The 143,554-nt window shown below is 40.2% G+C and overlaps 9 protein-coding genes and 2 long non-coding RNA genes across 14 annotated transcripts; 7 read left to right on the plus strand and 4 right to left on the minus strand.

Moving 5' to 3' along the window:
• Nucleotides 1-9,813: 9,813 nt before the first annotated feature.
• LOC133720619 (probable UDP-N-acetylglucosamine--peptide N-acetylglucosaminyltransferase SPINDLY) lies at nt 9,814-19,698 on the plus strand. Its single transcript, XM_062147030.1, has 18 exons — nt 9,814-10,160; nt 10,514-10,965; nt 11,293-11,454; nt 11,545-11,720; nt 11,841-11,916; nt 12,301-12,429; nt 12,541-12,660; nt 12,772-12,840; nt 12,924-13,005; nt 13,748-13,842; nt 14,414-14,478; nt 14,784-14,982; nt 15,988-16,182; nt 16,623-16,717; nt 16,849-16,984; nt 17,099-17,316; nt 18,226-18,353; nt 18,757-19,698. Exons 2-18 carry the CDS (start codon nt 10,549-10,551, stop codon nt 19,143-19,145), a joined length of 2,751 nt encoding a protein of 916 aa, XP_062003014.1. The 5' UTR covers nt 9,814-10,160; nt 10,514-10,548; the 3' UTR covers nt 19,146-19,698.
• Nucleotides 19,699-23,382: 3,684 nt separating this feature from the next.
• LOC133722549 (peptidyl-prolyl cis-trans isomerase CYP18-2) lies at nt 23,383-25,891 on the minus strand. Its single transcript, XM_062149430.1, has 6 exons — nt 25,772-25,891; nt 25,584-25,679; nt 25,427-25,488; nt 25,169-25,302; nt 24,550-24,634; nt 23,383-23,778 (listed from the first exon to the last, which is right to left on the minus strand). The coding sequence occupies exons 1-6, from the start codon at nt 25,841-25,843 to the stop codon at nt 23,733-23,735; spliced, it is 495 nt and encodes a 164-aa protein (XP_062005414.1). The 5' UTR covers nt 25,844-25,891; the 3' UTR covers nt 23,383-23,732.
• A 60-nt stretch (nt 25,892-25,951) lies between these two features.
• LOC133722548 (mitochondrial fission protein ELM1-like) lies at nt 25,952-30,327 on the plus strand. Of its 2 annotated transcripts, none has more exons than XM_062149429.1 (11): nt 25,952-26,181; nt 26,289-26,403; nt 26,565-26,634; nt 26,857-26,953; nt 27,581-27,643; nt 27,732-27,858; nt 28,222-28,334; nt 28,410-28,473; nt 29,255-29,348; nt 29,458-29,566; nt 29,874-30,327. In XM_062149429.1, the coding sequence occupies exons 1-11, from the start codon at nt 26,044-26,046 to the stop codon at nt 29,973-29,975; spliced, it is 1,092 nt and encodes a 363-aa protein (XP_062005413.1). In that variant the 5' UTR covers nt 25,952-26,043; the 3' UTR covers nt 29,976-30,327. The 2 variants fall into 2 exon arrangements, with proteins under 2 accessions (XP_062005413.1, XP_062005412.1); XM_062149428.1 differs by having other exon boundaries at nt 25,982-26,181; nt 27,494-27,643.
• Nucleotides 30,328-30,996: 669 nt separating this feature from the next.
• LOC133723903 (casparian strip membrane protein 1) lies at nt 30,997-32,251 on the plus strand. The gene is made up of 3 exons (XM_062150775.1): nt 30,997-31,342; nt 31,539-31,662; nt 31,880-32,251. The coding sequence occupies exons 1-3, from the start codon at nt 31,083-31,085 to the stop codon at nt 32,093-32,095; spliced, it is 600 nt and encodes a 199-aa protein (XP_062006759.1). The 5' UTR covers nt 30,997-31,082; the 3' UTR covers nt 32,096-32,251.
• Nucleotides 32,252-32,799: 548 nt separating this feature from the next.
• LOC133722274 (mRNA-decapping enzyme-like protein) lies at nt 32,800-36,688 on the plus strand. Its single transcript, XM_062149126.1, has 8 exons — nt 32,800-33,053; nt 33,167-33,207; nt 33,326-33,375; nt 33,568-33,712; nt 34,045-34,101; nt 34,583-34,703; nt 35,487-35,972; nt 36,269-36,688. Exons 1-8 carry the CDS (start codon nt 32,895-32,897, stop codon nt 36,323-36,325), a joined length of 1,116 nt encoding a protein of 371 aa, XP_062005110.1. The 5' UTR covers nt 32,800-32,894; the 3' UTR covers nt 36,326-36,688.
• Nucleotides 36,689-38,234: 1,546 nt separating this feature from the next.
• Nucleotides 38,235-40,252, plus strand: LOC133721811 (small RNA-binding protein 11, chloroplastic-like). The gene is made up of 4 exons (XM_062148545.1): nt 38,235-38,452; nt 39,419-39,487; nt 39,577-39,683; nt 39,751-40,252. The coding sequence occupies exons 1-4, from the start codon at nt 38,338-38,340 to the stop codon at nt 39,856-39,858; spliced, it is 399 nt and encodes a 132-aa protein (XP_062004529.1). The 5' UTR covers nt 38,235-38,337; the 3' UTR covers nt 39,859-40,252.
• An 8,246-nt stretch (nt 40,253-48,498) lies between these two features.
• On the minus strand, nt 48,499-49,356 carry LOC133720918 (uncharacterized). Its single transcript, XR_009852015.1, has 4 exons — nt 49,277-49,356; nt 49,108-49,170; nt 48,660-48,726; nt 48,499-48,555 (listed from the first exon to the last, which is right to left on the minus strand). It is a non-coding gene; the product is annotated as an uncharacterized LOC133720918 (long non-coding RNA).
• Nucleotides 49,357-53,308: 3,952 nt separating this feature from the next.
• Nucleotides 53,309-56,585, plus strand: LOC133722498 (uncharacterized). Of its 3 annotated transcripts, none has more exons than XR_009852800.1 (6): nt 53,309-53,729; nt 54,452-54,538; nt 55,079-55,410; nt 55,595-56,198; nt 56,279-56,367; nt 56,435-56,585. It is a non-coding gene; the product is annotated as an uncharacterized LOC133722498 (long non-coding RNA). The 3 variants fall into 3 exon arrangements; XR_009852799.1 differs by having other exon boundaries at nt 55,595-55,904; nt 56,030-56,198; nt 56,279-56,585; XR_009852798.1 differs by having other exon boundaries at nt 56,279-56,585.
• Nucleotides 56,586-66,286: 9,701 nt separating this feature from the next.
• LOC133721415 (probable F-box protein At2g36090) lies at nt 66,287-67,880 on the minus strand. Its single transcript, XM_062148020.1, has one exon. It carries the CDS (start codon nt 67,540-67,542, stop codon nt 66,505-66,507), a length of 1,038 nt encoding a protein of 345 aa, XP_062004004.1. The 5' UTR covers nt 67,543-67,880; the 3' UTR covers nt 66,287-66,504.
• A 47,568-nt stretch (nt 67,881-115,448) lies between these two features.
• On the plus strand, nt 115,449-124,731 carry LOC133720547 (uncharacterized). The gene is made up of 19 exons (XM_062146911.1): nt 115,449-115,608; nt 116,283-116,754; nt 117,344-117,435; nt 118,268-118,432; nt 118,533-118,926; nt 119,430-119,548; nt 119,629-119,701; nt 119,783-120,003; nt 120,116-120,160; nt 120,411-120,507; nt 121,061-121,252; nt 121,860-121,963; nt 122,092-122,179; nt 122,650-122,769; nt 122,915-123,040; nt 123,428-123,598; nt 124,130-124,189; nt 124,285-124,450; nt 124,530-124,731. The coding sequence occupies exons 1-18, from the start codon at nt 115,565-115,567 to the stop codon at nt 124,393-124,395; spliced, it is 2,694 nt and encodes an 897-aa protein (XP_062002895.1). The 5' UTR covers nt 115,449-115,564; the 3' UTR covers nt 124,396-124,450; nt 124,530-124,731.
• Nucleotides 124,468-126,621, minus strand: LOC133720548 (protein trichome birefringence-like 8). The gene is made up of 4 exons (XM_062146912.1): nt 126,189-126,621; nt 125,364-125,753; nt 124,999-125,157; nt 124,468-124,795 (listed from the first exon to the last, which is right to left on the minus strand). Exons 1-4 carry the CDS (start codon nt 126,581-126,583, stop codon nt 124,468-124,470), a joined length of 1,272 nt encoding a protein of 423 aa, XP_062002896.1. The 5' UTR covers nt 126,584-126,621.
• Nucleotides 126,622-143,554: the final 16,933 nt, after the last annotated feature.

Genomic DNA, 143,554 nt, shown 5'->3' on the forward strand with positions numbered 1-143,554 from the left:
ACACATGGCAAAGCTACCACCAAGGAAAAGAAGGATCCTCATTCGCGATCAAAAGCAGTCTCCTTCGCATTGGGGGGCACGCTAAAGTTCTGATCTCTTACAACCTGCCCAAGTTTCGCCAATTCACTGCATACCAGACATCAGATACATGGGGGGCAATAAAGTTGGCACAGAAAGCGTCAGTTCATGACAAAGGCAATTCAGATTGTGGCATTCAAGCTTTATGGCCTATTTAGAGGCCTATATGGAATCAGTCAAGTAATTTCAGTCAAGCCAATACAAGTGGCTTTGGAGCAATGACATTATAAGAGCATTAATTGCTGATTCAAGACCTCTTCAGTCAAGACGAAGACCTTTGACTTCGAGGTCAGGGGGGCAATGTTTGAACCCAAAATGAGCATTTTGGCCTGACAAGGCGTGTCTTGGAGAAATTGAGCTAATGTCAGTGGCTCAAACTATATATTGTCGACAAGTTCAAAATATATTATTTACAGGCTAAATAAAGCCTACTTGCAGAATTATGGAAGATTATGCGAGCTGCAAGAAAATGAAATGATGGAAGCTCAACTTTAGCACATTTTCCTACTTCGGCTAGGAAAAAACCGAGCTAAACAAGGAAGGAGGGGCGGCAGACTAACTAAATGAAATCCAAATGAGCTAAAACTTTCCAGATTCATTCTAGACATCCCAAGGATTATTTCTTATGAATAGTGCAAGAGCTCGTTTGGAGTGGAAAACTTTCAAACAATCAGTCCAATTTTTTGAAAGACAAAACTGGAAAACCGGACCTGTAAGGAGTCTAGCAGCGTTTCCGGCCCAACGACATGGAAGTAAGCTCTGAAATTTTTCCAGAATGATCTACACTCATAGTGGATCATTTGATATGAAGAAGTCAAATGCCCATTCTGAATTCTTGGTGGAGATATAATTGAAGGAATAAAGGAGCCGAAAGTGACTCAAAAACTCATCATTTTCACCTCCATTTAGTGCTCCACCTCCACCTCCACCTCCATTTAGTGCTCCACTATATCCAATTAGTGCTCCACTATCTTCATTTTGTGCTCCACTATCATTTGTTTAAGGCCAACCACTTTGACATGGTAGCCTATAAATAGAGGTTACAATGAAACAACACAACACACAATTCATCAACAACAATCTCTAAGATTATCCAAGCCTCTCTAGAGCAACCCCTCTCCTTCTCTTACCGGTAGTCACACTCCAGTCCTAGTCTTCTCAGGAGCCGACTGTCAGTGCCACCAAACCCTTCAGCCAAGCTAAAGTCACGCTTTAGCAAGTTCTCCCCACTTCCTGGTGATTCTCGCTCTGCTCGATCTACGACGTCGAGTGTCAATTGTGATTTTGAAGAAGCTCAGCAAAAGTCCTCGCCACGAGGCACAAAGAATCCCACGACGAGGTTGGTGATCTCCTCGTCCACAATCGCTTGAAAGAAGTCAGGTCAAAGGACACCCCCGACGACCGCACCAGAATGGTGCTGGCACGCCCACGCAAGAAAATAGACTGTTGACCAGCTCAAGAAAAACGGGAGCCAAACAACTGGTTTTGCTGCTATTGTTTCTCATAAAGCTTCTAATCAGAAGGATACTATTAGCGAACAGCTTGTGAGTGATGCCACTAACGACATTCGTGATATATGCAGTAGCATTAGGATAAGCTTCAAAATTCTGGATAGCGATTTCAATTAACTTCTTTTCATGTCTGCCTAGAAACCTTCCTCACAACTGCTGAATAATTTTTAGCTCTAGAGAAAAACTCAATTATGAATATACTCTTATATTGATGATGCTAAAAAATTCAACTGTACGTCCTAGTAGTCTAGAATGTACGTACACCAATTTGATTGTCAATTGCTTTTCTGTGTTCCTAGCTAGACCTTTATTATATAGGTAGACAAGAGTTGATTCCTTTTCTTCTAGAGATTAATGAAACTTTCTTGAGAAATAGTTTTTGTCTCTAGAGAAAAACTCAATTCTCATTGGATCGGAAATCTCTTCTTGATTGGAAGTAGTGTCATACGGGGAGAAATATGCCCTTATAAACTCTAATTGTCAAATGTCAAAATCACATTGATGAATGGTGAAGAATTGGCTTGTGGTTTTCAACATCAATTCCCATCTGAATATTGCCAATCATTCATGTGTATGTTTCCTTTTCCCTTGTATTGTTAATTGATTGATTGTTTGCTTTCTATTTGAAGTTGACATTCATTCATACACAATATATGAATTTTACATTAAAAATTTGATTCAAGTAATTTCAATGTTCTATATAATTATGGATGAGGCTCTGGTAAGGACTAGATGATAGACTGTTACAGAGTTAGATAGGTATCTTTAGCAGCCCTTTACTGCTTTGTGACAAACTAAGCACAAATGTGTTGAAGATATTAGATCATCCTCATGTTGAAGCATAGTTTTTTTTTTTTTTTTTTTTATCAAGAAGAAACTTCATTAATAATGAACTGGATACAATGAGTTTTGGCAATATCTCATACACAGAGATGACCACTGGACTTCACACTGGAACTCCAAAATGACTGACTGATGGAGTCAAAAAGACCCCGACTCAACTACAGACTAAAACTTACACAACAATTAAAAGGCAAAGACAATATGCGCAGGAGCAGTGAATCCATGACACACAACTTTGTCAACACTAACTCGCCACCCAGAGTCCTCCTGACCTGCCTTTGATCGACCAAGTCTACACTCGTTGTGACTTCGAACCCGACCAAATTGAAATGCTGGACCGCCAGACTTGAGACTAAATGAAACCCTAATACCATTGCCACCCTAATGTCAACACCGTCAATCCACAAATGCTCTAAATCGTCATCACCTCCGACCCGAAATCAGACAGGAACAACCCACTAGAAGGCCAAGGATGATTGTCTATGCCAGTATGTCACCGCCAGACATTTTCGCCACCGCTGCTGACCCAACTCCAGAACAGGAACGACCTCTCGACCGGTGAAGAGAAGATTGTCTATACCAAAAATTGCAGTGCACCCGACCCAATAGCTAAAACTTAAAACAAAACCTTAAAAATGACCTATTGCTGAAAAACAAAACAAAAGAAACCAAAACCTAAAAACAGCCCACCAACAAGGGCCCAATAAACATTAAACCCGGCCCAACCCCCTTTTGTCCCAGCAGGCCGCCACACCCACCGCTCAACAACCGATTGCCATCCACATCCACCACCCAACAATCGATTACCCCTACCTGAACTTGGTAGGTACTTATTGAAAATAAAAGACAACTTATAACTAACATAATAAAATAGCTAGAAAAAAACACCAGCCGGGTTTGACTAATTGACCTGGCCCAAAGACATAGTCTAAACACCATCAGCCCAAATCCCAACAGCCCAAGCCGTGGGTGACCAAGAAAGAACAGTGCCAACCACCAATCACACGACCCAGCCGCCAACTCCACCGTTGCACACTTGCACCACCAGGACGTCCGGCTTGCTTTGATATTACCGGCGCATCACAGCGCCTGCTTGTCGACGAAACCCATGCCATCACCGGCGTATCACGGCCCCCATTTGTCGACGAAATCACCAACACGCCACCGCGCCCCCAATCTTCAGACGTCCAAGCCTGTGCAAACCTCACCCAAATCGGATCCAAAAGAGATCTGGGATGTCGAATTGACAAATCCGACTCACCCCCTCCTGAACTCCATGCCGCCGTGTCTTGGGACCCGAAACTGCTCCACCCGTAGTCACCAGTACCGCTAGGCATCCCTATCATCCTCCACAACCTCCATGGAAACCGAATGGCTCCGATCTGGCTCCCAAGCGGCCGACATCCCAGCATTTCAACCACATCTTTGTCCTTGCCAAGAGGCCACACCCGTGTCCACCACCTGACAGACCCGTCCGACGACGACATCCCAAGGACGTGCCGCCGGACGGGGAAGGAAACTGATGCAAAACTCACTAGCGCGTGGCGCTCACTTTCTAGATGTTGAAGCATAGTTAGTAATATTCGGGACGAGGATTAAACATTAAAAGTGTGTACGTGAATAATCAGTAACTTTTAGTGAAAAATACTTTGAAAAATTTGGCCATGAAGTACGGAAACGACAAATTATAAAATCCGATACATACGTGTTTAAAAAGAAATGTAATGAAAAGTACGGATGTAAAAATACATATTGCTACTTAGGATTTCTAGTATTTATATGTAGTTAATATGACTTCTAAAACATAAATTTTGAATAAAAAATAAAAGTGAATCATAGTGTTTTTTTTTCTTCAGATATTACCGTTTGGATAGACAAAAGTTTAACACATCTAAGTTATTTGATAAATAAAAAATGAAAGTAATAAATTTTTTAAATGTTTATGATTATTAATTGTATAATCTTTTAATTATAAAAATTTATTGCTGCTCCTCACAGCTGAAGCAGAAGCTATACTCTATGGTTTCGACTAGGGCTGTCAATTCCGACACGACCCGCCAACACGACTCGAAACCCGCACGAAATAAAGCGGGTTGAACCCGCACGATTATAAAGCGGGTTAGCGGCGGGTCAACCCGTCATGACCCATTTAATAAACGGGTCGGTCACGGGTCAACCCGCCAACACGAAGTGAACCCATATAACCCGTTTATTAAATGGGTTGAGTTATATTATATATATAACCCGCATACACGACTCATTTAAAAAAAAAAAATATATGCATATAAAGGTTGAATAAGTCTTTTTCTCACTTTAAGCTAGGGTTACTGTTAACACTATAAATTCTCTTGTTTGGGTCTTGTATCAACACACAAACCCTAACACTCACAGATCATCTGGATCAAATTTTCTTCTATATGGATTCTCTGCAAACTGCAAAGGTATATTAGTATATAGCATATCCATCTTGTTATTTGCTCTCCTTTGATTAGTTTAGTTTCATAGGTCATGTCTAATTTTTGTCCATATATGACATCTCAATTAAAATCTTAATCGTAGAGAATGATCATGGATTCATCATTCAAGGAATCATGGCTACGTCCAGTACTATATAGTATATAGGTCATGTCTATTATATATGCTTGTGAGGTTAGAGCAGTGCTTGTCTATCATTTATCATTGATTTCTATTATTATGTCCATTACGTACTCTTTGTCTTGTGGAGTTTTTAGTGAATTTAATCAAGTCATGCATTTTTTTAGTTAAATGGGTCACAATGTTAATGGGTCATTTTATCTAACACAACACGACTTATTTATTAAATGGGTTAAATGGGTTGCAAACGGGTAACCCGTTTAATAAACAGGTTGGGTTTGGGTTTAAATTTTTGACACGATTATTAAATGGGTTGGGTTTGGGTTTGTCTCCCATAACATGACAAATACCTTGACCCGACACGAACCCAACCCGACACGACCCATTGACAGCCCTAGTTTCGACCTATCACACCTGTTGGATTTGAGGAAAATCTACAGAGAGTGACTCACAAGAATAGATTACCAATCTGAAGAACCGGAAGTATAATTCAAAATTAATCTTAAATTTAAATTTTTTTATTGAAAAAAAAATTATAATTTGGCATTTTTATACTAAAAATTCTGAAAAAGGCAATTTTTTTCCAAATCTTTGAGAAAAATTTCAGAAAACAGAAGTTTTTTTGTTTTTAAATTCGTTATTAATTCGCGAATTAACTAACTAGGTGTTGAAGTAGTGTAATATTTGAAGATATTACGAATATGTTGCAATACAAGCAATGTCGTCACTGAGTTGGATTAGTCCAATCTAACAAACTAATAATAATTTAAAACCCTTTATTATATATTTATGAGACGCTTGCGATCAGATCACTAAGTTTGTTGTTTGATTGTCTAATAAGACTTCACCATGAATGTAAGTTTATTAGTAGTAAAAATATTTTATGTTTTTTTTTTTAAATACACACCCCAAACTACTTAATACACATCCCTATTATTTTATATTTCAAATCAGATTTTATAGATAGATTAAATGACCAAAATAGACATCTATGTATTAGAAGAAAAATAATAATGATCATATCTTCCTTATATTATTCTATAATTATAAACACAATGAACTTCTATAAATGACATCCTCATTTAAAACAAGAATAAAGGTTTTTTTTTTTGAAATAAAATGTCAAATATATTAATCATTGAAGATGATTACAATCAGCTACTAAAGCATCTTGAATAAATAAGGGAGGAATAGTATCCCAACACAGCTGTTGCCCTGAATGCAAGGCAAACTTAGCTAAAGAATGCGCAACAGCATTCCCATCTCGAGAAATATGCCCAAGCATGGCTCCTTCACTAATATCCTCATAGAGTCTTCCATAAGTAGAAGTAATTGAACCTAAGCTTTGGTTTACAAAACAAGCTCAGTTCAAAGAATCCGTCTCAAAGAATATAGGTGCTAGGTTTTTTGATTGTAACAAGAATAAAGTTAGAAACCATCTAATTTAAATTTTTCTTAAATAAATTGTAATTAAATGGGGTGAGCGACCATATAATTTTGAATTTCAAAATCAATGGCATTATGTGTTTTTAAAACATATCGCTTTACTCCCACGTTTTAATTCATTTTTTTTTTCCTAAAAGTTATGATTAGTTAATTTATTATCTAATATAAAACATCACAGGTATAAAAGTTTGCAATTATTAATTTGTTTGACCATCCAAATGACAGCTTCGTAGTTTCGTCATTGTGGAGAAACTACTGATATAGTTTTGGTTAAATGTTTGACTCAAAATTTTATACTTTTTTAATAGGGTGTTTCCGTGTTTGGTGAATGAGAACTCAAATAATACAAAACCTATTTCTAAGCATCTATTTGAAGGGAACAATAATGAATTCTTATGGATTTCCCACTAACTAACACAAGTAATTAATATGGTCAATTATATATACTAATCAAATTAAATAGTAGCCTTAATGTAGTTCAATAATAGTGTATTTCATGATTTTTTTAGTTTAAGGATATTTTAGGTAATTTGGGTTGTGTATTTAGAAAAATATTAGAATGAGAAATTTAATGGTAGGTGTATTGAGTAAGGAGTGTGTATTAAGTAATTAGGGATGTGTATTTAAAACTTCACTAAAAATTCTGAAAAAGGCAATTTTTTTCCAAATCTTTGAGAATAATTCAGAAAACATGAGTTTTTTTGTTTTTAAATTCGTTATTAATTTGCGAATTAACTAACTAGGTGTTGAAGTAGTGTAATATTTGAAGATATTACGAATATGTTGCAATACAAGCAATGTCTTCATTGAGTTGGATTAGTCCAATCTAACAAACTAATAATAATTTTAACCCCTTTATTATATATTTATGAGACGCTTGCGATCAGATCACTAATTTTGTGTTAATAGATTAGAAACCCTAAGCGCCGCATGGACGCCAGAAACCCTAAGCGCCGCATGGACGCCAGAAACCCTAAGCGTCCGACCAAGGCTTCTGCCCAAACTCAACGCACTACTGCCCCACCAACCATGGACGACGTCACTGCCTCCTTTGCAGCATTGCTCGCCCTAGCAACCAACGAGGTCGTGGACCTCTCTCGATCAACCAATACGGCCACGCGTCGAGGCATGCAATTCTACTTGCTGGCCAGACCGCTTGCTGCAAAACCTGTGCCGTTGCAGGACCTCCGGCGTTTCCTCCGTCGGGGTTGGGTCCTTGAAAGAGATTTCAAGATTCAAGAGCGGGGGGAGAATCGTTTTGTGTTGGCCTTTGATCTGCAACGAGACCGTAACAAGGTTTTACGCGGCGGCCCTTGGCGGTTCAACCAAGCACCGATCGTGATGCAGGAATATGACGGGATTGCTCCACCCCAATCAGTCCCGCTAAATGCTTTGTTCTTTTGGGTTCGGATTACTGATGTGCCTCCTTTCTTTGAGGATAAGGATACCATTAGGGTTATTACTGCCATTGCTGGGAAGGTCATCGAATTAGATGACAAGCTTTTTGACAACACAGGAAAGATCCGGGTTAGGGTTTCTCATGACCTCTCGAAACCCTTCTTTCTGAAGAAAATGGTAAGGCTTGCGCTGGGAGTTGAGGAAGAAATCTCTTTCTTCTTCGAAAATTTGATGGGTAAGTGCAACTACTGTGACTTGATTTATCATGGAAATGGCGTGTGCCCAGCAGCTACCAATGGAAAATCTCTCAATACGGAGATGTTGACACCCAGACGATTGGAGATTAAGAGCCCGTCATTTGGTTTCGTCCAAAGTCAGTTTGAGAATGGTTTGTTCAAATTTCATGGACTTCAGACTCCTATACTGCTTTCTGTTGCTCGTTCTCTCTTTCATCCCACTGAGCATGGAACCCGAAAGCCTATTATTTTGAGGAGTTCAGATGATAGGTCTTCGTCTAGTAAGGAGGCATCGCTGGCTGTGGTCCCCGTCATTGATGTTGTTCCAGCTAAAAGAGAACGACAACCCTCTGATTTTCAGTTTCCAAAAAAACTGAAGATCATCTTACCGGAGTTGTTTGCTTGTTCCCAACTTACTGAAGCGCCTGCAAAGAAGCTTCGAATGCCAGAATTCACCTCCAAGTTCACTGCTCGATCATTGGGACTGATAGAAGCTCCAGGCAGCATCCTAGTGTCTAAGGCTGAGTTAGAAAATACCAACACTGAACCAAAGAAGAAGAAAGGTCGACCTCTTGGATCGAAGAACAAGAAGCCACCTAAATCCAAGAAGATAGCTGATGCACAAGAGGCAAGTTTGGTCTTCTTGACAAAACCTCCTAGCCCTAGCATCAAGGGCAAGGAGATAATTTAGAGTCTTTTCTTTGTTTGGGGCTTTGCCTATTTGCTATGCTTCTAGTTTCATAGTTGATAGGCTTGCTTGTAATAAGTGAGCATGGGAGTTCGTTAATGAGTGGTACTAGATATATATACCACATTTTCTTATTTGCCCTCTGTATTCAAGGCAGTGGAAATGTATGTAATGTACTGCTCTAGCTTGAGACTATAATGAGAAATCGTCATTTGATTCAAAAAAAAAAAAAAAAAAAAGATCACTAATTTTGTTGTTTGATTGTCTAATAAGACTTCACCATGAATGTAAGTTTATTAGTAGTAAAAATATTTTATGTTTTTTTTTTTTGGCAAAGTGGTAACGAGAACAATTATTTCCGCTTAACCAAATTCTTGTACCACTTAACCAAAACATTGTCAAATAGGGTGGACCGGTGGAGGGTGGACATACAAATCAATAGACAAATTAAAGTTTGAAAAATGTTCTAATCAATTTCTCAAAAAATATAACATTTTATCATCGTATCATTAACGGTTAATACCGGAAAATTATATAAAGGGCTAAATATTGTTTAGTACCCTGTGGTTTGGGTCGAACATCAATTCAGTCTCTCGACTTTCAATTTCATCAAAAACACCCCCACACAATCATTTTTCGTCCAATAGATCATTCCGTCAAATTCAGTCGTTAAGTTGCTGACATGAAATGACCCTGACTCTCTTGGGTTACCCTACCATATCACATCCCCAAATCCATTACACGACCCAAACCCCTAACACAGTCCCAAATCAAACATGTTTGGAGAAAGCAAAAAATCTGGAGAAAACGTAAATAGCTAACTAATAGAGCATTGATTTTTTTTTTTTTTTTTTCTTCTATCCTCACCCACTCTTATATGTTGATACATAAATTTCACAATGCCGATTCTACAACATTGCTCATGGGCACTGTGGCTTTCGGGAAGAGGCATGGGATTAGATTAGATACTATTAATTGGAAGCCCTTGGGTTTAAAATCGTGCCCCCATTGCACCTCCAAGTTGACACTCTCAAAACAACGTACTAATAAGTATATAACGTCTAAGACTCTCGGACGTGGTCCTTAGGCTACCGACAACGACAACGACAACGACAACGACCCGTACTTCCCACGCCGCGAGTCGCCGAGTTTGCGCGGTCTTGAAGCGCAGTGGTATATAAGCAACCCTGGGTTGGGTCCGATTTCTCCCCCTCCCTCATGTTTTTCATTTCCCAAACGCCGTGCTTTGATTAACGGACTCCCACTCCGACTCTCTGGCCTTCCCAGACACAGAGAGCCCGGACCACCCTTCTTCTTTCTCTCTCTCTTCTCTACACCCTTGAAGGAGCTCATTGAAATCCCACTGTAAGTTTTTTTTTTTGTTTTTGAAATTCCTGGTTTTTGGGGCTTTGCAGTTTCTCTTCGAGCTCTTGAAGCCTTGTTGAGTTGAATTGGCGTGTAATTTTTGAATTCCCAGAGCGATCAGCTTCTGGGTATTCGTTAGGGTTTCTTTTGATTACTTAATGATCGGTTTTAGTGGAGTGGCTACTGTGATCGCGCTGTGTTAGGGTTTAGGGTTGTAATTAGTTTTGTTTTGAGAGTAATGCTGTTAATGGCTTAGTGCCCATATAGGGTTTAGGATTGGAGTCCAGCATTATACAGATTTTTGAATATTTTGGGGTTTAAAGTTTGAATCTTTATGTTGAATGTGTTTGTAGGTTGAATTTGGTCCACAAGAAATTGGGAGGCCCAAATGGCTTGGACGGATAAAGATGGTTGTAATGGGAAAGAAGGGGACCCAGTTGTAGAAAATGGATTCTTGAACTGTTCACAGCCTTCTCCTAGTACCAGTGGCTCTCTTCTTGCTGGTGCAACTCCCGAAGGGGGGAAGAGTTTTGAAGTGAAAGAGTCGATTTCTTATGCCAACATTCTTCGTTCAAGGAACAAGTTTTCTGATGCTCTTAGTCTTTACGAGACTGTGTTGGAGAAAGATGCCGGAAATGTGGAAGCTCATATTGGGAAAGGAATATGCTTGCAAATGAAGAATATGGGAAGGCCTGCTTTTGACAGTTTCATGGAGGCCATCAAGTTGGACTCAGAGAATGCATGTGCCCTCACGCATTGTGGTATTTTGTACAAAGATGAGGGCCACCTAAGGGAGGCTGCTGAGGTATGCTCCTATTACTTACATTTGTGGAAAAGAAAATTTCTTTGATGAGTAAAGATGTAAAGTTGCATGACAGGTGTACTGCAATGTTTTAGTGATTGTTATTACCTCGTACTCTACCCTCCCTTTTAGATGAATTACTAGTTACTGACTGTGTGCATGAGAAAAAATTTGAGCACGCTTCATGGTCCAATGACTTCATCGTGGCACTTAACTATGGTTTTTGACCTTTGATCGCATGTATGTCATCTATTAGCGGATTGTGCTGTATGTTAACTATGTTTAAAGTTAGAAGATACACCATTTAACAATTAATTATTCTTGGAACAGTCGTATCAAAAGGCTCTGAATGCAGACCCTTCATACAAACCCGCTGCTGAATGCCTAGCCATTGTATTAACAGATCTTGGAACTAGTTTAAAGCTTGCTGGCAACACTCAAGATGGATTGCAGAAGTATTATGAAGCTTTGAAGACAGATCCACACTATGCTGTAATTTCATATTCTTCCAACTTTCTGACATTTCTGCCCTTCTTTTTCTTGTTTAACATATTCATATTGTATCTACCTCTGTCAATGCAGCCTGCTTATTATAACCTTGGTGTTGTCTACTCTGAAATGATGCAATTTGACACGGCGCTTACTTGCTATGAGAAGGCTGCATTGGAGAGGCCGATGTATGCTGAAGCATATTGCAACATGGGCGTTATTTACAAAAATCGTGGCGACTTGGAGTCTGCTATTACTTGTTACGAGAGGTAGTCTGCTGTTTGCATATTTTGTCGGTCTAAGTTGGTGCTTGCATATGGCAGTTGAAAATTTTGTTGTTGGATAATCCTTGCTAATGCCATGCTTGTTTATTTGCAATGCTGTCTCAGGTGTCTAGCTGTTTCGCCAAACTTTGAGATTGCAAAGAATAATATGGCAATAGCCTTGACAGATTTAGGAACAAAGGTGATTTCTTTTGTTTTTGCTGCCATATTGGTATCTTGATTGTATCTAAGTACTCGTGTTACCCTTATGTGTTAGAAGTCTGTTTTGGTTGTGTTACTTTTTTATTTTTATGTTTTTAACTTCACCATCATAATTGGTTTATTGGGATTTTTCTCCAGTGGCTAGATTAGTTTAAGAAATGGCAGATTTGGTGTATTGTGCCAATGCCCCAAGAGGTGTATGTAGTAGTGTAGGTGCATTGGCAAATTTGATATTTTCATTCTGTGTGATGGAACATATGCCAACTCATCTTCTACATAATCCCATGTTCCTTTTTCTTTTTACTCAGTTTGAGCAAATTTTCAATCTTTTACCTGATTTTGGATCAGTAACATATGCATATAGGTTAAATTGGAGGGAGATATCGATCAAGGCATAGCATATTACAAGAAGGCTTTGTATTATAACTGGCACTATGCTGATGCTATGTACAATCTTGGGGTTGCTTATGGTGAAATGCTTAAGTTTGACATGGTAAGTTTTTTTAATTTTATTATTGCAATGGAAAGCTTACTCAACTGGATTTCCTCTTGATTGGTTGAGTCAATCTGATGTGGTGTTTGCAATCAAATTCTGTTTGTGCAGGCAATTGTGTTCTATGAACTTGCTTTCCACTTCAATCCCCATTGTGCAGAGGCGTGCAATAATTTGGGAGTAATATACAAAGACAGAGACAACCTTGATAAAGCAGTGGAGTGTTATCAGGCAATGTTTGGCACTTGTACAAAAAATTATTTTTGTCTTCCTCTATAGGATACAGGCTTTGACATTACCATCTCCTTTTTGATTGTCATTTTGTTTATTACCAATTTGCAGATGGCTTTGTCAATCAAACCAAACTTCTCACAGTCATTGAACAATCTTGGAGTTGTCTACACTGTTCAGGTATCCTTTCAAACCCTTCAAGGTGTCAGAACTTGAATGTTCATATTTTGGTTATTCATCAGCTTCCTTCTCGTTATTGGCAGGGTAAGATGGATGCTGCTGCAAGCATGATTGAGAAAGCTATAATTGCAAATCCCACATATGCAGAAGCATATAACAACCTAGGTCTCTCTCTCTCTCTTTATTATTATTATTATTTTTATCTCTCTTGGGTTTTCTTTTATTGGAACTTTGCCATTTACATTCGTCAAGGATTTGGACCTTGGTGACTATCTTGTATCATGATGGGATTGTTATTAGCAGGAAGTACTAAATTGAATGATATGGTTGGTTTTAGAGTTATTGAATTTGGTTGGCATATGTCTTGTTATGATCCTAATAGAATCACATTTAACTATGAGGGGAGTGAGATTCGATCTATCTCAAGCCATCTACAAATTACAGAGGCCTGCTCTTGCTAATTCTATAAATAGAGGCCTAAATAAGTTGAAGGAGTATTCCAAAATTGTTTTTGGAATTCCTTCAATCTTCAATGTCCTGTTTTTCTCTCCTTTTCATAGGATTTTTAACTATCATTGTATTCTTTGGGACTTGGGGTTGAAAGGGGTGGATGGGAATTCAGGGTATCTTTATTAGAGATTTAAGTCGTGCCCAGAAGCAAAATGTTTTCTTCTAAAGAGCACAGAAGGTTGGATCTTTTAAAATGCAGTGCATGAAGATACATACTCCTATATGTAAGAGTTAATGCCAAACACCTTTGAGACCCCCGTATTGACATCACTGTTTCCTACTGACCTAATTTAGGGAAACTGGGAAAGGTTCTGTATAAGAATGATATTTCATAGATAGAAATGGTATGGCGAGTTTTCTACTTATATAATCAGTTTTCTGATTTTTTTTATTACAGGTGTTCTTTACAGAGATGCTGGCAATATTTCTATGGCTATTGATGCATATGAGCAATGCCTTAAAATAGATCCTGATTCACGAAATGCAGGCCAGGTATTTTGCTCTCAACTTTAATGAGATTTACTCCCACAAGTGCCACTATTTTTTTTTATTGTTTATGCTTCATTCCAGGTTTGATTGCTTGATCAATAGTGAATGTAGTTGTTTTGATATGAACAGGGAAGCACCATTGCAACGTTTTGTGAATGCTACATCTAACTGAAATGAAAATCTTCTCCTTTAGTTCATTAGTGGTACATGTCAGATGTGCATGCATGTGTTATTGTCAATTGTGTAAGGTGTATTCATTTTCAAAAACATATGGATTTCAAATCTCTCCCCAGGTATGCAAGTATTTGGCATTGTCACACTGGCTTGAGTAACAGTGTCGAAACGCTTTTCAGGCTGTTTACAAATAAAACATCTTTAAGTGCATTAGCATAATCAAGACCCCCCATAAAAAATAAAGACCTTCCTCTGTCTGTCTCTTTGAATCTCTATCAGAGAGAGATTTGTCAATTTGTAAACAAGTAATGTGTCTTGAATAGTTGGCACTCATCTTAAAGTGTCTGTTGAACACTCTGGAAAGTTCTGTTTTTTATTTCGGCTGAACATTTTCTTGCAGAACCGATTGCTTGCAATGAACTACATTCATGAAGGACAAGATGATAAACTTTTTGTGGCTCACAGGTTTCAACTGATTCCTCTTAGTTTTGCATGATTGCTTTTCCTTCTCGTTATCGAGTGAATGTAATGATGTGCTATTAGCATTTTGTGAGTTATATTATAAGAGAAAGGATAGCCTAATTTTTTTTTCACTCTTCTAATCTAATCTTATAATCTCAACGAAGAATATTAGGCTATCATATACAATGATGGTATGTAGTTTTTTATTGCCTTTTGTATTAATCTATTTTAGTGTTCTGTTTTCCATTAGCACTTTGCTCTGGAAATTGAGGAATTCTAGCTTTGCTGATGCAGCTGAATATGTGCAGGGACTGGGGTAGACGCTTTATGAGGCTATTCTCACAGCACACTTCTTGGGACAATCTAAAAGATCCAGAACGACCCTTAGTGATTGGATATGTATCTCCCGATTATTTTACTCACTCTGTATCATATTTTATAGAAGCTCCTCTTGCCCACCATGAATATGCAAAATACAAAGTGGTTGTTTATTCTGCAGTTGTGAAGGTAGTGATTTTTCTCATTTCTATATTTTCATCTGTCGTTTGTTGTCCATTTTTCTCGGAAGTTTGCTTTTGATTTTTCTCATTTCTACATGTTGCAAACATTTTTTTTTTCAAGTCTGATTGTAACATTTGTTTTAAAGCCATATATTTATTGGGGAAATATTCATCTCTCTTTCTCTCTCTTCCACTCCCCCTGTATGCCTTTTTATTTGTACTCAAATTTTCGCAATCCTCTGGCAGATATTATAATGATTTGTTTTCTTTGTTTGTAATTTCCTGTCTCCTGTGTCACCATTGATTAGAAATAGCATACATTTGATTCCTTCCTTCACTCGTATAATTTTCCATTATTTGTTAGTAGCTCAGAAGTTCACTTAGGTCAAGTTTGACATTAGCAAGACAGCTACTAACTCTTACAATAGCAGCTTTGATCATTGCCTAATTTCACTTTTGCTTCTTTCTGTTGCATGTATCATTGCCACTGTTGGTTCCTGCATTTTGATGTTTGCAATGTTTATTGTTTAGCATTCACTAGTCCCTCCAGCACTGATGAGCTATCACTAACATAATCACTAAGTTCACACTGCATGGGTTTTAAACTGTTACTGCCTCCACAACTATTTAGTTGTAAGTACCACCTCAACCACAGCCAACAGTAGTTATCAATACGATGCCATGAGCAACCACTGGCATAATCACAAAGTTTAACCTATGTGCGCACATTTATTGCCTTCAAACCACAAGTACTGCATACCTGTCATTATTTTTGTACATACGATGCCTCTCTCTTTATCTTTTCCCCTATCTATTATAATCTTATATCCACTTTCATAGGGTTTGTTCAAATTTTTCTTACTTATTGCTCCATCTTTGGTAAATTTACACCTTTCACTAATGCCTTTTGATTTATTTCAATGTTTTTTTTTTTTTGAAATTCTTATTGCCTTTGTAGCAAATGCTATGGAAATCTATTTTTTCCGGTCTTGATTTCTTTACTGTGTCACAGGCAGATGCTAAGACTATCAGGTTTAGGGAGAAAGTCTTGAAAAAGGGTGGGATCTGGAGAGATATTTATGGGATTGATGAAAAAAAAGTCGCAAGCATTGTTAGGGAAGATAAGATTGATATCTTGGTGGAACTTACTGGTCATACTGCTAACAATAAGTTGGGAACAATGGCATGCCGGCCTGCACCTGTTCAGGTATGCTGAATGGGGTTCTGATCTTGCTGAGGCAATTTTTGTTTTGAGTTGTATCTTTCGTGATGTGCATCTTGTAGAAATATGTAAAACATATATCAACTTTATTGCCATAAAAAAATGTATGTTATAGTATATTGCAAATGTAGAATTTGTGTTGGCCTGGGAAAATCTGGAAATTGAGTAATGTTAAAGGGCATGTTTATCCTGGAATTGCAGCTGCATCTCCCCATATTTTTTTTGGGTGCAACTTATAGCATCATACATTACTTTATTATCGAGGGTTTGAAACTTTTGTTGAGTTTAAAAGATGAGGGGCCTCATATCAAACTTGTGCCTTTCAGTTGCCATGTGCATCACTCATTATTCATTTATTGCTGCATTTTTTGTATGTACTGGATTGTATTCTTAAGGTAGCTAACCTGTTATTGCTGGATTTACAGGTTACTTGGATTGGTTACCCAAACACAACTGGTTTGCCAGCGATTGATTATAGAATCACAGATTCACTGGCAGATTCTCCTGATTCAAAGCAGAAGTATGTCTACTACTATTATTCTTACCTTTTTTTTTCTTCTTCTTCCTTGTAGCGCATTCAAGCATGAGTGTTTTTTACATTTTTCTGTAAAATTGTCTGTTTATAACATAATACTTGTATTAAAAATGAAGGCATGTTGAGGTGCTAGTTCGATTACCAGAATGCTTCCTTTGTTATGCACCTTCCCCTGAGGCAGGGCCTGTTTCCCCTACTCCAGCTCTTTCCAATGGCTTTATTACATTTGGAAGTTTTAATAATCTCGCAAAGGTATTGAATAGGTTAGATTTTGGCTACTGTTTTCTTGTAATCAAGTATTGCCTAAAAGCATTAGTTATCATAAATTGCTTTTACTCACTTTTATATCTTCTCGTCTCTTATCAGATCACACCAAAAGTGCTGCAAGTTTGGGCAAGAATTCTCTCAGCAATTCCAAATTCTCGCCTTGTAGTAAAATGTAAGCCCTTTAGTTGCGATAGTGTGAGAGAGAGATTTCTTTCAACATTGGAGCAGCTGGGGTTGGAACCACTACGTGTTGATCTTCTGCCTCTAATTTTACTCAATTACGATCATATGCAAGCATATTCTCTCATGGACATTAGGTAAAATGTTGATGTTTTTCTTACATTAGTTTACATGTCATGTTCAGTAATATCTTTTCGATGATGAAGGAAAATAAAGTTGTTTCCCTATATGAGAAATTAGGGATTGTAACTTGAGATTTTAAATGCCTATTGGAACAGCTCATATGAGAAATTAGGTACTATATATTGACAATAAATACCTTTTGTTATCATTGTTTTCCTTTTCTTATGTAATGGGAGGGCTATATTGTTGGGAAAATCAAGAAAGAAAACAGATGGAAAGAGTACCTTATCCCTTAGAAGTGGTGTAGTGGTGACATGTACTCAGGATATTTATGTTCAGTGGTTGTTTCATAATATTCATCCAATAAATTATAGCACTGTTGTTTAGTGAATATGTAGATAAATATTATTTTACAGCTTACTCTGAAGGGTTACTTTATAGGTTAATGACTACCAAGGAAAGCAGATACCGAAGTAATTTATAGTTGGTTCCTGAGCTAAAACATAAATCCTTCCTCTTGCATTCAATTTTCGAATTAGAGTCTATATAAGAATCAGTGTCAGATCTCTATTGCATTTCTTGCAATATTGGCGTTGTCAAAGGTGCATCATTGGATATTACTTGCAGTTTTCCTTGGCTCCATGGTTGTCATGTGTATCTATCCATGTTTGCAGAGATGGGGAGGCTACTTTTAAAGATCACTTTGTTTAACAGTTATTATGTGCAAAATGAGCTTTCATTTAAATCTTGGGTAGAATTAGAGGATCACATGAGAACTTATGATGTGCATGCAACATAGTCCCCCTTTGTTCATTTATGCTGGTCATCCAGTTTAGGGAGGACTTCAGTTTTCTTGTTCTCCGTTGGATCCGGTTTAGAGGATCTAAGTTCTAACCCGTGTTTTTTTTTTTTTTTTTGTGTAGTTTGGATACTTTTCCTTATGCTGGAACAACCACAACATGTGAATCTTTATATATGGGCGTTCCATGTGTTACTATGGCTGGTTCAGTACATGCACACAATGTCGGTGTTAGTATTCTCAGCACAGTGGGTAAGTAATTTTGTCCTACCTGTTGATTGATGTGTATCTGGCATGCCATGTATGGTTTGACCAAATACCAATACTTGCTTTACCTGCCTTCATTTATCCTGATAAATATATAAATTAAGCAAGCAGAAGTGTGAAATTAAAACATGGTTAAGAGAGGATATGTGTCATAAGCTCCAGGACATCTGAGATAGACTTTCCAAGAGCTTGGAGAAGGGCTTGAAGAAGATACTTCTATACCCTTCAAACTGTTTACAATAATGGGACAATAATTCTTTTCCCTTAGTAAACTCTTTATCTGGGACCAATATTGTAGGCGGATTTTAATGCATCTTTTCTACCTGACTCTTAAAAGTATCCTATAGAAATTGTCTTTCTGATACACCCTGTCTTACTGCAAATACAGGATTGGGAAACCTTATTGCTAAAAATGAGGAAGAATATGTTCAGTTGGCTGTGCAGTTGGCCTCTGACATAACAGCACTTTCAAATCTGAGGATGAGTCTGCGAGACCTCATGTCCAGGTCGCCTGTCTGTGATGGACCAAAGTTTACCCTTGGGCTGGAGTCGGCATACAGGAACATGTGGCGCAGGTACTGCAAAGGTGATGTGCCATCACAACGGCACATGGAAATACTACAACAGGAGGTAACCCCTGAAGAGCCAACTACCAAAATTGCTGAACTAATAAGGATTTCCGAATCAGGTTTTCCTGCATCGATTAAGTCCAATGGATTTAATCCTTGTCCAACACCTATGCCTAATCTCTCTTCTAGTGAAGAAAATGGAGTCTGATAGCACACTTCTGAGGCATTTATATGAAGATTTGTTTGATTTAGCACCATATTGCTTTCTTGGTGATTTGATATCCCAAGGATTTAATCATGGCTGCTTCGGTCGAAGGAGTCCAGTGGTTAACTGATCATACTGATTGAGGCGGCCACACTATTTTTCTTTCCTTAGGATCACATTTTTCGGGGAAGAACTGCTGGCAGTATTCAGGGTCAATATATTTAGTTGCGCTAGAAAGGAGGGACATAGTTATGCTAGCTGTGCCAGATTTTTCCCTGCCCATAGAGTTGCGGTGACTTGTAAATTGTAAAATATTTTCTGTTTTTTGCAAGAGCGCTTGTTGATTTTTAAACAGCATAGTTGATCAAATTTCCAGGTAATTTCCTGGGTTTTGATTACAATGTAATACTGTCAATGGACTTGTATGATTCAGTTTGTTTGATTGCAGGAGGCATCGAATACTGATTACAAGTCACAGCATTGTTTACCAGATTAAATGTAGTGCTGTTTTTGTTTGCAGAGTAATATTAATTCCCTATATCTTTGAAGTTGATAACTCGGGTAGTTCTCAAAATCGTATTGAACATATGTAGCAATATCTTACTGACAAATGATTGACCCCAACACTATGGTCGGCCTATTCTGCAAACCTTGCCTGGTGCTAGTGTTGCATTTTTCGATTGGTTATCTCTGCAATATGCTGGTGTCTAAAAATAGTGTTATAGTTGTGTTAAACTGCTGTTAAATTCAAATTTTATGGTGGGGAATAATCAGTAAAATAATGCTAATTGCTTAGTCCATCATGCAGATCAGCAAGCATAAGACAGCAAGGTCCTGGGAACACACATTTGCAGCAGACTCCCAGGGAGTCTCCTTTCTCTACATTAATGACAAAATAGCTAGCAATCTTGCCCAAGTCAATCACCTCCCCCACTCCATTGCTTTTCAGTTTTCAGGGTCAGAGTCTCTGTACCAATATTATAATGTAAAATTCAGACCCATAGTCCAATACTACTTGGTGATTGAAGCAGTTGACATATGAAATTGCATATAGCGAGCCCATCTCCGACTGTTCAGAAATTTATGCATCTTTAACCAGTAACAAAGTTTCTGCTAGCTACAAATCTCAAAAGAACACTAATTACCATCCAAGTATGCAGGGCCAATGGTATGAATGAAACAGTAATACATGCTGAGCGGCTAGCTAGCTTAGCTTACTCAAATGTTTGGTTTAATCTCAGATGTCATTTACATTTGCTTAGCTTCAATAATCAGCTGCAAATAAGCATACCGGCATCATAGCGCTCCCAGCTACAGACATCATCAGCAGCGTCTTAGGTGAGCCTGAGCCTGACTAGGGTTGCTGCGGCTTCGGCTCTAATGGGCACTGGTACACTGGACACAAGTTGGTCCCCGACAGCCACTTGGTGAGGCAATCTCAATGAAAAAGGTGTAAGCAAGTAGGAATTTGAGTAAGCTGTTCAACACCGTCAAATTTAAAAAGCTTGGAACAGAGAATAAGGTGTTACAAGATAATGGTAAATGGTATCACCTCACCTTTTGCACATTTCACTTTCAGCCTATATATTTTAAATTCTATGTTCTTCATTTGCGGAGGACCGAGGGTCACATTCTCCAACCGTCCCATGGCTGATGCAGTTGCAGGAACGGCAGCACCTAGTTTTTGCATAGTTGTATCCCTTAGGTGCACAACTATAGGGATCAAGGGGACGGTCACTTCAATCACCTCAATCAGTTTTCGGATAATATATGGCTCTCTTTCTTTGATACACATATGCTGGAAAGAATCTTTGCTATCCCTAAACAACTATTGGATAATAGCTCTATGCGAGGGATGGCCTTAATTCGTCTATCAACTACGAGTTCCTCACTAGTGATATCACTAACCTTCCACAAAATGTGCCTTCCAGAGCATAATTCTGATCAGAATCACAACGCACCTGCTTGAGGTGAATTCCATGGGAAAGCCACTTTGATTGCTCTACCTCCCAAACACACCAGCTCTCTGCTGTGGAATGGAGAATGGATATGTAATGTCAGCAGTGTGTTCCCGATAGTCTCGAAAACTGGCTCACCTTTCACAGTTCGCACCCAAAAGAACAAGATTCTCAACTCTTTGATGAAAAGCACCATCCAGAGGGTGCCTTGAGCATGCACAAACTACTAGGAAAATAGCAAACAACCTATTACGAATAGAAAAAGGAAACTTGATTCTCACAAGGAAAGCATACCAAAATATTATAGGAAACAGGAAAAAGAAGGTTAGAACTAAAGATGCATGGTGCTTTCCTATTCCTCTTTGCGAAGTCACTTCTCCTCAATTCTTCAAACTCTAATCCATTTTAGATCGCATAGATGCATGGTCACCGATGGGAAGCAGGGATGGAGAAGTCAAAACATATATAGCTAAGCCTAAATAGAGGAGGATACAAGCACTCAAAGGTCTTTGTAAAGAATGCATGTGATTCCTTGGCTAAGTTGCCAAGTATGCAGCAAGTGACAACTAGATGCCGCAGTTAGACACACTAGACGCAGTTGCTATGGTTAGCATACTGAGCTCACTGTCTAGTTTCATACACACACACACACACACAATAAAGATAGTACTACTATAGTAGAAGATAGACAAGATTAAGTACTATCAAGTCATTGACCTTATAAAAGAGGGAATGTAAATTAACAAGAAAAATATACACCGAGTTAAGTTTTTGGATTTATATCAGATGTTTTCTAATATCATCTAAACATGACATCAGGGAATCAATAGAATTAGAATAGTATCTTGTGAAAGAAAACTATACTTACTACGAAGAATACTCAAAATGGACTGCATATCACCTAAAAGGTAGAAAACTTGAGAGCTAGGGAAGCAATAAGTTCTTTTACAGAAGTGCAACAGAGATCAGCAAATGTCTGAACTCTGAAATTTCCAGCTCTCAACACTCTCTGTTTTGATCTCTCTCAGCCCATGATCTCTAACAGCAGATGTCCGCAGTTTCTTTGCATCAGGTTTCATATAGTTATGGAACTGAAGCAGAGGTTTTGAACATCCTAAAAATTCGTCTAGCCTTTTCCTTTTCCCAACATTTGAGGAATAGACATCATTTAAAGTCAAGCCCTCTTTTTTCTTTATGAATTCCCAATACTCTTTGAGTCGGCATTCAAATGAGTCCTGGTTTTTGAAGTCTAGTTTCTCTCCATCTGGTCCATACTCCGAGTTTGCTTCTGCAAGCCTAACAACTTCTAAACAGTCATTGCAAAGGCCCGACTTATCCTTCCCTCTTAGCAGTGAAAACTCAGCAGCACTAGTAGTAGTACTTGCTGTGTAGCAAGGGTCACATAATGCGTACGGACAACAAAGGCATGAGAAACTAATTGCTGCTGAGGTGGTTGATCCATTGTTACGGCACACATAACAGGAATGCTTGCTACAAGTCCAGAGCTTCTTGCTTTTGAGGAAGGAATTCTTCCTTCCCACACATTTAGGATGATAAACTTTGGAGCAGCCTTCATGGTCGCAAAGCATTAGAACACCACCATCTTTGCAGACGAAGCACCAATCCTCTGAGTAGTCATCCATGTTGAGTCGATCTGTTTCTTTGCCCCCGATAATGAATACTAATGCTAGTTGTGTCATTGCTGCGCCTAATTTATAGAAGGCATGATTTGGACTTTCCAAGGGAAAAGAGGAGTCCTATTCCAATACCGATATGGTAACTGCGCAAGCAGGAAAACCAGAGTTTGCTCATTGTCACACTATAAAAAGGGAAGCGAAATCCACACTCCCTATTTCATTCTTTGGTAATTTTGTCTTTTTATGAGAATTTTGACCAAAGAAGGAAAGAGGGAGTGTGGATTACAAATTAGAGAGTATGGATTTCAATCCTCTATAAAAACTGGTCCTCATCGATAATTTATAACTTGACGGTATACGAATATGGAGAACTATATGCAGCAGTTAGGCATGACACTACATGCAGTTGCTATGGTTTAGCACGGGATAAAAGACCATGTTTCCTTCACATTCAACTTGCTTTTCATAATTATGAACAGTGGGTAAGCATGTCGTCAAAGCGGTCAAAGATAAAGAGTAAAAGTTCTAGCGATATAGAATTCTCTATGTCATTGACGGACACTAGATAAAAAGAAGGAACGCAATCTCAGTTTGGCATCAGCAGACTTCGATTAACCAGAAATTATATACAAACTGCCCCCAATATTGAGTTAAGTTTCGGATTTATATAAAATATTCTCAAATATTATTTAAACAGATGGTATCTTGCAAGTGAAACAGAAAATTAGCTACTACAGAAAATGCTCACAATAGACTGCATAATCTAAAAGCTGGTTTTTAAACAGTACAATAGAGATCAGCAAAAAATGTCTAGTGTCAAAAGAAGGAAGGTCCACACCAGTAACACCTTCTCCATTTTCACCATTAGTGTTCTTGTAAGCAACTGAAATGAAGACATTCATGTTCATTTGTCGGTTTATGATACAATCAATTAACTTGTTGCAATGATCTCGACTGGTGAGAGACTGTAATCTCTATCAGCAGCTTTGCAATGTCTAATCCTTGACAGATGTCCGCAGTATCTTCACATCATGGACTGGCCTGTATTTTGAACAAGATGCAGGTAAATAGAGGTGAGAAATAATGTAACTACAGCCTCCTAAAAAAGTGTGCTAAAAGAGAAACAATTGAAACAAAAAACAGACCATTAACCACAATAACAAAACTCACAGATATAGGCATGTTAAGTATGCATGGTGGAAGCCTACAAATAGTAAACTAAAGCCTCTAAAGTAGCATAACATCGTTTGACACCCCCGAGTTTTTCAAGTTAAGGTCAGATTTACCAATTGACATGAATTTCCTTTTCCCCACTTAAAACAGTACTCGTACGACGAAAGAATCTCTCTGTAAAATTTATAAGACAGATCATGACATAGTTCTGTAAATTATAGCTCATTATCTCACCCATTTTTCACCCTAAGTTTCTGTAAATTTACATCCTTGATCTACCTATGTCTTCTGATGCATTTTAGTTATTTTCAGAGTTGTAAATCAAGATATATATGTTCAGAAAAATCTAAACATGGACTGTTGTGCGATGCTAACACATGATGTATAAAACATCTGTCTTCACGAGAATTTGATCCTCTAAGAGGACCACAAGTGTTAACAAGCTGCACTCTAATTTTCAAATCGGTCCAAGTGTCGCGAACAGAAAGAGCAATTCAGGGATCCAGCGGTCAAAACCATGAGAAATACCCAAAATCTTGGGAGTATAGTAACCATAACCAAGCAATCACAAGTAATATAGCCACTATACACCCATTCATCTGAATCAAATATGAAGGATGTAATGAAAGGAAGGCATACCTATCACTATTATCAGTTTGGACACTACCCAGTCTTTTGATGATTTCCATTCCACTGCACACTCTTCCAAATATTGTGTGTTTTCCTGAATAGAAACAGAAGCATAAGGTGAAGTGTTCTTAGTGCAGAACAATTTTACAGGAAAAAAAAATTACTAATGAAATTCCCTTCATGAAGTTTTGAATGTGAATAACTCAAGTTAAGAGAAACTGATAAGTTGCAAATAAGAAATCCAGGTAAACAGTCTGAAGCCTAAGTTAAGTTGCTCATCTCAAGACAAAAACAACCCAACATCCATAGCCCTCTCCAGAATGACTGTGCAAGTCAAATTGTAAACTGCTGATAGCAATATCAGCAGAGAAACTATTACATCAAGTACCGTTTTCGATGATTTTCAATAGTCTAAATACTGATGCCTCATGCAAATAATTCTTAAAAACAAAAATGGGGCAAAGCCATTACACCAAAACGTGTAATCACAATGTATCCAAGTTACACAATAAAGCACAAATGTCTATTACTAAGCATCGGTTCAATGCAGAATAAGTAGACGAAAGGGCAGCATACTCCCAACAAACAAAACGAATTCTAAACATTACTTTGGCAATACCAAACTCACCATCCAGCGGAGCACACGGTGCGAGCGTGATAAAGAACTGGCTTCCATTTGAATCTGGACCAGCATTTGCCATGGACAATATTCCAGCTCCAGTATGCTTCAACTCCGGTCTTATCTCATCCTCAAATTTTGAACTGAACAACATCATACACAACAACAATATCTTCAGTCTTTACTCTAAATCATAATAAAATCGGCTCTCAAACCTAATAAAAAAAGAAGCAACCTTCAACCCAAAAAAAAAAAAAAAATCATTACCCATAAATGGATTCTCCACCCCTTCCAGTCCCAGTAGGATCACCACCTTGCACTATGAAATCCTAAACCCAATTCCAATTCCAACCAATCAGCAAAACCCCCCCAAAACCAATTTTTCACTTTTTCAACAACCAAAAATTAAACTCGGTAAAAAAACCTTGATGATTCTGTGGAACTTGACATTGTTGTAGTAGCCTCTGCGAGAGAGCTCGATGAAGTTCCTGCAAGTCCTGGGTGCGTGCTTGTAGTAAAGCTGCGATTTTTACCCCAAACAGGTCGGAAGTAAAGACACGAACTTTAGGGTTTTCGCGGTAATAAATTACTGAGTTACTGAAGAAGTTTTACCTCAACGGTGAAAGCCCCCATGGAGGTCTCTAGGGTCACCTCCGGAGCCCCTCCTTCTGCACTCGCCCACATCTTTCACAAAAACCCAGAGACTGAGCCAGAAGAACCTGAAAAGGGTTTTAAACAAACAAAACCCCTTTTCCAAATACGACACGCCGTTCCATCATACGACTTGTCGTTTTGTTCAACCCTGTGGTTTAAGGAAGCAGAGAGAGAGAGAGAGAGAGAGAGAGAGAGAGAGTAGAAAAGTGAAGGGTTTGGGGAATCTGGGGATGGCGGAGATGGTCCAAGGTGGGACCCAGGGAGCTATCAGACGGGCCATTGTGATCGGAAATGGGTTTGCCGGAGCAGAGAATCAGAGCATTGGTCTGGTTCGTGCTCTGGGTCTATCTGATCGTCATTCTATTTATGTGAGTGTATCATATATGTTTCGGATTCTTTGTAATTTGAATTGGGTTTCTGGTTTTCTTGGTTGGGTTTGTAACCCCATTTTGATTGGTTTTTGATTGATTTAAAGCGAGTTACTAGACCAAGAGGAGGAATTAACAAATGGCTTCCATGGCTTCCACTTTCTCTGCATAAAAAAGTAGACTATGTCATCTCAGGGATGCCCTTTTCTGCAGAAAAGATAGGTACTTTGTGTGGATCAATATTTCATTCAAGTTTGATTCTTAATTCTTTGCATTGTTAGTACTGTAATATGTTGGGGGGTCCCACATGGATTTTGTAGACCCCACATGTACTGATGGGTCTTTTTTTTTTTTTTTCTTGCTGCAAAATGGTGCTAGCGTAGGCCTCTCATCTGGTGTTGTGGAAGCTGATGCAAAGCAGATTGCAAATATGGCTCGTAAGACATTTGACAAGTATGTATGCGCTGTGTTTTGCTACGTTTTTTTTTTTTTTTTTTTCTATTCTTCAATCTCAATTTAGAATTTTGTTGAGTTTGTCTATCGGATAGGGAGATGGAAGCTCATATACATATAAGACGTTACTTCAGTTTAATGGATAGGAGCTTTAGTGTTATTTTGAGTCTTGTGTAATAATAAGGACCTCAGTACTTAGAAAGACATTTACTTTCTCTCCAGAGACGGCCCGTTGCTGGTAGTTGCATCTGGTCGGGATACCATTCCTGTTGCAAGCGCCATAAAACGTTTAGCTCCAGAAAATGTTTTTCTTGTCCAGGTTAAAGTTCATTTCCTCCTAAGAAGAGGTGCTTATGATTATTGACTGGGAATTGCTTTATACAGATAAACAAAACTGAGGCCATATATCAGTTTTAATACAATTGTTTTGATCTGTCCTACTTGGTTTACAATGAACTTTGGTGATAAATTTGTATATTGATTGATTAAGAAGACCAGACATCCTTCTATCTTGACTGTTGTCTAAATATATAACATACGGTGTTTGTCACGGTAATGTAAAGATTTAGTCTTCTATTTTTTATTGTTACTTTATTCTAGAGGCGTAGGTAATTTTGTCAAAAATATAATTTCTGTAGGTAAAATGGTACATGAGGATGTTGCTGCATGAATCAACTGGCTAGGAGAATGATGTTGTATGGTGATTTTGTTCAACCAAAAACTGATCGTTAATATCAATGTTACATTGTCCTTTTATTCAAGTATCTTCTGTTAACTTTGTAACTTAGTCGTAATGTATTGATGCATGGAAACACTAGATATCCGATTCTATCAGTTTCTCCCTGAAAATTTGTTTCAGATACAACATCCAAGGTCACATCTGCATAGGTTTGATTTGGTGATAGCTCCTCGTCATGATTATTACCCGTTGACTCCTCATGCACAGAAACAAATTCCTTGGTTTCTCCGGAGGTGGATTACTCCTCGTGAACCACCTGGCAAAAATGTGGTAAATATCTTGGTTGATTAATATTTGTAGTATTGTACAAATACATTACTAGAATAATTTTGTTGACAGGTTCTCTGTTATGATTCAGGTTCTCACCATTGGAGCTCTTCATCAGGCTGATCCTGCTGCACTTAAGAGTGCTGCTTCTGCCTGGCACGCTGAACTGGCACCTCTCCCGAAGCCCTTGCTTGTAGTCAATATAGGAGGCCCTTCTGGTAAACTTTTGCACCTTAACCTCTGTTATGATTTCCATTTTGTCCTCTTATTAGGACATAGTTCTGTTCGATTTCTATGTTTATAATTCTCTTTGATATTTATGGAATGCATTACGAAACATCAAAAGTATCCTGACATTGCTGGAGTACTGTCATTTTTTTATACTTGCAACCTGATTTTGTTAAGTCAGTATTCACTAGGTCAGACTCTTTATATATTGTCTTAAAATACTTGATTTCTTCATTTGCTGAAATTACATTTTGAACCCCACTGGCACTTTTACATTGTTCAAGCTGTTCCTCCCTGTTTTCTTTCTATTATGAAAGGTGATCAAAAGTCTTGTATATGTATTTGTTTCATAGGAAACTGTTCATATGGTGTGGATCTTGCGAAACAGTTGGCAGCTATGCTGCAGAATGTTCTATGGAGCTGTGGAAGTGTGAGAATTTCTTTCTCTAGAAGAACTCCTGAGAAGGTATAAATTCTCTTGATAGATCCTTAGAGGTTTTGTCTGCGGGAACTTACTTCCTCTGGTTCATTTTTCCGATAGGTGTCCAGACTTCTTATAAGAGAATTCAGTAATAATCCAAAAGTCTACATTTGGGATGGCGAAGGTACTTATTGCATTCTTCTTATAAAACATTGAACTAAAATCATTTTACCACATCATTTGTGTCCCAAACTTCTAATTTGATCACATATGCCCCTATACTCTCCAATATGATCAACCAAAGCCATTAGTAAACTAATTCATCAATTTCTTCATAAATTGGTGATGATGAGAGTCCACTTAGGGTCAGTTTTTCACTTTGGACGTGTAAATGGTGTGTTTCTTGCATGATTGAATGCCAAAATCTAGTTTGAGTGGGCACACTATATGAAGAAACTGATGGATTAGTTAAGGATTTGCTATAATCAATCACATTGGAGGGTACAAGTCTACGTGTAATAATCCAAAAGTCTACATTTGGGATGGCGAAGGTACTTATTGCATTCTTCTTATAAAACATTGAACTAAAATCATTTTACCACATCATTTGTGTCCCAAACTTCTAATTTGATCACATATGCCCCTATACTCTCCAATATGATCAACCAAAGCCATTAGTAAACTAATTCATCAATTTCTTCATAAATTGGTGATGATGAGAGTCCACTTAGGGTCAGTTTTTCACTTTGGACGTGTAAATGGTGTGTTTCTTGCATGATTGAATGCCAAAATCTAGTTTGAGTGGGCACACTATATGAAGAAACTGATGGATTAGTTAAGGATTTGCTATAATCAATCACATTGGAGGGTACAAGGGATGGCTATACATGCATTTATGTACCTATTTATCTATCTATGTGTGTACATAAGAGGAAAAATTTAATGTTTTCTGTAATACTGCTTAGGTTGCAATCCACATATGGGCCATCTAGCCTTGGCAGATGCTTTTATGATCACTGCTGATTCAGTCAGCATGTTGAGTGAGGCTTGCAGTACTGGGTATGTTTCAAGTTTGATGATGACGAGGTTTAACTGAATGAAATTTCCTTTCAAAAATCCCATCTTATGAAGTTCTTGTGTTTCGACATTCTCTTACTTTTCACTTCAGCAAACCTGTGTATGTGATTGGGGCTGAACACTGTTCGTGGAAGTTGACAGACTTCCAGAACCGTCTGGAGGAACGGGGAGTAGTTCAACCATTCACTGGTAAAGAGGATGTAAGTAACTGGCCCTAGCTAATTATCATTTAAAGCAATTGTATTTTCTACTCAAAGAACCTTTAGCCGGTCCTTAGTATTTAGTTAATAAATGAGAAAGAAGTGATCTGAGCAGCTCGCTTGAATATGAGGGTGGAAAAAGCTCTCATATTCTCTACATCATGCTGTGGATCTCTATGTACAACTTATAATGTGTAAAGATCATGGTTGGATAAGAACATTGATCGTTTTTAATTTATTTGTTAACAATGTTTGCTTTCGTTTATTTATTAATGAGATTTTTCCTTTTCTTTTTTTGATTTGGTAGATGTCCAAGTGTTGGAGCTATGTTCCACTTAATGACACTGCCGAGGCTGCTAGTCAGGTGATCAAGGTTCTTGCTGAGCGGGGATGGAGTATACTTATATAGTTCCTGCCAGTATTGAATCGGTAAAGCTCATTGGAGTCGAGTACTTTAGGTCTTTAGGAGTTGACCCAACCCAACCCAGTTTTGTCCAATTTATCTTTACGTATGTACATAATTTGTTAGGAACTTTTGATGTATCATCGACGCCAATGTTATTTATCTGAGTTTAGCTTAGGCCTGTAAGCTGTAACCCATAATTATTTTCTTATATAGAAAACATTCCAAAAACAAAAGATCAAGGGGATATTCACTACCTTGAGATAAAATTTACTAAACATGGCCTGGCCATTTGTTTCCTTTGTTTAAAAGAATGGTTTAAACTTGAAAGCAGCTCCGACGGAGAAAGTTATTGACATTTAGAGAGCATGTTTGTATCTCTTTTTCTGGTCTTTATCATCGTAAAATGTCTGTGCCTGGAATCTTATGCGAAGCATAGACAGCATTGCATAGCAGTTAAACCCTTAACCCTAAATCTTCCCAGCACAGAAAAAATTTTCCACAAGAGTAACCGAAATATGAACTTGTTAAGCAATTAAGGTCTACAAATCTAATTTGAAAAGCCTTTAATTGTATAGAAATAATATGATTACTCTGCATTTAGGGTGGTTGGTTTAGTTGAGTGATTAAGAGAATAACTTTCTTAGTTATAGCAGGTTGACCTTTTGACTTAAACTACATTACTCTTGAATAGAGTCCAGCCTCTCTCTGCATTATATCATCAAAAAGCTAAAGTGCATAGGCAATAATAGAAGACCAAACAAACTACCTCAGTTCACCCTCTTCATCTTCATGGTATGATAAAAGTCTTCTATCCACTCCTCCTTGACAACCTATTAATATTGAAGTGGTTAGTACTTGATCCATCTAGCAGAACATTTCTTTCACTCAAACAACAACTCTCCTCTTGCTCCCATTAACCGATTAAATTACAAAGTTGTATTATAATCACTATTTTTAGTCCACTAAACTCGTCTTTGCTGCACTATATAAGGTTCCCATGTCTAATCACATTCATCACAAGCTTTTTAGTCTCTCCATTTCAGCAATTCTCATCTCCAAAAGAGCTTCAATTTAAGTCTTAAGAAGATCTCTCTCTTTCTGTCAGCTAAAATGAAGAGTGAAGCAACCGCCATTGATGTTCCTGAGGCAAGCGGAGCAACCAGAGGAAAAGCACCTATTTTGACGGTTCCTAGGAAAGAGAAGGGAGGAATGAAAAGAGGGCTTGGAATTATCGACTTGGTTTTAAGGATAGGTGCAATGGTGGCTGCTCTAGCTGCTGCTGCCACCATGGGGACTAGTGATCAGAACCTTCCTTTCTTCACTCAGTTCTTCCAGTTTGAAGCTAGCTATGATGACATGCCCAGTTTCGAGTATGTGATTCTCAAACTCTATCTCTTTCTCATGAAATGTTCTTTTTTCAAATATTCGATCATGGTATGAAGAAAGTCAGTGAATCAAGACGTATTACTGAATCATGTCACATCGTTTGATTAATATTCAGTCTGACAACACAACAATATTTAGTAACTTCAATGACTAATATTGGACCATTGTATATGAATGCAGGTTTTTCTTGATAGCAATGTCACTTGTAGCTGGCTACCTGGTGCTATCTATCCCCTTCTCCATAGTAGCCATTATTCGCCCCCATGCTTCTGGACCAAGGCTCTTGCTCCTCATCATGGACACTGTAATTTTTAAAACCTCTCCAACTTTATAGCTTTAAAGTCATCCTTAGAATAATGTTCTCTTGTCAGATACGAACATGTTATGTTACCAGACTAGCTATCAGTTTGGATCATATATACCTTCAGAGAAGATTCACCTAATCGAAATAGTCTGGCAAGCTAACAATGTCATGCTATATATCAATTTTTAATCCTATCTGTGATGCTTATATTATGCAGGTGACGCTTACTCTAGCGACTGCTGCTGCTGCGGCTGCAACATCCATAGTCTACTTAGCACACAATGGCAATGCCAACTCGAATTGGCTCGCCATTTGCAACCAGTTTGGTGATTTCTGCCAGCAAATCAGTGCGGCTGTGGTGGCAGCCTTTATGACTGTTGTTACCTTCGTGTTCTTGATTCTGCTCTCTGCTTTGGCTCTCCGAAAGCATTAGTCAAGAAGAAGATGGAGAGAAGCTCTTCAAATGATTACAATGTTGTTTGTGGTTGTGTTCTGTGTTTTCTGCTCGAGTATTGCTCCTTGTGTGAATTTGGTTACAGTTGATGTAATTTACTTTGTCTAATGCGACATATTTCAATGAAATTATGGTTATTTCTATGCATTCATTTTCACTATTATTAAGTAAAGAGAGCTTGCTCTCCATAACTGATTTTTTTTTTTATCAATTTACCCCTTATATATTAAAATACTTTGAATAAAAAATAAAGTCAATTAACAAAATAAAATAAAATTAAATATAGTGGAAACTCCCACACGCTCTTTTAAAAAAAAAAAAAAAAAACCCCAACTTTCCTACACACAACGTGTGCTAGTTTTATATAAGAGAACAACTTAGTTGAAATGACCACATTTCACTTATAAATGAAAAACTAATGCAGTTTGCTATCATTTTTTTTTTTTTTTTTTGAATCAATGAAATTCCAACTCGGTCTCCAAATTCAAAGAGAAATAAAGTCCAACTTTTTATTTACAATGAACATTTGTGAGAAGATGTTAAAAATAAAATAGAGAACATAAAAAAAAAAAAGTTCCATCCAAGATTTTTTAGACCCTGATTGTCTGTGACAAGAAAAATGGGCCTGAGAGTGCGAGGTCCATTTTGTAATCTCACAACCATAATAATAAGAAGCTCATGGATGACCCGCATATCTTGTTCTGTAGCTTTGCCGGGAAAATTCGGAGGGGGAAAATCTGAGAGCAGCTAGGGTTTTAGCTGGAAACATAAATTTTCTATGTCTCAGTCGGGGAAATTGATGCCGAATCTGGATCAGCAGAGCACCAAAATGCTCAATCTCACCGTCCTCCAGAGAATCGATCCCTTCATCGAAGAGATTCTCATCACCGCCGCCCACGTCACCTTCTACGAATTCAACATCGACAATAACCAATGGGTCAGTCACTCACTCACTCACTTCCTTACCCCTCCCCTCCTCTCTTTGATTAATATTATTATTCACCATATCGACCGACTAGTAATTTCTCCTTCTCTTTGGGGTTTTCGCAGAGTCGCAAGGATGTTGAAGGCTCTCTCTTTGTCGTTAAGAGGTAATAGTTTCGATTTGGTAGCCCTCTCTCTATTACCATTGTGCTAATTTTGTTGGAAAGTCAGTAGATTATATGTGTTTTTGATACTTGGCTTACCTATTCCTATTGTTATTGTTAGGAATACTCAGCCTCGCTTCCAGTTCATTGTTATGAATCGGCGTAACACAGGTAAGCATATCTTCTTCTTCTACAAGGTTATTTTCTATTGCTTATACCATATTCTTATTGAAAGTTTGCGTTATTTTAACATATCCTTTTTTCTGTGGTTAAATATTATTTTAACATACCTGCATATGTCTAATGTATAGTTGTTACAGTTTTTTATATTTTATTTTATAATTATGTCTTTATATTATACAGATAACCTAGTGGAGAATCTCTTGGGAGATTTTGAGTATGAAGTTCAAGTTCCATATTTGTTGTATAGGAATGCGGCTCAGGAAGTTAATGGCATTTGGTTTTATAATTCACGTGAATGTGAGGAAGTTGCAAATCTCTTCACTAGGTACAGTATTTATCTTTAATTGGTTTTGTACTTCACGTGAATGTGAATGTTTTTATAAATTCCGTCATTAGTTTCTAAGTAAACATCAAGCTCAACATGGCAAACTTTCAGTATTGAACAATGTGCAACATGGCAGATCTTTTTGAAATTATTAACAAAAGTGCCCCTCATGTCCATGCACAAAGATGGTGGATGTGCACACAAAGCATAGCACGAGATTTAAAGCAGTAAATGGCGATGCTGAAATGACTAGAGTATCGTAGGTCGATGCATTTATACACATGCAAATATGTGCTCTATTACACGTACTAACTGTGTTATTTTTTTTACAGGATTCTTAACGCATACTCAAAGGTTCCTCCAAAGTCCAAAGTAGCTTCTAGCAAAAGGTTTTCTGTCCATTTGCTGCCTCCCCTTCTATCAGCATTGAACCATTATTGTTGTGATTCAATTACAAATTTTGTCCTTAAAATATGTGTATTCAGATTGCAGAACCTTTTCTGCATTTTTAGCTGTATGAAGAATTAAGTGTGGACATCATTTTGGTTCATTAGAAGCCTTTTGCTTCATAGAATTGGAACAAGGGTACTTTCTAAGTCTGTGACAAGCATTTTAACAAAACCTCTTATATGGTTTATTTCTTCAAAAAAAATATATATGTCGTGGGAGGTGGATTCTTCTTGCAAGATAATTATCTTGGCATGGATCCTCTTTTACTGTCACGATCATGCAGTTTTGAGATTGTTTTGAGATCTCATATGTCATTGTTTGGGAATGATATGTCATGCTCTCTGCCATATCTAGAGTTGGATTCTTAGTTTCGTTTTGTTGATTGCTATCTCTAATTATTATTTGCATATTCTAATGTAGTGAATTTGAAGAACTTGAAGCAGTCCCATCGATGTTGGTCATGGAAGGGCCACTGGAGCCATCAGTGAATGTCACTACTGCCAGTGAACCTCCTGAAGATTCATCCTTTGTGAACTACTTGGTATGATGTTGGGGCTTTGTGAGTGAAATGTCGTGGTGATCTGCTAACGTTTATGTCAATTTTTGAACTCCTGAATTTGGTTTTCTTATACAGTTATACATCATCTGATTTGTTATATCTAAACTGTTATTTGCATTGTTGGAATGCTTTTAAATTTTTTTGAAGAGTGAGGTTGTCACTATTTCTTAGGCACACCTGAAGAATCTGTCTGGATGATGTTCCACTCAAGTCCTGACCCCTGAGCTATTTGGTTCTTTACTGTTGAAGACTTAAGTTTAATCCTTTTTCTCAAAGAGATTTGCATTGGTCCTAGTATATACCAGAAATTTGATGCTGCTTTCAATTTCTTTGATCTTGTGGAAACTTTGGGTTTACAAATGCAGTTGCATCTTTCCTTTGATGCTTTTTTATTCAGAAACATTTCCAAATAGAATTGTGGATGTTAGATTCAGTTGTAGAAGTGAGATTAGAATTATATCTAATAGAGCTTTCTATTTATATGGCATATTTAGAATGTCAAACCTTTAGCAGGAAGGTTTCACAGTGAATAACAAGGTGAAATTATGAAAAACTTATTTAACTTGAGAATTATCTTTTACTGAAATAGGGTTTAGGTTGGTGCAGGAGAAGGAAAGTTATCTTTCATGCTCTAAAATGTTTTATAATGTAGTGTAGAGTCACCTATTAATGTGTTTGCATGCTGGCATGTCACACCGTTTTAGTGTATCTTTAGCTTGTTTCCCATGATGGTTGAGCATTTTTGTTTTCCTATTCTTACTGCAGGCAGCTATGAATATTGGAGGTAACACTTCAAACATTGCAAATTCAAGACAGCCCTATCCTTCTTCTGGAACCGCTCCTCCGTCTTCCTATGCACCCAATGTCGTTTCATCTCCCGCACCATCCCCACTAGTACCTGCCCTTTCCCTTTCAGCCTCATCTACACAAACACCTTTGCCCGGTACATCTGATTTAACAACCAGCAGCAGCCGGGTGGCTAATCTTATAAAGCCATCTTCCTTTTTCCCCCTACCTGCTTCCTCATCTTCAGTGATTGTACCTCCCATTTCTTCAGCTGTGCCTGTTCCAACTGCCGGTGCTCTTCATCCTCCTGTGAATTTGCAACGCCCATATGGCACTCCAATGCTTCAACCCTTTCCACCACCAACGCCACCTCCATCTTTAACTCCTAATGCCCCTCCCACTCCCAACGATGGGTCTCATATAAGCAGAGAAAAAGTTCGGGATGCACTTCTGATGCTTGTTCAGGTATTATATATATAATTGTCTCTTTTCATCTTTATGATTATCTAAAACCTACCCAACCTATTAAATTTATTTCAAGAAATCTTTTTGAGTGAATTAGTGTATTTTATTATACACTAGTTTTCCTCAAAATATTTCTTGTCGAGTGTTGCATCTCTGTTGCTGCTTTCTAAGTAATAATGTGATATAGAATCCATTTTGGTTATTCACACTAGATAGTATGGACTCCGATGCTTATATGTCCTTGATGTAAAAGTGTTCTCAAGTATTGGCTGACTTATGTGCTGTTATTCTGATAGGACGATCAATTCATTGACATGTTTCACCATGCATTGCTGAAAGTGCACCATACATGAATAACTTAGCACAACCTGTGGGCTCTTCATCTGCAAATTTGATCGAGTACAAATTTATGTAGAATAAGTTATGTAAATAGTTATTCCGCTTCTGTCCTGAGGAATAATGGCAGCAAAACAGCTTAGGTGTAACATCCAATCAAATTCCTCCGCACTGAGCTTTTCAACTTTCATGACAATTTATCGACTTGGGAGGTTTGCAAGGATGGCACTCACTTTGGTCTCTGTTAGTCCATATGTATCTCCCCTGGAATTTCATGTTTGTAAGTTGTAACTATGTTTTTCTTGGGTTGTATTAATTGTATTCAAACTTCTGTTATGTTGACCTTCTGATTATGACTGAATTAGTTCATTTTCTTTTCATGGAAGCTGATTAACTTTGTTTTGTTTCCGAAATCCCAAGGCCAAGGGTTCAGTTTCTGGTCCCGTTCATTGTACCTTGGAACTCGGTATCCAGGATGTGGCCGTGCCAAATCTGAAAATTAGCTATATCACAAACCAAATGGTGCTTTCATTTCAATTATTCCATCTCTTTCAAGAGTTTGATTCACAGGGTGTTAGTATTGGAGTCTACGTTTTGGGAGTTGTTATCACCACTTGATGCTAATATATATATTTTCTGCACTTTTGATGAGCGTAACAAGAAAAGGAAAAAAAAACTGATGTATATTGACAATTTGGGTGTTAATAACAGCCCTTATTTTTATCCTTGTATCCCACACCCAAGCCCAAAAGAAAAAGAAAAGAAAAAAAACTTTGTATCCCACATAATGTGTAAACTCTGACCAATATAGCTAGAGAATGTTCCTCAAAGAATTCGTTTCGTGTAGATTCATTCCCCAACTTAGAGACCTTGGCGGAGTTGCCACACAAATAGTGATCATAGTGGTGTCATTTGAGATTGCTTCTAAAATTAATACAAGTAATTCTACACTTTATTATTGCCGGCGTTTGGCTTTTGAAGTTACAGAAGCATTCGCTGGTGGTTCTGTAAAAACTTGTGAAAAAAAAAAAAAACCACTTCTAGTAAAAGCGCTAAGTAACAAAGGTACTCTCCACTTCAGAACTTGCTCTTGTGGTGTGTTTATGTCGGCGCATTTGGCAAGCCAGAAATGAAGAGATTTTCCAACAAAAGTTCATTGTTGCTAACACTCTGCTATCCCAGGTTGCTTCTTCTCTTGCTGATTTCTTTCTGCTGCAGTTGTTCACCCAAGCTCAGTTCATATGGTGGCAAATGGTGATAAATGGTGATAAATGGTTAAAACCCCTATTTCCTTTTCTCAAGCTAAATGTGTCTGGTGGTGTAAATGTTGCTACTGGTAGGAGAGGGTTGGGTGCTATATTAAGAGATGAAAATGGTGATTTATTGTTGGCAGTATCTAAGGGAATGGTGGGGCGTTTTGGAGCAAAGACTACTGAACTGTATGCTGCAGCTTTAGGACTACAAGTTATCTCTCAGGCGGGCTTTCAATCTTTTAACATCATCCTTGAGTCTGATGCCTTGTTTGTGATTTCTTATCTTTACTAAAGATGAAGTTGATTTGTCTGTTGAAAGTTGTCTTGTAGAAGAGGTGAAGAATATGTTTCACCTCTTCAATTCAGTTGTTTGTACATATTGCCTTAAGAAATGTAATCAGGCAGCGCATATGTTAGCTAGGAAAACACTTTTGTTTCCTGCATTTCAAGTTTGGGTAGAGGATTGGCCACAAATCACAATGGCTCTTCGATGTACTGACTGCTGATGCTTGTAAGTTGTATCCAAGTATAATATGCAATTTCTTTGTCAAAAAAAAAAAAAGTAGCAAAGGTACTTCTGAAAGCCCTCAACAAGACCCAGTTGTTGTCTACAATGTGAAGTAAGTATAAAATAGGCCCAAACCCAAACCCACTTATTTTAGGAGACCCATTCAGTCAGAACTTTCAGAAACAGTACCAGAAGAAAGCTGGGAAGCACATACACTAGCCGCCCCCGCCTTGTTCCTCTCTCTGTGTTTCATAGTAGGCATATATCAATGGCGCTGCTTAGAAGAGCGGTGAGGTTGGGCCCTAGTTTATCATCTTCCTCTCTTATTCCTCCGGCGATTCTAATCTCTTGCCGGGCACTAACTACTAAGCTCTTCGTCGGTGGTATAATCTCTTTTCCTCACTCTGCTTTTATCATAACCTCGTATTCTTTACTGTCTTTAATATTAAACCCTTCTCTGCCTGTGGTTTCTACTTGATATCTAGCTCTACTTGAACAAGGGTTTAGGGTTTTGTCAAATCATAATAATTGAATTAAGTGGTGGAAGAAATGTTTGTTAGAGAACTGTATATGGTGATTCTGCCACACAAATTTTAAGCCAATCCAACGGTAATTAGGAAGCGTGGTGCTTACCACCACCCTTATATTACTCTCTCAAGTTTTGTGTTACATGTATTTGAAGTTCAAACATTTCTGAAGGATTTATTACAAGTTATGCATTCTGGTTACTGTGTGGAGAAATGGACAGCTGAACACATAGAATTTGAGTGACCACTTTACATTCGGTGAAAATGGGTTTTTGCCGGGGCGTGTTGATAGGGAATAACTTCTTTAGTTCTCTGTCTCTGTACTATCAGCAATGAGCTTGCATAATTTGATCTATTAATAGCTTCTTCGAGAAAAGGTTATCTGTCTTGGGTCTACTCTAGATAGCAACAGCAACAATCACTCATCCAAAGTTTATCTTATGGCAAACTGATTCAGAGTTCTTGCACTTCTTATGGCAAACTGATTCAGAGTTCTTGCACTGCATATAGTCATGAAACTGGTGAGACCATTTAGTTGGCGTCTATTATTAGAAGTGACCAAGAGTAGAGGGCTGTCCCTTGTTTATAAAAGGGACCCTTTCTCTCTGATCATAAGAAAGGGACCCTTTCTATTATTAGACGCAACATAAATTCTTGTTTTCTGTGTGATTGCGGTATTCTCATTTCATCAATTGTTCATTCAATTCTTGACATCAGCAATAACTACCATCCACTTAATTCTTTTTCCTGCAAACTTTTTTGTTTGTTGATATCTTAGTACATTAACTTTTCGTAACAATTTTTTTTTTCACCATGTTATAGGACTATCATTTTACACTACGGAAAAGGGATTACAAGAAGCATTCTCTCAATATGGTCAAGTGGTTGAAGGTGACTTGTGGGAATATTCACATAATCATTTCCAAGTGTAATGGGCAGCAACTGTTTCTGAACTCTTAATTCTTCATTTGTCTTGGCAGCTCAAGTAGTATCAGACAGAGTGTCGGACCGATCAAAAGGATTTGGATTTGTTACCTTTGCTTCACAAGATGAAGCCCACAAAGCCGTAGAGGAGATGAATGGAAAGGTAGTTTCTTGTGTTGTGCATATATATTTTGATCGTAGAGAGTGAAATAACAGATGATAATTGGCAGGCGCTGAATGGGCGTGTTATATTTGTGGACTATGCAAAGCCCAAATCAGATTATGGTGGTGGTGTGCCAATTGCAAGAGGACCTCCAGAAGTGAAAATTGATGGCTGATTTACTTATGAAAGGATAACTTACTGCTTTCTTGCCTGTCACCGGAAGCAAGAACATACTGAATTTGCAGGAGACTGTTACGAAGTACAAGTGCAGTGGATTGTGCTAACGGATGCTCGAATTTTTTTTATTTTTATTTTTTGGTGGGTGATGCTTGAAGTTTGGACTGATATGTGAAGGGGCTGTCTCTGTTTATACAAGCATGTCTTCTATGTGTTTCTTTAATGAAGAAAAATGAAAAAAAAAAAAAAAAATTAGTGTTCTGTATATATTTGTACCACTTTTCTTTTCCTGTTCCACGTTCTCAATGTTTATGGTTCCTTAAGTTGGATCATTGCATTGAAATGGATTGCTTCGGTACGTTTGAAATGATTCTCTGGTAGAGTTGTAGACATTTTATTAATTTATCTTTTATTTCGTGAAATATGTCCATTTATACAAAAGTGAACGTGTAATGACCCATCCACTACCCAACTTCATCTGCTTATTCCGGTTACATAACTTGTCTAAATAAGAGGATCAGCTTTTGAAGCACATAATGGTTACTGTGAACTCAGAGAGTAGACACATACTCAAAAAGCAAAAATAAAAACCTGGATAAATATATGCAAACACTGCCAGTGGATGATTTGGAGAAGGTTTAGCTAAATTTGTTGGTATATATGGGGTGTGAGGAATGGTATGCTGCAGGGAACAAAGGTTGGCGAATCTGTTTCGTTGTTGGAGCATTGTTTGGATTTGGATCAGGAGTTCAAGGCGGCAAACATACCAAGAGCCAGATTACATACAATGAGGCATCAGAGGACTGAGGATACATTGGAGTCCACCTGATTTGGGGTTTTGTAAGTTGAATGTAGATGGGGGAGTAACACAAAATGAAGATAGGAGTGTTGGTTTTGTGGTACCTAATAGTTTGGCAGAATGATGAAGGAAGGTTTGAAGTTTGCCATTAATAGTTTGGCACCTGATTGGCTGATTTGGGTGCTGATACTAAATTAATATTTGGCCTTTAGGCTCTGTTTGGTTTGTGGAAAGGAAAGGAATCATTTTCCTTTCCATTGGGAAAGTGGATCCGGGGTGGGTTGGGGGAATCATTTTCCACCTCTTTTTCCTTTCCATTGGGAAGCATTTTCCCTTCCATTGTCACTCCCAAACATGGGAAAGGAATGACATTCCTTTCCCAATGCCCAAAATCTGTGAAACAAACACAGCCTTAATTTCTCACCTTTGGTTAATTACTGAGTTAATTGCAGTGATGAAGGAAGGTTTGAAGTTTGCGGTTGATGCACGCATGCGGTACCGATAAGATCTTTTTTCAACCCAGAGAATGCAACAAGGTAGCTCATGATTTAGCTCAGTCAATTTTGTATGAAAATACTAGTCTCTATTATATAGAGGAAGGGCCGGAATGGCTAACGAAGTCGATCCAATCCGACTTACCTTTCTTCACATTAACGAATGGTTACTGATTTGATCAAAAAAAAAAAAAATTTGCGGTTGATGCCATATTTTGCCAGTAATGTTGGAAAGTGATTGCTTAGAAGCAATTAATCTAGTAAATGATAATAATGAATGTTAGGCAGTGGTGGGGCTAGTTTAGTTGACAAGGCGGGCCTTAACATTTAAGAGGTCTAAGGTGCCATTATTTAAATCTTAAATGTGGTTTCACATAAAATTAGCACGTACTAATCCATTCAAGGAGAGGATCCTTTCCTAAGCTTCTAATCTATCTAAGCTCTCAACAACAAAGTGACATGTGGACAAACTTACATCCAATGGCCTATAATAAATTTAGGTTTTTAATCTCCATTTTTATTTGAGTTGAGGTTGCCGTGCTGTTGGTTTTGTTTCCCTCGCTTTCTCCCTCTTTTTTTCTTCAGCGCTCCTGATGAAGTAAAAGCACACGAGTCTTCAGTTGTGAAATTCAATGGATACATGCAGAGAGATCTAATCAAAAGTTCAGAACTTTAGCTTTGATTCTTCTATCTATCTCACTTTCCCTGCATTCCATTGCAACATGTAAGTGTAATCCCCTTTTATTTTTTTTATTTTTTTTCTTCTGAACTCTCTCTTCATATTGTGTGTTTTAGAGTTTAGGAACTCTATATTTGCTTTGACAAAGAGGAATTACGTGCTTCATTATTACAGAAAATATGACCCAAAATGCAATTTTCATTCAAGTTTCGATCTATTCAAGTATCTATTGTCTTTCGTATATTGATATCAAACCATAATAAAATCAACCAAAGGTAATCAAACAAATTGAAGGATCTCGAATCTTAGACCGAAAATCTCCCAAACCAAAACCAATCAAAGCATCGACGGAGATTGCAAAGCCTCCTTTCCATTTAGCATCAATTTCTTGTCGGCGCCACAGAAGACGCAACTCAGCAACGCTACGCCTCTAAGAAGTCGGCCTTTGCAATGCTTGCACTGGAGGTACGGCAGCGACGAATCCAACTCATATAGTTTCTTTTGGCGAAGGGAAATTTGCTGACGGCGTGTCTTCTGGGTCGTAGGATGACATCTTGGCTTCTTTTCGGAGAGAGATCTGTAGCTGCTTTATCGCATCCGTTGGGATTTCGACGGCCATTTTGAGGGTTGATCGATCTGAGTGTGTGCGGCCAATTTGGATGTGAAGCAAATTGGAGCAATTCGAAGTAGATGTATAGAGAGACGGGAGACTGTTTTAGCCGTACTGATGGAAGAAGAAAAAAATATAGTGCGAAATCATATGAGCCATTGGATGTAAGTTTGGCCACATGTCATTTTGTTGTTGAAAGCTTAGGTAGGTTAGGTAGATTAGAAGCTTAGGAAAGGATCCTCTCCCATTCATACAAATGTTCTTTTTCCTAAATAGAATTATAGAAGTTATATTCATTGGTCAATAGGTTTGTGTCTAATTTTCACCAAAAAAAAGTCAGTAAATAAAAGGACAAAAGGTTTTCCCAAATAGAAGTTTTTTTTTTCAAATAAATAAATAGGGTCGTCAATCCACTAATAATAATTAAGATGAATGTAGGTAACAACGAAAACATGACTCGCCCTAACGGGCTTCTCCAGATTTGATTAAGAAAAATAAAATGAAAGAGGCCCAAACCTTGAAGCAAAGCCCTAAACCCCAATGAAGCAGCTGTAAGTCCAAAAGCAAAAGGCCCACAACCATCCAAACTGGTGGCAAAAACCCTAGAGTACCACCAACCACCTTATTGCCAAATTCAGCAGCAGCCACCAAGAAGACTAGCTGTGCCACTACCCCCGCAACGTAGGAAACCCTAGAGCCCAAGCTACGAAACAAGTCATTCCAAGCCACCGCGCCATCTAGAGGAAGCCTCAACACAGCAACAGCTCCGACATCATTCCTCTCGACGTCGACTCCACCAGCATCAAATCAACACCACCAACTGACATGCGCCTCCAGCCAATAACTCTGACAACACTATCACCGACGACAACGCCGCAAACGCCGTGCCGTCATCTAGCTTTAGAACCACCTTGCTAGCTTCCCCACCCAGAACAAATCCTGAGTGCGAAACCAGAAGACCGCCGCCACCACCAATACTAGTTGCTCGACCTACCGCTGATAGAGCCGTCATCACCAGTCCGCCACTAATTGGATCGAGATCCTCGGCCACCAGAGATGGCCAGAGAAAGACCCACTCCCTTAGAGGATAAGAAAGTTATCGCGGCCTTAGACCCACTAACTTCAGAGAGAGGTTGAGGAGGATAGGGTACTGAGGCCACCCATATGCTTGAGACCAGCCAAGGCCGCCCCCACCACGCCCGCTGCAGCCATCAGGAACAAGCGCTAGGGCAAAAAAAACCCACCACTAGAGAGAGGAGGCGAGAAGACATCATTAGGTGTACCTTAATCTTGAAATCAAGTTACCGCCAGATAGAAATTATATTCATAGGTATTGTTTGTGTCTAATTTTTACAAGAAAAAATAAAAATAATAAAATAAAGAAGAAAGGCTAACAAAGCGTGTGTATAATACTAAAAGAAAGACACTTTGAGCCCCAAAAGTATCGAACCTGGATACTACCAAAGGCAACTCAAAGCAATTGCCGCTAAACTATGAGAGCGTCATGTTATCTTTTTTGCAAAGATAATAGAAAATCTTCATAACATATATATATATATATATATATATAGTAAGTTTGCCGGAGGCCCGAAGGTTGATGGCGTAAGGCGGCTGCCTCTGGTTGCACCCCTCAGAGCCTGCTATCACTACTACACAAAAGGCTTCACACGACGGTTTAAAACTGTCGTCTCACGTTTTGCATTTCCGTGGTCTATCGAGGCGTCGTCTGATGAAACGCTGTCAGACGACGGTTTTCAACCGTCGTATACCGATCATTGAGTCGACGGTTTGCAGCTGACTCCATCGTCTGATGGACCGGCAGATCTGCCGACACGCTGTCGACAGAAATATGTCGTGGTGTGATTTCTACTCATACCACAGTTTTTAGGATTCCAGCGTGGTGTGACTTCTACTCATACCACGGTTTTTAAGATTCCAGCCTTTGTCTCTTTGTTGTTCAGAAGTCAGTTTTTATTTTTAAGACGTTGTGTAAATTGTATACACACGACAGTTCTTCCAGCATAAAATGTGGTGTGATGACTTAAAAATTCAGTGCGCGCGCTTTCACACGACAGATATAACTCTAACCGTTGTATTGTGACATTTGAGACGATGATTTTTGCTTACTCGTTGTCTGTGTGTGTATCCAACAATGATATAAGTAAGAACCGTCGTGTGAATTGTAGAATTTTTGTTTGATTCCACCCTATAATCCTCATCATACGACATATCTTTCTATATATTGTTGTTGTAATGGCAAGATTTAGATTCTGGAATGAAAAATGACCAAAAGAACAGAAAATTAATCATAATAGATAGTTGATATAATCCCATAACAATCTAAATGGTCTGATAATACAAAATAGGAGAACAGAAAAAAATCCAAGTCAAGTTCTAATTCACTGATCTCCTGCTCTTCTTAGCTTTTGTCTTCAAAATTAGGACCTGCTCTTCTTAACCAAATGCATTTTCTCGAAGAATATGCCTTGCAACAATAGGATCTGATATATACCGCAACAAATCCTTTCGGTCCAAACGCAAGCTTATACACTGAGCCATGCTGTAAAGTCCAACAGAAGGTTACAGAGAGAGTTAAATAACAAACCTTAGTACCACAGTTGCAAGAGTATCTTCTTATAACCAAAGGACAAGAAAAATAAGGAAAAAGAGTAACTTTCATAACCATGATTAACTCAAGTAAATAAAGAAAGGTCTAATATTCTATTGTACAAATGCAAAGGCGTATGATGGCATATGAGGATGCATATATATACCCTAAACTCTTTCAGGAAACTTTGTTAGACACTATATTTAGTGGCACCCATAGAGCACATGAAAATACACTTGGTCGTGTAAGCTGATTCTTATTGACAAAAGTAAAGTGGAACTAGTGAGAATGGAATCCTCGTATCTTGTAGACCAACAATACATAGACCAAAAGCAGACCAATAGATAACACCCAGACCAATGCCAATACTGAAAAAGAAAAAGCAAGCTAGTAAAGAATCATTTTTATCAATCGCCCTTATTTCACTTGTCTATGACAAAAGACTTAATTACAGTACGTAGACGTATAGGCAATGTTTTAAAAGGCTGAGGCGTAGCCGAGGCGTTTTCGGGAGAGCCTCAGCAAGGCGTTTGCCTTGAGGCGTAAGGCGTAAGCCTTACGTATAAATTAGCTGTATTTATGTATAGAACTAGTCTTATATATTGAACATGTATTGTAACCCAAAAACATGTATATAGAACTAGTCTTATATAAACCAATATCTTTAACTACTAACTCCACTAATTCGATTCAAGGCTGGCATAATAACCAAGAACAAATAACTAATAGTTGAAGACAATCCGGATTATTGAGATATTTGCATTACTGCTAGAAAGTTAAAAGGTTACCTGATATTGCATGAATCAAACCCTGCTAGTTTGGATGCTTTTGTCAAAGCATCCCTCCACTTGAGCACCTTGTCCTTGAAACATTCTTCAAGTTGAACAAATGTAGCTGCATAACTCTCCCTCTGGAGGCGTACTTGTGAAGGATCTATTCTGTAAAAAATGGGTATAACGATCTGCCCATGTCTTTCCTTGCATTCCAAAATCTGCACAAGTTCGTCCAAGCACCATGTAGACTTGAGCACAAGATGATTGTGCCGATATGATAGTAGCTGCCATAAACAATGCTTCTTTTCCAAGTGGCAAAATCTCCATTTTTCTAAACCATGTAATGTTATAAAAGGTTAAAAGAATAGCACTGAAGTTACTAACAATGGGACTCCAGCTACAGTTGATAAACTGTAGAGGAATTATAACAAGTCACTCCCAAAAAAAATAACACAAGCATAAGTAAAAGTAAAAGTTGATTCTAATTCTGAACTTACTTGTCTGCAGTCTTCAGATTTCTAAATGCAGATATTATATTCTCAACTTCAATGAGGGAGCTGTTACTTCTTTCTTCACTGGAAGCAGAGCTGTCTTCGACATGTTGTTTACACGGTAAGGACAAATAAGCCTAATTAAAAAACAGAAAAGATTTGATCAATATTCTGATGAGGGTTAAAGTACAAGAGATGCTACTGAGCGACTTAACATTGCAAGCCTCATTAAATCCATTTGGATATTCTATCATAGAATACACACAAGCACCTACACGTCTATCTATTTACATGTTTTGTTACCATAACAGAGTATATGCATAGCTAGGAGGCTAGAGGCTAGAGGCACAGTAGGTGAGATGCTACTCAAATCTATTTACATGTTTTGTACGATACCCATTTAAGGCCGTTGATTGCAGTAACCATAGTGACATATACACATAAATACACAAAATCCTGCATATCTTTTGAATACCAGAGGCTTTTGAATTAGATAATAACAGAAGCTTATAACACGAAATCCAAATTTTAATTCCAATTGCACATAACAAAGAAACACGAAACCATCCAAAGAAAAAAAAAATTCCCAGGCGTTCGCTTTAGACGCCTTAAGGCGCGCTTTGGCTGCCTTTTCCGCCTTCATCGGCGCCTTGTCCGCCTCTGCGCCTCACCTGCAAACAGACTCATTTTCTACAGCGTCTCACGCTTTCTAAGCCTTAAGGCGCGCTTTTTAAAACATTGCGTAGAAGTCTGAATCTAACATGCAAATGTTGGACCAAAGAAAAAAAAAGGGTTGCAGAGAAAAGAGTTTTCTGCAATGACAAAGCCACCTAAGTTAGAAACTATTGAATCTACAGATATTATGGGGGATATGAAAGTTCAACGCAGAACTACTGCACCAACCATGACAGGCTCAATACAATAACAAAATGACAAAACTTTTCAAATTGTCATTTGTGAAAGTAATTGCAACAAAGAAGAAAGAACAAATGAGTATAATCAGGATGCATTCATAGTTTGAAATAGACTAGCAACCAACATATCATTCTTGAACATCAGTTATAAGCTAATAGAATTCCAATGCTTTAGCATCATCTTTGAAAAGAAAAAGGAAAAAAGTTGAGTTACAAAGAAAAGCCAGTACCTTCCTTACAATTCCATGCGTGTCATAAGCAAGACGTGCATCTACCTCAGTGGACACTTGGCCAGGAACTAGTTTTGCCAAATCAGCACCAACATTGACTAAAGCCTACACAACCGGAACATAATACTGAACCATATGATCTAGCTAACAAGGAATTCACATTACGAATGATTATGATACAAGACAACCAACCTTGTTACAGAAGCATGACAATCTCAATTCGGAATTCTCATGCTTGTTACACTCCGAATCTGCCAGCGCCATATCCACAGCATTCTACACCAAAGAAAAGACCATCAATGACTACGTATTAGAAAGCAAACACAGTTTTTGTAATCTAAAATTCATTTTCCGAAGAGAAATGCTTACTCTAAATATGGTATCAGGGAACCTGGTTATAAATAATCAGTAAACTAGAAAATTCAGATACATAGAGAAGCGATTTCATTACTCCCCTGGTTCATACTAAAATCTTAGAAACAGAAAAAGAACGGAAATAATTAAATAACTTATCCGAAAACAGATAAATAGAAGATCAAGTCACTCTTATCAACTAACTAGCTAAAACATTATGATCATGTTAACAGAAAAATCAGATGCATAACAAAATCATAAAAATTTCAAATTCTACTTCTTTGTGAGTAACAAAAGAGAGGAAAACTATACTCAATGCCAATCAATAAACCCCCTCGCTACTGAAAATCCAAATTGCAATCTCAAGATTTAAAACTTCAGTCAACATGAAAACTGCATTGCAGAAAGGAAATTAAAACTTACAGGTATAAACCTTTTGCACAACAGGAATGATTCGAACACACCCCAAAATGAATTGCAAGTTCTCTAACACCCAGTTTGTTCCTGCACCACCACAACACAATCCAATCCACTCCAATAATCAGTATCCACTATATTTAGAAATGACATCAAAATTGAAACAAACAATAAAAAAAAATCAAAAACCCACTTTAGACCAAGGCTGTTCTGCAAGGAATTGAAGGATCTGGTATAAGCCTTCTTCAACATCCCACTCAAAAATCCAGTTGAGAAAAGCCTCTACCTTTCTTTTCGTTTTTCAGCTTTGCCCTCAAAGATTGTTCCTTTAAGACACAAAGCAAGACAAAACATACAAACAATCAGATATTGGGATCAAAACTCGAGATCATATCAATGCAAACTAATCAATCAGTGTCGTAATACATACATGGAAATGTCTGAGCAACTCCCTCTCCTTTTCAGCATGACTAGCTTGCTCTTCCTCCTCCGGGTCACTATAGAGACATCAAGAACAACACAAGTGAGTAATGTTCAAATTAACCAGAAAAGAAAAGGATAATTAATAATAAAGTACATTGGTTTGAACAAAAAGTGAGGAGTTTATACGGTTTAACTTCAGCCTTTGGGCGAGCTTTTGGTATGAACCTCCTCTGAGTCAAAACAAAGCAAATCAGTAATATTGTATAAACTACAGGTTCACATTTAACAAAGGGCAGTACACCATGCCTTTCTGGGAGCAGGAGCACCAGATTGTGGTCGTTGGCTCATTAGAGATTAAGATACAATCTACCAATCAACCAAAATCCAAACCACAATCACAAACGCCCTAAACCAAGCACATAACCAGGGACTTTACACGAACAAAACTTGCTCACCACAGCTGAAATCCCAGATAAAATATGGCTGATGACCACTATCTTCACCACCATAACCGATATCTGCAGAGCATTGGGTACAACAGTCTGTCATTTTCACACAAAAAAATAAAAAACCACATAACAAATAACACACCCAGCCATTCGAAAATTGAAAGACTCAACTCACATAATTAAGAACAGCATACATAGTATGCGCAACATCCGAGGCCTTAGCAGTGATCCTATAAGCAACATCCTCAGTCTGTTCAATGCAGCCTCCCATAGTCACGCCTGCTGCGAATAGATGGTGGACGAGCCTCGCCAAGACCAAAACCCCCAAAGCCAAGCCCTCATTTCGCAATCGCAGAAGATGGTAAAGCCAAAACCACTATTGATCTCTTAATTGAAGTAGTAGCAACTTAGTTACCTTCTTGGCCCAAATTTTGACATTTTTGCCTTCAATCTCAAATCCACAGCTCCAATGTACGTTCGAATCCAATACTGAGACCACAAAATTCAAATCCTAGTTACCCATAGCTGAATTTCGAATCAAAATCCTGAAGCCTGTCCAAAATCGACGCAAATCCCTAACCCTAATTAATCCGACTCCGATTTCGAACCCTGGCAATACGAGGTCTTCTTTCTCTGATTCAACTCCACCCGAAAGCAATAACCACCTTCGGCGAAAGATCTGAAGAACCCTAGAGGCTACCCATTAGGTTTTCTTCCCCTTCACTACTTCCCAGATCGAGTAACCAGATCGCTGCCCAGATCGCTAGAGGCAGAGATGGTTTTGGTTGAGGTTTGTCGAAGAGAGAGACAGCTTTGGTTGGCGTTTGTCGAAGAAGGGATAGGGTTGGGGTCTATCGAGAAAAGGTTTGTCGAGGAGAGAGAGAGGTCAGGGTTTGTGAAGAAGAGAGAGGTCGGGGTATGTCGAAGAAAGGGCAGGCGTTTATAAGGGTCTCTCAGTGTCAGGGGTAGTTGTGGAGTGAATGCCGCTTTCTTCTAGGGCTTTGTTTTTTTCGTTTTTTCTTAAGTATATTTTGTCTAATGGGCTCATTTGGCATGGACACATGTATAAGCAATTAGTCGATGCATATGTACAAGCCATCAGACAATGGTTTTACATATAAGTGTCGTCTGAATGCCACTTCAAAATTTTCAATTTTGCCTCCTCATGCTGCCTGGTGAGAGGGAAATAGATTTGGGGGGAGAGAATTGAGGGAAATGTTGGTGGGAATGTCGGTGAACATGTTTTGACTTACAAATCTATAGATTCACACCACAGTTTTAAAGTAACCGTCATATAAACACTACATGCTGAGGAAATTTAAGTGGTGCCAATTGGTGCGAAACTTGCCGCCTCTCTAACAATTTAACCTCACACCACGCTTCCATTTATAAACGTCTTCTGAAGCAATACATAATTCCAATATGAAAAACACCCGTTGGTTGAATTCATATTAGAAGACGGAAATTTTATAACCGTCGTCTCAATAATGAGAAATAATTCACACCACGGAAAACAGTGTAGCGTCGTATGAGAGGTGTCGTCTGATTCATTTTCTGTAGTAGTGTATGTTGGTTGAGGAGGTGAAAAGGTTGGTTCGTGTAGTGGGAAGGGTGAGAAAGTTTTATTCCAATATCGATCAAACAATTTAGTTCAGTCGGTCCTAAATAGTGAAGATTATTTAGGACTACTTTTACCCATATGTTTGCCCCAATAAGTTTAAAATTCTGACTACGCCACTGCTCCTAATAATAATAAAATGTAAAATAAAGACATATAGATCTGAATAAATATATGAGACATATTGACACCTGAAATGCAAGGTAAAATCAGAGGACATGTCACGCCCCGAATTTTGAATAAAGGAATTCAAATCTGAAACGCGAGAACAAACAATCACAAGAAGACTCTTAGAAAATTTTTCAGATAAACTAAGCAACAAACAAACTGAACTCACAATGTCAATACCGACTCGTTCTTTAGAGTCACATATTACATTACAATAGTTTACAAATTAAACTGAATATCAATTCAACGTGTAACCACTCTCACCAACTCACTACACAGCGGAAGACTACAAGTATAAGCGCCTTTCTACACCCACGTGACGGAAAGTCCACATCAGCTTCGATAACGATCACCCGATATTCTAACCTGCACAATAAACCCTACACCATAGAATAGTGCACCGGGAATGTAAACAACAAACCCGGTAAGCTTTTCAACCCGTATGAGTAAACTCAATTAAAATGACTCACGTCACTCATGCTTATAATTTCTCAATTCGTGAGATAATTAAAACAACAATATTTAATTCCACAAAACACAACCAAACATCAAATTCATATCATATCATATCATCACAACGACAAATCACACTCACTTCCCTTCAACATAAAGCATTTGTCAAAATGATGACCTCACAACTCATTTCCCAATCACTACAGATCACAACCCACAACTGTACCCACAATAAGAATTAAGGAAAATCAGTAATCCCTGCATAGAAACTTAGTTCAGGAGATCACATGAAAACAAACAAAAGAAATCATATAAATCCCTGCATAGAGTTTAGTTCAGGAATTTACATTAAAACAAACAATTCAAAAGACAGTAATCCTTGCATATAACTTAGTTCAGGAGATTACATTAAAACAAACAATTCAAAAGACAGTAATCTCTGCATATAACTTAGTTCAGGAGATTACATAAAAACAAACAATTCAAAAGGTAGTAATCCCAACATATAACTTAGTTCTGGAGATTACATTTAAAGAAAACAATAGAATTCATAGAAATCCCAATCTCACGTAAACAAAAACGAAAAACCCCAAAAACCTTCTCTGAACTACGACAGACTCGAGCTCAACTGAATCGTAACCTGTCACCTCTGCCGAGGTTCAACCTTACGACCAAACTTCAGACCCTTCGGTCCTCATAATAGAAATCCAGGTTACCACTGTAACCTTCAAACTTCGGACCACTTGGCCCTCATAATAGAAATCCAGGTTACCACTGTAACCTTCAAACTTTGGACCCTTCGGTCCTCAGAATAAACCCAGGTTTACCACTGAAACCTTCTGACTCACAATTGTCACATCACAACTCCAAATAACTCTTTCAACAATATAATCATCAAACATATACATATCCCAACACCACACCATCCATATATATATTCCACGTAAATATATATATATATATATATATACGTAGTCATTCACGTAGGAATGACCACTAATATCAACTATAGTTTTATAAATTATACTTCTCGAAAATCATTTTATATCAAAACATTGTTTTAACGTACCCATGAACCGTTGTCGATCAAGTTCATATATTTTAAACCAAATAATTTGTTTCGAAAATGATTTCTCATGCTAACAACAAAATATACTAAAAATACTAAAATAAAACATAATAATTTATCAACCGAAACACCGTGAGATTTACTCACCTCCATATCCTGCTGCGTCTTCACACAAAACCAAGATAAGCACCAAATCGTCCAAACTCCACTCACACAATTTCGTCAATCACCTAATCACATCAAGGCCACACTCAATACAACACAAAGCACACAATTCACAAAACACAATTATACAACGATCCCACTACACCAATTTCGGAATCAGACAACACATATCAGACGACAGCAAACATTTTAACTGTCGTCTGAAATAATCAGACGACAGCAAGAAATATTCTGTCGTCTAAGTTTTCGAATCCAACAACAGTTTTTTCTTGGCTCTTGTGCAAAAGCATTTCAGACAATGGTTGATTTTTTTGATGTTGTCTGAATGAGTCAATTCAGACAACAGTTATTACGTGATGTTGTCCAAGGTTCATTTATACAATGGTTGATAAAAGATGTTGTCTGATTGTTTTTAATCAGACAACAGTTATTACTTCTCTGTTGTGCAATTACCATTAATACAATGGTTGAAAAAGATGTCGTCTGATTGTTTTGATTCACACAACAGTTTTTCAGTTGTCTATTGTGCAACTCTCTTTCAGACAATATCCTGAAATTGCTGTTGTCTGAGTTTTAGTGTTCAATAGACTGCCCTAGCTAATTGATTTTAACATTTGGCCAAAATTTTCAATTTTCACTTCCCTCCATCGACCAAATTTTATATTTCACATCGAGTAGTATATAAAGCAAAGAACCCTAGCCTTTCCTTTTTTTCTCCTTCTTCCTCTGTCGGGTCGCACGGGGCGCGCTCTCTCTCTCTCTCTCTCTCCTTCTCTCTTTCACTCTGGAAAGCACGACTTACGGCCATCGACTTTTGGCACCGCCACCACCACCACCAAAAGATAGCCTAGTTCTAGTTTTGATTTGGCTATCAGATAATCCTTCTCTCTCTTCTTTATCAGATTTCAAAACCAAAACGAAGAAGGAGCCCTCGTCAAAATGACAAAACCTGAACTGAAGTCGCCATCGATCTCTCTCTCTCTCTCTCTTGGGCACAGGCCTTCTCCCTCTCAACCTCTCTCCTCGACGGTTCGATTTCTTTTACAACAAAAAGAATGACTAGAGCTTTTGGGAACCCATTAATCTGACACAAGTTAATTGAGGCTATCCAGTTCAAAAGATAAACAAGCTCAAGCGCTCTGGTTTTGTTAACTGGTACTTCTCTTACCTCGAAATTTCGTGTTTTTGAAATCGATTGGTTTTGGGTTTGATTGATTTTCTGGTTAAAATGGATTTGAGGATTGGGGATTTCATAGAACTCGATTTGGGGTGTTAGGGTTTGCTGTTAATTTTGATTTGGGAGTTAGTGTTCTTGTCGATTTTTTGTTTAGTTAAAGTTGTTTGTGTTCAAATCCTTATTTATAGGTTAGAATGGCTAATTGATGTCGTCAATGCGGGTACTTGAGAGAGGGGATTGTGGTGTTTAAACAACAATTTTGCCTAGCTTTGTACTATTTCTGAATATCTCAAAAATTTCAGCATTATATTTGTATCGGTATGTTCATGAAATTATGGTCATGGGTTATTACAATCTGTTGAGAGATTGTGTTCTTTTGTTAAAAGTCTTTCTACTAAAGGTTTTCTCAAATATTGCCTTAAAGTGGATCGGTGGCGGGGGCTGTCTCATGCTCTGTAACTCATTCATGGGTTGCTAGCCTTCATAAGATGACAAGTTAGAACCCCTTGGCAAAGCTAGGGAAATACTTAAATTTGCAAGAGCTCAAGTATGGGAGCAGGCTCCCAATTTCAAACATCCATTGGTTTACATTGATGTTGTTGAAGAATGTATATCTAGGTCCTTATCTGTTTCAGTATTGTTTTTGCTTATTGAAACTTATCGACCTGCAATTTTGAAACAATTGTTCTAGCTATTGCAGGAAGCTGAAGAATTTGAATGACTTTTACGTGCTGACACATGCAAGAGCTTGGTGCACATCTTCTTTGCTCAATGTGGAACATCAAAGGTTTAACAATTAGCTTCTAATTAGTCATATTCTTTTGTAAATCTCTCTGTACATGTAGTTTTGGCATATTAATGGTATGATAACCGTTACTAGTTCATTGTCATTATTTGATAGCCTAAGAAAAGGTGACACTACCACACTCTAAATTGAAAACTGTTTTTAGCCTGAAGAATCTGGACCACCCTTTCTCTAATACACTTGTTGAGTCAAAGGTGAGGTTTATTGTCCTTTAATATTAAAGCTTGTACTTAGTATCTTATTTTGGGCTGTGTTAAAGCTTTATCTTTGGTATTTGGTAGTTCTGTTCCTTCTAGAACCTCTATCTTTCTTGAATTTCTAATAGACTGTGATTGTTAGTATTCTTTATTTCTGTGGCAGAATGATGGCTAAGTAGTCAGATTTCAATTTTGGGGTCCAACCAATTTTGTGGTCAAAGTCTTTCATTTATCTCTTCTCAAAGTCTTTCAATTCATCGTATCTCTGCTAATTATTTTAGTGTTGATATTGAAGCTAATTGAATTATTGTACATATAATTGCAGACTTCGAGTTTTACGAACTCCAAAGACATTAGAGTTGAAGGACTAATGTCACTGAACAGCCAAATGTTTCACATTGTGATAAACGGCTGCCAAGATGTACTGATTCAAGGCGTCAAAGTCATTGCTGCTGGAAATAGCCCAAACACTGATAGTATCCATGTCCAGTTTTCCAGAAATGTTGCAATCTTCGGCACCTCCATCAAAACTGGGGACGATTGTGTCTCTATGTTCCATTGATCTTTAGCCTTCGGCCCTGCAATTTAGAAAATGTGGAAAGGTTATTTTAGATGTGTGATGTCCTGATAGTCCAAGAGGCAGTGTTGAAACTGAAGGTATTTTTACTTCCTTGTTGTGCTTTGCTTTCATACTTTTGTATTGAATATGAAAATGGAGAACTAACTACCTTAAAGCTTATGGCTTTCTCTATTATATCAGGAGCATTACATTAATCATAAAAAATACTTGGTTTCTATGGCAAAATATAGCACATGACCAGATTTGGATGCTACGTTGCAGGGCCAGATTTGGAAATGGCAGAAACGAAGTTCCCATTTTATAGTGACTACTGATCGACAGTTTCATATATAATATGATACTTGAGACAAATGAAGTGCTACATACCCATGTCACTTTTCATTTTTTGTCTAATAATTGGGATCGCTATGGCAATTACAATGGTGCCAGAATGAAAAGGGCGAAGATTGACCCAAGATATGATATGCCAAATCAAAATCATTCAATTCCCTCTCAAGTGATTTTCTGCAAAATCTAGTGCCCTGTTGTCATTGTTAATCAAATATTGATTATGTATATGCTTGTACTGGAGGTAAGCATGGTCCCATGGCTGACCAACAGGGGAAATTTTTTGATTTTAGAGTGCCATTGCTTATGACGTTTTGAATTAGTGTCTTGTAACTTGGCCAGCATGCTCTGTTTCTTTTCCAAATGTAGTGAATTTCTATGCCAGTGCTTTGCTAATGTTTGGCTGAAGATAAACAATGGAGGTACTAGCATTGAATTTCTACTTTCCACTTTTATGTGCCAACTTCTGCATCCTCTTTTGATCAAAGGCTCAAAGCATCTCTGGTTGTTATGCAATACTGCCAGCCTGCAACTGAAGGTATTTCCATTTTGAAGTCATTTTGCATATAATCTGAAAGTGAAGAATGACCTTAAGGGCTAACTTGTCTACGATCTCAGGAGCAATAAAGTCATTGGCAATAACTTCAGAGTTATGAGGGGAAAACAGATGGCATATGGCCAACAGTGTTGCACCTTCATATGGACCCGTGAGATTCTTAATTTCCAGTTTCCAGGTCATCAGTTGCATATATTTACTTCTAATTATGGATGTAGGTTATGGAGAGCACCTGTGGATTCACTTACTCCCACAATAGTAGACATGCTCAGTGAATAAGCTAAAGTAAATCAAAGCAGGTCCTGAGCCTTTGTTCTCTGTTAATTATATGCAGCATCTCAGCAAGGAAAATTTCTATTCTAGGTCAGCATCACCACAAAGTGTTCTTCAAGACTTGGTTGGTTTCAACATTTCACTAAATATTGTTAGAAAACTAGTTCTGTTGATGTAATGACTTTGTTGGATATATGGATGAATGTATCGGATTTTTACATGAATGAATGTGTTTTGGATGTGATGTCATTTTGAATGTATATCAGACCATTCAATCCAGCTAAAAACTATTGTGCAATAATTGATCATCACAAAATGCCTAACAAAAACTGTTGTATGAACCATCTAACTATAATACTATAAGGACTAAAAGAATGAGAAAGTCATTGTCCAGCAAAACAACAAACAACAGTTTTTTGGAGAAATCTATTGTATCAGTAATGGATGGACAATGAGATTTGCAAGTACATATTGTCTGACTAAGCCTTCAGACAACAGCAAGCATATAAGCCCCTGTTGTCTGGCACAGCATTCAGACAACAGTAAGTATATAAGCCGCTGTTGTTTTTCTTGGTGTTCAGACAACAGACAGCATAGTAGTCGCTGTTGTAGTAAACTTTATCAGACGACAGTTTTTTGGTATTGTCTGATCCATGTATCAGACGGCATTGAGATAGACAACAGCAAAGTATGTAATCAGACGACAGTGAAAAACTGTCGTCTGATTGAAAAATTGGTGTAGTGTCCAACAGTCGGATCCTCATCCGAGACCATCCAACGTCTTCAGAACACTTCTACGATCAATAAATCAAAACTACAAGTCGATCGGACGGCCGAATCCTCACGGATCGAAAACCGAAACGAATCAAAAACCCTAAAACCCTAACATGCATCAACTTTCTCCAAATTAACTTTATAATATGTCAAAACGACCGTATCGATGTGTAAATGGATAAACTGAAACAGAACACAAAAATAAGGCCAGACGCGCCGCCACAAGCGGTGGTTCAGATTGTGGTCAACCACGGCGGTCAACGCCGGATCAACCACCTCCGATGCCAAAGTCACCAACTACAAACATGTTCAAAATGAAGAGATGAGCCACTTTCATACCTGGAGCAAAGTGAGATTCGGTCTAGATCGACCTAGATCAAGCTTGGAAGTTGGATTAATCTCGTGCGTCTGATCAGATTCCAGATCGAATTAGGACCATCGAAAAAGTCAAACCTTGATCTAGCGCTCTACACTCCAAATCGTGATGCAAGGCTTATATGGGGATGATCAGCAGGAAGAGAAGATTCCAAAACTGGGAAGGATCGGCCAAGGAGTCGCCGGAAACTGGGAAATCCAACCGGGTAGGCCCGCCGTCACTGTTCACGTCTCCGATCTCCATCTGGGTTGCTCCACCGGTGCAACTGACACCAGTGGTCAACGGAGAAGGGCTGGGCGAGTAGATCTGGGCCGGGTCCTCGGTCGTCGGCCACCGGGAAGGCGGGTTTCCAGCCGGGTCGGGTCGAGCGCGACCCGTCGGGTCTGAGGAGAGAGAACGGAGAGAAATCTGGGGAGGAAAATAAGAATTTCGAAACTTTTGGGATTTATGAAAAGATCCGGAATTTTCGCCTATTTATAGAAATTTCCCCAAATTTCAATCGATCATAACTTTTTCATACGAACTCCGATTCTCGCGTTCCAATGTCCACGAACTCGTATTGACGCGCTTTACAACTTTCGTGAAGGAAGTTCTCACAGAATCTAAACGTATAAAAAGTCAAACTTCGTAACCCCCCCTAAAACGTGCACTTCGAATAATTATTCGTCCGAAAATAATTCCACTCCACCTCGAGCCACGAAATCGTACAAACGAACACCTTACTAATCCCAGGAAACATTTAGGAATTAATAACAAATTTCCGAGGTCTTACAGGACACACCATCAAGTCCCAACTCCCAACCAAGAAAGAGGAATTGGGTATTTCTTTAGCCCAGGGACTCCACTCCCTCACGAAAACGCTCTAGCAAGTTCAGCGTAGCAGCAAAATGCTGGCATTGGAAATGTGTCATGTTAGATGGTGGCACTATAGTACATTTAACATATTATTTTATCAAATGATAAATTTTTATTTAGTCATTAATTTTTATCTTTTAGTGCAAGATGTTCTTTTATAATATGAGACGAAGTTTACAAATAATGAGTCACCCTTAAGAGAGTAAGGGCACAATAAGAAGTCACTGACACAGCAAACATCACCAGCTTATTCTGGTGACATAACACTTTTATAAAAAAAAAAATAGGGATCTGAAAACAATAAAAGATACTAGCCTTCTTCATACATGCTCTGCATGTGTAATAATTCTTCTTCGTACATGCTCTGCATGTGTAATAATTTTTTTATCTAAGAAAAAAAAACAGTTATTGCAAAGAGAAAATCATGGGAGAGAAAACTGGGGATTTTGGGATAATTTTTTTAAATTTTCTTAATAAAAATCTACTTTATAATTGTCATATTTACCCTTGTGATTTAATTTATTCTTAAAGTTTTTTAATCTTTCAGGGTTAAATCTGTCAAAAATTTCAATTTTGACTAACAAAACCTCTTCTCTTAATAATAGTATAGATACCGCTAATCCAGCTGCTTGCCTAATGCTAAAAATTAGAGGTGAAGCTCGGATATTCAGGTCCATTACCATATTTAATCTAACTACCCTAACTATTTTCCCATAAGAGGGACCATAATTAACACAAGATTTTGAGCCTAAAAGCTCTTCACCAAAATCAGTATAGATTGGGGAAGAAGTAATATGCCCATCAACAAAAGGAAAAAAAAACAACAACACCTAAGGTTGGCCTCGAGCCCCAAAATTTTTATACTTAAACCTCTGAAATAATCGAACCTCCGAAAATCAAATACTTAAACCTCTGAAAACCATCCGGTCGCATTCTAAATTCTTAAAGCAATCAAAGTAGACAATCATCGCACCACAAAATCATCCGAAACCGTTACGCAAAATCCAGAGAACCTTCAAATTAAAACAGGAATTTACCTTAATTATATATCAAATTGACGGTCTAAGTCTAACTCGGGTTAAATTCACATTTGCACATGGAACATGAATTATATGATCGAGCAGATAGGACCTGTCTGAATGATTGGAGTACGACGTATAGATTGTTTGATGCTATATGCCGAGAAACATGAGAAAGATCCTTCGACATGTAACTCGATCTGAAGATGCATTCAATCCATTGGAAGCTTGTGGCACCCATAATTTAAAAGGATGCCAACATTTTTAACATTTTGGGTTGTTGAGGAAAATATATAAATTCAACATGCAAATACAAACTATCCGTGGGTGCTTTGCTTCGAGTGAAATTCACATAAAATTATAACAGTTTTACGGCAGAAGCCCCATAATCCAAATAGAACAAATATGAGCTAGAATTTTTTTTTTTTGAGGTGAAGGAGGTTAGGCTTTTATTGATCATTGAGCAACAGCTCAGAGTTCATGCCACTCAGCAGCAATTACATGTTGAATAAAAGAGGGAACAGTAGAAAAAAAAAAAAGAAATCCTGTCCAGAAACAATCGCATGAGTTGCCAAAAGGTGGGCCACCGAGTTAGCTTCCCTACGCACATGCATCATCCGCATACTAGGAATAAGCTCCATATCTTCAGTAAGATCATCATAGATCCTTCCAAGCAGAGATGAGTTATGGACCCCCTGCATCAGATTTTGCTTCAAGGCCAGACAGTCCGTCTCAAATATGATAGGCTGCAGCCTATTCTCCAAAACAAATGCCACAGCTGCCTTACACGCCAAGAGTTCAACATGTTCAGCAGATTGCACCTGAGCCACTGGCTTCCCCATAGCTTGAATAAAAGAACCGTTCGAGTCCCGTACCAGAAAGCCTATCGCTGCCCTACCATCATCTCCATGGTAAGCCCCATCAAAATTCAACTTCAACCAACCTATAGGAGGAGGCTGCCATCGAAGAACCCTACCTGTAGTAATGCCACAGTTCAACTTAGAATTGTGGAACTGATAACTACTCAACCGAGTAGAAGAGAGTAATGCAACATCACTGGCCGCTGTGTCCCTCTTCTCCCACACTCGAACATTTCTTTCCTTCCATATACCCCACAGAAAAAATAGAAACTGAGCAAATACATTTAATGAGAGCTTCTCAGAGCTATAATGTATCCAACTCAATGCATCCGTCTGATCAGTGTCAACGTCAAAACAACCCCTCCTTATGGCATCTTGAGTACTAAGGACAACCCTAGAAAACGGGCAATTTCGGCATAAATGAATAATTGTTTCCGGTTTAGCATTGCACAGCACACACTTTGGAGATTCCAAGACAACATTTTTAGAGGCTAAACGATCCATGGTAGGCAAAATATTCTGACAGATCTTCCAAGCATTTACTTTAGCTGAACTTGGCATTTTGGCATACCATATCTTTTTCCAAACTCTCTGATTAGCCACCACTGCAGGAGATAAAACCGATGCTATTCGAGAAAAAGCATAACGATAAGCGGATTTAACAGTGAACATACCTCGCTTCTCCAATTGCCAAGTTAAACGATCCTCATGCTGTCTATTACTTAATGGGATTGAGAGAATGGCCTCAGCATCTTCAGGAAGAAAAGTAGAACGAACCTTATCTTCATTCCAAGAGTTAGGACTAGTAATAAGCTCATTCACAGTAGATGGGTACTCGGCCTGCCGTAATATACCTTGTGGCCTACCACTGGGCAGCTTTGGGATCCAAGCATCATCCCAAATCGACACCTGATTTCCATCACCAATCTTCCAGAAGGAACCTGTTCGGATAAAATCCCGCGTTGCAAAAATGCTACGCCATGAGTAGGAAGGCGAAGCATGAGCTGTAGTAGTCCAGAAATTACCATAAGGATAGTAGCGCGCTTTATACAACCGTGCTACCAATGACATCGGATTAGACACCACTCTCCAAGCTTACTTTGCTAGCATGGATAAATTAAACTCCGAAAGGCTTCTAAACCCCAGCCCCCCCCCCCCATCTCTTTAGGGTGACAAAGATCATCCCACTTTTTCCAATGGATTTTTCGTTTATCAGTTGTACTGCCCCACCAAAACCTGGCACACATCTGCTCAAGATCCTCACAAAAGCTTTTCGAAAGCTGAAAGACACTCATAGCATAATTTGGGAGAGCTTGGGCGACCACCCGGATCAAAATATCCTTACCAGCACCGCTTAGTAATTTACCTTGCCAATGCTTCATCTTTTCTGCCAGCCTCTCTTTGATATACTCAAAAGTAGCCGTTTTCTTTCTGCCCACATAGGTTGGCAATCCCAAATAACGCTCTTGTGACCCCACTATTTCAACTCCCAACAAACTGGCCACTGAATCTTGGACAGAACCTCCTACATTCTTACTGAAAACCACGGAGCTCTTATGAAAGTTGACAACCTACCCAGATGCTCTACCATATATCTCAATGACATTTTGGATTTGAAAACAAGCTGCTGGAGTGGCTTGTGCATAAAGCATACTATCGTCTGCAAAAAGCAAGTGATTAACACACGGAGCTCCCTGACATATAGCAATTCCAGGCAATAAGCCCAGACGCTGTTTTTGTTGAAGCAAAGCCGAGAAACCTTTAGCCCCAAGTAAAAATAAGTACGGCGATAGTGGATCCCCTTGTCTCAACCCGCGAGAAGGAATAACATATCCTCTAGGTTTACCTCTGACTAAAAAGGAATACCTCACAGAGCACACACATTGCATTACTATATCAATCCAAGCTTGAGCAAAGCCAAATCTTCCCAACACTTTACGTAAGAAGGCCCATTCCATTCTGTCATAATTAAGCCTTACTGAGGTCCAGCTTAAGAGCCCCCATCCTGACCCTCTCTCTTATTGTGAACATAGTGAGCCATCTCATTAGCCACCAAAGTATTATCTGTGATCAACCGACCTGGAACAAAAGCACTCTGAAACGGAGATATAATCTCAGGTAGAAAAACTTTCAACCTATTGGCAATGACCTTGGAACACAACTTATAAATGACATTACAAAGCGCAATCGGTCTAAGGTCACTCATTGTTTCTGGTGGTTTCACCTTTGGAATCAAACAGATATGTGTAAAATTTATCTATTTCAATAGAGATCCAGTATGCAGAAAACTCTGGACTGCAGCAGTGACATCCCTACCAATAGAATCCCAATAATGTTGGAAGAATAGAGGAGGCATACCATCAGGACCCGGTGATTTGGTTGGATACATCTGGAACAAAGCAATCTTAACCTCCTCCTCAGAGTATGGATCACAAAGTTTCTAGTTCATCTCAGAGGTAACACATGGCTGTATCGCACCCAAAGTAAGTTCCACTGCTTCACTATCCAGAGTAGATGCAGTAAACATATTCGAGAAATAGGAGGATACAACCCTCTCCAACCCATCATCATCCTCCTGCCACACTCCATTCACATCGAACAAACCCAACAAAGAATTTTTCCGTTTCCTATTTGCAGCTTTCCTGTGAAAAAAAACTGAATTCCTATCACCCTCCTGTAACCAAGTTATCTTAGCCCTCTGCTTCCAAAAGGCCTCTTCCTGTGCCAACAAACTTTGTAATGACAACATCAACTCTTTCTTCTCTGCCATGAAAGCCACAATAATCGGTTCCCCCATCAAAAACTCAAGTCTACTCCGCACCTCAAACATCCGCTGCTGCCTCAGCCTAAAAGTATTTTGCTGCCAAGACTCCAACGCCTGTCTAGTACAAACTATCTTCCTGGTGAGCGCATACATAGGTACTCCCTCAAACTCAGTCTGCCATTTAGAAAGCACAAGAGGATCACATTCCTCGTGTTGCAACCAAAAAGATTCAAATTTGAATCTATGCCTTCGAGGTCACAAAGGTAGAGGAGCAGTACTAGCTTGCAATAAGATGGGAACATGGTCCGAGTCACTCGGTGCTAGATGTCGTACCCTAGCGAAACCAAAAATATCACTCCATGAGTTCGTAGCAACAGCTCTATCAAGACGCAACTGCGTTTCAGAGTTCCACCACGTCATCTTGGACCCTTGAAACCCTAGATCAATAAGTTCTGCATACCCCAAAGCTTCTCTAAAGCCCCTCATTTGCCTCTCAGGACAAATCGGACCACTCAACTTTTCTCCATTAGTCAGAATCTCGTTAAAATCCCCAATAATCAGCCAAGGCAAGGAATCTAAGTCACATAACTCCCTAAGCAGCTGCCAAGAAAGATCACGTTCACACGTACGCGCAAAGCCATAGAAACCAGTAAGACGCCAGCGTGGTTCTCCTGGACCTGTACACACCTCCATATCAATATGATGAGCCGAAACCGTGCGTATCTGAACACCAACATCTTCCGTCCAGAACACTCCGAGGCCACCGGCCTGGCCTTCGCTCAACACCTCTTTAAAATTAGCAAACCCTAGATCCCTATGAAGGGCCTGGAAATCTGACAATTGACTTATTTTTGTTTCGCACAAAAACACGATCTGAGGTCGACTCTGGCTGACCAGATCCCGTAAGGCTCGAGTTGTGGTTGGATTACAGATCCCTCTGCAATTCCAACTGAGAATGTCCACGCTCATGGTGAAGCAAGTTAATCCCCGACGGAGAAGAAAAACCCTAGACGCAGACGGCTAGGTATAGATACTTGTATATAAATATGAGCTAGAAATGAATAGCAACAAAATAGTAGTACTAAACAAGTACATTGATGCTTCTGTTCCAAGGAGGCTTAGTTGGCTACATAATTTTCTTGCATGAGGACATTTCGGAAAGTTGTTCCATCCCATCCAATATTATGTAATTAATGTAGCTAGTGTGGTAATTAATTCGATTCTCTACAAACATGTCATATGAAAAACATATCAGATTTCTGAATTTTCTAAACAAAATGGCAAAAATGAGGGAGAAAGAATAACTCATCACACTATGTTCTTAATTAGTGTGCAAGTCTTTATAGAATAGTAATATTAGCTTAAGGTTTGACTTAGTAAACAAGGAAAAAGACTTGAACTTGTCAATTAAAAGTTTCGGAAACCCAAATTAGGTTATTTATTTCAATAATAACTTCAAGTAATTGGTTACGTTGAGTTGCTTCTCAAAATAGTTGCAGAAAGTATCTAATTACTGTGTGTATAGTTGTAGCAAGAAAAAGGAGAGAATCTCATCATCACTTAATTTAGTATTTAACACAGTAAATAGAGAAAGTTTTATTTTAGTCTTTACTAATCACGTTCTGGATAGAAGCATATTTTAGTAGATCTACTAATTAAGGATGGTGTTATTCACACTTTTACTTTTGTTTTTTTTCCTACACTAGTCCTTTTTTTTTTATGAAAAGAGGTCAGCCCATTATATATATTCAGCAAGCAGTACAAAAACGAAACACCCCTATGGGGTCGACAGAAAGAATCGTTCCTTAGAGAACCCTAAACACCTATTCTATGACAAGAACAAGCCCCAGGCCACCCCGAGTACACCCACCTTTTGAGGAAAATAACGCACCTTTATTCCAAACAAAGATCAGCATCCTCCGAAGCAAGTAAAATGAACCCTCAGAGGATGTGAGCTTTGCGACCTATTAAAAAACTAAAAGCTAGGAATGGAAGATGATAAATCACCTTCCATCCCTTTTAAAATTAAATAAGCCCAGCAGGCCCTCCAAGCCCAGGACCTAGAGCCAAAAAGCCCTAATGCAGGCCATGACACCAGACAATAGGCCCAATTCCAATCCCCTGAACAAGTGCTCAGGACACCCAACCCACCAGCTCGACTCCGGCAAGCTGAGCTACGCCACCGTCGGAGTGCACCATCTCCGTCAGCAGCGGCGCCGGTCGTCCTCTCCAGATCTAGGACTCGAAGCCACCACCAACCCACAGAGAGCGCCGATCTTGTAACGGCCGCTGCCATCACACTAGACTTGAACGAACCCAGCCACCCCACACCACCGGACGTCCTCAGACTCCCAGATTGGGAGCCAATCCAGTCTCCACCGTCCGCGATAAACGCCAGAAAGCAAACCCGATCGCCATCCCAACAGTCGTCAACTCCAATAGCTCCACTAGTCGGACCCGGCACCGACAACGGCATGCCATCCAACCAGAAGAAAGCTCCCTTTCGCACCCACCGAATCACCACCGCTTCAGCAGCACCGCCGGAAAGAGGCGACCCACTGAGATCACCATGGCTCCTACCCGGATCCCACTCCACCCCGTAAGCACCGCCAACCACCGATGCAGTACCAGCAGTTCGTTGGCCCACCAACACGGCCTCAGCCTCACCCAAACTCTTTTCACAAGAACTACCTCCGAAGACAACGAAGACGAAGGTGAGGAGGCCGAAACCTGAGATTTTCTCCATGAATGGAGTAGGTGTAGGTCGCGACAACCAAGCAGGACCGCCGTTCCACAAACCCTAGCAGAGCGCTCTGCTAGGTCTTAAGTTAACAATGAAAAGTTAATCAGTTCCTACACTAGTCCTAACTCAACTAACACTTTAAACATCAATTTACACACAATTTTTATTTTAAATATATTTGTATTTGTCAAATCCAAAAACTGCTGCATCACGTTTTACCATAATTGCTGGATGATAGGTACTGCGTATAATACCCAGGTCGTTTTCCCTTTTATGGTTCCTACTTCCTAACATTCTTTGCTTCATAAAGTGACATATATATATATACTTGCAATGGTTTGAGCAATCGGTCGTCAATTAATTAATTTTTGCAAAATGATATAATCCGCGTACATTTGATTAATCATATCGAATGAGCGAATTCAAGTATTGATTATGTGTATGATACAAATCGTAACATTTCATGTCAAACATTTTCTAAACGAATCACAATGCATGGCTGAACCCATTTTATCTATCTAGGAGGAATTAGTACAGTCATATAGAGCTAGCTAATTGAGTAGTTTCTATTGTGTTTAACCGCAACAGAAGAAGAGTAAGAAAAAATAAGTGTCACGCTATATATCATCTGCACAAAATAAATAACCAAAAAAGGAAAAACCCCAATACGCCAAAAGTGACACACAAAGTGTCTAATGTCCCTTCTGTCCTCATCTTCTTCTCCTTCCTTTCCCTCTTCCTCTCCAAGTAGTCTCCGTATCTCCTCCTTCCCTCCTCCCCTCTCCTCCCCTTCCTCCCCTTTCTGCCCTCCAACCCCCTCTGCAAAATTACCAAACCGTCCTTCCCGTTCAAATGCATTCCGTCCATGTCCTCCACCTGCAGGCTCACCTCCCTCACCTGCAACTCCCCTCCCTCCGACCCAGCGCCGCACGTCACCACGATACCGCACTGCACGAACTCCGACGCCGTCCCTCTCTGGCCGGGAAGAATCGACGCGAACCGCGCGTGCACCTCACCGCTCAGCCAGTGCCGCTGCACCGAAACCGCCGTGTGGCTCGAGAGGTTCATGGCGCGCCGTCCCACCAGGTCGATCAGAATCCAGCTCAGCCTCAGTTCCTCCCCCAGATCGCGACACGTGTCGGCCTCCTGCCCCACCGGGTACTTCACCGGCGTCGGAACCACGTCCTTGGGGTCCAGCAGGTCAATCCGGAACGGCGAGCACGTAAACCATCCGCTCACAGTCTCCGTCTCCACCACCTTGCTGAAGATGAGCTTTTCACCGTGGTAGATATCGACGGCGGAGATTAGCTCAGTCGGACTGTCGTGATGATCTGCGGCGGCGGCGGCGGAGTCTAAGTTGGCGAGAAGCGGGAAGGAGTCGGAGAAGAAAGAGAAGGCGCCGTCGGGGAAGGTGGAGATGACTTGGCGGAGACGTGGCGTTGTGGTGGAGGGCCACGTGGAGTGGCAGATGTTGGCCCAGATGCTGTGGTCGGAGGCGAGGGCGTGGAGCTGGGAGGAGGTGCAGGCGGCGGAGGCGAGAGTGGGGCCGTCGAGGCGGGTGAGGATGTGAGTTTGAATTATGTCGGGATGGACAGCGGAGATCGAAGCGGAGGAATCTTCATCGACGGTGGTTGACGGAGGTTGGTGGGAGGAGCGAGCCATCGGACGGTGAGTGGTTGGTTTGCAAATTAGTTGGGAGCAGAGGAAGGTACGAAGTCTCTGTCAAGTGAGTCGAGGTTCGTATTCTAGGGTTTATATAGCAGTGTGGAAATTAGGGGAGCACTTAAAGTCAAGACACTAGCTAGGTTAAACTATTGACCTTCTCATTCCTAATTAATAACGAGATTGCCACTCCCTTCTTCGACGTATTTCATGTTTGACTGCTCCGCCGTTTGCATTACTCATTTTGCACTGGCTTTGACTTGCAAGGTTGCACTGGAAATTGGTAGCAAATAAAAACCCAGAAAGCTAACGATCAGATCAGAGCCTATTGACTAGAAACGTGTTTGTTATGTTTCTTATCCCCTGTTAACTACTTAACTTTTCCTTTTCCTTTTCCTTGTTCCCTCTTAATTTTTTGCTTTAGTTACTGTACTAGGCTGGGCATAATTTCAACTTCATTTACAGCTTCTTAATTAAAAAAAAAAAAACACACACACACATGATAAATGCTGAATTATCAAAAAGAAGATTCTCGACTAGGATGACACACACACTACCTTTGTTTTTTTTTTTTTAGGGAAATTGAATCAGGTTCCAATATATTACGACGTCACAGCGTCAAGCTAGAGGGTTTCAAGAAACCACTCATAGTACAAGTACAAGCACAATACAAACTGCGCAAAGCAGCCAAAATCTCCTAACCAAACTGCCCAAAGCAGCCAAATTATTACTAACCAACAAAACTAAAACCTAAAGGAACTGCAGAAAAGAAAAACAAAAAATAAAACTTCCCTAACCCTACCCTATCTGAAGATGGAACCACTGTCTTGAGCATCTTGACGCCTAAGACCCAAATGGTGTACGTCGCAACAAATCAACACAGTCACACGGTAACATCTAGAAGACAGAAGTTGGGCTAGACAAGAAGCTGACTACCTCCCCAAAAGCCCAGTCCAGCCCAAACCCAGTGAAAAGGAGAGAGGAGAGCTGGGCCAAAACAAGGCCCAGGTCACTAGGCTGCAATCACAACCCAGCAAGGCAGAGGCCCAAGCCCACTGCCGAGATCCATCGTCCTCACACTAGCCAGACAAGACCAGCCTTCCCGGAAGGCAGCCCCGCCAATCACAGTTCCGGCGGCCTCCAGCACTCCTCCACCATCATTGGGTCCTCCTAGAGTCCGACCCGGAAGCCTACTTAAAAAAAACGATCACCGGAAGCCCGGAATGCCTCCGCCGCCGACTTAGAAAACCAGCACCCTCTCTTGAAGGTCGCGGTTGTCGCCGACCGTTTTAGAGGAACAAAGCCCCCTCTGCAAACCTCGTCAGAGCCTTGTGAAGCCGCCGCCGAATCCCGAGATCAAGCTTTGGCACCCAGACGACGCTAAACAGATTCACCACCGTGATCAACCACGCCTTCGTCACCGATTGCATCTCTCGCTACCCTCGCCCATCGCCGCGCCGTCACCTAGCTACCCTCATGTCGGAGCCTCGCTGATGGTTGGTCTGGGGAACCCGCGTTCACCGCCGCCAACGTGCAAAACCCTAGGTTTTGCTCTACGAGATCGCTCCGAAGACTTCGGAGGCCTCCCCTTTTTGGTGATTGTTCAGACACACACACTACCTTTGTTAATTCTGAGTTAGTTGTTAAAAACCATATTGAAGTAAAACACAGTAAATGTTTTATTTCTTAATAGTTAACACTGGCTCCTGCGAAGTTTCAAGTATTTCTTACAAATATCTTAGTTTGAAGCTAATTCTGCTACAAACATATTTTTGTACGAGATCGAACATCGATATTAAAGATTTTTTCTTATTATTATAAATAACAAATAAGTAAAGAATTAGAGATATTAGATTCTCTTTAGCAATCAATAACAAAGATTATTTACTCTCACATTCGAAATTATAGTCTAATGCTTCATTTTGAGCTTTTATTTTCAAAAACAAAATGATGTTTTAGGGAATCAGAAATTGAGAGAGAATGATTTGTACTTTCATTGATAATATGGACCTCTTTATATAGAGGATTACAAGTACAGAATCCGAGTCTTATAAGGAAACTGAATCGTACAATGATCGAAATATCTCAATAGATATCCGAAAGACTTGTTACTCTAGCAAGTAATTAAAATTTGGGCCAAACACACAAAATAGGTGTCCTTAAACAAATGATTCATTTTTATTGAAGTTATTCAATTATACAATGTGACCAAAAAATATATGCGAATCAGATCATTGAATCAGAGATTGATTAGGTTTTTGATAATCTTTCCGATTTTCTTTGTATATTGATCTTCTTTATTGTTTGATTTTAGTTAATTCGACCCATTTAAAATCCAAGCACAATTGCATAGTGAATTTGCAATGGCCGGGCAATCCAAAAATCAATCACTTATTCCCATATTCAATATGTGTTCAAGTCTAATATTTCCTTAGTAGGGCTACATCAATATTGAATCACTGCCTAGACTAAGAGCTAGCCTAGATGAATGTCGCTATAAGAATAAGCACTGATAAAGTAACCAGACGAGTAGGGTCGCAATCCGAAGACAATGCACCCTACAATTCAAGAATATTGTAGGGTGCATTGTCTTCGGATTGCGACCCTACTCGTCTGGTTACTTTATCAGTGCTTATTCCTATAGCGACATTCATCTAGGCTAGCTCTTAGTCTAGGCAGTGATTCAATATTGATGTAGCCGTACTGGGTGGATCATTGTGTAATGTTGCTTACTGTTTCATTATAATGGATTGACGCCCTCCCTCTAAAAAAAAAAAGTCTAACATTTCCTTTTTAATTAGCTTTCTTTGCACCAAGAAAATAGAAGAAATATCTTTTCATTTCACAACGTCACGCTACTAAAAATTTTTAGGGTAGTTTTCAAAGGCTAATGAAAGTCCAAGCAGTGAGATGGTCATGACGAACTTAGATTATTTTAAATTAAAAGGATTAGCCATGCATCCCAACTGGGGTTATCTTATACGATTGCGACTAATATCATAAAAATACCAACGTCGTAGTCATAGTCCATCTTTCAATTCTTTATTCCTTATTCCTCATATGAAAATGAGAGGTTCACGATGTATGATCAATTTTAAATAATTAATCCCAGATTTTGATTGATATCTACACTTGATACTTCTCAATATATAATGCAATCAATAAGAGCAATATATAATTTTAATAGCTGGAGGTTAGGTTACATCGATCCCCGATCTCTATTCATCTTATAATGTTTTGTTTATGGTTTAATTTATGCTAACTAGTTAAAGAACACGCTTTAGGGAATAGTATAGTCGAAAACTGGCAGTACTAAGTTCAAACTTCATTATCATATCCTCATTAAATTATATGCACAAGTCCTTTTCTGCATATATCTAGCTAACATTGCAAATATATAGTTTGCTAAAGTGGACTTTTCTATACCCATATTTCAATTCCTTATGAACATTAGTTCATGTTATTCTTCATGGTGATGGAAGGATCAAACATCTATTGATTATTCTTTGTGTAACTAATTGCTGAAACAAGTTGTCAATATGTTTGACCAAAAACGAGAATTCTAGTATTACTTAAAACTTATGCAGGGGAACGGGACTGTATAACATATATGAAAGATCTGCAAGTGGAAAGACATTCAAAACTTATTGTTATAATAATGCTTCAACGTTCCTCCCAGCGTATTCGCCGATAATTAATTAACACAATCGTTCAAGATATCGGGCACTTAAGTTCAAATTTCAATGCAATTTTATTTGATCATACTTTTCGAGAGGCAAATATGCTACCAAATGTAGCTTTTATGTTCATTATGTCTCTCCTAAGTGTATATCTAGCTCTGAGACCCAAATATTTGATATCCTGAATTAATCATTTTATTGAAATGATAATTTCTTCGTCAACCCCATTTTTGGTTCGAGCAGTTCCGTTATAGTCGTGTGCATTGTGCACTAGGGACGACGTCTGGTATGTGGAGAAAGTTGATGCTCTCTCGTCTTTTGGCCGATTGTGGCTAACGGAGGTGGATCAGAGTACTCCTGATGAAGAAGGTGAAGGTCATGGATTTTTTTATTTTTTATTGTGGAAGTGTTTGTGGCCTTCTGAATAATGCTCGATATATATATACAGATTTTATCCAGAGCGAGGTTAGGGTTTAGGGTCACTTTTTGGTCTCATATCCACATCTCGACCGTTCCGTTTTTAGGTACTAATGTATAGATCATCTATGCAAAATTTCAGCCAAATTGATGATCTTTAAGGTATCTAACTCAATTAAACCAGTGGACGAACTGAATCTGTCCAACCTAAACCGTACTAGCTTTAAGGCAGTTATCAATGCCTTAACGACCATCAATTTGGTTGAAATTTTGCAGAGATGATCTATACATTAGTAGCTAAAAACTGAACGGTCGAGATGTGGAAATGCGACCGAAAAGTGACCCTAAACCCTAACCTCGCTCTGAAATTTCAGAGCGAGGCATCGCTCTGGATAAAATCTGTATATATATATATATATATCTCGAGCATTATTCAGAAGGCCACAAACACTTCCACAATAAAAAAAAACCATGATATATATATATATATATATATATATCATGGTTTTTTTTTTTTTTTTTTTTTTTAAAGGGTTTGGAATCCAGCCTAGCTGGGAGGTTCAGATCCACGCCCGATTCCATTTATCAGTATTAATTAAGCCAATAAGGCTTATGGTTAAATTTTTAAAAACCCACAATTTACCCTTCTTTGATTATAGTCTAAAAATCTATAATTTAACATGTGAAGGATAAAATAGTAAATATAATAGCAAACTGCAATTTGCTCTTTGGACCTATCTAAATTTTTGTCAAAATTTAATCCCTATTTTAACCCTCTATTATAGTTATAAAAAAAACTGAATATATAGAATGAATACCATTGATACGCAAGAGTCATTATTCTAAAAATACTCTCTTCCTTCACAATTGTTTTTAGCCAATTGACAAATATGAATCATAGAGTTTTTATTTTTTTATTTTATTTTATTCAAAATTTGTGATGCACTTCATAACTCCATAGCCATGAGAAATTAAAGAGGAAAAAAAGAACGAGTCAAGAGCATATTACATCACTTGAGATATGCAGGTGGTTTTAAATTATGCAAGAACCCAGAATTTTTTGTGGGTTTTTGGGTTGAGAACGTAGCCTCCAGCTTGGCCCTTCTTATGTACTCCAACACAATTGTACTTGTAGTTCTCAATTAAATACTCTACTGTATGCCTGTATTTATCCCTTTTGACGAAACTGCATGTCGATGGCCCTTCATGCCATGTATAGAGTTTAGACTTTAAAGTAGTGTGGTCATATATTAATCCTTCCTCTCCTCTCTATGTATACAGTTCCTTACTGGACAAAGATTAAAAAAAAATTGATGTTCAAAGGAACTGCATGTATCATAGTAGGAGGTATAAAAAAAAAAGTAAAATACAAACAAGGACAAAATAGGAAGTTTGTTGAAAAAAATTGGGATGGGAGGTCCAAAAAGAAAATTAGGAGGTTCAACTAGAACCACCCTTGAAGAAATTACAAAAAAAAAAAAAAAAAGATCTTAGACGTTTTGTTAACTGCAATGGCAATTTCTATTTTTTTTTTGTTTGGAGTTGGCAGTTTAAATAAAAAAATTGCTTATTAAACAAAAGTTATTCTTTTTTTTTTTAAGAAAAAAAAAGTTAGAGAAATTTTATTTACACATTGCTAAATACTAGATACACATCTCCTACTTAATACACCACCTATTAACTTTTTTATTTTATCATTTTACTAGAAACACAACCCCAAACTTCCTAAACCATCCTCATTCACAATACATCACACCTCGATAAGAAAAAATAGATTATATGACTTATGAAATCAGGATTGAAATAACCATCGGTGTTATTGGAAAACAAGGATTAATGCACTCGTTGAGTTCTGGTATCAACGTGAAAAAGAGTGGTGACATTTTATCACTCGAGGAGAAATTTCAAGGTGGGACTGGCATCAATCTTACTTTACCTCCATTATCGATCATTAGCCACAAAGCCTTGCAGAAATGTAAACAACATATTGAAATAATCGCAAACACTCTTGAATTAGAAAGATTTTCACGAATTGATGCCTTTGTCAACGTGGATAGTGGAGAGGTGATGGTTATAGAGGTCAATACAGTGCCTGGAATGACGTCTTCCACTGTTCTGATTCATCATGCACTAGCACAGGAACCGCCCATGTATCCTCACCAATTCTTTCGGACACTGCTTGATTTGGCATCAGAGAGGACACTATACAGTTCTTCGTATTGTCAATATCTTCGGTTAATTTTTTGTTTATAAACTCCTTTTAGTTGTCTTGGCCATTGGGGCACCATTTTATCTATTTTGATGTTTGTAATGTTGTATAGTAAGCAGACGACATCCTATGTAATGTAGTGAGGTAAAGAATCAAGGCAAAGCCTCACAATAATGATGTTGTACTAAATTTTTATTTTGTATCATTATTTTTCCATGTAGAGGAAAGTGCACTGTGTATGGCCACTTAGCTCTGGTGGTGAACATTCAAAAAAAAAAAAAAAGGCTTATGAATAAAAGATTAACGTAACAATCTGTGAGTGGGATAGTATACATCAACTATGTTTTTTTTATTTTTGATATAAATGTCTCTTTCAGTAATTTAATGTACCCATAAAATCTAATGTTGGGTCTATGAAAAAATGGATGTGTATATAGTATTAAGAGGTGTGTGAATAAAATTTCTCAAAAAGTTATTCATAATTTCATAAAAAATAAACATTTTTTAGAGAAATTACTAAAACAAACTCTTTTTTTAGAAATACTAATAAAAAACTAGAACAAAATATTATAGACACAAATATAGTATAAAAAAAAAAGTAAAAAAGGCCAATTAGAGGCTAGTTATACGTTATATTATAATTACGATTTTGCATTGGGGGGGGGGGGGAGGGGGGCATAAAACTTGAACCCCGAGCTACAGATAAACAGTTACAAAAATCTTCATAGAGAACATCCTGAATAATAGTAGGTGAGCAAGCCTATTTGCAATACCATTTGCTTCACGGAAAATATGCTGAATTCTAACTAATTGAAAGGCCAATAAGTGATCTTTACAATCATCCAAAACTCTATTTACCTTCGAAAAATTCTTCTCCTTACTCTGGAGGGCAGCAATTAATAGGGTTGAGTCACTTTCAATATCAACTTCTGACCAAACTTGGTGAATACCAAGAAGAAGACCAGCTCTATACGCCTACACTTCCATATTAAGAACCCAGTGTGCATATACAAAAAGTTAGCAATAGCCGCAATGCCCATACCCGAATCATTTATGACCACCACTCTAATTCCTCCATCTATAAATCATGTTCGGTGAAAGGCATTTTACAAGTACCACCTAAAAAGGTATTAAGCAGCTGATATTGTAGAGTCGCATCGTTTAATATATATTTATAGGGAGGATCAAGAGAGGATATCCTTAAACTCTTAAAGTGAGGATGTTTTTATTTTTAGGATCAATTTTAATAATCACAACCATTCATTCTTTAGTTACCTACACACACATGAATCCTACAAAAAATTAGCCAAATTGGAAAATGTTTAACATGAAAAAAATACAGTTTTAGTCACTCAACTTTCGCTTGATCGATACTTTGGTCACTCATGTTTATAAAATTTCACTTTAGTCACTCAACTTTAACTCTGACTATCACTTTAGTCCGCGGGTGAATTTTTCCTATAAAAAAGGTCACATGATGCCTCACATGCTATTTTTTAAGGGTTATTTTCATCCCTCACCTTTTGCCCGCCATTTTCCTCTAACTCTTCACAATTCCCTCCAAAATCTATGGCTTCCCTCTAATTTTCCTCCCTTCCCCTTTTCCTTTGACCTGCCATTGCATCTATCTTATTAAATTCTTTAAACACATCCAATGTTTTCTCTTTTGCTAGGACCTTCTCGTAGTTATTGTCATGTTTGGGCTATTGGTTAATAGTCCCATATCATTACCAGACTTACAGAACATATTCTTACATATATCTGTTTTGCAGTTCTCCAATTACAGCACATGCAAGATCAAAAGCAAGCAAGGAGATCAATATTTCAATTATAATTTTCAGATTTAAGTCAAATTGGAAGGTCTCAGTTCAATTATATCCTTAAATGTTTAATGTCATTTATTTGAATCACAAAGCAGAAAGAAAGGTACCACTTTTGTAAGAGCATGATCATTAAAAATAGCTTCATCTAGCTCCTTCATTGTTCAGAGCAAGATCCATGATCATTGAAAGCAAGAAAAAATATAATCTATTCCTTACATTCATACAATTGCAATTGTGTAGTAATAATGGAAGAGGTAGTCTCTGTAAAATTATTTTGACTCTTTGGGTTGTTTGGAGGTCGAAGATTACAGTTTGGTCTTTAACTTCCCTCGGATGGTATATAGTCCAAAGAAGGCCAACTTAAACTTGAAAGAAGTAGGGTTGCATCCGGCTTGAGTACTTAAGTATTGAGAGATTCGCCAATAGTAACTAACTCATACCATGTTCAGAGATTCGCGATCTAACCTCTCCCTTTCTAAGATTCTAAAGCCATAGCTTTTGTCTTTGTCTTTTCAAAAGCATGAGATCTTTTTTAAGATAGTGAAGAGACGTGCGCGAGACTTTTGGTTTGAATATAGGTTGAAATTTTCTGAATTTGAAGGACGAAAATAACCCTTAAAAAATAGCATGTGAGGCGTCATGTGACATTTTTTATCGAAAAAATTCACCGGCAGACTAAAGTGATAGTCGGAGTTAAAATTGAGTGACTAAAGTGAAATTTTATAAACATGAGTGACCAAAGTGTCGATCAAGTGAAAGTTGAGTAACTAAAACTATATTTTTTCCTATATATATATATAGTATTTTGATTCCTATTCCATATTAACTGTTAGTATGCCACATTTAGTTTTGAAATAGCACCCGTGTCCGTTAAAAATTAGAAATTATATATTCTTTTTTCCATGCACTATTACGGTATTACCACACCATAATTTGCCGTCTCTTCGAAAAGTTGACGTGACTCTTGTCCATACCAAGAGATTCTAATTTTGTTGATCTTAGGTTTAAGGAGAATACCGGAGCAGCTCGTACGTATGAATATAATTAGAAAACAAGAATTTAACAAATTAGTCCCATTAGGTTTGGTTTGCTTGAATCCATTAATCACAGTTCAAGTCATTTCATTTTACAGCTAACTAATTAACGAGTCCGATTAATTAGGATATATCAGGTATACAGATGTAATTAACGTGGGGTTATGCTATGGCCAGCCAACTTTGACAAAATGACTGGAGAGTGGAGACGAAAATTCAAGGGTTGGCAGAAAGATGGAATTGATCGACAACTTTATATATCATAAAGAGATATAATTATCACAAATGGTGTATGAAATATGGATGATTCTACACTTTAGTGTATGAACTTTGAAAACTATCTGGTGTAAACTTTGCATTTCAACATCATTTTGGTATATAAAACTAACACCGTTAAGTTTGACCGTTAAGTTCTAGTATTTGGAATATTGTTGGATTTTTTGCAAAAATTTAATATATCATGCAGATGAACAAAACCCTTCCCACCTAAGGACTAGCCTTCAACATGCCACAATTCACCTAACGACCTCTTGTCTAAGCGGTTACTAACAGGACAGAATCACTGCTACCTTAGTGAGTAGAAATCTGGTAAATGCAAGATATTTTAAAACTAGTTGCAGGTCTTGTAACAGATATTTTTAGACTAAAAATTATATAGAACAGATATTTTTGTGACAATATAATGGGCACACACTAGAATTTATTTATTGAACATAAATACAGACTAATAAACCCAGAGCCTTACTCTTGGGTAAACAGCTAAAATCTGTTTAGTTATTCATAACTGAGTTTACAAGTACTTACTTGAAATAAAAGCACACTCCACACTGGAGCTTATAGGAAGAGCACACTGCTATTACTACGACTTTGGCTTTCTTTACTCTTTTGAGAGAATATAATTCTGCTCAATTTTCTAATGCCTTACAAACTGACTCAAAGAACACCTTTTATAGGGAGCAGACTTCAAACTAGAATTCAAAACACAAAAATGTACAGGACAACTCTATTACTTTATGTTTTTGTGAGTGCTCCGGATGATTGAGGTCGGCCGAAAAAAAGCAGATTCTTTTTTGTGAAAAGTTTTTCACTTTCGTCTTTTGTTGAAAAGCAAAAGCTACTTTAATTTGAAAAAGAAAAAATTGCTTTCGGTGCTTTCTACACCATTGCTTCACATGTTTTAATCTGTTTCTGAATTGAGGCCATGGACAAAAAAGTTGCTTTCCATCCTTACTTTGGTTCCATTTTCCTCCACGTCTGTATCTGCATTCATCTTGTAGTGGTTGTCACTTTCAAGCTTCTTGATCCACTGTAAGCATGCTAAAGTGGAATCTATCTCTTTTCTTTTGAGAGATAGGAAAATGTCACTGCTAACAACTTCAGGATAGTCATAAGCAGTAACAATAATTTTTTCTCCTGCTGCCAGGAATGTGTTTTCTGTATCTTCTTCATTGATCTTTTTGATATATTCCAGAGACATAGCCTTCATCCAAGGGATGCTGGAATTTGGTTGGCCATTATATCCTACGCATGCAGGCTGAAGATATCTTCCTTGAATAATTCTCACATAATGATATGGAGAAATATACTCAACTTCACCATTTCTCTTCTAAACCCATTCTGGTGGAGTAGATCTGAACTTCAACCTAAGAATGCAATCATTTTTCCTGACATTCTTGACAGTATTAACAATGATAGGTGGCAAACCCTTGAGATCTTCATTGGTTTTTGTCCAGAGATTATGGACAAAACCATTTTCAACAAGCCAAAGCTTGTGTTCTTGCGGATGTTCACTCTAAACATTGACTACATATCTTCCAACGTAAGGTCCAGGGACGATGAAGAGGGTTGGAGGAAGACATGAATCAGAGTTGTGACTTCCAATAAGATTATGAAAGTCAAACCAATCTGCTTCATTTAATGCTAAAACAAGAACTCTAGCATTCTCAGGATCTTCAAGATACTTAATTTTTTCATTCTGGATAGCACTCTGCTGTATGTTTTCGTAAACTTCTTCAAACTATGGTCTGGCATTTTCATGTAGTTCTTCAGCTAGGGCAAACAAAGCTGAGAACATGAGTCCACTGTTTCTTTCCGAAAAAGCATATAAAAGGTTATCCAGAATAGCATTTTGGTGGTATGCTAATCTCCTGCCAGTTCGAAACACAGGGCCTTTAAAGGTTTTCAATTCATAATTAAAAACATGGGCTAAAGTCTGTTTAGTCCCTGTACTATGCCTCTCTCATCGTTTCAGTCCCTGACATTCCAATTTAATCTGAAAAGTCCTTGAGGTCTCAATTTCCGTCTCATCGTTTCAGTCCCTGAAATTAGGAATTGGCATTGGGTGAAATGTCCAATATACCTCTCAGTTATTTCTTTTTTCTTTTTTTTTCCTTTTTTTCTTTTTCCTTTTTAATTTCTTTTTTTTTTCTTTTTCCTTTTTAATTTCATTTTTCCTTTTTTTATTTTTATTTTTTTCCTTTTTCCATTTTAATTTCTTTTTTTTTTATTTTTTCTTTTTCCTTTTTAATTTCTTTTTTTTTCTTGTTTCTTTTTTCTTTTTCCTTTTTAATTTCTTTTTTTCTTTTTCCTTTTATTTTACTTTTTTTCCTTTTTCCATTTTAATTTCTTTTTTCTTTTTAATTTCTTTTTTCCTTTTTTTATTTTTCTTTTTTCCTTTTTTTTATTTTTTTTTTCCCTTTTTAATGACCATCGTATTCTGCTGCATCAGTAGCGCCACGTCGGCGAACCAATCCAAATCGACCCGAAACCCCAATTCTTGTTCTCCACGCCAGCGGCCATTTTTCTTTTCCATCACTATTCTTCTTCTTCACTTCTGGTTTTTGTCAACTTGGCCATCAAAAACCATCATTTCAACCAAACCCAAAATCCAAATCACCATTTTGAGCAAGACCCAAAAACCTCAGAGTTTGAAAAATGGTAGTTTTCAGTGAAAAGTTAAAAAATTGTAATTTTCAGTGAAAAGTTTCCAAATTGAGGCTTGATGTGGAGAGAGAAAGTGGGAGAGAGAGAAGTAGGCTGTGAAAACAAGAGGGGAGTGGTTTAGCGGCGAATTTCCAAGCTGATTGGGAAACAAATGGGTTGTGGAGTTTGATTGGAATGGGATTGGTGGGTTGAGGCCGGAAGTAGAAAGTAGGCAAAACGAAAAAGAAGAAAGAACTTAAAAAGGAAAAAAAAATTAAAAAGGAACAAGAAAAAAAGAAGAAATAGCAAAAAAGAAATAAAAAAGGAAAAATAAAAAAGGAAAAAAAGAAATTAAAAAGCAAAAAAGAAATGAAAAAGAAAAAAGGAAAAAAAAAATTAAAAAGGAAAAATGAAAAAAAAGGAAAAAATAAAAAAAAAGGAAAAAGAAAAAAATGAAAAAAAGAAATTAAAAAGGAAAAAGAAAAAAGAAAAAAAAAGAAATTAAAATGGAAAAAGGAAAAAAATAAAAATAAAAAAAGGAAAAATGAAATTAAAAAGGAAAAAGGAAAAATGAAATTAAAAAGGAAAAAGAAAAAAAATTGAAAAAGAAAAAGAAAAAAAGGAAAAAAATAAATTAAAAATGAAAAAAAAAAGAAAAAAAAAATAACTGAGGGGTATATTGGACATTTCACTCAAGGCCAATTCCTAATTTACCGCGGAAAGGACCTATTAGATGGAAATTGAGACCTCAGGGACTTTTCAGATTAAATTGGAATGTCGGGGACTGAAACGATGAGAGAGGCATAGTACAGGGACTAAACAGACTTTAGCCCTAAAAACATTTATAACTCCAAATGGAGTTGTTTTGCTTTTTGGCAAAGCAACAGCCGTCAACGGTCTTGATGAGCCTTTACCGTCTGCCGTTTAAGACGGGCTAGCCAATCCTCTACCCTGGGATTGATCAGTTGTGGTTATTCCTTTAGGACCTAGCAGAAATCTTTTGAGGATTTTTTCTTTGGATTCCTCAGCATGTTCAGGTTCTTTTCATGTTCTTCTGTTTCTGGGGTTGCGACCTTCATCGCTTTCCCTTCGGCTAAACATCGCCATTTCCCTTGTCAGGCATCTGGAAGATAGTTCTTGTTTCCTGCAATTAGTTCAACATTATAATCATATTGGTTAAGAAATAATTGCCAGTTTACTAATCTTCCTCTATCAGTAGCTTTATCAAGTTTAAAATTTTTAAATTTGTTTACTCTAGCACAATCGGTGCGTACAGTAAAAGGTTTTCCAAGAAAAGCTGGAGAGTTTAAAATTGTTTTCTTGACAGCCAAAATTTCTTTTTCTCCTGTTGGATAATTTTGTTCTGCAGGGCTGAACTTGCCACTACAAAATTTACAGATTTTTTCAATGTTAGTTCCAGGAGTTTTTGCCAAAACAACACCAGACTAGTAATTATCACTAGCATCAGTTTGGAGTATGATTTCATCATTCTCTTCTGGTTGTTGTAGAGGAGGGAGATTCTTGCAGAGAGATTTTATCTGCTTCACAATTTTTTCATCATCTTCTATGAAGTTCCATTTTCTTTTGGAACTTGTTTTAGGAGATAACAATGTCGTTAGTCCTGAGATTTTGGGAATGAAGTCCCTTCCATAGTTGATGACTCCTAAGAATCTTTCTAGACTCTTAGCATCAGGAATTTTATCTAGAAATTTCCAGATTTTCTCAAGGATGTGTGGCTGGAGTTTTATCACTCCATTCTTGATATTTATACCAAGAAAATCAATTTCATCTAGGATAAAAAAGACTTTCTTTTCTCCTAGAATAATTCCATGCTGAATTATCAGCTTAACAACCTCATAAAGGTGTTTCATGTGTTCTTCTCTGTTTTTGGAAGATGTCATCCATCTTTCTTTGGAACATGTTTAAAGATGTCATCCATCTTTCTTTGGAAGATTGAGGAGGCTTGTTTTAGGCCAAATGGCATTACTAACCATTCGTAATGACCTTGTGGTGTTCCGAATGCAGTAAGAGGAACACTATCTGGATGCAACTTGACCTGCCAAAAACCCTACTTTGCGTCGAATTTTGAAAAGACTTTAGCTCATTTGAGCTGATTGATCAGGACTCTCGCTTAAGCTATTTGATAACCGTCTTTAACGGTCTTCTTATTGATATCTCAGTAGTCAATAACCATTCTAGCTTTTCCTCTAACATTTTTTGCATGACTTCTCACGTAGAAAGCTGGAGCATGATGAGGGCTAGTAGATGGTCGAATTAATCTCTTGTTCAAGAGATCTTCTATATCTTTTCTGAATTCCTTTTGATCTTCCTCTTTATATTGAGGAATAGCCTTGACATAACATATAGCATTCATATAATGTAATCTTAATTCACAGACCATTGGGTCTTTTTCCCAAAATTTCTGAGGGTCGACATCTATATTCTGTTTGAGCATTTTCTTGATTTTATCAAGAGTAGGAATTTTCTGAGATTCAAGCTTGTTTTGTTAATGCTTGTGTACATACCTCCAACAATATGGAGTATTTACTACATCACCAAGCATAAGTAACACCCTCTTTGGGACACCCACAAGCCATGGTGAGGCCCAACCGCTACTTGCATCTTGTAGCCCTATGTTCAAGCTACGCTACGGTATGCGGAAGTCACAAATCCGTCGCCGGGAAGCCACCTTTCCGGCCTTGCCAAGTTGCCTCCACAATATGCTTTTCTAGACTAGAATAGTGGGTTCTTGTCCCACATCTAAGAAAATGTAAAGGAGATGGCTTCCTTCACCTATAAAAGGAACTCTCCTCCCACTTAAACACCATTCATTCCATATCCAACATCCCATTACATGCTTTGTAATCCCTCTTGGGCCGCAAGGCTCAACACACTAGTATAAGCTTTCAAGTGGACGTAGTCTCCCGCTAAGGCGGAGACGAACCACTATACATCTCGTGTCAATCTCTCTCTCTCTCTCTCTCTCACTTAAGCTAACTAGAGATCCCTCGGATCACTAACGTTAACATTGGCGACGTCTGTGGGAAGCCAACACAAAGGCTTCGTCACCTACCACGAACTTTGACCCGAAAGTGTCGAGTCAACACTCGTTCAACATCAAATTAGGGCCGGTCAACGCCCGGCGGGGTTGGTCAGCGCCCGGAGGAGTCGGTCAACGCCCGTCAACGCTTGGTCAACGCCGAACAAGGCTTGGTCAACGCTGGTCAAAGAAGGGTTAACGCTGAACCTCCAAAATAAAAAAAATATATAAAAAAAAAATTTTGGCGGCAAATTTTCTCTGGACACCCGGCGATTTCATCTGGACACCATTCTTCTTCTTCGCTGCTCTCCGCTCCGCCAGTCAACGCTGCTAGCCAGCTCCTTCACTGCTTTGTTCAAACTCTCCAGCCAACGCCGCTAGCTCCAGCCCTAACGCAGCGCCCAACTTCTTCGCTGCAGCTCCCTCCTCCAGCCACATGCTCCGCTGGCTCAGGCAGACCTCCGCTCCGCCACACTCGAAGCTGCAACTCCGCCCAACTTGCAGCTCCGCCAGCTGCAACTCCGAGGCTCCGCCCAACCTGCTGCTCCAGGGCTCCGCCCAGCTTCGCCGCTGGGAGCTCCTCCGCCCAACTTGCATCTCCGCCGGACTCAAGCTCGGACTCCGCTCCGCTGAACGCGAGCTCGGAACCTCCGCTCCGCTGAACGCGAGCTCGGAACCTCCGCTCTGCTTTGCAGCTCCGCCGGACCCGACTGCTGCTCCCTCCGCTAGCCATTTTCGCTCCCTCTGCATTCATCCGCTTCGGACTCAACTCCTCCGCTGACCATGCTCCACCGCTGACCATCACTTCCGCCGAACTTAGTCAGCGACACCGATGAACTACACGACTCCGCTGAGTCACCGCTGAGCATTACCGCTGGCCAATCACTACAGAGTAGCCTCCCCTGGCATTCACCGCTGAATTCCACCACCGAGTATCTCCGCCAGCTACACCACCGCTGGACAACACCGCTGGCCAAAGCTCCGTTACCGCTGGCAACCGGCAACCGCTGGACAGTGATCCGCCAACCGGCAACCGCTGGGCTGAGTACACCCATGGCTCTCTTCAATAAGTCTCCACTCTGCACCATTCCGCCTGTGTACAAGGCCCTGCCGCCATTCCAAATTTGTACTCGACCTGCAAGCTTAAATCGCGGTAGTCGACCCACTCAAAATCTGGGATAGAAATAAACTCAGGGGCGCAGCTCCTTCAAACACCGAGTGGCTAGTGCCTTTGAGCCACAGAGATAAGCTCTCTTGTTTAATTATTTATGTCATTGTTATCTAGAAGTTAGATAAGCTTCACTTGCTACGTACGGATTTATCAACCACACATGTCTGCATAACCTGCTAGGCATGCTTTGCCATATTCCATCTTTCAATTATAATCCGCTAGGCTCCACGGTCAAGTGCCATGCACTGACAACATTGCACACTTGTCTGCCTATACGCATAAACAACATACACCATCCATTATCATGCATCATGATTTATATACTAATTATCATGTGTATCTATTGGGCACCGACCCTTCACCATATTTGTCTTCATTGGAAGACCAAGTGGGCATTTAGCGGCTGCATGTTAATTATGCTAGGCACTTCCAATATAAAGACATATCCTGCCAATTATCATGGCCATACAGTCAGGCATGTTCCGATTATCATACACAAGACGGGTATGAGGGCATGATATATTGATGCTTCTTGAGCATATATGCTATTTATGTTTTTAGTATACACACAGAAGCCGACAAAAAAGCTCATGTTTCTAGCATATGGTTTGTGGATAGGAACTTATATATACACGTACACATAGGCTATTGCATGTGTATATCAAATTAATTTTCCCACGTACTTGTGCCACATGACATGCATTTACATATAAATAATGTCGTCACGGTTATGTTCCATCATTGCACATAACGAGTTTCGTTCCCAGCAAACTTGACATTCAAAATAGATATGTATGCATGCTATTTGTCATCAACTACTACATATACACTTTGCCTAAAATCTCATCAAAGTACATATGCAGCATGTATATACAAAATACTAGTGTTGATTTTACATACTCATGTACTAATCACCTATTTTGTTTCAAGGAGATATAATCACCGATCACATTTCCAATTAGCAAAATCATCACCTTTCGACTAGGGTACTTTGTCGGAACAATGGAGCGTCATGCTTGGACAACTCCAACATGATTTGGGTACCTACACCAATTTCTCCTCCAACTCGCTCCAAATCGGCATAAGATAAGTCATTACATCTTATCTTTTACGCTCTTGCAATTAGAGCTACTACCATACCAATACCATGCTTTTACTACTTCTAAGCATGCCTACAATATATCACACTTGATATGCTTTTACATGCTTCCATAAACTTTTGAGCATGCCAACAACATTTCGTAGATTTGGCCACACTTTCTAGATCTCACATACTAGATATGTCATGCTTCACATACCGATCTCAATGATCCTTAAAGCATATCTACAAAAGTGCAAAAATTATATTAGCATCCACATTACAAGTACATGCTATACACATATGTCATGCTTCTATTTTAATTGCAACTCAATTAAATAAACATGCGACACTTAAACAAAATATTATTACTTGCTCTATGTGTTTATCATTTTTCATAGACCAACCGCCAAGCGGTAAGGCAACGCCTCATAATGACAATGACCGCTACGCGGCATTGCAGTCAAGTTTCTTCTCCGAGAAATAGTAAAGGGACTAGTTAACACAGCCTACGGCAGCCATTGATCCGGCAGTTAACCCCTACGCTTGGGTACCAAAGATTGGGTTCGCTACCCAACACCCTCTGCTCCGCGCAGCTCCCCTCATCAAACAATTTTCCGACCATCCGGAGGTCTATAGCCAGGAGTGGAGGACTCCTCGCAGGGCCTGGCAGGGGCCCACCCGAAAGGGAAAAAGCGTTCGCTCCAACCAATTCTAGATGGACGACGCACTCGCACTAATTGTGCTTGATATACGGCACAAAGCTACGCTTTGGTATCAACCCGCAAGAACACCTTCCTTGACTGGGGACTTCGGGGACTTGTACATACAGCCCAGCATAATTAGCAACGGTCACGCTCATGCCTCAGGGCATCACCTCGAGCTACCCGTTAATGCGCCGCCGAGCTTTCACGCTCTCGCCTCAGGGGCAACCGCCGAGCTTTCGCGCTTGTGCCTCAGCGGCACCGTCGAGCTTTTCGCGCTCGTGCCTCAGCGGCACCGCCGAGCTTTTCGCGCTCGTGCCTCAGCGGCACCGCCTAGCTTTCACGCTCTCGCCTCAGCGGCAACCGCCGAGCTTTCGCGCTTGTGCCTCAGCGGCACCGTCGAACTTTTCGCGCTCGTACCTCAGCGGCACCGCCGAACTTTTCGCGCTCGTGCCTCAGCGGCACCGCCGATCTTTCGCTCACGCCTTCGCGGCACCCTTGAGCTTCCGCTCACGAGATTCCCGCTCATGCCTTCCCGGCGCCCCGAGCTTCCGCTCATGCCTTCCCGGCACCCCGAGCTTCTGCTCATGCCTTCCCGGCACCCTGAGCTTCCTCTCATGCCTTCCCGGCACCCCGAGCTTCTGCTCATGCCTTCCCGGCACCCCGAGCTTCCGCTCATGCCTTCCCGGCAACCCTTGAGCTTCCGCTCACGAGCTTCCCGCTCATGCCTTCGCGGCACCCTTGAGCTTTCGCTCACGAGCTCACCGCTCACGCCTTCCCGGCACCACGAGCTTCCGCTCACGAGCTTATCGCTCATGCCTTCGCGGCACCTTGAGCTTCCGCTCATGCCTTCCCGGCACCACGAGCTTCCGCTCATGCCTTCCCGGCAACCCTTGAGCTTCCGCTCACGAATTCCCGCTCATGCCTTCGCGGCACCCTTGAGCTTCCGCTCACGAGCTCACCGCTCACTCCTTCCCGGCACCCTGAGCTTCCCGCTCATGCCTTCCCGGCAACCCTTGAGCTTCCGCTCACGAGCTTCCCGCTCATGCCTTCCCGACACCCCGAGCTTCCGCTCATGCCTTCCCGACAACCCTTGAGCTTTCGCTCACGAGCTTCCCGCTCATGCCTTCCCGGCACCCCGAGCTTCCGCTCATGCCTTCCCGGCACCCACGAGCTTCCGCTCACGAGCTTCCTGCTCATGCCTCCCCGGCAACCTTTGAGCCTCCGCTCATGCCTCCCCGGCAACCCACGAGCTTCCGCTCATGCCTCCCCTGCAACCCACGAGCTTCCGCTCATGCCTCCCGGGCAACCCTTGAGCTTCCCGCTCATGCCTTCCAGGCAACCCCGAGTTTCCCGCTCACGAGCTTTCCGCTCATGCCTTCCCGGCAATCCTTGAGCTTTACGCTCATGTCTACTCGACACACCACACGTTAATGGAACATTGAATTTTTCTACCATTTTTTGTTTACCGACCGCGACAAATCAAATTCTTTTCGCGTTCCATTAATACGAGAGACAACCAAACAAACATAAGCGTTCACGTATTCATCATTCCCGAATTACAAACGCTTACCTTCGCACCGCTCATGAAACTTACATTCAACATATTCAATCCATACGCTTACACGACCATACACGTTCTCGAGTTTGTACGCCATAATCGATCGTACTCGGCATCATTCGCGTATATGCATCAACATGTATCACACACCTCATACGTTTATATATGCCAACGCATATCAATGCAACTCACATTTGTTGCCCAACGCAACGAGCATTCTACATATGCCTGTTTTTTGCCTTTGTTATGCAGGTTAATGAGTCCCTTCTTGCTTACGGAGTTCGGGGACTTGTAGGGGCTCCGTACCGCCCGGTTACTTATGCTTGGTGACATCATGCTTATAACTCCCCAACCAAGAAGCTCCTCTTACTTGGGGACTTCGGGGACTTGTACATACCTCCAACAATATGGAGTATTTACTACATCACCAAGCATAAGTAACACCCTCTTTGGGACACCCACAAGCCATGGTGAGGCCCAACCGCTACTTGCATCTTGTAGCCCTATGTTCAAGCTACGCTACGGTATGCGGAAGTCGCAAATCCGTCGCCGGGAAGCCACCTTTCCGGCCTTGCCAAGTTGCCTCCACAATATGCTTTTCTAGATTAGAATAGTGGGTTCTTGTCCCACATCTAAGAAAATGTAAAGGAGATGGCTTCCTTCACCTATAAAAGGAACTCTCCTCCCACTTAAACACCATTCATTCCATATCCAACATCCCATTACATGCTTTGTAATCCCTCTTGGGCCGCAAGGCTCAACACACTAGTATAAGCTTTCAAGTGGACGTAGTCTCCCGCTAAGGCGGAGACGAACCACTATACATCTCATGTCAATCTCTCTCTCTCTCTCTCTCTCTCTCTCTCTCTCACTCACTTAAGCTAACTAGAGATCCCTCGGATCACTAACGTTAACAGCTTGAGATTATGCTCATGGATGAAACTAGCTTCTTCATCTTCGCTAGTTCTTTCTTCTTCTTCTTCAGAAGATTTTTCTACAAACAATTCTTTTTGTTGCTTAATTTGAAGCACAGGTTCAAATCTGGGCTTGTAGGGCTTATGATCGCCATTATTTCGTTGCGATCTCTGATATTGAGTAGTAAAGTTTGGACCTACTACACTTTTTGCTTGGGTCAGTCTATCGGCCCAAAACATTCTGTCTCCTTTGCTGAAGCCCATAGCTTCTTGATCTTGAACAAATCTTTGTTGGAGAAGGAAATCATTTCCCAACAAGAAATCTAATCATTGGCCTTCTGATTGCCAAAGAGTATTGATGATAAATGTTCCTCCACCAATGGTGATATGAACATCTCTAGCTACATTTTTCATGGTTAAATGACTTCCATCAAACTGGACACCAGTAGGTATTCTCTTTTTATCTTCTTTCCAGAGTTCTTCTGGAATTGCAAATCTCTTTGCAACTGTGAATCCTGAGCCATTATCTACAAATGCATGTAGATGATATTTTCTGTGATCAGGGAATTTTAATCCAATCTCTATGTAGTTGCTATATTTACTAGTAGAGATGACTTTTGATTGTTGAAGCTCGTTTTCTTGAGCTTGTTCTTGTGGAATGAATGGTTTACATTCCTCTGGAATGTTTTCTGGTTCAACCAGTTCTATATTGTCATCGGTCTTTTCTTCCTTTATTTCTGAGGAAGGTTCAACAATTTCTTGGAACAAAGTTTCTATTTTTTTCTCTTTTTGTTCACTAAAATATTCTTCATATTCTTGTTCTACCAGTTGGCTGATAAGGTCATTCTTGGTATTTCTTCTTGCTTCAGCTATGAAGCATTCTTTGTGATAAGTCTTTTTCAATTCTTCACAGAACATGGGAAGTCCATTCTTTTCATGACATAGGCAGTAGTCACAAATGAATGTACCAGGGTTAACCTGATATGAGGACATTATTTTTTCTGTCTTACTCTCTTCCCAGTTTTATACTTTGAGAACATTCATCTGTCTGGATTCTAAATATTCTATTTCAGAATCTATTTCAGAATCATATGAGGATTCTTTTTCAGACCAGGCAGAGTATATTGACCTGTCGTTATCTTTTTCATCAGAATAAGCTATTTCATAACCTTTCATATTTACTGTTTCTACTATAGGTTTGTATTCTTCAAATAGAGCTTTTGTAGATCTTTTATTTTTTCTGGACATTCATTGGCATAGTGCCCTTTAGCTTTACAAAACCAACATCTGCAAGGTTTCTTGTCTGGTTGTTTATCCTGATGGTTCTTTTGGTAATTCTTCTTTTTCTTGAAGAATTTCTTTTTTGGATTTTCATCTTGTTTTTTGAAGTTGGAGCTTTTCTTAAACTTCCAATCTTTTTTTATTTTCATTCTTTATGAACCTTTTTGAGTAGTACTTCTTTTCTTTCTTATGCTTACGAAACTTGGATTCATGACAACCCCAGTTGGTAGGTATAACCAGTATTCCGTAACAGAAGTTTTCTACTCCTTTGAGCTGTTTCTTGGCCATTTTGGCTCTAAGATTTTCTTTGCATTGCTCTTTTAGTAATTGCCTGATTATGTCGACAATTCCTCCAACTGAAAATCTTTCAATCGGTTTTTCAGCTCTCTTACAGCTGTTCTCCATGGTTCAGGGAGTTTCATGTGTAACAGGTTTACTAGATCAGTGTTTTCTAGTTCACCTATTGTACAATAGTATTCTTGAAACTCATTCAAGTATTCTTCAAAATATCTCATGTCACAAATTTTGAGAGCATAGATATTTGACTTGGCCGTTTCTTTGGCCTTTTCACTTAGGTTGGAGAGATCTCCACATAATTGATCGTACAGGGGTACTGCAAAATCATACGGAGATTTTGAATTTTTTTATTTCTTCTAGCCAGTCTCTTCCTCTGGCAGTCTCTTTAAAAGACAAATAGTATTTTTTGTCTACTCCAGTGAGAGTAGTTTCATAGTACACCTGAATATCTGGTGCTTCAAACTTTCCATGGGTGAGAGCAGAAGCCATCATGAGACTATCTACCCATTGGTCAATAGTTTTTCTTTTATCTAGAGCTTTGTCTAGATTTAGCCATATACCATGGTTTGTGATTGGTACCCTAGGTATATTGTCCTCTGGGACAAATCTTTGAGAATTTCTTTCTTCCTTTTTGCCAGTAGGGGCTTTCTGTACAGGGAGTTTTAGTTTTCCCTTTTCTCTGATGATTAAGGTTTTGGAATTGGAGCTTTCTCCGTCTTCCATTTCTAAATCTCGATAAGGAAGAACTTTTCTTACCTTTCCTATTTTGATAATTTTACTTTCTTTGATTAGTTGTTCTAATCGTTCAGAATTTTGGCAAGATTCTGCTTCATCATAGAGTTCATAGAGCTTTTTTGCTCTAAGCATATTTACTGGTCTATTTAGATCAGCTTCTAATTCTTCTTCAGTAATAGGATATGTTAGTTCTTCTATAACAAATTTGGTGCCACTAGTACTTGCTTCTCTAGTACTATTGCATTTTCTAAAGAGTCTGTTTATTCTGATATTCTCAGGACCGACATCACTTTTCCTGTGATCATCGAATTTTAGACTGATATCTCCAGTCTTTCTACTTTCATAGATTGCTGCTTTAGCACTTTCTGGTGGTTTCTTTGGACCAGTTAATTTCCATTCAATAGGAAAAGTTACTTCATTCCAAGTAACCTTGTGAATTTGTTGTGAATGGTTCTTCTGACTAGTGAGGAATCCAGTAGTAAGACCTGAGATATCAGATATCCTTGTCTTAGATTCTACTGTGGTACTCATCAGTTTATAGTATATTCTGTATACTATTGCAAGTTCTTGAATATTTTCTTTCATGGATATACCATCTGTCTTGACTCTCAGTCTTAGACAGTGGGCTGCATCTTTCAAGCTGGTTGAGAAGTTTGGGAAACAGTTGAAATATGCCACTTGATTGCATAAAGATGCTTCAAGTGTTCCCAACAGACTAGCTTGAAAATCTGTTAGTCTATTGTCTTGTAAGACACATAGAATTAAATAGTTTATGCCTTCTCGGGCAAGAAGTTTTATGCCGACTTGAACTGCTCCAATGTGCATAAATTGATAATTCTTTGCCTTTGCTCTGGCAACTTCTTGAGGAGTGATCATCAAGAGATCTGTTTCTCCTGTTGTGGAAGGAGTTGTAAATTCCAATAATTTGAAATGACGACTGTCCATCAGTTCAAACTTTCCTCTTTTATAGATTTGTTTGAAATCTAATTTTGGAATTGCGGAGTTTTTCACCTTCTGTTCTATTTCATTGTATTCAAATTCTTCTGCATTTAGGAGTACAAAGATGCTCATCATCTTGACATCTCTTGCTACCAAGTGTTTTGGTTTTTCATATCGGATACTAGTCAAGCTAGTAGAAGGCTCTAGAAAAATCATGCTTGGAGTAGGATGCTTCTCAGGTTTCTCTAATGGTTTGAATCCATTAGCTTTTTTGGATTTAACTGGAGGCTTTTTCTTATCCTTCAGTAAATTTTTCATAGAGTCCAGCATTTCTTGCTGTTCATTGATTTTTCTGCCAACACTTATTAGCTTCTTCTTCCCTTTTAGGAAGTTCTTTGATATAATCTATTTTGTTTTCCAATTTTTCTAATTGGTAGATTATATCTGGTAGTTTTTCTAGATGATCTTGACATCTAGATAATTCTTCTATCAGACTCTGATGTTTCTCATCAGAAGATTTTAGTAGAGAATTCAACTTCTCTAATATTAATTCAGACATTGTCCCCATTGGGGATTCCCCTTTTGAGCTCTTTTTACAAGCTCTGATACCGGTAGGCTGCGGATCTAACCGATGCTCAAAATATTAAGAGGTTTTTTTATCCTCTTCAGGAGTTTCTTTGAGATCTTCGATGTTTCTTTCAGCTTTATAAATTCTCTTCTGAGCTATATAAATTCTATCCCAATAATCGGGAGTTTCTCTTTTGAGCCTTGCTTTAAAATCTTTTAATTTTCTCAATTTTTCTTCTTCTTCTTCTTCTAATTCTCTTTTGGTTATTTTATAAATTGAAATAAAATCTCGTCTAGTAAAGACTGAAATTGTGAATAGTGAAAATTAACTGTTTACCTTCGAGTGTAAAGGATAGATTTATAGCTGCAGTATGTTAAACAGATAAACTCAAAAATATGGGCCCACTACGCTTTGTCAGTTTTTTTTTTTTTAAAGAAAAGAAAACGGAAGGATAACAGAAAAGTTAACGGCTTACACCAAAATGAAAGTTTTGAGCAAACTTGATATACTAATGTGATAGTTTTGAAAGTTGATATACTAAAGTGTAGAAATGCCTAAAGTTGGTGCATGGTTTGTGATGTTTTCCCCATCATAAACAAGAAGGAAGGGACATGAATGACCTAGAAAAACATGGCAGTCCTTTCAAAATGGCCGCCCGAAGTACGTACTCTAGCTAAAGCCATACAACCTCAAATTAGTAAGGAATTATTTGAAAGATGAGAGAGATGAGAGTATTCTGTTGGAGTATTAAGACACATATGGTATTGAGGAAATGGACCTGTTGCTACTGGGTTTTCTTCCAATTTCAAGTGGCAGCTAATAGAGATTTTCTTGCATTGCAAATGCATGTTTCTGCTTTTCAACTGCTCATGACAATTGGTTATTTCATTATGATGTACTGTTTCTGCTTCTGTACGTAGTTTTCCATGTTGTGATCATGTCTAATATAGTTGTTTATTTACCTACATGTTAAATATTATGATTTTCATGATTCATCAATACTTGCACAGATTACAATATAGTTCAGTTTGGTGCTAAGATAAACATGCCTAATCATATGAGCAAGTTGTGATAGATAAAAAAAACAAACAAAACCAGATATATCACATGATCGAATAAGGTTTAGGTAGTCTTTTAAAAACAAATAAGTACCTTATGATAATAATGCTGCTGCCTATTAACAATACAGTGGCTCACAACAACTGTACGTGAAGACTATCCACCCATTCTTGCATACACAACAAAACGCACAAACTTGTGCATCCCAAGAGCTTTCAGTTCACCAAACTTAAATTCCTTGTCACAAGTATCCTACAATTAGATAATGTCATAATTAAAACCATTGCAGATCTAAATGTAATCACTATATAGGATGTTAGTAATGCAAGCCTAACCTTAGATTGCAGTGCCACTGTATTCAATTCCATCATTACCCATCTAAGTTACTGTTGGCAACATCGTCTTCATTGTGCTCAACTTCTTCATCAAAGATCCCTCTCCGCTTAGATGTAGCTGGATTTTATTACCGTATGAAAATATAGTTAAAGGTATCTAATCTAAAGTCAATTGGTGAAGAGTAAGCAAGCCTAAAATTAAGTTTTATATATATGTTGTGACGCTGAGTTTGAGATGCCGTATTGATGTGAAATTTCAAATTTTTAATTACTTGAATTTGACAACGAACGTGTTTTAATGGTTGTATCATGTTAGAGATATCTGGGGCATATTAGAAAGTTAGAAAATGAGAGAGATAAAATGAGGCCATGGAATCCGGTTAGCGAACATGAGTTTGGACACAAAAACTTACTTCAAAAACAAATTTATGTTCATAACAAATCCTTTTAGGTCAATGTGATTCTCGCAATAGAAATGTCACTTCTAAGTAGTAAGCATACAAGTGGAGTAGACATTATGACGTACACCTCACAATTTGTCAATTTAAGGCCACCCATAGTTGATTTTACCAGCTTTAATTGGCTCATATTTTCACTTATTGAAAGGCATAAGCTCTATTTAATTTAAAGGGATCTTTTCAAGCATTTGAGTGTATACTAATTACTTTTAATCGTTAAATCCTAAATATACTAAATTTAATTCTATTGGGACAGTTTATGACATGGCAAACCCTAATCTCTCTCTATGAGCGCTCCTCTTCGTGCTCACCCTAACACTGTTCCCCTGGGGCGGTGCCAAGCACAGCGGTTCCGGCCGTGTTGAATCTCAAGGACGACTCCGTCCACTCTTAACAAAGGAAGGCAAATCTAGCTTTAAGTATGGACTGCTCTATTTTTCCCGATCTCTTGATCCTTCTTTTCGGATTGGGGTTGACAGCGATGACCCAGGGCCGCTGGAAGTTTGGGCAAGAACGATCGAGGAAGGGATGGGCAATGGAGACGCACGAAGGCGGGGCAAAGTTTTTGCGGCTTCGCTCATAGGGACGGCGATAGCTGACCGTCTATGGATGGTAACGACCCACAATTTTCTACTCAACGGCGACCTGAAATTGGGGTGGTGGTCTACTGGGTGGTGGCCTGATTGGTGGCGGCCCGATCTCCATCTGTCTTGGGATGACGGCGATATACCGTCGTTGTATAAGGCTCGAATGGGCGGTAGAGTTGGGATGGAGCTGCTGGCAGGAGTGTTGTTCGGCGAAGCTCGATCGAAGCGGCCTGAGAGGGCAGAGCTGATGGAGACAAGTTGCTCGATCTGGGTGTCCAAATCGGTTTCGATAATGGTTGCCTGGTGGTATCAGATGGCTAGGCTGGTCTTTGGCAGTGTGATGGGCGGCGTGATTTCCTGTGACGGTGATGCCGGGGACTGTGGCAGCGGCGCTGATGCCTTCGTGAAATTGGGTTTGGACCCAATTGGGCTAGGTCAAACTATTGGGCCTCTGCTTATGTTTCTTGGGAATGGGCTCATCATTGCTATTATGAGCCAGACAAGGAAAATGTAGGAAGAAAGTGATGGGCTTGGGCTCTACTGTGGGGCCCACTTCACTCTACTGCTAGGTCAAATCTCCCTAGGGTTCGGGAAGTGTTTGTGCTCGACAGAACCCCTAAGCCCTAACTTGCAGGGCAAGGATAAAATATAGGCAGGTGTGGTAGGGGCCTATATACTTACTATGTCTTACAATCTCCATAGTTTATAGGCTCATTTAAATAAGTGAGCGGTTAGTTTAAATATAGATGGTCTATCTCCTATGTATCACAGTAGTTCTTCTACTACAACTTCTTGATCTGTCTAGTTGAAGGCAGCAGAAGGATATGTAATGGTCATCTTGACATGCGTTTATTGAAATCCACATTTCTTTCAAAAAAAATTACTTTTAATCGTTATACAAGTAGTCAAAGTCCCTCCCAAATTGATACGATTATTTTCCCGATCGAGAACGTTAAAGATCCTTACTTAAAAGTTATAATTAGCAAGAAACTTTTTTGTTTTTTTGTTTAGAACCCTCCTTTGTTGCTTCCAAGCAAATGATAGTCAACCGGTCAACTTAGCAGGATCTCACAATTCGCACCAGCCAAAAAAAAATAAAACAAACCAATCCTTTTTCATAATCATGATCTAGGAGTAGCTAATATAAAATCATATACAATCTTCACCAGCCAAAAGAAAGAGAAAGTATGCAAATTTGTCTTAATCTTAGATCTGGTATCTCACTTGTAAATTTGATCAGAGTACATGGAAGATAAAAACGTATTCGGCAAGGAAGATTAATTAGTGAAGGCAAGGTACAGAACATGCACGATTTCCACATATATATTAATTATTAAGAAAATGGAGAAGAACACGCATGGAAGATATGCTTCATCAATCAAAGATTAATTGCATTACTTTTTTCTATTACAATATGTTATTTGATATTAAACTGTTTGATGTGCTATTATGCATGAAATAAACAAAAATATATATCTAGATTCTCTCATATTGCAGAAATTACTGGAGACACCTCGTGATATTAATTTGATTAATGAACAAATTTAATTGGACAGCTTCCAAACTGATATTATATATGATCGTTTCCAATTCCAATATATACGCCCACAAACCTGAATCTATTTAACTAATTTTTTATGCGATCTTGTATCAAACATCAATCTTCCAATTCTGGCTGTCAACAGAAAGTCAAAACCCTAGTTTATTTCTCAAAAATGTGACTAGTTGTCAAGCTGGCTATAGCAAGCATAAATTCTTCACTGAAATATTATACTCTCTTGGGAAACTGAATAATACAATTCATATGGTTATTTATGTTCAAGTAAATCCAGAATATCTTTCAAGCTGGATTATTTTGGCAGGTTGGTAATGGCTCCTCTATTAATGTTTGGAGTGATCAGTGGATTCCAAATGTTTCTCATCATCAACTCTGTAAACCGACTGCTTGTAACATCGAGTTAGTCTCTTCCTTGATTGATATGGATTCCAAAAGTTGGAGGGTTGATATTCTGCAACGTCTATTTTCTCAAGAAGTTGTTGATGCTTTCTTGTGTGTTCCTCTCAGTTATAGAAATAGACGAGATCGTTTGAGCTGGAAACTTGGGAAGAAAGGTAAGTTTTCTACTAAAACTGCCTACTATGTAGCTCGGGATGTGGTGATGGGGGATGCCTTTGCTTCCTCCTCTCATGGCGATCCTTTCAGTGTTCTTTGGAAGTCACTTTGGAAAGCTAAGGTACATGGGAAGGTCTCTATATGTATTTGGTGAGCTTGTCATAATGTGTTACCAACTAGGGAGAGTTTGAGCAAGAAGGGCTATACTGGTGATATGGGTTGTCTGCTTTGCCATCCCCAGTTTGAGAGTGTTGGGCATGTGTTATGTGGGTGCCCTACTGCGCAGGAAATCCTTACTGCTCCTCATTTTTCTATTCAGGTTCCTATTACTCATTCTTTTATTTTTAAGGAATGGTTACTTGAACAGGTATCTACTCTTTCCTCTGAAAATTTTTCTAAGCTGTTGATGCTTTTATGGGGTCTTTGGAAGAATAGGAATGATAAATTGTGGAATGATAAGGCTAAAAATGCTTCTACAATTGTTGCTTGTACTATGGCTTGGTATGAAGAGTTCCTTCAGACTAATAGGGGTATGACTTTGGTAAACAATAGGCGGACGAAAGCTACAGTATTTTGGTCCCCTCCTATGAGTGGTTTATTGTGCTTGAATGTTGATGGTGCTTATGTTTCTTCACTACAACATGGAGGCATTGGAGGTGTTCTGCGTAATGAGAAGGGTGAGTTCATTGCAGGCTTTGCTTATAGAGTGCCTAATGCATGTGTCCTCTGCTTACCATGTTGAGCTCCTTGCTATTAAATCTGGGCTGGAGCTTATTCAGGCACTTGGTGTGTCTAATGTTGCTCTAATGAGTGATTGTTTAGAGGCTGTGAAGGCAGTGACAGCAGAGGATCATGACTTCTCTACTTTGGGAATCATTGTTGAAGAAATTAAAGATTTGCTTTCCATAGGTGTTCATCATACTTATAGGACTGCTAATCATGTTGCTCATAGGCTAGCAGGATTTGGTTTTGATTCTGACATTCATATGGATTGGTTTGTTCAAGCTCCAGAGTGTGTTCTGGATGCCCTACAGTACGATTGTAATCGTATAAATCATTAATACAATTTCATCTTTACCTAAAAAAAAAAGAAGTAAATCCAGAATATGTGTCTGGCCCAAACTTTAGGTTATTTGACCTAGTTGTAATAGAGTTTTGAATTAGAGATATTCTCGGAGATATATATTCATAGATATCTGATTAATTGTACGATTATCTTTCCTTGTACAACTCTAATTCTATGTCTTGTAATCCTCTATATAAAGAGGTCCCTATTATCAATAAAAGTACGACTCAATTCTCTCCCAACTTCAGTTTTCCTAAAACACGTTATCAGCACGACACCCTAACCCTGAGACATAATAGCCAAAACACTAAATCCGAATACAAAACCTTGAAACCCTTTCGGCCCCCACCGCACACCTTGAAGCCCTCGACACCACAAGTCCAGAATCGGCGGCAGAAGAACCAGAACCGGCCGGAAACATACCGAACCGGCCACCGGAAGCTCTAAACCAGCCGTAACAAATATTTTACCGGTTCACCAACTTTCAGACATCCAATTGCTACCAAATTTTTCCAACAGTAGCTCATTGACCCCAGAATACCTGCACTGGAATCCTCATCGCCGGAACCGGCCAAAAATTGACCGGATCGGTCTCGGAACTGATGCACTTCTTGAACCGGCAGATCCTATTCTCAGAAAAAAAAAAAAAAAAAAAAAAAAAAAGGGAAGAGGACAAGCTATAGCCCAAGCCGCAGCCCTAGCCACATCCCAAGTCCAGAAGAACAGGCCCAGGGTTGTGCGGCCCACTGAAGAAGAAGAAAAAAAAAAAAGGGGGATCGGCCCAGAGGAAGTCAACCGGCCCAGAAGAAGTCAACCGACCCAACGGTCAACATCTCCGGTCAACCACCGCCGACGACTTTTCCGACGACCGTCGACTTTTCAGGCCACTTTTCTGACCATTTTCCGGCGACCTATTTCGAGATAATTTTTACTAAAAGTTCCCGTTTTTGAAGTTTTAATTCTTTTTCTCGGGGACTTGCAAACTCCCTTCTTCTACCCCCCTTTCTTCATCATAGGGGAGACCTAATTAAGTCGAACTGTGGGGGTTCGTGCTCACTCCAAGCTTGGAGCTTGTTGAGATCTCCAAACTTAGAGTTTGTAGATAATTTATGATCGACGACTTACGTCATTGTTTCGATCTAATCCAATACCTCTTGGAATTGAATTTCTTGGAAGCGATTACGCTCAGAAATTCCTAATTTATTGGGAGCGATTACGCTCAGAAATTTTATATGTTTTCGTGGTAGCTTTTTCCTCTCCGAAACTAACCCTTTTTCTTGTTCTTTTTCAGGATGAGTAACCTGAATAAATTGGACTTTGCTCCATTGGGAACAACTGACTCTAGATATCACAGCTGGGTTCGTGATGTCCGCCAGCATCTCAAGGCCGATGGAATCCTAGATATGATTCTCGAGCCTAGCCAGGATGTGCTAACTGTTGAGCAAGCTCAAGCTTTGGAAGCAAATAGAGCAGCCTTAGAGGCAAATAAGGCGAAAGCCATCATCCTAAAGATTCGTCATATGGATGATTCACTCCAGTACGAGTGTATGAATGAAGAAGACCCCAGAAGGTTGTGGGTCTTACTCGAAGAAAGATTTGGCAACGTCCATGACTCCCTGCTTCCTGATCTAGAAGTGAGATGGCATAGCCTTCGCTTCTATGATTTCAAGTCAGTTCTTGACTACAACTCGGAAGCACTTCACATTAAATCCTTAATGGAATTCTGTGGTAAAGAGATCACAAATGCGATGTTGATTGAGAAAACTCTCTCTACCTTCCCTGTCTCTGCATTGATGATTGCTAAGAACTATCGAATCGATGTTACTGCAGGACGGATCACAAGGTTTCATGAGCTAATTGGAGCTATGAATGTCGCTTAAAAGCATGACAACATCCTTGTGAATGACTATAATTCGAGATCCGTGGAAACAGATCATATTCCGTAATCCAATTATAGTCGCGCCCCTAAGAGAGGGCGCCAAGAGCGAAACCCTAATCTTAGGGATACTTCTGGACGTTCTAGTCCATATAATCGCTCTACTTGGGAAGGTAACCGCCAAAATAGGAGAACACGAAACTGAAGAGGTCAACGTGGAAAGAGAGAGGGAGGCAACGCCTCTGGCCATGTTGGTGGCGCCACCAACACTAAGAGCCATCTAAATGATGCTTTCACAACGCCTCAATCAATAGAGTCTGAGCAAAGAGATGTATGTTCTCGATGTGGAGCATCCGGTCATTGGGCACACATTTGAAGAGCTCGTGAAGAAATTGTCACCGCCTACGAAGCATATTGTGAAGCAAGAGAAGCTTACTATGTGGAACAAGAAGATCAATAAGATGATCTAGAGTGAAGGGTTGAAGACTACAAATCTGGCTAGGATCAATAGATCGCCAATTCTGTTTAAGTCTTTATTTTTCCAAGAGATGTAATAGGCAATTGCCATATACTTTGTAGTAAATGCCATTGGTTTAGTTTTTCTTCACATAGGCTCATCCAAAATGAGTATGATGTCTAGGAAGGTTTTGAGATAAGTGGTACTTAAGCGAGCTTTGCTCCACCGACATCTCTCTACTCACCTGGTCATATTTATTTTGGAGTTACCGAAAGAAATCAAACGACTACCTTTGTTTTGCATTAGCTAGCATTTGGATTAGATTCTCCTAATGGTTAAGAGACAATGATGTACTCCGTTGGCTTATGAATAAAATTTCGAGTTCTTTTCATTATAACTCCATTTTGATTATGAGCATATTAATTACTTTGTCACTACGATGGCTGGGCCATCAGTATTGTTGATATCACTTATATTACATACCGCCAAGCATAATCAACGACCTCATAGGTGGGCCCCGCGGCATGGCTAGCCCCGCCTATGGCATGCATCCGGTAGGCCGACACCCGAGCTACGTTGCCATGGTGGAGGTCGGCCGGTATCTAGTTAGGAGGCCACCCTCCCATGCTCTCCAAGAGGCTTCAAGAGAAGCAATATATGTATTATAGTCCCATATCGAGGATATGTAAATAAAGTGGGACTTCCCTTAGCTATAAAGGGAAGTCCTCCCCTTCTTAGAGATGATGGATCCATGATCCCCACACTTGTATCACTACAAAGGTCACTTGACCTCACTCATAGTAAAATATCTAAGTGGACGTAGCCTTGCCCCAAGTGCAAGGTGAACCACTATACATCCGGTGTCATCTCTCTCTCTCCCCATCATGCTTCTTAGTTACCGTTTTCTCACACAGAAACATTGGCGCCGTCTGTGGGAATCGATACAAAAAGTCATGTTGCTCTTCCCGCTCATATTCAGCTCGCCCATGATACCTATCATGCTTCATAGAAGGAGGGTCCCTAGGAGTTAGGGTACAAGCCTCCGACCTTGAGCAAGGGTCATGGACGAAAGCCACCGATCATGTATGCAAGACACTCCGCAGCTTGAGCAAGAGTCACGTACGGGTACCTCCACTCCTAAGCCTCCGGGACTTTCACAAGTCAGCGGGAATCAAGCCTCACTTGCACACCACGGGTCTCGGTGGCATTCACCTTCAACGAGTCACGTACGGGTACCATTGCGCAACCCGCCCGGTACTTCAAAATTTCTGGGAACCAGGCCTCCCCAACAGCATCCTCGCTTCCCGGAGATCATCACCGGTAACTCCATCACCTCACTGCTAGCTCCCTCAGCAACTTACCAAGGGTCTCGGTGGCATTCACCTTCCCGGATCCACAAAGCTCCGTCATCTAGTCCAACACCGAGTCAACAACTCCCAGTAACAGACCTCTCTCCCGCTCTTATACATGTCATAATTGGAGCCCGGTATCCTTAACCTGGCCGGCACCCATGCCTCCTCCCGGATTCTCATCACCGACAACCTCGATCTCCTGCACTACCCGGTAACCAACAGCCTACCCGGTACCCGCTCATCAACATCTTTGCTTCCGGGATCTTCACTCGAACTTGTTGGATTCACAATACCCTGTTACCTGGACTCCTGAACGACAACAGCTCCAGGATCCCGCCTGCAGACCCACTGAGTCAGTAGCCTTTCGGGCTATATCACCTCGGGTACACACCTGTCCGGGACCTTCTGGAACCAGTCTCCCGGCCGGTAGCTTTGATTTATCCTCCCACATTGGAGGTAGACACACTCCGGGATTTAAAAAAAAAAAAGGGGGGCAGCTGGGCAGCTTATCTCGGAAGGTCCCCTTGTGCCTCATCTTGCTAGCTCCTTCCGGTAAACAAGAGCCTACCGGTACTCCCTACCCTCACTGGTACCCCCTGCATCCATCGGTACCCTGCCATGGCAACTATCATCGGTACCAGCTACCAAACCCAGATAAGTTCCGGCACCCACCGGCCCTCCTTCACCGACCCATGCTCTCTCAAGCATCACACTCGCCCGGGGTTAAAGAGAACTTCTCTGGGCACCCAAGAATCTCGGATCATCACCGGTACCTTCATCAGCAGCTCATCCCGGTAGCAGCTTCGTTTTTCGATGTCGACTTCGCTCCCCGGCAACACTTTCAGCTCCCGGCAACGGGAACTCACATCCCACCTGAGCCTCCGGTAACACCACAACCATCATCCTGGTCGCTCCCACTTACAGGATCACCGGACCCGCTCGCACCCCTCTGGGTCACTGAGAGTTTTCCCTTTCCTACTCACCTTCTTGGTCGAAGCCTCCGGTATTATCAATATCTTCTCCCGGCACTCAGAGCTTCACCTCCCGGTATCTCATCGGCATTCTCTAGCTTCCCAAAAGGTGTGAGCTCGATACTTCGCTCTCTGCGGTCTCGCCCATGTCCATGACAGTAAAAAAAAAAAAAAAAAAAAAAAGCCTTTCGGCAGCCGGGGAATTTGTTTGGACACCCACCCTCCCACCACCCATCTTGACAGTGTCACCGGTACCGTCCTCAGCCCACTATACCTCTCAGCGGTGAGATCGTAAACCCATGCATATTACAACCACCAAGAGTCCCAGAGCAGTTTCGAACACGACCCCGATCAAGAAGCCATCTTTCTGGCACTTTGGGTACTTACACACTTCCGGGACCTTTCTGACTTCTTCCCCACCGGGATCCTCATCATCATCTTGGTCACAGTTACGGATTGTGGAGTTCATGGCCCCGGCGGATATGGTTGCCTTAGTTGCCTGCCTAACCCGGTGAACAACCCCTCCATGCAAAGCTAAGTTGTCGTATACACACTTTTAATTATTATCTCAAGCAACCCATGCTTTCATTCTATGCATGGCCTATTCAATTAAGGCCACATATCAAGCAGTTATGTCCATGCAAACCTGCATGGTTCTTTATAACATGATATACTTACACATGCCCTGCAACTTTGTTCAATAACACATGCAAGATATATTCAGTTGACACCTAGCTTGTTCTATTCTTATTGACACATAAGCCTTCTATACATACTGTACCTATGTGATAAGACTAAGGCACTCAGCCTTAATTTTTTTTTTTGGCATAGACTAAGGCACTCAGCCTTAATTGAATAGCATAATTGGAATGTCACCATGCCTATGCTATATATATATATGCGTGCCTACGTCCAGACTCTATCAGAAATGGATACCCACCATGCCTTTGCAAAATCATAATTGATTAATTGTTGTTCTGCTATGTCTCTTGAACCCATGTGCCCACTGACACAAGCACTCTCTACTACACATCAATTAGTTTCTCTCGGTAACCATTATGTGCATGCACCTGTGCACGTTGCAAATAGCTACACATACTTCCTGGGCATTATAATCTACAATATCATAAGATTAACATGTGTTTAGCTTCTTGCTTGCCCTAACTTATCATATTCACCTGCTTTGCTTATTCACGCAACCTTGACTCCATAATACACGTAGACCATATGTCAAGTTACTACTTTTTAAGCATGCTGCCATGATAAAAAGTTCTACAAACACTTGACCCATGCCATGTACGAGTAATGACAGTGCCCCTTCCGGGAAGCATGATCACTTATGCTCTGCCTACATGTAAAACAATTTTACATAGATATTAATCTCTCATACCATATCAAAGTATACAAACAAAATATATGTGATTCATCAATTACCATTATCAAATTGGCTAGCATATCTCTTGACAATTCCTAGATACCAGCTATCTTACCAAATACACATGATCAAGCATATCACCGTGCAAGTGTACACATGCAAAAACAAATATCTATACACACCAGTCAAGCACATTTGCTTTAGTTATACGTGGTCTCACCACACCACACAAACACAACTTCGATTCTATATATTACTCTTAAGTTCAAACTAGAAGTTCACCTATGACTACTATTGCATGATTTCTATTACGATTGCATGATTTCTCAAACTTTATTATGCTTGATTACATAACCTTTTAATTAAGGCATATATGTACTATTTCGAACAGCACATACCATGACTGCACAAACTACGTCATGCAATTTACGTGTGGTAGCCACATTAATTGGTTACAGGCTCTGGCAAATTATCATACACTTGCTGCACTCAAACTTTACACTCCTCATAATTATATATTTTTACTAGCCACCAACGGGGCTAACATCTATTTTCTATTTTGAGGAGTCTCGATCACTCGATCCGGATATATCACTCACACATTCTAAGGTGATGCTACTCCAAAATATAGCCACCTATATTTGGACAACTATAGTTTTCTTACAATATTTGCATCACTCTCGGACGGCTCCAAGTAAGTTCTCACTTATGCTCTTCCACTTTAAATTAATGCAATGCTTTACATGCTTCAATAGCAATTACTATAGTCAAAGCATGTCTACAAAATGCATTAATTTTCGATATCATATCTATTGTGCCTATGTATTAATGTCAAACGTTAATTTAATTGACTATCAATTAAAATTGCTACATATATACATATGGCACTAAATTAGTGTCAAATACGGCACTTAAAATCCTCGCCCCGAGCGAGGTACCCTCAAGGGGGTAAGTCAAGGTCAAATGCTTGTATAAATCTCCTCCTATCATGCGAGGCTAATATCGTCATTCTACCCGGGGCCACGCCACAGGGTACCGGAAGCCAAAGCCACCGGACACCCCAACGGGGTTACGATGCTCAAAGCCATAATTCTACCCGGGGCCATGCCACCGGGTACCGGGGCCCAGGGCCACCTCTTACCCCAAAGGGGTTACATCATTCTACCCTGGGCCACGCCACCGGGTAAAGGAGGCCTACCGGCCCTCATTCAACCCCATTGGGTTAAGGAGGCTCAAGTCCTCACGTGACTCCACCGGGCCACGCTGTTCAAGCCCTCATGCTACCCTATCGGGTACTAGAGGCATCAAGCCGATGGGGTAAGCCCTCATGCTACCCTATCGGGTACGAGAGACATCAAGCCCTCATGCTACCCCATCGGGTACGAGAGGCATCAAGTCCTCATGCTACCCCATCGGGTACGAGAGGCACCAAGCCCTCATGCTACCCCATCGGGTACGAGAGGCACCAAGCCCTCATGCTACCCCATCGGGTACGAGAGGCATCAAGCCCTCATGCTACCCCATCGGGTACGAGAGGCATCAAGCCCTCATGCTACCCCATCGGGTACGAGAGGCACCAAGCCCTCATGCTACCCCATCGGGTACGAGAGGCACCAAGCCCTCATGCTACCCCATCGGGTACTAGAGGCACCAAGCCCTCATGCTACCCCATCGGGTACTAGAGGCACCAAGCCCTCATGCTACCCCATCGGGTACTAGAGGCACCAAGTCCTCATTCTACCCTTCCGGGTACCAGAGGCACCAAGTCCTCAATCTACCCTTCCGGGTATCAGAGACCCAATACCCGGCCCAAGTCCTCATTCTACCCTTCCGGGTATCAAAGGCTCAAGTCCTCAATCTACCCTTCCGGGTATCAGAGACCCAAATCCTCATTCTACCCCATCGGGAACCATAGGCTCAAGCCCTCACCTCCCGAGCATTCTCTATACTTGGGGGACTTATTCATACCACTTATCACACGTGGAGGTAGTACCCGACCGGGACTATCATTGAGCTTCACGCTCATACTTTCGTGTTATGGTCTATTAATGGAAATATTGAAATTTTTCACCTATTGTTGATCGCAATAATTAAATTTCTTTTACATCCCATTAATAAGACCATAGGACAAAACTCACACCCACTCAACATGAGCGAGCTCATCTCTTACGTTCCCGTTACACATGAGCCAAACAATCAGGTTATGGCTTATATGTTCGGGTTACGTAAGTTAGACATCCTTCCTCTAACCTATACTTGGGGGACTATCATGGTCACGCCAATCTCGCTAGTATTGTCAATGGTTACTTCGATACCGGAGCTTCATTCTTAGCCTTACCGGCTTCGTCTACCATAGCCTAAATCCAAATTCTTGTTTTACTACGTGACTTGGGGGACTCAGCGAGTAACAACACTCCCGATCCTAACACATATGTATCACGTGCATACAACATTACATATCATTATGTGTCATCGTGTTCATCACACATTTTTGCATCATATGCACTTTGTATGCTATCACAATCACATACATTTTCGACTTATACGTCGTATGTCAAACATTACATAATATGTGCATACACACATTGTGTAACATGCATCTCACATAAACATTCATGCACCTCGATGCATTTGACTCAAATGTCACTTAGATTGCCCTAGCGCAATCAATATGTATTTTGTACACTCTTATCTTATTTGCAGGTACTAGCGTGATGAGGGCCCCGTGGCACCAACATACCCGTAGAGTCTCTTCTTACTTACGGAGTTGGGGGACTAGTATGGGTATAGCGTTCAACGAGGTCATCACTCATACTTGGCGGCATCACATTTAAACTCCCCAACCAAGAAGCGCCTCTTACTCGGGGACTTGGGGGACTTGTTGATATCACTTATATTACATACCGCCAAGCATAATCAACGACCTCATAGGTGGGCCCCGCGGCATGGCTAGCCCCGCCTATGGCATGCATCCGGTAGGCCGACACCCGAGCTACGTTGCCATGGTGGAGGTCGGCCGGTATCTAGTCAGGAGGCCACCCTCCCATGCTCTCCAAGAGGCTTCAAGAGAAGCAATATATGTATTATAGTCCCATATCGAGGATATGTAAATAGAGTGGGACTTCCCTTAGCTATAAAGGGAAGTCCTCCCCTTCTTAGAAATGACGGATCCATGATCCCCACACTTGTATCACTACAAAGGTCACTTGACCTCACTCATAGTAAAATATCTAAGTGGACGTAGCCTTGCCCCAAGTGCAAGGTGAACCACTATACATCCGGTGTCATCTCTCTCTCTCCCCATCATGCTTCTTAGTTACCGTATTCTCACACAGAAACAAGTATTAATTCAAGGACATGGACAACCCAAGTTCCCCTGGCCAAATGGCACCTTGATTACTGTCACAGAAACTCTCTACGCTCCTAGGGCAAATCGCACCTATAAATAGCCAACGGATTCCATGCGAAAACGCATGTAGAGAACGGAAATGAGTTCCTTTGCAATACCTCTAATGATTGCGAACAAATGTGCATTTTAGAGAAGTTTATGTGTCTCTCTAGAGGACTCTATGTCACTATTTGAGCTATTAAATCCAATAAAGTTATGAGAGAAGATCTCTTGGATTTAGACACATATTGGCTTTGTCATGACATGATAGGTCGTCCTAGTCATGATATGATGATTCGTCTACTAAAGACTTCACATGGACATCCTTTCTCTCGAGCGAAACGAAGCATGAATCAAAAGTTGATTCCTGGACTAATTGTGACCGCCGCCACTGCCTCTGGTGCCGCCGCAGTCCACCACCAGCCTAGGGCTGGCACAGTCCCCATCCATGACGCCATGGGTGGCGCCCATCATGGTGATAGCGCCCTAGGTGATGCTGCAATGACCAACTTTGCTTCAAATAGCGTTTCAGACGCTCAAGCCCAACCAAAATCCTCATTGGTTGCTTCTACAGCCTCTCGCTCGTTTTACAAAGCCTGTTCCTTAAGGAAGTTAGGACTGAGACCGTCCTATGCAAAGAATGTAAAAATACTCATTCTGTTCTTACATAGAGTCCGTGGGGATTCTGTGGACTAGTTCAACCAACTCGCGGACGTTTAAATATCTCATGATGTTGGTTGACACGCAAACACACTAGTCACATGTTGTGCCATTGTCCACCTATAAATGTTGTTTATGCTACACTCCTAGCACATATCATATGACAATGGGCTCACTCCCCGGATCATCTTATTCCGTCAATTGGACTTGACAATGCTAGAGAGTTTACATAGAAGACTTTCAATGGTTATTGCATTGGGACTGATGTTGGACATCATATTCCCATGAACACACCTAAATGGTCTCGCGGAAACGACTACGATGGTAGTCTGGACATTGGTAATGCGCACCCATCTCCTTATATCTGCTTGGGGTGATGCAATATTGCATGCAGCTATGCTAGTTCGTCTACGACCCACCGCCACTCAATCTACCTCTGCGTTACAACTAGTGACTGAGTACAAGTATCGTACTTACGCATATTTGAATGTGCCAATTGCGCCGCCACAACGCTCTATGATGGGTCCTTACAAATGAATGGGCAACTACGTTGGATTTGAGACTCCAACAATAGTCCACCACTTAATGCCCTTGCTAGGCGATCTCCTTACTGCTAGATTTGCGGATGTCACTTTGATGAGACAATCTTCCCGTCGTTAGGGGGAGATAAGAACACGAATGTTCAGCAGGAACGACAGGAATTGTCGTGGTTTGTCCCCATTATGTCTCATCTCGATCCCTATTAAAGTGACGAGATCACACATATCTGCTGCAAATATGCTTGCAAGGAAGGACGTCCCTACGAGAGGACGTAGCGCCACCCTACACGGAGGTAAGCATGGCGCCAACGCCAAAGAGAGTGGCACTCTGGCGTTATAGGCCATGGCCCCAGCTTGGATGCGTGGGAGGCCCGTGGGTTCGAATGATACTTTAGCACATTCTAATCCTTTGATCATCAAGACTCAAAATCCGTCTCATGAGAATCTTCCATATTATAGTTATCGTTGGGGGACGCCTCAACGTCAGAACCTATTCTTGAGAATATAGAGCTCTATGAAAATTACACTAGTGTACATGAGACGTAGAAACTCCATCATAATTGATGATGTAATCGAGCATTTCGTTGGGCATGAGTTTGTTGAGTCCGATGATATTGAACCACGCTTTGTTGATGAATGAATGTCAACGTAGAGAAATTTGGCCTAAATGGAAAGATGCGATCCAGGTTAAGTTGGATTCTCTAACGAAGATGAAGGTTTTTGAGCTAGTGATGTCAACACCTCCTAACATAAAACCTACTGACTAATGGGTCTTTGTTAGAAAGCGTGGTGAGAAAAAGAGATGGTAATCTCGCCTTATGGCGCAAGGCTTCTCACAAAACGCCCTGGAATCGACTACGATGAGAAATATTCTCTCATAATGGATGTCACTGCACTCCACTACCCTGTCAATTTGGTAGTTTCCGAATAACTGATCATTCAGCTTAGAAATGTGGTCACTACGTATCTCTATGGGGATCTAGATACGGAATGTACATGAAAGTTCATGGTGAACTTCATTTACCCAAGTCAAGTGGCTCTAGACCACGGAGCACGTTTTACAAAGAGCTTGAAACGCTCACTAAAGTGACCACTTGATTGGGAAGGGATATGCCTACGCGTTTCCATAACAAGTATCGGATTCCATTGCGGTTCAAGTTGGACATGATCTTCATTGGAAGCCCTTAAAGAGTTAAGGGAAACCGCTGAACACTTGAAATCCGAGTTTGAGATGAAGGATTTTGGGAGAACATGATTATGTCTCGGTTCGGAACTTGAGTATCGTGTTGATAGATGCTTAGGCATTTTGACAAGGTCAAGCCTTCAAGCACCCCCATGATCGTCCGTAGTCTTGATCCTAAAAAGGATCCTCTTCGTCCAAAGGATGATGACGAAGACGTGTTAAAGGCAGAAGTGCCTTACTTAAGTACAATAGGCGCATTATTGTACTTAGCTCAATGCACAAGACCGAACATCTCATTTGCAGTGAACTTGTTATCTAAGGTATAGCTCTGCGCCAACGCGACGCATTGGATAGGTGTAAAAGATATCTTTCGATACTTGAGATGTACGATTGATATGAGCTTGTTCTATCCCTACAGAGAGATGATGGATTCAAACCCATCACACACCAGGAACGCCGCCAACACTGGCCTGCGTCCACTATCCCTATCCCAAAACGACATGTGTTTTGGAAGGTTTTGCTGATATTGGGTATCTCTCTGACCCACACAAAGGTTATTCCCAAACTAATTAAGTGTTCACCTTGGGTAAAGATCGTGATATCTTGGAGGTCTACAAAGTAGACCCTAGTCGCTATATCTTCGAACAGTGCAGAGATTATTGCTCTTCACGAAGTGGTTCGTGAATGTATATGGATTGGATCCATAATTACGCATGTTCGAACAATTGTGGTTTGAAGTCTACCACGGATGCGCCTACGAGCATTTAGGATAATGCTGCTTATTTTGAATAAGTGAAGCAAGGCTACATCAAAAGCGATAACACCAAGCATAATCAGCAACAACAGACTCTCCTCAAGATCAAAGTGAACTAGGTTCGATCTGAGGACAGTGTGGTAGACTTGCTTACTAAGTCATTGCCTAAATTCCACTTTCGAGAAATGTGTTGGTAGCATCGTTTGCGGGAGTTATCCGAACTCCCATGACTGTAGTCATTAGGGGGAGATGTCTACACGTATGGTCTCGAAACGTGAAGGGTGTGTTGTGCTCTTTTTCCCCTTCGATCGAGGTTATTTTTGTCCCACTGAGTTTTTGTTACTCGGCAAGGTTTTTAATGAGGCAACAAGAGGAGCACCACGTTTGGGCGACACAAGGGGGAGTGTTCAAGTAAATCCAGAATATGTGTCTGATCCAAACTTTAGGTTACTTGACCTAGTTGTAATAGGGTTTTGAATTAGAGATATTTTTGGAGATATTCATAGATATCTGATTAATTGTACGATTATCTTTCCTTGTACAACTCTGATTCTATGTCTTGTAATCCTCTATATAAAGAGGTATCTATTATCAATGAAAGTACGACTCAATTCTCTCCCAACTTTACTTTTCCTAAAACAATTTACAATTTTTTTTGCTTTAAATAGATTGTAGGCGTATCGCGTAGTGCCATAAAATTTGTACAAATCTCATCTATGTGATAGTGTTACAGAATTAAACATGGAATTAATTGAATTGAATTGATCGGTTTCAACTTTCAAGGTTGATTACAGACAATACTCTGGTGACAAATGAGACACGAGGTGTCTCATTTCATACATAATTGTTACTCTAGCTCCGAGGGTGTTTTTTCTTTGAAGTTGGACATGAGTAAAGCATATGATCGGATGGAATGGAATTTCCTGGAAGCGGTGCTCTACAGGTTAGGTTTTGATGAGAATTGGATTGGAATTATCATGAAATGTGTCACTACGGTGGGGTATTCTTTTTTTATTAATGGTCAACCGAGAGGTTATCTAACTCCCACCAGAGGACTTCGACAAGGGGACCCCTTGTCACCATATTTATTTTTATTATGTGCTGAGGTTTTCTCTACTCTACTGGGACGTAAAGTTAATAATGGTGAGCTATAGGGGATCAAAATTTGTGAGGGTGCTCCGGCAATTCACCATCTTCTCTTTGCTGATGATAGTCTTCTTTTTGGGAAGGCCACTCTAAGAGAATGTCAACATATACAATCTGTTTTGAATGCTTATGAGTTGGCATCTGGTCAACATATTAACTTTGCTAAAAGCAGCATTGTGTTCAATAAGAGAGTTCCTGAGGCTGATAAGCTTTCTTTGGCAAGTTTTTTTGGTGTGACTATTGAAGTCAAGCATGAGAAATATCTGGGACTTCCTACTTATTTGGGGAGGTACCGGACTGAGTCTTTTGCTTATATAAAAGAACGCTTGAGTAAGAAACTAGTTGTTTGGCAAGGTAAGCTCTTGAGTGGAGATTGTAAAGATTTGTTGGTTAGGGTGGTAGCGCAGGCTCTACCATCCTATGCTATAAGTTGTTTTTTACTTCCAAAAAAATTCTGTGATGATCTACATCAAATGTGCGCTAAGTTTTGGTGGGGCAGCAAACCCAATGAAAGAAAAATTCATTGGATGTCATGGGAGCGTCTTTGTCGCTCCAAAGAGGAGGGTGGAATGAGTTTTAGAGATTTGTATGCTCATAATCTAGCCTTGCTTGCCAAGCAAGGATGGAGACTGATACGGTATACGGGTTCTTTAGTAAGTCGGTTATTTAAAGCTCGTTATTTTCCACACTCTTCCTTTTTAAATGCTACTACACCTACTCATGCTTCTGCTTGCTGGAGAGGAATATTTGCTGCTAAATCAGTGTTACAAGGGGGTCTTAGATGGCAGGTTGGAGACGGTACTTCTATTTGGATTTGGGATGATCCCTGGATCCCAAGGCCGAATCTGTTTCATCCAGTAAGGTATGGTCCTTCTCCTCTGGTGTTAGTTAGCGATCTGATGGTTGATGGTCATTGGAACAAAGAGCTTATTTTTGACAATTTTCCTGATGATGAAGCTTTACTCATTTGCTCTATTCTGCTTAGTAGAAGCGTTGTTCCGGATAGACTAATTTGGCATTTTGATAAGATAGGTCTGTTTACTACAAAGAGTGCATATAAAATTGCATTTGCCTCACTACATCATGTGCTCACTAGTGGCTCTTCCTCTAATTCCAATCCGAGTCATTGGAAGATTATTTGGGCAGCTCCTATCCCTGGAAAGGTTAAGATACATGTTTGGAAAGTTTGTGCTTCTATACTCCCAACTGCCTCTCAACTCAGAAGTAGAAGAGTCCCAGTTGGGGATGGTTGTTTGTTCTGTAACTCGGAAGAAGAAACCCCATCTCATGTTAATAGGGAGTGTTGTTTTGTGCGTGATGTCATTGGATTGGCACCAGATTTGCTTCCGGTTTTGCATACTCCACCAAGCTCTTTGCTGGATTGGCTTGCTCTATGCTATACTCTAGTCACACCTAGTGCTTTTGCTCTATTGCTGATGTTGTTGTGGGGGGTGTGGAAAGAGAGAAACCAGCGACTTTGGGTTGGCAAGGCAAGGACAGTGCAACAGGTTTTTTGTCATACTAATTCTCTATTGCATTCATTTGTGGTAGCCAGACAAAGTGTGACACCTAGATTTGGGAGGCAGGTTAAGCCGTGGTGTCCTCCTGCTGCAGGATGGCTTAAGGTGAATATCGATGGTGCCTTTGATCAAGGCACACGTCGGGGAGGGTTAGGGATAGTAGTAAGAGATGCTGATAGCACGGTGGTGGCAGGTGCTTGCATGTGGTCAGTGTTCTGATGTGTTGCAGCCAATAGTAGTGGAGGCCTTGGCAAGTAGATTAGCTTGCAAACTAGTGGAGGATAATTCTCTAGCTCCAGTTATTTTTGAATCAGACTGTCTGCAGTTGGTTCAAGCTATCCAAACTGATGGGGATGATACCTCGCAATTGGGTAGAATTGTTGATGACATTTCTTTGTCTATTTCTTCGTTTGCTGGCTAAGTATGCTTTGGCTTCAGGATTGCAGGTTTCTTGGAGTGGGCATGTCCCTCCAGAACTTAGCAATTTTTTTTGTAACAATTAGCATTTCTCAATGAAATATGACGTCCTCTCTTTCAAAAAAAAAAAAAAAAAACTTTCAAGGTTGATGCCATGTAATTGATGTTAACTGTACGGCTTCTCGGCGGCACTAACGTTACCTGCTGGGGCCTTGAGTTTGGGCTTTTGATCTTTGAGCTGCTGGGCTTTCAATTTGGACTAGGGCTTTGGCCCTTGGTCAAACCCTATGTTTTTAGCTTTTTTGTCTAATTATAATAAATTTTCCTTGTATTAGGAACCTAGAGTACTGTCTTCGGCGTAATACCGATAGAGGATCCCCGCTACCTCTACCTATTTGAATGTGTAATGAGTATGTCTATTTCTATGTACCACTATAGGTATTACTACTATCTTCTTGTCTGCCTATAAATGGCAGCGGAAGGGTATATAACGGTCTATTCTGACTTGTGATGAATATATTGTTTCACCTTAGCGGTTTGAATTAAAAAAAAAAGTGTAATTGATGTTAACTATAGTTCTCCTTTTATTTATTTATTTATTTATTTTGAGAATTTTCTTATTTACCCTAATTCTAGGGACTTTTTTCCCCCTTATACCACTCACTTTTTTTTTTTTTTTTCCATTTACCCATAAAGACTAATAAGGTCTTTCCCTAATACCCAAATAAGTTTTTTTGTTGTTTTGTTTTTTGTTTATTTTTGAGACTATTTTGCTCTCTCCCCTTTGTTACATACTTACATAGAGAGAGAAAATGGAAGAAAAAAAAGCCATAGGAGACTTCGCCAGAGTTCTGTCATCGACAGTCAGAATCCGGTCGTCGGCCACCGAAATCCGGTCAACCGCCGTCAGACTTCTCTGAAAACCTTGCCGGAGGTCCCCAAAGAGGTCGTTGGAGATCTCATAAGTTGCCAGAGAGGTTTATTGCCCCCCCCCCCCCCCAATAAATCTTTACCGCCCCCAATAACCTTTATTGGGAGGCAATAAACCTTTAGGTCGCCGTAATGAGTATTAATCTCCATAAAATTAGACAAATAAAACTTTGGTTAAAGAAAAAAAATGAGGAAATTACATCAATTCAAAACTTTTATTTGGGGGCAATAAATGTTAGAAAATTACCCCCCCCCTAAAAAAAATGTTTTATTAGGAGAAAATAAAACTTTTTTTTTTCCTTATAGGCCTTTCTGCCCCTATTCTACCAAAAAAAAAAAAATGAAGCCAAAACAACGCCGTCGCGAGCTCCGACCCAGAGCAAAGCTTAATGGTAATATAACTCCATTGTCATGTCATTCCCATCGCCATGACATACTTAAGTTATAGGTCATCGTTCAAGCGAGGAGCTAGTAGATGTTTTAACATTCAAGATCTTCAAATCATAACTTTTCAAAAAGTTTTTCCAAGAGATTTCGAATCAAAGGCATCGCATATCTTCAAATTGGTTCACTTCAATTGGGTTCAGAATATCAATTCAGAAGACAAATCAAAAGCACTGAAACTAGTCAAGCTAATTTTTTCAGTTGGACTCAAACATAAAATGCATTACTTCCATCAAATCATAACAATGATCTCCAAAAAGTCTTATAGTAACATTGATTTGGCTCCTGCTGGTGCATGCCTTTCAACATCAAAGTCGCAATAGTCATGACCGATCATCTTTCTCTGTCAACTTTAGAAAATATTTCAGATCTAGATTGGCGTTTGTTCTCATATACTTCACCATCGTGACTTCAACAAGAAAAGCACCTAACTCTCATATACGCTGGTGAAGATTCTCGGATTCAAAACCGGAGACAAGAGAATCATCGGACGTATTTAAGTTGTTATAATTTCTACTTTTATATTTAATACATGTGGTTGAGATGCATTTGTCACTCACAGTCCCTTAAAATTGTCTCTTAGGTGAGCAAATCTGTTCATAAGTAAAGGTGCTAATCATGAATGCCAAAATTAACCAATATTTCGTTCTCTCAATCAAATATTTTCTACAGAATTTGGGAATGAGGCCCATTGTCCGGCCCGCATAAATTACTGGCCCGTTGGGCCTACAGCTTATTTCGCAATACCAGGTCGATAACAACATCACCCACAGCCTCTCAAAAAAATCCATGCCGTGAGATCCCGAGAGCCAACTATCCTCTCTGTGATCATACGCTTCTCCACGTCTGCGGATAATTCCCTTTTGCCACGTCACTCTCTCTCTTTTTCTCTGTAATCAAAACCATCCCCCCAGAATTTTTCTTCAACCTTTCTCTCTACTCCACCATTTCACTTTGAATTTTTCTCCACCGGAAGAACCAAGCTAACTTTTCCCTCTCTGGTTTCACATCTCATCTTTATGACCACCAAATTGTACACGCACAATGGCCTCCTATCCTCAAGGTCTCCTCAATTTCTCTCTTTCTCTATGCCTCTTTGTTCCCCTCTGTAATTCTTCGCCGCGTACTCTACTCTGTTTTCGTTTTTTTTTTACCGTGCGTAGGTAACTTCAATTAGGGTTTCTTTGATGTAGGATTTACTTAGTTTTGATTATTGATGGTAGAATTTCAATGTTTGGCCACCGAGGAGCTGAAGATAACTAGATAAGAACAGATTATTGACTGTTGGATTGAATTATTTGAGCTAAATTCCATTTAGTTGATTAGTGCTGCTCAGCTTTCCATTTCGTTTTCCTAGTGTAGTGATGTGAATACTAGAATTTCGGTTTGGCTTTGCACCTTTGGGCTTTGTAGAAATCTAGCAGGGAATGTGTTCCTTTGATTTTGTGGCTGTTTGTTATTTTTCGGTAGTTAATGTGCATAATGTGTGACCGGATAATACTAGGTTATACTGATATATTTTGAGAATTTATGAGAGAAATTGTGTGGATGTTAAGTATAGTCTAGGAAATCAGAATCTTAGGAATAAATAGCAGCTAAGCACTAAGGTTACTGAATCAACCATAGACCAATTCCCGGTTTAAATAGCAGCTGTTTTCGTGCTAAAAAAATTGTAGCTCTTGAGAGTTATGTCGTGTAAATTTTTGCTGTTTAATTGTTTTTTCTTGGTACTTGCAGCTCTTCGAATCCATGGCATTCGCGGAAGCCAGCTAGAATACATTATTCCTGCAATAAAGAATTCTACTGGGGTCATTCAAGGAAGAGATGGCTTATAAGACTTGCTTTGTTAGAGCATAGTGATTCTTACAGTCTTAAGCTCCGAATGGTGGGACATAAGAACTGCTATCTGAGCTCTCAAAGAGGAAGAAGGTCGGGGAACCTCTTTCCCCGTACATCTGCTGACGATGGTGTTACCGTTAATGGGAGTCCGCTAGCAAGTACCAGTAGGGATGTTGAGGAGATGAAGGTCAAACTTAATCAATCACTTCATGGCGAAGATTCTAGTGATGGACTTGTCCAATTTTTACATGAAGCAGCCAGGGTTTTTGAGTTAGCAATAAAGGAACAAGGTTCCTTCTCAAAGTTATCTTGGTTTTCAACTGCATGGCTTAATGTAGACAATACATGGGTCAAAACACTGTCTTATCAGGTATTTTCATGAACTTCGAAACGCCTCTATACAGGCTGCAGCATTTCTGAACTGTCTTATGATTCACATCATGCTGCTATATGTCTCTAACATGGAAAAGACTACCATATGGTTACTTTTGGAAAAGACTTCTTAAGAATCTCAACTTTAGTGATAGAGATTATTCATGAGTATACACAATGTTCCTTCTTGCTTGGTTTATGCCAATCTTGTGGTGTACTTTACTTCATCTTCAGTTCCAGGATATGTTCCCATTAGTACGACTTTTGTACTTCTCTTGTTTATTTATCATTAGTATTAATCATTCTTTTTGGTAAGAGTATTAGAAGTTTAGTCAGTTGTAGACTTTTATTCCATATCTCGATGGGCATGTTGTTAGTTGATCCTTACTCCATTTTGAAATATGTTCTCATTATATGACATATTCAACTTGGTTATGTTTCTTCTGGATCTTTTACAAAGGACAAATTCAATGTGTATGGACGTGTGAACTTTTTGAACTAGTTTCTGTGCTAGGGTTTAATTAGTTAATGATAAGTATATGTGTGTATTTATATACCTGGCTATCTGAAAGTCATGAATTTTTCAGGCTTCAGTGTATTCATTATTGCAAGCTGCAAGTGAGATAGCATCCCGAGGGGATGGTAGAGATAGAGACATAAATGTTTTTGTCCAAAAAAGGTATTACCATACTTGTATTTTCTAATTATAAGTTCTGTTAAACTTTCTCATATCACTTTGTTAGTTAGTCTATTTAAACTGCAACTTCTCTTGTTGCTGCCAATTATAAGGAAGTATTATCTAAAGGCTGAAGTTTTGCAGTCCCCTCTCAACTTTGACTGGATTTCTTGGGGTGGCTCCTTTACTGGACATTCAACTGCCCCTTTAGTTTCAGATTTTTCAATTCCCACTTCCTGCACAGTCTGTCAGTTTTTCTGTTAAATTGATGGGAATTCTATCCTTTCATATTGTTACTCACTAGCCTTGACCCACTTTGGCCCACCGCCCTAACCTTTCTCTCCATTGTTCCCCTCCCATATTTTGCTTCACTTGTAAGACCCTATCTGAACCATGAAGAAGGCCAAAGAAGTTGAAATCCACAGTGATCATAATTGAAGGATTAGTTGACAGATCTTTTGGCCTCATTTTAATTTGGACTTTAACCCACAGTCTTCCTGTTTATTAGATGAGTACCTGTTCCCTAGATCCCTTCCACTTGGAAATAGCATACTTTGAAATCTTGTACAGCCACCTTAAAATGTCAGTGTCAGCAACCTTATCTTTTCAAATATCAGTATTAGCATCCTCATCTTTTAATGGATTTGACTTTTTTTGTTCAACAAATTATAGTTTAGATGAATATTAACTTGATTAATAGGTTAACTTGATTATGGAAAACATGCACTCCGTCATGTGTGCTTTGTATCCACTTGGTTGCTTATTGTACTCTCCCATGTATTGCCTTTTATTCAGCCTAGAGGTTTGACTGTGTTTAAACAATGGATTGGTGCAGTTTATTACGACAATCCACATCCCTTGAGACTTTAATCCGGGATCAATTATCAGCCAAGCAACCAGAAGCATATGAGTGGTTTTGTTCTGAGCAAGTGCCATTGGTTGTAACATCCTTCGTTAATTATTTTGAAAGGGACCCATGCTTTGCTGATGCAACTAATGTGTATGTGGTCATATATATTGTTTGTTCTGTAATTCGGCTTTACAATTTTGATGGATTTGATGGTTATGCATAACCAATGCTGCTTTCAATTTGCTTCCAGATCTGAGAAGGGAATCCTTGTGGGATCCAACAATGCCAGTGACATCACATTCCTCATGCTTGCACTAACTTGCAATGCCGCAATTACAAAACTTGGGCAAGCAAAAGTTTCCTGCCCTCAATTCTTTTCGACAATCCCAGATATAACCGGCAGATTGATGGACATGCTGGTTGATTTTATTCCCATACGCCAGGCTTATCACTCCATAAAGGATATTGGTCTACGCAGAGAGTTCCTTGTTCATTTTGGTCCTCGAGCTGCAGCATGTAGAGTGAAAAATGATGGAGGTTCAGAAGAAGTTGTTTTCTGGGTGAATCTTGTGCAGCGGCAGTTGCAGCGAGCTATAGATAGAGAGAGAATATGGTCAAGACTAACAACATCTGAAAGTATCGAGGTTAGTGCTTAAGGCTTCTGAATGAGTAACACAGGAACTACTCATAGGCTTGTCAGCCTTCTAAAGGTGGCTTGTTGTTACGGAAGCTAAAAACTAAAGTACTTTCCAAGCTAATATATGTGAGAATTATCAATGTCTGGTCCATCATCAGTAGAACATTATATTAGTTGTCATGGGAAAGGATACTAGAATTTTTGAGTAGCTGTAATTATATCGTTTCTTATATAGTTTGTTATTAGATCTTCATAATAAAAGTGAGAAGAGTAGTCCACTAGTCCAGTATTATCCTTAAAATAGACAAAATATCACTGGTGGAGTAACCAAATTGGCAATTCCTCCCCTTGCATTTATTTTATCCACTTTGCACCTCAAACTATCTGAAATACACCAATCTGCCTCCCATTGGTCAATTCTTAGAAAAGACCAAAGGGTACTTTTATTTATAATTGGATATAAGCTGTTGCGGTGCTCTAATATGTTGATGCTGTTCTGAATTAGTGTAGGTATTGGAGAGGGATTTGGCTATATTTGGATTCTTTATTGCATTGGGTAGAAGTACCCAATCCTATCTATCGGCAAATGGATTTGATGTTTTAGATGATCCCCTTGAAGGCTATGTCAGGTATTTTTTTGATAGATGATACTTAAAGTTCTGATATTGCTTTTCATGATATGGATTTAGTAATTTCAGATTTTGTGCAGGTTCCTCATTGGGGGCAGTGTCTTATACTATCCTCAGCTATCATCAATAAGTTCTTATCAATTGTATGTAGAGGTCAGCATGTCTTGTCAATACCATCTTGTGGATAGGTTTGATGGTGTAATCATGATATTAAAAGATACTTTTATTCCACAGGTAGTCTGTGAAGAGCTGGATTGGCTTCAATTCTATCCTGGTAACTCTGGTACGCCTAAACAGTCACATGGGCATAAAAGTAAATGGGAAGGACCTCCCAATGCTGAAGCAATTCCCCAAGTTTTAGATGTATGCTTTCATTGGATGCAGAGTTTTATCAAATATAGTAAATGGCTGGAAAGCCCTTCTAATGTTAAAGCAGCTAGATTCCTGTCGAGAGGGTATGTGAACTCATTGTACATACTGATTGAACTACAAACAGCTTCATTTAAAGTTTTTGAACAAATTTTTTTTATTTTTTATTTTTTTTTATTTTTTATCTTTGATGTTTAGGCACAAAAAATTGATGGATTGTATGGAAGAACAGGGTATATTGAGGTAAGTAAATGGGCTATATATGTTGTGCAGTATATTTAGCAGTATCTCTTCTCATTCCACTTTTAAATAGTTTATAGTATTATAGTAAAACTATCATAATAGGAAAAATTACTAGGACCATAGGATCCCACCTCCCTGCCCTCCCTGCCCTAGCCAGTGCTGTATTAGTTCTAAATTTTATTGTATTGATCACAACTTTCACTATTGCTGCTTAATACTTGGAGATTGCACTTTTTAAAATGTGATGCAGGAATGAAATGATGGAAAACTATACCAATAAAACCTTTGAAAGGGTTGGATCTAGACCTTATCAACCAATTGAGAAAGAATTGGATTCCTTTGACAAGGTTGGCTGCTTCCCTTTTATGCTATGTTAATTTCAAAGATGCACTATACTTAATTTCTGTTTACTGAATTTTTAGGCCACAATTTCTCCATATAATTTTTTTAGTTAACTATGCCTAAAAGGTCACAACTCACAAGGGGCGCTGCAATCCTGTTTGTGTTGTTTTAGCTATTGTTAATGCTTTCTTCCTTAGTTCTGGGGATTGAAGCTAGACTAGTCACCTTGCTATCCCACTAAGGACAGCTAGGTTTTGATATTTAAAAGCAGTGAAAGGCGCCTTTGATCTGCATTGATATATTATTGATTTAAAGACTTTGTCTGGTGTCATTTACATGATGGTAAAATTTTTGTACATTTTAGTTTTGCTGCTTTCCATTGCAGTGTCCCACTTTACTGATAAGCTACATGATTGGGTTTCTGGATCCACTTGTGGTCCTACCGATCAGAAACTAAAAAAGAGAGTTCCTTTCTGGTTCCAGTAACCAAGTCTATTCTTTTTATTTGGAACATAGTTAAAGCTCCTGATGATTTAGTGGTTTGACTTTTGATGTCAGGCCTTGGAGAGTGTTGACGGTGCTGTAGTAAGACTAGAACAGCTGCTTCAGGATTTGCATGTCTCAAATTCGAACTCAGGAAAAGAGCATATAAAAGCTGCTTGTTCTGACCTCGAGAAAATAAGGAAACTTAAAAAAGAGGCTGAATTTCTGGAGGCATCCTTCAGAGCTAAAGCAGCTTCCCTTCGGCAGGTATCTTTTCATATTCTTATTGGATTGTGCTGAATACTGTGTGCCGGCAATATTTTGACTAGCAAACAACTGATATCCTTTTACTGATTATAGTTGATAGTTGGTGAAATTGCAGTTTTCAGTTATTCAGCTTTGCTTATATATAATTTGATTCCAGAGTATATGCTCATTTTTCGATTTACTTCTTGTTTTGTCATAAGCATATAACTTTCAAATAGATGTCTTGGACTCTTCGCTTCTTGATGTTGGCAAAAAAGATGTAAGATGACCTATAAAGTGTCTCATAATTATGGCACGTGTAATAGAAAAATTAATGATGAAAAAACCTTTTTTTGTGTTGATTTCTTTTGTTTTATTATTTATTTATTTTTTCAGGTGCAACCTGAATTTTATAGTACGTTGTTTAGCTGCCTTCCCTAACTTACCTATTTATCTTTATATGGTGCTTTATTCAGAACAACATAGTGCACTGCAATTATAAACTCTCTGATTGGTGGCTTTGTATCTTAGTCTCATATTGAGATGTTCATTATGCGATGTGATTATTCATTGATGGACTCTGTCAATTCTACTTGTCCTCCTTATACTTTGTGTGCTCATCTTCCAGGAAGATGATGACAACAATCCCCCTCCTTCTGGTGGCAACCAGAAACAGTTCTTTACAGGGAAAAAAAGGAAGAGTGCTAATAAAGCCACAGATGGGCCAAACAGGTGAAGGTCCTTTTTACTTTTGATTATTCCATTATGACCGACTATTCTATTTTTTTTTCCGTTTTTTTTTTAAATCATTTTCTTGGGTTTATTGATAAACAAATCTTATTGTAAAATATTGGTTATAGGGCTGCCAGTAGCTATAGCGGATTGTGGAGCTCCTTCATGCGACCTCCAACCAGAAAGCCTAATGCTGAGTTGACTGTGGATGAATCTGTATGCCCCATTTTCACTATGAGCTTTGCAGTATTTGCTAGATTTTCTTTACTCACTATTACACATCTATTTGCCAAATGCATTAGCTTTTAACTGGAATTCTTGTATCTCAAAAAGATTGCATTCTGCTTGTTCCAACTTAAATTTTCAACAAATATTATTAACCTGTTTTAATAGGCATTTGACAATTAGCCATTAGCTATTAGCTTATGTTATTGTCATTTACTCCTGCCGATGTGGATAGAAAAGCTCCCTTTCATTCACTTTTCTCAGCTATGCAACATAGCACACAGAAGAGACCATGAGAAAATGTAATTGGCTTTTAGCTGTGCTTGGTTGTCTGAGTATTGAGATTTTCGCCTGTCGCTGTTGTCTCACACAATTCAGGAAGTGTATTATGTATTACAGTTGAAAATTGGAGATCTGTAACTTCTGAAATTAAGTTGATGAAAGTTGCTTTTTGCATGCAGGAAAATGATATTGAAGAACTGGAATCAAATAAAATCCAGCGTTTTGAACTTCTAAGGAATGAGCTTATAGAACTAGAAAAAAGGGTGCAAAGGAGCGCTGACCAATCAGAAAATGAGGAGGTATATCCAGAACTGTATGCACAACTTGGTACCATTTTCCTTAGAACAAGAAATTTGGCTCATATAGATTCCCAACTTTTGGGAACTGTCATTCAAACACTTAGTGGTTTTCTGTTCTTATGCCATTGTGCTTTATTGTTAACAGGATGTTAAGCCTGCTGACAATAGTTCTAGGTACCGCAATGATCCTGGAGCTGCTCAGCTAGTCAAGGTTCAGAAGAAAGAGAATATCATCGAAAGGTCATTGGACAAGATAAAAGAAACCAGCACGGTACGACTATTTTCTTGGCTTCAGTAGGAAAATGGTGGTCGTTGTCAATTAATACACTTTTGTTAGCCTAAGTTTGGGGCTATAAAATATGGAAAAAACTTCATCTTTTTTTTTTTTTTCTCTTTTCCTATATCATTATCCTTTATAATACTGATTTATCATTATCCTTTATAATACTGATTTAGCTTTGCTTATTTAGTACTTTTAATACTGATTTAGTTTTTGAAATATTTTGATGGGAAAATAATCCAAAATCGGGGGCCATTTTTCTTTTTCATTCATTGTATTAAAAACTAAACTTGAATGTTATCAAACCAAAGAATTTAAAATTTGGATTAAAATGATCTGTGGGAGCCTCCATCATAATTTGTAGTTCATTATGAGCAGGATGTGTGGCAAGGAACCCAATTGTTGGCTATTGATGTTGGTGCTGCTACGGGTTTGCTTAGAAGGGTCTTGATTGGAGATGAACTTACTGAAAAAGAGAAAAAAGTTCTTCGAAGAACTATGACTGACGTGGCATCAGTTGTTCCTATCGGTGTCTTAATGCTTCTTCCTGTGAGATTTCTTCCTCATCGATTTGATCATTGTATTAGCCTGTTATAGGGGAGTTTTATGAAATATATGTTACCTTATTGTGGGAGATTGCTAGTGAATGACTTCTCTAGAGCTGTATCTTTGTTATGGTGGAATAGGTCTAGTGTTAGTTAGAGCAGCTTTAATCACAGTGCTAAATGTAAATGAAAAAGATTCTTGTAGCTTGAAAAAAAATTCAAAAAATCCAAAAAGGAATAGATTATTATGCAGGTGAGTTGTGCCCTGTTAGTAAGTTATAATTCAAACATTGTAAGGTCATGGGTTCGAATCTCACCTACATATGTAAGGGTGGGGTGGGCTAAGGGTTTTTATTTATTTATTTATTTTTTTTAAAGATCATTATGCTAATTGTGCTACTCTATCAAAAATCATAAGCTAAAGCTATTTAATTTTATACTTTAATCTATAATTACAGTTCACAAAACCAGACCAGGTAGTTCTCTTGGTTGTTGACCTGTTGGAACTTGACACAGATTTACTTATTTTCCACAGGTCACTGCTATTGGACATGCGGCGATGTTAGCTGCTATTCAGAGATATGTACCATCTTTGGTAAGTTTCTTTGGATCCCAAGAGTCTTAGTCCCATCTCTTCACCACAATTCAAACTTTTGTTTGTTAGGGACCATTAATCTTTTTCTTTTACAGATACCGTCAACATATGGATCAGAAAGGTTGGATCTCTTGAGGAAGATTCAGAAAATGAAAATGGAAAGCAGTGAAGACAATTCCAATGAAAGTGTGGAGGAAATAGCCTGAGTAGAACCAATGCTAATTATGTACAGTTGACTCAAAATAAATTTTCAAATTCTTGGTATGACATCTTTTGTTTTACTTGGTTCTGAATCCTTTTGCCTGTAGATTTCCATAAATAAGTTGATTCCATGTGTCAGGCACTCCAGGTAGGCACCAGTGGCTGCAGTCTTGTGGAGCATCCGCTGGAGTCCCTGGTTCACGATACTTTGAAGGGTGACCATCATACCTGAACTCTGTTAGATAAGTGATGTTTAAGAACTGGACCTTCCAGTTTTCATATTCCATCTGTTTGATTGCCTCAGATATGTATAGATTATTCACTGGGTCAGGTTCAAGATGTTTGTGGTCTCTTTCTGGCTCTGTAAAGGTATCACACAGCCCGCCTTCATTCCATGTGCCATTCCTGCAATTTGGCATGCTAAAACCTGTTAGATTCATTAATCATCACTTCCTTTAGGCCATGCTTGGTGGCAACTGTAAGAAAGAGCAAGCCACCAAACTACAGTGATAGATTTTTGTTCTTTTGGTATTGGAGAATGTACATGAAAATCTGTCTTCCTACCTTAATATATTAAAGTCAGAAAGCATTTTTTTTTTGTCACTTGCCTGTAATGTACTGGGGAGTAGCTACGGAAGAAAACATGAGTCCTTTGAGGATCTAAATTCTTTGGTACCCAAGCCTTCCAGGTTTGCAACGACCTCCTGAATGCCTCCATCACATCCATTGTCAAATTCACTTTACCGGCTTCCTCAAAGTAGTGACCTCTGAAACATAGGTAGCTAGTGGTGAACATTTCTTTCCATTTATAACTTCAGCCAACAGAAAAATGAGAAATAGGGTATGTTTCTTTGTTGGAGGTCTGGCATATCATGTTGCCAGATTTTCAACGTGGAAAATAGAGGAACAAAACATGCCAGCATGAGAACATTCGCCCAACTTTCATCGTACAATAGGGAAGGAATGGTCATACATCCTTACTGTTTTCTCCTCGTTCCACCAGTGCCCTGCACTGAAAATCAGAACATCTGCTCCAACCCAATGTTTGGAAAACCAGTGGAATTGGTCGACCTTAACTGTGATCCTGACTTGGCTTGATGCATTTTGAGTTGGGTGCCCTACGACCACGAGGAAGGGTGCCCTGTAATATTCAACTGTGAGGTTGTAATCCTGGAATCGCATTGATAGAAAACCTGTGTGTTTTGTAATGGGGTTCCCATTTACTTCATAGATTCTAGACTTGTTGGATACTGCTTCTGCAAGCATGCACAGCAAAGATTCCCACTGGTTCCTTCCGATCGAGTCGCCAGCAAACACTATTCGTCCATTTCGACTTCTCTCCAAGAAGTCGCTTGCGTTAAACCTGTGATCACAAAAGTCCATTCAGTTTCCTTGATCCAAATAGTTGCTGATTAAGAGTGTGATGTATCACTGTGAGAGTTAGAATTTTGCTAATTTTTCCATATATAATATGTGACAGCTATACTTAGCTTTGGCAACAGTACTTTTGCCTTTTTTTTGTTTTTTGTTTTTTTTCCATGAAAAGGTGCTGCAAAAAACAATTGTTTGGACCACAACTACAAGAAAAAGTGTCATGGATGTTTCATGCATATGGCCTCTATCAAAGTGGTGGTTAGCAAGATGGTAAGTAAATAAGCTTTCTCGATTAGCCAACAGTTTCCTGGTTCCCGAGCTTTAAACCTGAAATGTATCTGTATGAGATAATACAAGACAAGCATGCATGGAGCATCTACTGTCATGTAGGAACAATCTTCTGAATACTCCAACACAAACTCACCTCAAAAGATCACAGCCGGCCGGTTGCCATCGCCATTGACGATAATCTTCGTCTTTCCGACCACTCTGGCTGCACCGAAAGCCGGGATCGAGAAACGGGCAGCTCTCACTGTACAACTGAAGTGCATGATTCTTGTCTCGGACCCATCTTCCATAGGAGTAGTCACAAGTGCCAGAGGATGATGATGATTTGTGAATGTCTGGTAGGATTTGGGAATATAAGGAACCCAAACGAGATATAACATGCGAGTCAAATGGGGTGAAAAGATTGAGAATAGCGATGGAACAGACGAGGACACCAAAGAAAGAGAGCGGATAACGAAGGTCTCTTCTGGTAAAAATGGAAAAGGGGAAACCTTGGGGCTTCTGAGATTCATTGGAGGGTTGAAGATCCATTAGAAGAGGATAGCGAAAACCTTATTCTTTTGAACAAGTCATGAGGATTACTCGAGACAGAGAGACTAATGGCTTTTTGACTTTATATATGGAAAAAAATTACTTGAAAAGGGTGTTAGTGGATTTCCATTACTAAATTACAGGGCACTGACTTTTTCCGTCTTCAAAATATTTAATTTTTTTTTTTTTGATAAAAAAATATTTAAAATTTCTTGAATGATATCTTTAGGCTATTTCCATTTCATGCTAACAGGTTTGGCGCGTTTCTGCTCTTCTTAAATTTCCTTTACGTGCAGAGCATGTTGCGACCATATCACTCTTGAATTACATTCATTGATATTTGAATTGTGGACGCAGAGTTGTTAAGGATCTAATTGTGGGAATAATTATTCAGATCTTGATTATCCGATCATCACGATACACCAACCTGGCAAACCTCCATCATCTCCATCAGACTCTCAATTAACCTTTATTTGTTCGATATCTGCTCGTATAAATTCAGAGTTTCATATGGTATGAAATACCATTTCAATTCTCTTTTGGAGAAGGAGTCGTCATTTTATTCAAAAGTAGACAATATTAAGATCAGAAGGTTGTAGGAAAAGAATTTTTGACGAAAAGAGGTAAGCTCATTATATATATTCAGCAAGCACTACAAAAACGAAACACTCCTATAGGGTCGACAGAAAGAATCGTTCCTTAGGGAACCCTAAAACGTATTCTAGAACAAGAATAAGACCCGGGAAACCCCTAGTACACCCACCTTTTAGGAAATCCGCACCATTATTTCAAACAAAAACCTAGAAACTCCGAAGCGAGTAAATTAAAATAATCCTCAGAGCAACTGGTTTTTGCGACCTAAGAAAAATTTAAACAACACTGTGGGCCATAGAGTAGGGCTGGATTCGGTAGTAAACCGATCCATTTTTCCCCAAACCGTTGCCGAACCGACCTCCGTCGGTATCGAGATTTTCAAACCGCCGCCGATCCGAATAATCGGTATACCAACACCCCGGTAACCGAAAATCTCGGTTTGGTATCGGTCGGTAACAGGTAATTGCAAGCAAGCTCCATGAAAGTTGGCTTGCAGATCTGGTGGAGAAGAAGATGAAAAAACAGGGAAGAGAAAGAAGAAAGAGAAGAATTGAGAGGGCACGTTCTTCTTCCTCCATCGAATTAGCAGAGGAAGTTGAGGCTCACGGTGCTTGTGTGATTTGGGTTTTTGAGTTTTTGAGGTTTTGTGGAAATGGTGCTTGTGTGAAGAATCAATGGATGGTTGCTGGTTTCCTTCTGTCTGGAATGAGAGAGAAGAGAAGAAATAGATCTGGTGAACGATGGGTTTTCAATTTTCCTTTTGCCTTTCTATTGCTTAAGAAGCCAATAAATATAAAATATGTAGATGGTATAACGGGGACAACTTGTGGTGCAGTGGTTAGGATTAGAACCTCTACCTATGAGAATAATGAGATGCGTGGTTCGAGTCCCACTTTCTTTCAATTTTCATTTTATTTGATTAAGACACTTTTAAATATAAAATATGTACATATTACAATGAGTTCAACTCGTGGTCCAGTGGATGGGATCAGAATCCTCATACAAGAGAAGCGGGGTTCGAGTCGCGGCAGTGGAGATCATTTTACATATATATTGTATATATATAATATGTATCCGGTATGGGGTATACTCGGTCGGTACAGTATACCGACGGTATGCCATACATCATACCGTAGCCGAGCCGAATGAAGCCAAGCGGTACGGCTCAGCCGAGCCGAAATTCGGCAGGCCGAGTTTTCGGCCCAAATCGGTTCGGGCCGGTTCGAAAATCGGCTGGTTCGGTTGCTTCGGCCCAAAATGCCAGCCCTACCATAGAGACCCAATCCATCCAACCCTCTAGCAAAGAGGTAGTCCAAGCCTTGCATAACCCCAGTCCAAGCCCAAGGATGAGGCTCACCATCCAGTTTGAAGCCCAAGTGGCCCAAATACTTCAAACCATCGACCGAGTAGGAAACCTTAGAATCCCTAGTATCCCTGCAGTTCTCTGCGTCGCCGACCACCATGCCACTATTACGAGCACAACCTCCGGCTTCGCCCCACGGAAGACGCCCTCAGCCAGCCCATTGTAGCTAGTCACACCTCCGCCAACATCGCAACCAAGTGTCATCTGAGGTCCATCATAACCACCAACACTTAAAGAAAAAAATTTGCTCCGACCACCGTCAAACCTGTTTGGCTCCAGTTTTGTTGCAGCTGGTCAACAGTCTCTTTTCTGCGCGGGCGTGCCAGCACCGTTCGGGTGCGGTCGTCAGGGGTGTCCCTTGACCTGACTTCTTTTGAGCGATTATGGACGAGGAGGGCACCAATCTCGTTGCGGGATTCTTTGTGCCTCGTGGTAAGGACTTTTGCTAAACTTCTTCAAAATCACACAATCAATACTCGACGTCGTAGATCGAGCAGAGCGAAAATCACTGGGAAGTGGGGAGAACTTGCTAAAGCGTGACTTTAGCTTGGCTGGTTTGCGAGGGCGTTACCCTTGCTTGGCTGGTTCCGTAACCGTTGTGGTCGCGGTACTACAGTCGGCTCCCGAGGAGACTAGGACCGAAACACGTTGACAGAGGGTTTGGTGGCACTGATAGTCGGCTCCTGAGGATTCTGGGACTGGAGTGTGGTCACCGGTAAGAGAAGAAGAGGGGTTGCTCTGGGAAGACTTGAGTAGTCGTAGAGATTGGTTGATGAATTGTGTGCGTTGTTACTTCTTTGTAGCCTCTATATATATAGGCTGCAAGACCATAGTGGTTGGCCTTAAACAAATCATGATGGAGCACTTAATGAGATTATGGAGCACTTATGGGATTATGGAGCACTTATTAGGATTATGGTGGGTTAAGCACTTAAGCACTAATGGAGATGAGCTTAACCATTTTGGGTTCAAACAAAACCAGTCCACCCAAAGTCGAGGCTTTGCGAGCTCATCCGAAGGAGGACTAGCACCGCCCGCTCTTGTACCCACTTCGATCCGGTCCTCTTACTGAATTCGCCTCAAAAACTCGAGAGAGGGTCCAATCGGCATCCCAAAAACCAAAACCACTAGTAGCCACCACCACTGGATCGATGCCCATAGCCATAGCAGGTCCGTAGATCAACATGACCAGGAAAAGAAGTCGAAACCAGAGTTCGACAGGTTCAGAAGCACGTTGACGAAGAGGAACTCCGCCTCTATCCTTCCCAGGCTGACCGGAGAGAGAGCTGAGAAACCATCTATCCAGGCCAGAAACTTGGTGCCGCCACAAGCAAGCCCTAGCGAAGCCATAACAGAAACCTTAGATGAAGGAATATGAATCTGTTAAGGTTGTAGGAATTCTATTTCTTCCCCAATTAAGTCTGTTCCTTATTTAATACTAACATTTCTCCACACATGCTCTGCATGTGCAAGTTTTTGTTTTTTTTGTTTTTTTTTTTTTAAAATAAAAATTAAAAAAGAAAACAATTATTGCAGACAAAAAATAATGGGAGTGAAAAGTGGGTTATGAGTTTTTTTTTAATAAAAATTTATTTTATAAATGTCATAATTATCCTTGTGATTTAATTAATTCTCAAAGTTTTTAATTTTCTAGGGCCATTTCTGTCAAAATTTTTAATTTTGGCTAGCAAACCATATTTTTATAATAATAGTATAGATAATGCTAGTTTGAAATCACATGCGCAACATGTGTGAGAAAATATTTCTATTAGAATAAAATAGTAAAATTTAAAGAAAAGAAAAGTAAAATGTTATTTACAGATAGTGGGTAGATATATGCAGATATATTGGGTAGTTTTTTTTTTCTTTCAATATTTTTCTTTTTTATTATTTTGTTAATTACATTTGTATCTTTTATTTATTAAACATTAATTTAATATAATCTACGGTGTGAGGATATTTGATTATTTTTGCACTCAGTTCGGCTAACAAAACATAAAGTTTTTTTTTTTTGAACCAAACATCAATCCATTCAATCTCAAGCCAGAATGGCACGGATACATGCCTTCCCTTGTCATACCTAGGACAAGTTTAGGACGTGGTATGCTAGCACTACCCATTAGACAACCAGTGCTCACTTATTCAAAAGCGAGCCTAATAACTATGTAGGCCTCATCATGGGCCGGGCTAGGGCCAGCCATACCCTAAAATTTAGGGTTTAGGGTAGGGCTGGGCTGGGCTTTGACCAAGTCAATGGAGCTTAGGGCCGGGCCAGGCCGAGGCCTCAAAATGCAAGCCCTTACCCGCCCTTAAGGCCGATTCCACTAGGGCCAAAAAGGCCGGGCCGAGCCAGCCTTTCTGAATAGGGTCGAGCCGGGCTTTTGTTTAACTCAATTTTGCTAACTACAAAAAAGGAGAAAAAAGGAAAGAAAAGAAAAACTAAATACTTTGAGATTTCAGAACCTGAGTTAATTACAAATAATTACAAATCCCAAATAAACTCAAGCCTCAAACTCACATTAAATTCTCACTGATCAAGCCTTCTATTGAAATTAAAATTGTATTGAGGCACTAAGCCACTAAGGCTACAAAAACTGAAGAACTGTTAAAGTGTTTGGTACAAGAACTGATCAAGTCTTCATCAATTCCCAAAAAGTTGTAATGTTAGATGCAAAAATTGAAGCATGGTTTGATTCAACACTTGCAAAGGTTCACACAATCAGGTCTTCACCAAAGAAAGAACCTGCACAAAACCATATAAATAATTTAGAAAGTGGACATATATTTCAGTTCACACAAATCTGAAGCATCAAAAAACTTTCTGGACATATATTTCAGTGCACACAAATCAAGAAACCGGACATATATTTCTGTCTATTTAGAGAAACAGAAGCTCAAAAAACTTGACCTATTTAGACTTCCAGTTCAACAAACACAAACAAAACATACCAACTGGACACATATATATACATATTCAGTAAAATAAAGCACTGCAGTCACACACCTTTCCAAAAAACAGAATTTGAAGACAAACAAAACATACCCCGATCCAAAAAACATAAATAAAAAATACCAGATCCAAAAAACACAGTCACACACCTTTCTTTAATCTCCAATTGACTTGACCCCTTATGTGTTTGAATTAGCACGTTCACGCGTTCGATTTGAGCCCAGGCGTTCACTCGTTCGATTTGAGACCATCTGCTGGAGTCGGGACGTGTTCGATTTGAGACCATCTGCTGGAGCCGAAAGGCGTTTCGATTTGAGCAAGGTCAACGGTTTGGGTTTGAGTATTTGTTCAGTGTCTGAAGAGAGAACGACGCTGCAAAGGAGTTTGATCTGGTCTCTAGGGTTTTCAGTTTTTTCATGTTAGTTATATTTTTTTACTTATCTTTGGAGTTGGACTCGGGCTTGTGACCTGTTAGACAAATGGGCCTCAATGAATTTAGACAGATTCAATGACAGAAGACATATCCATTACCGGTTACCCATACTTCTATACTCTATGAGTCTATGCCTCTATGGTATAAATTTAGGCATTTCGCCTAAAATGTAAATTTAGGGCTGGAATGGGCCGGGCTTGGCCCTTACGGCTTCAAAAGGGCCGGGCCGGGTTTCAATTGCATAGCCCCTACCTTACCCTATTTGAAAACGGGTCGGGCCGGCCTGCCCTAAAGTAAGGGCAGGGTTGGGCTTCGGCCCTACGGGCCGGGCGGGTTTAGGGCCGAAGGGCCATATGATGAGGCCTATAACTATGAAAGCAATACATAGAAATTAGGCAAAGTTTAGAAATAAAAGACAAAAAACTAAATTTTCTCCTTGCCCGTAACAGTTGGGCTATAAGGTTTGGAGAGATAAGCAAAACAAGTCTCTTGAGCATCCGCAACCTTCTTTGACTTTGGAGGATTTTTATTCTTTGCTCCCAGAGGCCTTCCTCTTTTCTTCTTTGTGCTAGAGCTTGTCGGCATCACATCTTTAGGCACTATAATATTTCCAGGAGCTTCAACCATACCCAATGATCTGGCAGAGAACTTACTTGTAAACATAGGAAGTTTTTGGTTCTTTGCCTAGATATCTGGCAGCAATGGTTTGAATAATTCCGGCAGCAGAATCTTTAGTTTTTCGGGAGACTTAGAAGGAGAGGGGGGGAGGTGACGCTTGTCACCCCTACTCTCCTTGTTCCCTTCTTCAACCGGTGCAGCTGGTTCTGTATCTTTAGAGGCCTTCGGGCTATTGCTAGCTTTTGCAGACCCCACCTCCTTATCAAATTCCATACCTTGACTTGGAGCGTTAATTTCAGAAGATGGTACCTCCAAGTCTGGAGCTGCAATTACTGCCAACACTAAAGATTGGTGCACCTCCTTCTCCATTTCTGTGTGTACATACATGACACTTGCCGGCCATAATCAACACTCATACTTAACCATGTCACCTTGTCGGAATGACTTCAATGGTGTAACCCCTGGAAACACAGTAAGACAACCTCCACCGGTAAGCCAACTCCAGGCCGAAATATGCCTTGACGCGCCAACACGCGCCACCCAAAGTTGTCTCTGCAGAAAGGGCCAAAACTCAGCAAACTGAAGTGTATCAGTCCCACATCGAAAACAAGACTGAGGCAACTCACTATGTCACCTATAAAAGGTCCACTTCTCTCTCTTCATTCATTACGCATTCAATAGCTATTTACCGCTATATCTGTCAATACAAGTACATCGTTTAACTTTAGCATCGGAGGAGCGAAGACCGCCAACCGCGGTCTCCCCTCTTGACGCCGTTGTATTTCTCTTGACAGATTAGCGGGATTTCGTGAACTCTATACATATAAAAAGATTGGACCCTTGTCCACGTTATCGGAAGCCGACATCATATGGTGGTATTATGAGCATTAACATTGGCGCCGTCTATGGGAACCTCTGAACTAAGAGTCATCCCATTAACCTACCATGGCTAGCGGAAGCGGCAAGGGCGTTGGAGACCAAGCAGATCAAGCCGCCAACCCTCAGCCCAACCCTACCAATCTATCAACCGTCAACCGTGAATTATTTACCACACCAATTAACGTGGACGATCAAAATCTCAACACCCCCGAGGTGCTCCCAACACAATCTGTGGTGGAAAATCAGACCGGCACAATCCGTCAAGCGCAAGGCCGGGATCTTGCTGCTATGTTAGAGATAGCCTTGGCAGACTTGCACAACACAAATAGAGAGCGAGAAAAGGAACGAAAGGAGAAGGCGGAAGCTCAAAATCAAGTGGCGACGCTATTGTCAAAATTTGACGAGCTGAAGAAAGCGCTAGGAACAAATGCACGACCAACCCAAAGTGAACACTCCCAAAGCGCAAGGCTCAGTCCAAGCACGGGGACAAGAGCAGCATCGATACCGATAATCCCAATGGGTGTCGCCCTAAACCCAGCTGAACTAGCGGGATTAGGACCGACACCACCGCTACAGTTCGCACAAGAGCAGGTGGCGGACTCACAGCCGCAATATGATAATTCATTCAGCGCCGGTCAACAGAGGGGAATCGGGAACATGCTGGCACCCCGACAATAGATGGTGGCGCCAACCCAACACATGCCTAGACCGACTGTTGACGCTACCACCTTGATATTGGAAAAGATGCGAGAACTAGAGGCCGACACTCTACCGCCAGCACAAAATCCATTCTTTGCGGCACGACCATGTCCATTTACCACCAGAATTTTGCAAACCGTCAGACCCACATATGCCAAGAAGCCCAAGACAGCCTAATTTGGCGGCTCAACAGATCCATTCGTGCACATGGACACTTTCAAGAAAGTAACCAATAACAAGGGATTTGATGACGCAACGCTTTGTCACCTATTCAGCGAAACGTTGGACGGCGAGGCAATGAGTTGGTTTTTCGAATGCCCACCAGGTTCCATGGACTCATTCTCAGCTCTATCAAATGCATTTCAGTCAAGGTTCATCCTCATGACGGACGGTTACCACAACTCCAGACAACTATTCAGCATCAACCAAGGTATTGATGAGTCATTAAAATCATTTGTCACAAGATGGAGGACCGCCACATCGAGATGTCGGGATCTTAACAAAACAATGGCGCTGGCGGCTTTCAAGCAGGGACTTCACAAGGCAAGTTTTCTATACCACCTCAACTGTAATTGTCCAAACGCCACATATGACTACGTCATGAATGAGGCAGTCCTACATGCCCAAGCTGAATACAACACTTATGGCGCCACACCACCACCACCACCACCACAAACTCCACTTAAAACCCCCCAACCCGCCACGTTCCAACAGGGAAACACCACCACCACTCCAAACATAACCATACCGCCCAATGACAAAAAAAGGGAATGGCAGCAGGGTAATTACCAAGACAAACGGCAAAAGGATCAACAGTATCATAACAAGGGCAACAGATCTTTTCACAATGATCACCGCGACAACTGCCACAAATGCTCAAAAAGTTGAGGTCTTTACAGTCTTGACGGCGTCGTATGAAGAAATATATGATCAGTGCAAGGATCAAATACCACCACCACCCCCAAGAAAATACCCCAGAGTAGGAAAACCTAGAAACACCGGCAAATGGTGCAAACACCATGAAGATAGCGGTCACAACACCAACGACTGCAACGCCTTCAAGACTGTAATTGAGTCATTATACCGCGACAGAAAGCTGGAGCAGTACAAGATCCGACAACCGCCTCCGGTTGTCGCCAACATCGAACCAATGCGGCGGATTAACACCATTGATGGCGGTGCTTTCATAGGCAGCTTATCACATAGAGCAAGAAAGTGTTATGCGCGCGCTAACCACCCAAAAGAGGTATTCAATATCCGCTATGCCCGGTCAGCCAAAATGGCCAAAACTGGTTGGGAACCAATCACCTTCTCCGAGGAGGAGGAGCGGGTATTCACTCACCTCATGACGACCCATTTCTGATAGATGCAGTCCTCGACAAATGGTCCGTAGGAAGGGTACTGGTAGATAGCGGGTCCGCTGTTAACGTCATATTCAACGGCTGTTACAAACAACTGCAGCGCAACAATTAACTTCTGTAAGACCACGAGCCGCTACTCAGTTTCTCCGGTGACGTGACCCAACCTCTGGGGTCAGATTATATACGCCTGTCGGTCGGGACAGTCCCTTGTACGGCGGAAATACATACTGAATTCATTGTGGTAGACTGCTTCAGCTCATACAACGCCATTATCGGTCGCCCAGCTCTCAACAAACTCAAATGCATTATAGCCTGATACATGCTACTCATGAAGTTCCCAACACCCAACGGCACTGGGTCTGTCAGGGGAAGCCAGTCAATTGCACGAGAGTGTTACCCAACAACGGTGTCAAGGTCAAGAGGCCGCCATGAAATTTTAACGGTAGCTAATACACCACAGTTGACGGACAAAATTGATGACCCCAGAGATGACGAGGAAAAATACTACAAAAAAGAGCCTGTCAACCCAGAGACGTCGCTCCGCATCATAAGCATCTTCGACGAGCACCCAGAGAGAACTGTTCGTATCGGAGCCCAACTCTCCCCCGAGATAGCGGCAGAACTCACCCAGTTTCTCAAGGAGAACGCCGCAGTCTTAGCATGGTCGTACACCGACATGCCAGGAATCTCTCCTGACATAATTCAACATAAGCTCAACATCAAGCCATCCTTTTACCCCGTCAAGCAGAAGCGACGGGCATTTGACGAAGAAAGATATCGGGCCATCAGGGAAGAAGTAACCAAGTTGCGCGACATAGACTTCATTCGTCAGGTTCATTATCCACAATGGATCTCCAACGTGGTAATGGTAAAGAAACCTAACGGGAAGTGGCGGATGTGTGTCGACTTCAAAGGTTTGAACAAGGCATGCCCCAAGGATAGCTTCCCGCTACCTCGCATTGACGAATTGGTTGACGCAACAGCATGACATGAGCTACTCAGTATGATGGACGCCTTTTCTGGCTACAACCAGATAAAGATGCACCCCGAGGACCAGGAGTGCACAACATTCACCACCGACAAGGGTTTATATTGCAACAATGTCATGCCCTTTGGCCTCAAGAATGCTGGAGCCACGTACCAACGGTTGATGAATGCAATGTTTGCGGAACACTTGGGTAAGATCATTGAGGTATATGTCGACGACATGCTTGTCAAAAGCGTAAAAGCTGGCGGTCATGTGGCCAACCTCCGCATCATCTTTGCCATATTACTAGCATATGGAATGCGCCTGAATCAGAAAAAATGTTTCTTTGTCGTAACCGCCAGCAAGTTCCTCGGATATATAGTCAGTGAGCGGGGAATAGAGGCTAACCCCGACAAAGTACAGGCAGTCATAAACATGAAATCTCCGAAGAAAAAAGTTGAGGTACAAAGTCTGCAGGGAAAGTTAACGGCTCTTTCCCTAGCCTGTTCATCTCCAGGCTAACCGACAAATGCCTACCCTTCTTCAAGGCAATGAAGCGGTCTCATTGCAAAGTGGTAGATTGGACGCCTGATTGTGAAGCGGCGTTTTAGAGCCTCAAGGAATACTTGGCCTCTGTTCTGCTACTCTCAACTCCGGTACCGGGCGAGATACTATACATCTACCTAGCAATGTCCAAGTCCGCCATCAGCTGCGCGATTGTCCGCAGGGAGGCAACAGAAGAATTGCTGGTATTCTACGCCGGCAGAGACATGAATGGAGAGGAAACAAGGTACCCGCCACTTGAGCAACTTGCACTAACACTCATAATGGTCGCTAGGAGGTTACGTCAATATTTCCAAGTACATACAATTCATGTTCTCACAAATCAACCGCTAAAGCAAGTTCTCCAAAGTCCGGAACACTCAGGACGCATTAGCAAATGGGTAATAGAACTCAGCAAGTTCGACATCGATTACAAGCCAAGAACCGCCATCAGGGGACAGGCTATTGCTGATTTCATAGCAGAGCTAACAGAACCACAGCAGAAACATACCACCGATTGCTCTCCCCACTACCTGAGCGTGCACCACCCCTCTCGATGGCGGCAGGCTGTCCTACCGGCGCTGGCGTCCTACCGGCGCTGGCGGCTGGCTCGATGTGCTGGCCGACTGCGACGCTTTGGCCCAGTCAATGGCACCCTTCTTGTTCAACAGGTCCAAATTAGCGGCGGCGCCAGCCTTCGCCGCCTCCATCATTGCTTGCTTGTACGCCGCAGACTGCTTGAACGACTCCACGACGGCGGCCTCGGCGCGGCTCTTCTCAGCTTCCAGCCAGGCAACCTCGCCCTCCAACCTTTTCACCTCCGCAGAATGAGCGGCAGACTCCCGCTGAAGAATATCAGCCCGCTTAACCTTGGCCGCCAGCTTCTCCTGAAGTAGAGCTATGTCTTGCTCCAGCTTGGATACGTGGTTGTTCCGCTCGATAGAGACGTTCAACTTGCCGCGGGCATCTAGCGCGTCACACTATGCCTTGGTCAGGCGCCGCTCGACCTCCACTAGCTTGTCTTTTGAGTCCCCCAACTCCCTCTGGAGACCTTTGACCTCCTCCCTCAGTTGTCGCTCAATCTGAGGCTGGCTCGACGCCACCAGGAACAGCTCAAGCAGCCCAACGGATAGGTGCCCGAATGCCGAGCTAAATGCCGATTGCTAAACAGCGGTCGAGCGGACGGTCCCATCTAACCTGCCAAACCCCAGCCGCTCACAGAGATGAAACAGGAATTCCCGGGATCAGTCAGAAACTCCACATAGGCAGAGAATGAGTCTAGACCGCCCTGCTGCACCTCCCCAGCGACAGCCACAGTCTCAGCCTGCGAGGTTTGCTTGGCCTTCTTCTATTGGCGGGCCCCGATGGTCTCCTCATCAGTGGCCTCATCTTCCTCATCGGCATCATTCTGCCGCCGCTTCCTTTGAAGAACCACCCATGTAGCACCAGCGGCAACAGGCCTCGATTTTGCCTGCGGCTCCAGCCCCGCAATGGAAACTGGTTCCTTCGTGGGCACCACCCTCTCCTTCTGGGCCCCACCCCGATTGGCGGGCGCTCTCTCGTTCGGTCCCTCCAGCAGCCCCTTGCTCGTCACCACCCTCGACCGCCGCCACGGTCTGGCCAGCGGGAGTGAGATGTGAGTGGTGAGGCATTGGCATCACCGTCGGAGTCTCCGACTGGCTCACCGTCAGTGTCTGAGGATCGACGGTGGATTGCTGAGCTGCCAGCCCGGCGGCATACATGCTCTCTAGAAAGTTGTTAATCTCCGCACGATCCATGGCCTTCTCAAATGCCTCGCAACTGGCTTTGTTACCCGCCTTATCTGAACCGCTGAGCGACATGTCAGACCCTGAATCCTCACCGCTCGAGATCTCTACGACGTTAGCCATCACAAACCCTAAAACCCAAGTCAGTCAGTTCCAGCAAGATCTACACTAACCCTATGTCAAATTTTAGCCAATAACATCAAGAACACCCATACCCAGAAAACCCAGAAAGTACCAAAACAAGAACACAACGCATATGCATCCAAAACCCATGTTCGACCATCTAGAAAATCCTTAAACCTCAACTCTCTGTCAAACACCTAAACCCATCCCCAAAAATCATTCTAGACTCTCAGAACACACCGGGGAATGGCAGACATCACTTCAAATACCAAAAGCAAAAAACTGATAGAAACAATAAAACAGGGACGAGACTCAGATTAGCAACCTGAAATAGCAGAACCTTCGGTGAACTTAGATGTGATTATCTTCCCGGCGACAACTCTCTGCCCACAAAGAACAACACTCGATTTGCAGGGCACAATCCTCGGCTCTCAGAAGGCAAGGCTTGAAGACGACGAGTTGAGTTTGAAGTGAAGAAGATGTCAAAACCACTGTGGTTTCCCTCCCTTTTATGTCAACATCAAACAAATCTAAACCGTCCGCTAAAAAATGACATCACACGACAGCCATACACGTGCCCTACGATCGCACTTACTCTCCGGATTAACCGAGGCGTCTCCTCGGTTACAAAATCAATAATTACTCGCATTAATGGTGAAGAGACGGGCGTGCTGAGGAGACGTGATCCCACACGCTAACCCAATGCATGACGGCCACGTGTCGGGCGCCGTCAGATGAAGTAACCGTCAAATGCCAAACATAACAATCGCCGAGACAGTCTCCGCTAAGCGCAACACCGCTAGCGGAACTTCTCCCTCTTCATCTTGCAAGCGAGACAGTCTCCGCTAAGCGCAACACCGCTAACGGAACTTCTCCCTCTTCATCTTGCAAGCACGGTCTCCGCTAAACCGCAACCAGGCAAGTCCCCGCGACACTTCTTGCCGCTTACTATCAGCGGAGGGACTTCCGCCAAGGGCGATTCCCGAGGCAACGCCTCATTCTGACGACGACTACCACGCAGCGTTACAGTCAAGCTGCATCCCTCCGGGACACGGGGACACAACAGTCTACGACGACCCAGATCAAGCACGTTGACCCCCACCAGTCGGGTATCAAAGATTGGGCTCGCTACCCAACACCCTCTACTCAGCGCAGTTCCCCTAAACAATTAATACACCGACCAAACGGAGGTCTATCTTAGCCGGGGATTGGCTCGGTAAGTCCATGGTTGATAACGCATTGACGCTAATTATGCTTTTGCAAGTCTAGCAGCGCTTCAAAACCGCCAGGCAACTCCCCAACCAAGATGGCCCTCCTTGATTGGGGACTTGGGGGACTTGTACTTACATGAGCATTTGCCAAGCATAATTAGCTATAATGAGCCACGCTCACACTACCGCCAGCGGTACCAACGACCATCAAGGGTATGACCTACGGAAACACCGCCAGATAGGCTATCGCCTGAGCCCCGGCTCACCCTCAGATCACCGCTGACGCGCCGCGCCAAGATAGCATCAGAAGCTCCAGAAGCTGGGAACTGAAGCATATCAGTCCCACATCGAAAACATGGAAGAGGTCAGCCTCTTCCCCACTTATAAAAGGTTCTCTCCTCTCTCCTCATTAATTACGCATTTACTACTTACCTACTGTTATTTTGTCAACATAAATACATTGACTAACTTAGGCATCGGATAAGAGAAGACCGCCCAGCGCGGTCTCCCTTTGTATTTTACTTGATAGGTAGCGGAAGTATTGATTACATCACAAGTAGCGGTCCGCCCATCGGACTAGCGTTAACCAAGATTTAGCCACCCCTAAATCTTAGACATTAACACAGAAAATCCCAGAAAAAGCCAAGAAACCCTCAGACCCTCAAACACAGAAAAATCACAAACATATCTTTTCGGTACAAACGGAACAAGCGCATTCACACACAAAGGCAGAGACCAAAACAAGAACACAAGAAAAACCCAGAAACATAGAACATACCTAAAATTCACTGAAGCAAACGACAAAGAGCGACGAAGCAGACCAACCACAAAATGAGTTCGATCACCTTCGCTTCCCTTCAAATTCTTTTCCTCCTTCTTTCCTCCACTCGACGAACGGTGTTTCTAGATCCTTTCTCTCTGGTTCTCTCTCACTCGGCAAAGAAGGCAAATGCACAGAATAGGGCAAAGTGGGGGAAACTCAACTTTGTTTCCCCCTTAAATACAAATTCTTGCGACAAATCTCGACCGTTGCCGTTACATGGTCACCCCTCAAGATCACGACACGTACCCCCACTAACCGAGACGACGCCTCGGTAAAACCGACGCGCTCATAAATGCAGCATTTATGATGAAGCGACAGTGGCTGCGCCGCGACATTTCCGCGCACGCCACCCCTATCAACAGTTCCCACGTGTCACCCACTCTGTTAGAATATCATGCAAAATTTGACCAAACAGCTCCAAATTTCAAAAATTTACCGCCATGGTTAATTCTTATCCGCTAGGTAGCATTATCCTCCGCTAAGTAGCTTTGTCATCCGCTATGAGTCGCCAGACACCGAATCAACTATTCGCCACAACTTCAGTGTTACCGCCAACAATATTATTTCACCGCTAACACTTACCTTGCTCCAACAAACTTGCAAAGCAATCATACCATCACTCATCAACCGACAACTACTGACCAAAATGTCTCCGACATCATTGCTTCCGCTAACAATCAGCAGTCGCTCTACCCGACACAATTTATATTTAGCGGAACATACCCAACCAGGGATATCCCATACATTATCCATACACCGTCCTCAACGAGGCGGTGCAGTCAAGTTCTTCTTCTCCGGGAAAGAGTAAGGGAACAGTTAACACAGCTTACTGCAGCCATTGATCCGGTCGTTAATTTCCCAACGCTAAGGCACCCAAAGAGTGGGATCGCTACCCAGCTCCCCTCAACAAACAATCATCCGACTAGACGGAGGTCTTTCTTAGCCGTGGAGTGGGGGACTCCCTGGAGGGCCTAGCAGGGGCCCACCCGAAAGGGCAAAAGCGCTCGCTCAGACAAAATCCATGGTTGACGACGCACTCGCACTGATTATTCCCGACATGTAACTAAAGGTTCCGCCTTAGTTGTGATAACTCCCCAACCAAGAAATCCCTCCTTGACTGGGGACTTGGGGGACTTGTACGTACATGACACTTGCCGGCCATAATCAGCACTCATACTTAACCATGTCACCTTGTCGGAATGACTTCAATGGTGTAACCCCTGGAAACACAGCAAGACAACCTCCACTGGCAAGCCAACTCCAGGCCGAAATATGCCTTGACACGCCGACACGCGTCACCCAAAGTTGTCTCTGCAGAAAGGGCCAAAACTCAGTAAACTGAAGTGTAGCAATCCCACATCAACAACAAGACTGAGGCAACTCACTATGTCACCTATAAAAGGTCCACTTCTCTCTCTTCATTCATTACGCATTCAATAGCTATTTACCACTATATCTGTCAATACAAGTACATCGTTTAACTTTAGCATCGGAGGAGCGAAGACCGCCAATCGCGGTCTCCCCTCTTGACGTCGTTGTATTTCTCTTGACAGATTAGCGGGATTTCGTGAACTCCATACATATAAGAAGATTGGACCCTTGTTCACGTTATCGGAAGCCGACATCATATGGCGGTATTCTGAGCATTAACACTGTGGAACTTAGGACTCTGTCACGCAGTATGATAGGTTTGCGTGCTTTAGAATCTTCCTTGGGTTGGAATAAGGACATACATATAGATGGCAGAATAGGTGTCTACACACCTTGAAAACAAAAGGTTCCGTCTACAAATGTGTTAGCCGCAAACCCTAGAGAAGGACCAACCAAATCCTTCCTCTGTTCTCCAATGCTCCGTCCTGTACCTGTTGTGGCATGGCTACCAAGCAAAGGGCAATAGTCTCCCTCATGGTAAATCAAATTGCAATGATCACACTTGCCCACCAAGTTTTCAAAAAAATACAAAATTTCAACCTCAACTCCAGGTGCCAGTTTAGGGTTTTCTTGAGGAAAAAAGGCTTCGAAATATCATGTTCCACATGAACCCTAACCTTACCCATATTTGCAAAAAGTTTATTATCCAACTCAAGATACTTACCAGCCACCGAAGTGATACCTCTGATCATGTCAGGCTCCTCAAACAATGGCGAAATGTTACCAATTCGAACCCAGAAGAAGAGGACATTCAGATCAATCTCTTCAATAGCCTTGATGCCATCATACTCCTGAAGCACAACCGGAGCCTGATTAAATCGCCATGGTCCACCCTTCAAAACCTTGTTACGGTCCTTGTGCAAATCAAAAGCTAGGACAAAACGGTTTGCAGCCCGCTCTTGAATCTTGAAATCTTTATCAAGGACCCATACTTGTCGGAAAAATCATTTCAGATCATTCAAAGTGGCCGGTTTCTTCACTAGAGGACGAGCCAACAGAAAGGATTGCTTGGCTCGTCGCTGGATTCCAGTCAAGGCTCTTGAGACATCCACCACATCACTGCTAGCAAGCGCAAGTGATGCAGCAAAAGACGAGGTTACAGCATCAATGTTGGACATGTTGACGGGTTTGGGATCAATGGAATAGCGACGGAGGTCGCTTTGTTTGTTTAGTTTGGTGGCGGCACACATAGCGCTACCCTAGGGTTTTT

Source organism: Rosa rugosa, chromosome 7, assembly GCF_958449725.1.
Source record: "Rosa rugosa chromosome 7, drRosRugo1.1, whole genome shotgun sequence".
NCBI classification, from domain to species: Eukaryota; Viridiplantae; Streptophyta; class Magnoliopsida; order Rosales; family Rosaceae; genus Rosa; species Rosa rugosa.

Bases quoted from the DNA above. Each gene is read 5' to 3' on its own strand.
- LOC133720619 (XM_062147030.1), top strand. From the start codon at position 10,549: ATGGCTTGGACGGATAAAGATGGTTGTAATGGGAAAGAAGGGGACCCA. The intron at 11,917-12,300 runs GTGATTTCTTTT...ATATGCATATAG, and splicing joins TGACAGATTTAGGAACAAAG to GTTAAATTGGAGGGAGATAT. The intron at 14,479-14,783 runs GTTTCAACTGAT...GAATATGTGCAG, and splicing joins AAACTTTTTGTGGCTCACAG to GGACTGGGGTAGACGCTTTA.
- LOC133722549 (XM_062149430.1), bottom strand. From the start codon at position 25,843: ATGTGGGCGAGTGCAGAAGGAGGGGCTCCGGAGGTGACCCTAGAGACC. The intron at 25,680-25,771 runs GTAAAACTTCTT...TAAAAATCGCAG, and splicing joins TGGGGGCTTTCACCGTTGAG to CTTTACTACAAGCACGCACC. The intron at 25,489-25,583 runs GTTTTTTTACCG...AATTGGGTTTAG, and splicing joins AGTTCCACAGAATCATCAAG to GATTTCATAGTGCAAGGTGG.
- LOC133722548 (XM_062149428.1), top strand. From the start codon at position 26,044: ATGGCGGAGATGGTCCAAGGTGGGACCCAGGGAGCTATCAGACGGGCC. The intron at 26,404-26,564 runs GTACTTTGTGTG...GTGCTAGCGTAG, and splicing joins CTTTTCTGCAGAAAAGATAG to GCCTCTCATCTGGTGTTGTG. The intron at 27,859-28,221 runs GTAAACTTTTGC...TTTGTTTCATAG, and splicing joins CAATATAGGAGGCCCTTCTG to GAAACTGTTCATATGGTGTG.
- LOC133723903 (XM_062150775.1), top strand. From the start codon at position 31,083: ATGAAGAGTGAAGCAACCGCCATTGATGTTCCTGAGGCAAGCGGAGCA. The intron at 31,343-31,538 runs GTATGTGATTCT...ATATGAATGCAG, and splicing joins GATGACATGCCCAGTTTCGA to GTTTTTCTTGATAGCAATGT. The intron at 31,663-31,879 runs GTAATTTTTAAA...TATATTATGCAG, and splicing joins TGCTCCTCATCATGGACACT to GTGACGCTTACTCTAGCGAC.
- LOC133722274 (XM_062149126.1), top strand. From the start codon at position 32,895: ATGTCTCAGTCGGGGAAATTGATGCCGAATCTGGATCAGCAGAGCACC. The intron at 33,054-33,166 runs GTCAGTCACTCA...GGGTTTTCGCAG, and splicing joins ACATCGACAATAACCAATGG to AGTCGCAAGGATGTTGAAGG. The intron at 33,208-33,325 runs GTAATAGTTTCG...TGTTATTGTTAG, and splicing joins TCTCTCTTTGTCGTTAAGAG to GAATACTCAGCCTCGCTTCC.
- LOC133721811 (XM_062148545.1), top strand. From the start codon at position 38,338: ATGGCGCTGCTTAGAAGAGCGGTGAGGTTGGGCCCTAGTTTATCATCT. The intron at 38,453-39,418 runs GTATAATCTCTT...ACCATGTTATAG, and splicing joins TACTAAGCTCTTCGTCGGTG to GACTATCATTTTACACTACG. The intron at 39,488-39,576 runs GTGACTTGTGGG...TTGTCTTGGCAG, and splicing joins ATATGGTCAAGTGGTTGAAG to CTCAAGTAGTATCAGACAGA.
- LOC133721415 (XM_062148020.1), bottom strand. From the start codon at position 67,542: ATGGCTCGCTCCTCCCACCAACCTCCGTCAACCACCGTCGATGAAGAT.
- LOC133720547 (XM_062146911.1), top strand. From the start codon at position 115,565: ATGACCACCAAATTGTACACGCACAATGGCCTCCTATCCTCAAG. The intron at 116,755-117,343 runs GTATTTTCATGA...TGAATTTTTCAG, and splicing joins TCAAAACACTGTCTTATCAG to GCTTCAGTGTATTCATTATT. The intron at 123,041-123,427 runs GTACGACTATTT...CATTATGAGCAG, and splicing joins AGATAAAAGAAACCAGCACG to GATGTGTGGCAAGGAACCCA.
- LOC133720548 (XM_062146912.1), bottom strand. From the start codon at position 126,583: ATGGATCTTCAACCCTCCAATGAATCTCAGAAGCCCCAAGGTTTCCCC. The intron at 125,754-126,188 runs GTGAGTTTGTGT...TTGTGATCACAG, and splicing joins GCCGGCTGTGATCTTTTGAG to GTTTAACGCAAGCGACTTCT. The intron at 125,158-125,363 runs GTATGACCATTC...CCTATGTTTCAG, and splicing joins GAGGAGAAAACAGTAAGGAT to AGGTCACTACTTTGAGGAAG.